Source organism: Vigna angularis, chromosome 11 (assembly GCF_016808095.1).
Source record: "Vigna angularis cultivar LongXiaoDou No.4 chromosome 11, ASM1680809v1, whole genome shotgun sequence".
Classification (NCBI taxonomy): domain Eukaryota; kingdom Viridiplantae; phylum Streptophyta; class Magnoliopsida; order Fabales; family Fabaceae; genus Vigna; species Vigna angularis.
Genome location: NC_068980.1, coordinates 22,267,503 through 22,411,681, shown reverse-complemented (window position 1 = coordinate 22,411,681; position 144,179 = coordinate 22,267,503). Strand labels below are relative to the sequence as shown.

At 32.9% G+C, this 144,179-nt stretch overlaps 5 protein-coding genes, 1 long non-coding RNA gene and 2 other non-coding genes across 11 annotated transcripts; 3 read left to right on the top strand and 5 right to left on the bottom strand.

Moving 5' to 3' along the window:
- Positions 1 to 1,539: 1,539 nt before the first annotated feature.
- Positions 1,540 to 4,948, bottom strand: LOC108334272 (uncharacterized). The gene is made up of 7 exons (XM_017570026.2): positions 4,401 to 4,948; positions 3,939 to 4,025; positions 3,548 to 3,802; positions 2,963 to 3,127; positions 2,768 to 2,821; positions 2,525 to 2,671; positions 1,540 to 2,257 (listed from the first exon to the last, which is right to left on the bottom strand). Exons 1-7 carry the CDS (start codon positions 4,560 to 4,562, stop codon positions 1,880 to 1,882), a joined length of 1,248 nt encoding a protein of 415 aa, XP_017425515.1. The 5' UTR covers positions 4,563 to 4,948; the 3' UTR covers positions 1,540 to 1,879.
- A 1,962-nt stretch (positions 4,949 to 6,910) lies between these two features.
- Positions 6,911 to 9,963, bottom strand: LOC128194667 (uncharacterized). The gene is made up of 4 exons (XM_052870228.1): positions 8,215 to 9,963; positions 7,908 to 8,131; positions 7,555 to 7,812; positions 6,911 to 7,367 (listed from the first exon to the last, which is right to left on the bottom strand). The coding sequence occupies exons 1-4, from the start codon at positions 9,961 to 9,963 to the stop codon at positions 6,911 to 6,913; spliced, it is 2,688 nt and encodes an 895-aa protein (XP_052726188.1).
- A 42,696-nt stretch (positions 9,964 to 52,659) lies between these two features.
- On the bottom strand, positions 52,660 to 54,041 carry LOC108334022 (uncharacterized). Its single transcript, XR_001832643.2, has 2 exons — positions 53,733 to 54,041; positions 52,660 to 53,507 (listed from the first exon to the last, which is right to left on the bottom strand). It is a non-coding gene; the product is annotated as an uncharacterized LOC108334022 (long non-coding RNA).
- LOC108334020 (myosin-12) lies at positions 53,144 to 65,839 on the top strand. 2 transcript variants are annotated; one of them, XM_017569602.2, is made up of 40 exons: positions 53,144 to 53,284; positions 53,399 to 53,527; positions 54,968 to 55,111; positions 55,225 to 55,370; positions 55,453 to 55,609; positions 55,685 to 55,743; positions 55,835 to 55,994; positions 56,079 to 56,228; positions 56,320 to 56,456; positions 56,537 to 56,683; positions 56,913 to 57,014; positions 57,095 to 57,152; positions 57,234 to 57,335; positions 57,417 to 57,454; positions 57,646 to 57,772; positions 57,857 to 58,027; positions 58,119 to 58,250; positions 58,347 to 58,453; positions 58,786 to 58,846; positions 58,961 to 59,138; positions 59,258 to 59,463; positions 59,599 to 59,718; positions 59,840 to 59,938; positions 60,172 to 60,387; positions 61,062 to 61,201; positions 61,279 to 61,380; positions 62,243 to 62,483; positions 62,552 to 62,599; positions 62,691 to 62,750; positions 62,842 to 63,012; positions 63,142 to 63,294; positions 63,376 to 63,582; positions 63,663 to 63,812; positions 63,904 to 63,974; positions 64,079 to 64,178; positions 64,268 to 64,324; positions 64,422 to 64,478; positions 64,693 to 64,773; positions 65,208 to 65,290; positions 65,426 to 65,839. In XM_017569602.2, exons 1-40 carry the CDS (start codon positions 53,282 to 53,284, stop codon positions 65,565 to 65,567), a joined length of 4,812 nt encoding a protein of 1,603 aa, XP_017425091.1. In that variant the 5' UTR covers positions 53,144 to 53,281; the 3' UTR covers positions 65,568 to 65,839. The 2 variants fall into 2 exon arrangements, with proteins under 2 accessions (XP_017425091.1, XP_017425092.1); XM_017569603.2 differs by lacking the exon at positions 62,552 to 62,599.
- A 979-nt stretch (positions 65,840 to 66,818) lies between these two features.
- Positions 66,819 to 66,921, bottom strand: LOC128194854 (U6 spliceosomal RNA). The gene has a single exon (XR_008246303.1). It is a non-coding gene; the product is annotated as a U6 spliceosomal RNA (small nuclear RNA).
- Positions 66,922 to 68,443: 1,522 nt separating this feature from the next.
- On the bottom strand, positions 68,444 to 68,546 carry LOC128194853 (U6 spliceosomal RNA). Its single transcript, XR_008246302.1, has one exon. It is a non-coding gene; the product is annotated as a U6 spliceosomal RNA (small nuclear RNA).
- A 991-nt stretch (positions 68,547 to 69,537) lies between these two features.
- On the top strand, positions 69,538 to 86,165 carry LOC108332498 (uncharacterized). Its single transcript, XM_017567789.2, has 8 exons — positions 69,538 to 69,927; positions 70,129 to 70,181; positions 71,212 to 71,271; positions 71,371 to 71,448; positions 83,936 to 84,065; positions 84,292 to 84,344; positions 85,320 to 85,505; positions 85,855 to 86,165. Exons 1-8 carry the CDS (start codon positions 69,615 to 69,617, stop codon positions 85,990 to 85,992), a joined length of 1,011 nt encoding a protein of 336 aa, XP_017423278.1. The 5' UTR covers positions 69,538 to 69,614; the 3' UTR covers positions 85,993 to 86,165.
- Positions 86,166 to 101,928: 15,763 nt separating this feature from the next.
- Positions 101,929 to 105,173, top strand: LOC108333682 (NAC domain-containing protein 76). Of its 3 annotated transcripts, none has more exons than XM_017569161.2 (4): positions 101,929 to 102,111; positions 103,447 to 103,648; positions 103,930 to 104,201; positions 104,499 to 105,173. In XM_017569161.2, exons 2-4 carry the CDS (start codon positions 103,480 to 103,482, stop codon positions 105,030 to 105,032), a joined length of 975 nt encoding a protein of 324 aa, XP_017424650.1. In that variant the 5' UTR covers positions 101,929 to 102,111; positions 103,447 to 103,479; the 3' UTR covers positions 105,033 to 105,173. The 3 variants fall into 3 exon arrangements, with proteins under 3 accessions (XP_017424650.1, XP_052726254.1, XP_052726255.1); XM_052870294.1 differs by having other exon boundaries at positions 101,963 to 102,111; positions 104,496 to 105,173; XM_052870295.1 differs by lacking the exon at positions 101,929 to 102,111 and adding an exon at positions 102,233 to 102,353 and having other exon boundaries at positions 104,496 to 105,173.
- Positions 105,174 to 144,179: the final 39,006 nt, after the last annotated feature.

The window sequence follows — 144,179 nt, the reverse complement described above, 5'->3', positions numbered from 1 at the left end:
AATAAAAGAAAACACTAATGACGTATTTCAATTCAAGTTATTATATTTTAAATTGTGTCATTTTACCCTTATCTTAACCAAACGTATGCGGTGGAGAGTTAATTTTTAAATCATACGACAAAAAAGACATAATAATTGAACTTAAAAGCCATGCTTTTCAAAATTGGGGTGGACTTAACATTGAGTACACTTCATGAGCATTATACAAATTCATATAAAAATTACCATATGATTAATGATGGGGTATTCGTTTTAATTAGTTCACAATATGTTTTTTGTTCTTGATTGATTACAAAATTTGCATTGGAACTCCAAAGACGTCTATTTTTGTAATGGAAGTTTATATATTTTATTCCATTAAGAAAAAAGAAAATAAACAAAATAAACAATGAATTAACTCTTCAAATGAAAACCCTTATTCTAATTTTCTAAAACAATTGATATGAAAAGCATGGACATAAACCAACAACAATGAAATCATCTTAAATTGAAGCTGAATGCATGAATAAAATAATAGTCAAATGTAATTCAACTATAAAAAGAATTTGATAAAACGGATATGTATAATTGTTTTGACAAAGTTAATTGAATTGTAATATATTGTAAGTAAACTTAATCAAAGTTTAGTCAAAATAGTTATATTTATAAGCAATTTATTTTTAAGAACTAAATTAAAAAATAATAATTTTTCAAATAACTGAAATTTTCTAATTCAATTCAGTTCGATATAAACACGATTTATTACAATTTCTGAACAGCCCTTTAAATAAATATGTTTGAACACAATTTTTCAATAAGAGAAAACACTTGATTTATTATATAAGACTTAATTGAGCTATAATGAGAGTGTAAAATACTTTTTTTATCCAATCATTCATTAACAATAAACTAAAAAAGAGTATTAATTTTTATAATTGATTGACAATATAAAAAACTTCACTCTGATAGTATTACTCTATAGAACAATCTCTTTGTATATACTTAGTAGATAAATCATAAAGCTTTTCCCCTAGTTGTATACATGTATATATAATGCTACTTTCTTAAAGGGTCAAATAAATATAAATATATGAATAAATTAAGGGTAAGTGATAAAGAGGTGGGTGCATAACCAACCACAAGGGTGGCTTTTATGAAAGAAAATGCTAGCTTGCCACACTAACATACAATCCAATCTCATATATGGGTCCATCTATATCAGCATCACAATAAGGAGATAACGCGTTTCTTCACATCTTTTTTCTCTTTTTCTAAGCTCTTCTATAGTCTAGGATAATTGATGTGAAGTATATTCCAATTATAAAAACATAAACTTTAATGCCATAAATTGTCCACAAAGATGTGAAGTGACTAAATTAGACTACTCTTGAACTGCATAATCACATGTGTGCATGTATCTCTCATTTTTTTTTTCTTTCTTTCCACCATTACTTTCTTCAATTAAAAAGCCACCCACTTAGGTTAGGTCACAAGCAAGAGCATAAACATAAACAAATGTCCTTATTGAGACAGCTTTTCACTGACGAAACATGGCAGTAATTAAAATAAAAAAATACAGTCTCCATGTACCATAACAGAATATTCTGTTCACATTCACAACTCAGCCTTCACAGCTCCAGAGAGAGGAGCAAACAAAAACAACAAATATATATATATATATAAACAGGAAAACCAATGAAGAAACTTGTTTCTTGTAAATCTAAGAAACTCACTGCCTTTTTCTCCAACAATTTTTTGGAGACTTTGAAGGATCAAGAGCTTCATTATACACCACAACTCTAAGTTGTACCACAAGTTACTAAAACAGCTAAACTAGACAAAAAGAACACCTACTCATCCTTTTTTTTTCTTTTCAGTTTTCTTTGCTTGACATGAATGATCAAGGGCAATTGGGGTTTCTACCAGGACCACCATAATAGAAGTAGTTACCCCAATCTCCGGCACTGCCAGTTTGAACATTGTAGCAGCTATCTTGCTCAGTGTAAGTGCCAAGATCCTTTGGAGCTCTAAGCTTGTTGTTACCATCAACAACCTGAATGTTCTTGAAGTAACTAGCCTTGCCAAAACCTTCCTCAGGGAAATGGCCACTTCCCATTTGAGTTGAGGTGTGTTGGCCATCAGATTCAGAGTTCACAACCTCTCCCCCCCACTCAATCATTGAGGCACTGTCAGAAAGGTACGAGAATAGAGGAGCTGGCCAGTATCCCATAACATGATCACTTCCAAACTGCATCCACCAGTTACCCTCTTTGGGGTCCTACATACACATTGGTTTTCCATAATAGACAACATCAGATGACTTTCTTCCATGTTATTAAATTCATGGACCCCTAAAACAATGTAGCATTCAGATATAATGAAGTGTGTGTCAGAGATTCTCTCAATTTATAATTGACTAGTGTGGTCTGCAAAAACCAACGGTAGCAATATACTAATGGTAGTGTTTGTTGAGTGCTGGGCATATTTTCATGCCAGAATGTCCAATATCAAGAGATAATATATAAAAAAGGATATAAAAATGTACCTTCCAGACCAGGATGCTGATATCATATTGGGAAGAGCTATACTTGGAAAGAGGGGAGATGCTTGCTCCTAGAGCTATATCACTGTTAATTTGAATAAAGCCAGAGCAAAGGAGATTATAACAACCAGTAGCTTGATATGCATCACTCTGTCATGGTGGTGGAACAATTGAATCAAGTGAATAAGAAACACAAAAGTAATTAGAGGAAAGGACAAAATTTGAGTGCTTGAATTGATAACTTACTGTCCAATAAGTGAAGAGTCTAGTGTTGTTGTCTCCATACAAATCAGGGCTGACCTGATGACCAGAACAGAAAAAGAAAGAAAAAACACAAATTGGAAATTAGAAGGAAGGTGATAAATCTAATCTTTATGAGGATGCTGAATTTGAAAACATTTGCAGACAGAAGATGACAATGGAGAAAAAATTTAATAATACCTGCCAACCTGCTTCAATGCTGTTGAGATCTTGACCAAAAGAGCCACCCAGAATCCACATTTGAGACAGGCTAAATTCATTGGGTTGTTGAATTTTTGGGTCCCAAACGTTTATGGTTGCCTTGGCTCCATAATACTTATCCCCCTCCACATAAGCTATGGCATGCTAAATGCTCCAAAAAGATCAAAGGAATAAAGAAAAATACACAAAATCAGGAGAAATCAATAAATAAGTAACCAGCTTTTATCTTTTGCTCCCATACTATCTTGTTTTTCCTTTTGCATAAAAAGAAGACCTAATATGGTACGTAGTTTACAACTTTTTCTATCTTCTTTTGCATAGAAAAGAGGGCCAATATAGTAAACAGTTTTTCTTTTTTAATTTTCCTTTTATTGGTCATAGAAATGAAATACATGAGAAATGAGGGTAGTTTTGCTCAGTAATTAGCAGTAGATTAAACTAGCTTCTTCTTTTGTATGTATATTCACAGGTTCCCTCCTTTGAAGGTTTGTACACACTCTCAACCTCCCAATTAAACTGGCTGTTACTGCATTACAAGTATCATGCATGGTAGAGCAGCAGTACCTGGTGGCCACTCTGACTGATGAGGTCTGGTAGAGGTTTTGCTGGCTTTGGCTGAGGGAAGCTCCTTACCTTCTTCTTTCCAAATTGTTGAATAGAGCTTGCCCTTAATATTTCATTCTTTGAGGTCCTTCTGACAGGAATTGTTCCTTGAGGGCACCTTCCATTTTGGTGCCACAGCTGAGTAATAGGCTTCGAATTTGAAGAGACTTTGCTCTCCCCAAAAGGGTGCCCTTCAGGATGGAAATTTGGTTTCATCTGCATCAACAACCCGTGATTGTTTGAAATTCAAGTTTGAACCAAAGGAAAGAGAAAGAAAAATGGAGCTAACCAGGGAAAGAATTTTGAATTATAGAATGAAAAGGCACTAGATAAGAAAAGTAAAATTCTTCACCTGAATCTTGTGATTTTTGAGGTGAGGGTGATCCAAAGCTGGCTGGTGTGAGACATGGACACAGTCAATAATATCTCCATCAGGACTCTGCTTTCACAACAACAGAAATGCAAATTATAAAGAATTATGCTCATGGATGTGCACAGAAAGCAAATGAACGAAACCAAATTACACTACAATTCCTAGGAAAACCAAGGGAAAAAAAGTGCCACTAAAAAGCAAACATAGATTCTGCTCAAAATTCAAGAACAAGTGAAAGAGACTAAAAGAAGTCCCCCAGGTGAGACAACAGGAGCATCCAGAATTAAAGTTCCTTTCACCCAAAAAGGTCCATTGTTGTGGAAACACCAATTAGAAAAACAGTTAAGCAATCAGTGAAAAGTGGAAGAGGCAAAAGAGAAAAAAAGTCATAGCAGAATTAAGAAAGAAAAGAAAACAAGCTCTGTCTTTCTCTCTCTATACCTTGATGGACCTTACGGGAGGCCTATTCAAGTTCTTCAATTGCTTCTGAACCTCAAGCTTCTGACTTGAATCAGCAAAAGCCAAAGGCACCACCACCACCAACATGTAAAGAAACAACAACACAACCTTCCCCATTGCAGCAACCTTCCTAACCAAAAGCATTCAACTCAACGAGAAATCTCAAAGTGGGTTTCTAAGACTCCCTATAGAACCCAAAGGGTAATCAAAAACCATAAAAGATTTATAGCGCACACACAAGACCAAGAGGAACCAATTAAATGGCCTTAAAACTATGATGGGTTGTTTTCTTGTTAATAAAAAGGCCAATCTTTTTTCTCTTCCCTTTTTATATATATTTTTTTAAAAAAATTGGAGTCTTTGATTCTCTCTCCCTACCCTTCACCCAACTTTGCTGCTTATCCTGCGCACCCCACCACCAACCGCAACAAGCAGCACCACCCTTTGCTGCACACAAAATACAAACAAAAAAATGTGCTTGACACCTTTGACAGGGTTGAGTAAGAGAGGGGCCCTTAAAATTCCCCTCCTTGGGGGTTCCTTATTTGTAGCTTTGTTCCTCACAAGCCTACAAAATACACTGCCGACGCTTTCAAGGGAAAAGAGAAGGGCATTATGGGAACTCATGACCAAAGCAAAAAGTCTTTTATGGAAATGCATGGTCGTGTTCTATCAGAAAATAGAGGTTCCACTACTCACAGTGCTAAGAGAGAGAAAAGAGTGTTAGTTCCCGCTACAATGGACCAACTATCTTCACTTCTGGAATTACCATTTTGCCCCTTAGGGTCACGGGATTGAAAATTGAATTCCAATTTTCCTTTCTCGCTGTTTTTGTTGTTTTGCTTTGCCTCTGCTCCAACCTGTAGCTGTGGAAGAAGATAAAGGGTGGAAGTGGGAATAATCGAATTCTTTTTTGTTTCCATTGTAATAACAAGATTACTTCAAATATTCATATGTTTTGTTTTCTTCATATGATTATCCAAACAAATGACTATAGTAGGGCGAAGTTAAATTTTATACGTTTAATTTAATTCGAAGTTTTACATAGTATTTTAACTCTTCTAATTTTAGTTCGTCTTTTAAATTTAAAATCAATATCAATATGGTAATGACTATGCATATTTCCTTTGTCCGAAAAATTTGTTGGTAAATAAAATATAGGTTTAAACCCTCCCTTTGTCCTCAAGTTTGTATGGAAATCTCATTTGGATCCTCAAGTTTTCATCTGTCTCAATTGGATCATATTTTTTGTAAAAGTGAGCACATTGTACCATAACCGTTAAGTGGTGTGAGACGGCGTTAAATTGATGTGAGCTGGATTTTTTCATTTACCGACGTGGCATTGTGCACTAAAATTGACTGTTTGTTGTGTTTTATCCATGTAGGCTACGAAGCCCTAACATTTAAGGGCATCCCCTCTCATCCAAAGTATATTTTCGTGTTAGGGAAGGAGAGGAGGAACGTCTTTCGTGTTTCGTCTTGGTGAAGCAGAGCTGCTGTCTTACGTCTTGGGCAAGCACTGTTGAGGTGGTGGTAAGGATGTCTCGTTCATCTTCCTCTTGCAAATGTTTGGGTTCGCATGCAACGCAGTAGTGGCAGTGTTAGGAGCTTCGATGGAAACCCAAGATGCCTCTGTGGTCACAGTGCAGTGTTTCGTATTGCGAGAACCCCTAAAAACAAGGGGAAAAAATTCTGGGGTTGCCCTAACTTCAAGGTCAGTTTGATATAACCATAAATCTATGTCTATTTATTTGGGTTTTGACGAAGGAGTGCGTGTTGTTGTTGAACAGGGTGGGAGTGGAGAATTGGTTGGTTGCAACTTCTTCAAGTGGTGCATTGACGAAGGAAATGAAGGAAAATGGCTGAATGTAGAAGAAAGGACTGATAGTGAAAGAAATGAAGAAGTGGGTGTGATGAGCATGGAAGACAGTGTGTTGCAAATGGAAGGAAAATATTGTCAAAAGATCAGACTGGGTTTTATAGAGAAAAGTTTAGTTAAGTTGGATAAGTGGTTTAAATTGTTAGTGGGGATGATCTTTGTCATATTTGTTTTGAATGTAATTGTATTAGCAATGTTGGTGAAAGTTGGTTGATGCTGTGTCATCTGTGATCAGACTTGAAACTTGGCTTATATGTAATGTGTGTTTTATTAATGTTGGTGAGTTATTACAGTGATAATGTGTGTCATTTAATTTCATTTAATTGTATTGTTACTTTAAGTGGAATAATGATAAAGCAAAATCATGACTAAGTGGAATAATGAGAAACATGATAAAGTAATGACCAATAAAGTTGATGAGTGCAAAATTGGGCAGTAATCACTTTCTGATAACCACAAACATTGTCTTAGATGATAACAGAAGCTGTTCAAAATGATAACAACATTGTCTTACATATCCAAAATACATCATAACAATACATTTGCACAGACTGTGTTCAAAATGATAGAGCAAACATTTGCTACAAAATATAAATAAGTTCAGTACATTAGATCATTCATCAGATAAAGGCATAGTTGTTTGGTGACTAATAGGAACATGTGTTGCTGGAGGTTGGGTGACTTGTACAGATTGGGCTGTAGGAACCTCTACTGTTAGAGGTCTTTGTGGACAGCCTTTTCTGTTGTGTCCAAGTTCTTTGCAGATGGCACATGTTTTCCTCTGCCCACCCTTTCTTAATTCACTGTTATTCTTCTTCAACTCCCAATCCTCTAGTCTTCGTTTCTTCTTGGGCCTTCCTGGCATTGTCCTCTTCTTTGGTGGTAATATATCTGCATAGGGTGTAACATCCCAGACATGTTGTCCATTGATAGGGTTAATTATTGTGTTGTAAGTCTCTTCATAAGTAGACTTCCTAAACCAGTGGCCAATGTATTCTTCTGCATTTATATTCAAAAATTTCATTGCAGTGATGGCATGAGTACACGGAATGCCAGTAATTGCCCATTTTCTACATGTGCAGTCCATGGTGTCAACATTCACAACAAATTACTGACCAAATTCTGAAAGATGTTTCACTTCAAATAATTTTTCTCTTGACCACCTATATGTAATACACAATTCAAAACACAATTAGATGGATCACTATAAATGGAAAGAAAGTTAACATGAATGGAAACACACATCATAAAAGTTACCTTGGTAACCAATATCTAGTTAACCAGGACTCCTTCTGAAATCTGTTAAAAACCTTGGGGCAGATTGAACCTTGATATGATGTGATCTTTGTCCTGTTGGCAGCCCATCTCTTCATTATGTAAACCCTTATGTCTTCTAACATGCTAATAATAGGCTTAGACCTACTATCAACTAGCACACTATTAAAGCTCTCACACATGTTGTTCACAAGAGTGTCACATTGTGATCTAGATGTGAATCTAGATCTTGACCAAAACCTGGGATAAGTGAATATAACTAGTCAAGTATGTGTCATGGCAAGCAAATATTGAAATATTTATAAGAGTTAATAATTAGAAGACTTAATGCATACCTAGGTGGGATGGCAAGCAGATATTTAAATGCGTCTAAATTTATGTCTCTAATATTCCTCATTTCAGTCTCCCATTGTTGTGGGTGTGTTGCTGTTGCTGCCCGCCACATGAGACGTTTAAGGTTTTTTCCAGGAAATTTTTTTCTGAAGTTTGAATATAAATGCCTAACACAAAATCTTTGTTCTACACCAGGTAGAAGATCTTGGATTGCTGGCAAAAGACCCTGACATATTCAACATATTGTAATTAACATTTGTTTAATGAAGATATTCAGTTATATGTACAACATATTGAACATTCACTGACCTTTTGTTGGTCTGAAATAAATGTGCATCCTGCACATACAGCTGCCCCACCAAGGTCCTCAATAAGGTGCTCCAAGAACCAAGTCCAGGAGTCTTTGTTTTCTACCTCAACAATAGCATATGCTATGGGCATCATTTGATCGTTTCCATCTCTTCCCACTGCTGTTAGTAACTCCCCTCCATACTTGCTTTTCAGAAAGCATCCATCCAAGCCAATAATAGGTCTACAACAAATGAAGCTATCCTTGCATGCCTTCAAGCATGCATAAAATCTTTGGAATATGACCTCACCATTACTGTTATCAACTTTAATTTGTACTGTTGTTCCTGGATTTGTTTTCAGCAACTCATGACCATAATCGTGAAGTCTTCTATATTGATCCTTGAATGATCCTTCAACCTTATCTCTTGCCATTGCTCTTGCCCTAAACACCATATTTCTTGAAATTCCTACATTCCATTTCCTAGTAACTTTGTCCCTAATGTCCATGACCTTCATTGTAGGATTTTCTCTCACAGTTTTCTCCATCCTTTCACTCAACCACTTTGAAGTCATCAACTTTACATTGAAATCTCTACTACAGTTGTGAACATCAAACACTTTTCTCAGTTGCCATGCACTGACATCAGTCCTAAAGGAACAATACGCATACCATTTACAATTTCCTCTTCCACCCAAGCACTTGACAGAAATCCTTTTCTTGTCATTCTTAATAAATTTTAAACTTCTCCCATTACTTAGTGCATAAGTCCTTATGGCATCTGTGAATTCATTTTTCTCAGTAAAATAGGTTCCTACTTCCCATTTATAACCCACCAAAGTTTTAGGCATACTAAAAGTGGGAAACCTTATCTTAGTCCTCACATGATTGTCCTCACTATCTGATCCACTAAACAACTCCTCTGATAACCACTCATTGTCAGACAACCCACACATATCATCAATAAATTCATTATATGTTGACCGTTCAGACTCAAGTAAGGCACTGGAAGCTTGTTCTCCCACATTTCCTTTAGAAGTCCCAATGTCACAATGCACGCTAACATCAATTAGACTTCCTTCACTGCTATCTACATCTTCATCCTCAGTCTCTGCCTGATGTGCATCACCCTCACTGTCTTCTACATCATCATCCTCTCCATAATCCTCTAGCTCAAAATCATCTACATCATGTACCTCAGCTTCCTCTACATGATGGATCTCAACATCCTCATGGACATCACTATGATCCTGACCATCACCCTCACCCTCACCCTCAACCATTTTTGTACCACCATCACTATGATCCTCACCATTACCCTCACCCTCACCCTCAACCCTTTTTGTACCAACATCACTATGATCCTCACCATCACCCTCATACCCATCACCTTCACCCTCATGAGCATCATCCTCACCCTCAACCATTTTTCTTCCTACTGCAGTATGATCCAGACCATCACCATCCTGGGCATCCCCCTCACCCTCCACCATTTCTGTTCCAAGCTGACCATCACGAATAACCTCAACCTCAACCTCCTCCACTTGTCTTGCAACATCACCTTCATCATCAACTTGACCACCAACCCAATCAATCATTTCTATTATTTCTGGTTCCATCATATTATGAACCACATACAGATGAACTTCATCATTTAACCTAGCAATGTTCAACATGTGCATGGCACCCCTATCATCAGTTAATAATTCTAACCTATCTGGGTGCACAGACTGACCTCTTAAACCGTACCATAATTCTTTGATGTTCATATGACCTAATTCTTTGACTGACGCTACTATGCCAAAATAGCTCAACAAGTCTGGATCACAAGACCATTCTGCTCTCTCCTTCAAATTTTAACTTCCCATTATCATCACTCACAAAATTTCCAGAATGGTGGACCACCACCTTAATACGTTCCTCATCCATATCAACAACTTGCTTTTATAACCTGTACATTATGGGGGTTAACAACTGTTTCGAATATTACAGTGCTACCACTACGGAAACACTCACTCACTAACTAAACACTCACACCGACAAAGACAGGGGGACAGGGAACAAAGTAACATCCCCACTAACGAAACACTCATAGACAAGGGACCACTACAACTGATAAACAATTCAACAAACAAAATTCGGGACCACAATGTGTAAACTACAATGTAACAATTGAACATGCAAAATGGGGACCACAAATCATTATAAAAATTCATACAGACCAAGACAAAAACCCAATTGTCGAAGACTCACATGTTCGTTAAACCAAAATCACACTTATGCGCTCAAACAGAAAACCAAAGACGAAACAAAATATCTTACCTTAGTCGCGTCAACTATTAGCTGGATTCTCTTCGTCTTGTTCAAGATTGGAGTTCTTGTTCGTCCTCCGCTTCGTCTCGCAACAACGAAATTAAATCCCCAATTCCAATTTCAAATCCCTAATTCTGATATACCTAATATGAATAAAGGGTACTTATGCCACATCAACACTATTTTTTTAAACAAAACAGTCCACGTAAGTCATCAACACACATCACCACATTCTCTGTGCACCACGTTCACATTAATTTAACGCCGTCTCACACCACTTAACGGTTATGGTACAATGTGCTCACTTTTACAAAAAATATGATCCAATTGAGACAGATGAAAACTTGAGGACCCAAATGAGATTTCCATACAAACTTGAGGACCAAGGGAGGGTTTAAACCTAAAATATATATTATCAACATAAAATCCGTTGATAAAATACGCAAAAAAATTTCTATTCATTTTTTCTCTTTATTTGCAAAACGGGTTATTTATTTTCTCTAGCACTTCTTCTTCATTTGCACAAGGGAGACCTTTCTTTTCTAACAAATCAACAACTTCATTCCAAGAACAAAGGTCTTTATGTTGTTGAGACGTTGTCGCGGGGACACCCACGACCACGAAGAGGTGTCGTGCCTGAGCCGTCGAACCTAGACCCTCCTCCTTGCGAACCACCCAAAACCAAGAGAGACAGAAAGAAGGAGTTATGTCTCTCCTCCTTGCATCGAGAGTCAGAAAAGAGAAGAGAAATGAAGAAGAGGAGGGTTCTTATTGAATCAAACCCTCAATCGAGAAAAGGAAGGGGGAAGAATACCCCTTGCGCGAACTGGACCCTAAGGGTCTGGACCTTGGTTTAAGGTCTTATGGTAAAAGCTCCTGCCATGGGATTTAGAATCAGAATAAAAATTTAGGGTTTTTGATGTATTATTTTGTCTGGATGGATAAAAATAAAAGAAAGAAAAAGAAGTAAAACAGATCACGGATTTACGAACATATTTTTTCGTCGAGAATTATAGATGAAATTTTTCGTCGACAATTACCAATGAATTCTTACCAACAGATATTTCTGTCAGTAATTATAATTTATCAATTGATTTTATCGTTAATAATTACCAAAGAATTAAAAAATTGTCAACAAAATTTACCAATAATGCTTTTACTGACGAATTTTTGACCATCGATAAATCATCGATAATTTCAACTTATTAATAGATTTTATACATTTCTTGACAAATTTTGATAATTAGTAATATTGATTTTTCTTATAGTAATGACATTGAATACTTTAATAATTTAAATGAAGACTAGAATAGATACTAAAGAGACTACTAATGAAATTTTTTCATCAAAAAGATAAGTTTAGACAATAGAAAAACAAATTCATTTGTCATTCCCAAATAAATTATTAATAACTTATACTTATTTAAACAAAATTTTAACCACATTCGAATAATTAGAGTGCAAAAGTATAGACATAAATTCACTCGTATTGTAAGTGTATAATTTTGCTCCTTGTAAAGTTTTAAATACCTACAGCTTGTCAAGAGTAAACAATACAGGTCCATTGCTAATGCATCATGTAATTTAAAAACAAAAATAACTAAATTTTAGCATATATTATCATAATTGTTTTAATATATTAATGCTAGACTAAAATTAATTACATTTTAAAGTATAGTTAACTAAATATGTTACTAAAATTTTATAAGGACCTATATATAGAGGTTATTATTGGAGAGCGATAGACTTAAATAAAAATAATTAAATTAAAATGATATTTAAGCATCGTATCACAAAATTATAAGATTTTTTTTAAAGAGGTTGTTTTCCAGACAGTAGCATGACTGGGTAAATCAGTGAAGTCACTCATTGAACTATATGAAATTGTCTGTATTAAAAAAATACAAAATAATATTATGTAAGTTTATGCTTTAAAAAATTGTAACAAAATGTATATTTTTCTTAATGACAGCAATTCAGAACATGCTAATTCATTTTTTGGTGTCATTTGGTCTTGTCCTTTTAGATTGGTTAGATTAGCATATTAATGCATATATGGGTAAAGGACGAGAAAAAGAGAAACAATTTATGAGAATTAATTAAACATAAATAAGGGGTTGAACAATATTTTTTTATATTTAAATATGTTTTTTTTATTTTACTTTCGTTGTGATACTAAACTCATAAAGTCCATGTTATAGGTTTTCATTTTAATTATATATATATATATATATCTATATATATATATATATATATCTATATATATATATATATATATATCTATATATATATATATATATATATATATATATATATATATATATATCTATATATATGAGATGTACTAACGTGTGTACGCTTGTTTTTCAGTTGGTACATTTTAGTAATGTGTACTGGATTTTAGTAAACAAAAATACTCTTATATATCATGATTCTAAGTTTTAAGGTTAAGAGTATTTTAATAATTTTCATTCTTAAAACTAAGAAAAAAAAAAGAAACCCCTCACCTCCCCCATTCCTCTTAACTCTTTCTCTTTCATCTCTCTCACTCCAACATACATTTTCTCTGCCATCCTATGGTAGTCCCAACTGACAAAAAATCAGAAACACTACTTGTTAAACAATCTTACAAAATATGATTTTATAATGAGTTTTCATTTTATAATTTTTGTCTTATCTAATTTTATCTAATTTTCACAAGCATAAAGGAATTGGTAATTGACCGGAAAAAAAAATCAGAAATACTCGCTGTTAAACAATTTCTTACAAAAAATGATTTTATAATGAATTTTCATTTTATAATTTGTCTTATCTAATTTTATCTAATTTTCACAAGCATAATGACATCAAAGGAATTGGTAATTGACCTAGAAAAAATCAGAAACACTTGTTAAACAATTTCTTACAAAAAAATGATTTTATAATGAGTTATCATTTTATAATTTTTGTGATATATAATTTTATCTAATTTTCACAAGCATAATGATATCCTAAGGAATTGGTAATTGGCCTAGAGGGTTTTTTTTAGAGATGATGATTCAACATATGCAAATGATGAAATTAGAGAGGTTAGTGAAGATGGTGAAATTGAAGAGATCTTGAGTGAACCTTTGTCTAAAGGTGAATATGTCAATGACTCAATTCTTAAAGGCAAATTGTTTAATGTTTTTGATTTTTTTTAATTGGAGCTACACTAAAAAGGTTGGAGTGAGAGAGATGAAAGAGAAAGGGTTGAAAGGAATGAGAGAGGTCACTAAGGGTTTGGAGGTTTCTTTTGTTTTAGTTTTGAGAATGAAAATTATTAAAATATCCTTAACCTTAAAACATAGAATTCATAATATATAAAAGTATTTTTGTCTATTAAAATTCGGTACACATGGCTAAAATGTACCAACTGAAAAACAAGCGTACACTACAAAAAATATTAATATTACCGACGGATTTTTACTGACGGATAAATATTCATCGATATATTTTAATTTCCGACGGAATTACCGACGATTTTTTATCTTTTTTACCGACGGTCAAAAGCTTTCGGTAAGGCCGTCGGTAAGTGACATGAACATTACCGACGAATTTATCGAAGGCTTTTGGTCGTCGATAAGTAACATGTACATTACCGACGTATTGACTGAAGGATTTTGGTCGTTGGTAAAAAGAGCGGAAATTTTTCCGCCCATTATTTCGCTTAACGACATTACCGACAGATTTACCGAAGGCTTCTGATCGTCGGTAAAAAAATGGAAATTTTCCGGCCCCAGTTTCACATCCAGTGCCAATATATGTGGCAAACACTCATTTCTCCTTCTCATTTCTCTCCATCTCAATGTAATACTTCTTCCTATTGCTGCTCTCCACCGCCGCTGCTCTCCACCACCGGTGCTCTCCACCACCGCTGCTCTCCACCATCGCTACTCTCCACCACCGTTGCTCTCCATCCACCACCGCTGCTCTCCACCATCGTTGCTCTCCACCATCGCTGCTCTCCACCACCGCTGCTCTGTTGCAATCCACCATTGTCCACTTTTCAGCCTTTCCGACAAGCTCAACTTTTCCGGCGAGCTCAATTTTTCCAGCGATCCATTGCAAAGTTGATTTTTGCGATTAGGAACATTTTTCTTACAAATCTGAGAATTGCAGAGAAACTCTCCATGATTCCCTATGATTTTAACTATTGAAAATAAATTGGTTGTTTGATTCTTTGGAAATTAGTTTGTTACTGGCGTGATGCTTTTTTGGTGGCGGAATTCATGAAAACGAAAAAAACAATGACACAGAGGGAGGAAGAAAGAAGAAGAAGAAGATGAACCAGATCGTGGTAATTACCGACGAATTTACCGAAGGCCAGAAGCCTTCGATAATTACCGATGGCTTTATCGAAGGTCAAAAGCCTTAGATAATTACCGACGGCTGAAATATCCGTCGATAAAGGTTACCGACAACGTTTTTATCGACGGTATTTTCACCGTCGGTAAATGACAATTATAAAGTCCATAAAAAACTAATAATATATATATATATATATATATATATATAATATGATTGCAAAATGACAAAGAACTTTTCAGAAGTAGAATGGTGTGCAAGACACTTTTGATGGTGAAGTCAAAATATTATTTTTATAAAATAGTATTTTTAATAAAATATTAAAATAAATAAATAAATAAAAAGCCAAAACTACTTTCAGAAGTGGAGTTAAGGGGGGAACAACTTTCTGTAATGGGATTTAAATATTATTTATAATAAAATATTATTAAAAAAAAAACTAAATAGTGCCAAATCTTAGCCTATAAATAGCAAGCATGAGGAAGGCTGAAACTTGCACCAAAAATTGAGAGAAATTTTGAGAGAAGAGAGTTGGAGGAAATTCTAGTTGCAAAGGAGAAATTCTGAAAGTTTTCGGAGAACGGTTTCTAAGGAGAAGATTAAGTCTGGAATAGAGGTAAAGGGAGTTACTCTTAAGTTTTTGTTTTGTATTATCCTGAGTCTCTAATATGTAATATTTTGCTTTTGTTTGATCTTAAATCTTGAATATGAAGCATTTTGTTTTTGTATGATCTGAATTTTGAATAAGAACATGCTTCTGTGAGAAGATCCAAGTTTGATAGTTGTAAAATGCGATATTGATTATGTTATTCTATTTGTATGTTATTAGTTGCTTCTTTTGTATTGTTGGAAGGATGAGAAGTTGTCTAACCGGCTTTGCCAGATTCAACTTCTTGTTTTCCCAAAAAAAATTTTACGGCTTTCCTTATTTATTTATATTGTATTTTTGGAAGGATGAGAAGTTGTCTAACCAGCTCTGCCAGATTCAACTTCTTGTTTCCCCAGACTTTTATTGTTTTCCTTATTTATTTATATTGTATTTTTGGAAGGATGAGAAGTTGTCTAACCGGCTCTGCCAGGTTCAACTTCTTGTTTCCCCAAACTTTTTATTGCTTTCCTTATTTATTTATATTGTATTTTTGGAAGGATGAGAAGTTGTCTAACCGGCTCTGTCAGATTCAACTTCTTGTTTCCCTAGACTTTTATTGTTTTCCTTATTTATTTATATTGTATTTTTGGAAGGATGGAAAGTTGTCTAACCGGCTCTGCCAGATTCAACTTCTTGTTTCCCCAGACTTTTATTGTTTTCCTTATTTATTTATATTGTATTTTTGGAAGGATGGGAAGTTGTCTAACCGGCTCTGCCAGATTCAACTTCTTGTTTCCCCAAGAATTTTTATATTAAGATTATTTTTTTTTATGATTGTCAAATACGTGATTCTTCTCTGACCAATTATAGTAATATTTTATGATTGTTAATTTGTTTATAATTATCTTGTATGAATTCTATTATCAATGTATTTTATGATGTTTGATATTAAATTATGCATTTGAAATATAGTATGAGTCTCAGGGAGAGACTCTATAATGGTATGGTATTAGTGTATATGTTGATGTTGAGGGTCCTGTTGTTGGTGGTTATCCTAAAACTCTAAAAGTTGTCCAATCTCAATTAGAGAAGGATGTGTTATGTGGTGAGAGTAGTAGGAGGTCCTAGTCTATGTTCATATACGTTAATGGACTAACCTTGTGGGTGATGTGATATATTATATTTGGCCATAACTGTATTGTAGATGTCACCACAAGTGCATGACCACCCGAGACTTCCATCAACATTATATCCGGATAATAGAGTCTAGTATGATAATTGCATCTTACAAGAATTTATGGTGAATGTATTACGTATAATAATAGTGTAATGCTTTTCTTTGAATTTTGCATGGTAGCTCACCCTTACTTGTTTGTTTGTGCCAGAAAATCTTATTTTTGCGAGGATCGTATAACGTTTATGTTATACGGGAGCAGATGACGGAACGACGTCCGAACTAATACAAGTGAAGGAGGAAGCAGCAGAAAAAGGAAGAGTAGTTTAAAAATAAAAATAAAAATAATGTATTTCCAGTGTGAACTATGTTACTCCTAAATGGATGATTGTAATACTGTACGATGTTTTTATTATTAATGAAATAATTTGTGTGTGAGATGTTTAATTTTTTTTTTGGGTGTTACATTTAGTGGTATTAGAGCGGTTCGTCCTTAAGACGACCTAAGAGTTGTGGATTTATCCTACAAACTCATATTATAAATCATAATAACAATAATTCTCTGTGTGAACAGAGAGAAATGGCACGTAGACAACCCAACCGTGAAACCCCTGAGATGCCCAGCCTTGCAAGGGCTTTAGAATCTAGTATTATTGTTATAAATCATATTAACAATAATTCTCTCCTTAAGAGTTTATTCAATTTGTATTTGTAATCAAACACCAAGTGTGTTTGTGTTAAAACACTGATATTATCTGTCTACTAGTTCGGTTAGACTAGGGAACCACGAGTTATTAAACATACTTGGGTACTAGGAATGGTCATAATACTCAAAAACTTGGACTAGTCAGGATTGACTAGGAGAACCAAGAGTGGTCTATAATATTCAGACCAGTCATGATTGACTAGGGGAACCAAGAGTGATTTATAATACTCGAACTAGTCATGTTGACTAAGGGAACCACAAGTGATTTATAATACTTGGACTAGTCAGGATTGACTAAGGGACCAAGAGTGGTAATAATACTTGTAATCATGAGTGAGTTAAACTTATGTAATCTTTAATAAAACTAGTGGAACTCCTTAAGAGTTCTTAAGAGAGAACTAAACATATCTCAAGCAGATGACCAGTCAGGATTGACTAGGGGAACCAGGAGTGATTTATAATACTCGAAGTAGTCGTGTTGACTAAGGAAACTAAGAGTGATTTATAATACTTGGACTAGTTAGGATTGACTAGGACTAGGAACTAGGAGTGATAACAATACTTGTAACCAGGAGTGAGTTAAGCTTATGTAATCTTTATAAAATTAGTGGAACCCCTTAAGAGTTCTTAAGAGAGAACTAAACATAGCCCGAACATAGTGAACCAGTATAAAAGTTGTGTTTTGTTGTTTTCCTTCCTTAAAAGCTTTTATTAAGTTTACTATGTCATTGTCTGAAGAATATCCTTACTTGATAATCCTTTGAAAACTCATCAAACAACATTTGCGAAAAGTTTTAAAGAAACATTGTTCACCACACTCTAGTGTTTTCCTATGTATTTCAGGATTGACCCATCTCGACCTTTAGTCTAGGCCAACTGGTATCAACCTTCGGCCGGGTCGGCTTGTCTAGAACGACACATCACAACCTTCAAATCGGGCCAGCCCGGGCCAATAAGTCTCAACCTTCGACCAAGACCAACATGTCTCAACCTTTGGCCTAATCGACCCTTCACGACCTTTAACGTTATTCAACACGTCTCAACTTTCGGTTTGATTGATCCTTGTCGACTTTCGGTCCAAACTGATCCTTCTCGACTTTCAGCCTAGTTCGATATGTCTCAATTGTCAACTCTTCTCAACCTTTGGTCTTAACCGATAAGTTATCTCCATGAAGATCCGTTTCAAATTTCTATCCAAAATTGTCCATCTTAATCTTTGGCTTGGTTTACCTATCTTAGCTTACAACTTGAGATCCTAACCTAATTAAGAGGAGACTTTGAGGATTAGTGCTCTTTTTTTGAACCCTTCATTTGGGTCCCGATAAAAAGAGTGTAAATTTAAATGTGGGCTAAAATTAACCCATGAAACATTAACCAAATTAACACTTCTAATAAAAATACGTAATGATATTTAACATGAGTTTTACAATAAATATATATATATATATATATATATATATATATATATATATATATATATATATATATATATATATATATATATATATATATATATATATATATATATATATATATATATAAATAAATAACAAAAATCAAATTTTCAATAGAAATGTGTTTAACACTATGATTCCTACTTTGATCAAACAAGATAATAAGCCATTAAGAAAGAAATCAACAAAAGTAATACATCATCAAATCAACAAATCATACTTTGACAATAACTTCATCTTGCAATTGTGCTTCAACATAACAAGTTATATTTTTCTTATGAAAATTGCAATGCTCGTTAAAGTAAACTTAAATCTCCTTCTAATTCTCATAAATGTGTGGCGTATAAAGTTGGAATTACATGTATAAGGTTGGAATTACATATAAATATCAAAGATAACAAAAAGAAAAATATATTTTAATAAGTTCTTCAATTATAGAAAATTATTAAACTCATCATTTACTACTTGTTTCTATTGCATAAAAAGAGACATATACATGAGTAAATTTGATATTCCTAATAGGAAATACACTTGGACTCCCAAACGAAACTTCAAAACTACTAATCCAATGTGAGATAATTTAATTTGTTCGGAGTTTATATTATTATGATATTAAATAATATATCTCCGATATCTAGAAGATCGGTAATTTCACCTCCTAGCACTTAAATATTAGCATATCTCGTTATGAATTTTCTCATTGTATTACATATAGAGAGAGGAAAATCTCACGAAATCACCCTATACCCATAATGCATGACTGTGAATTTGTGTTTATTTTGATCAAATTTTGAGTGTGAATTTTTTATAAATTGACTCATAATGTAAATGGGTTTTACCTGAATATTCTGTGGGCTATGTCACCAAATTTAATTTAATCCAAAATTTAATATCTCTTATTCTTTCAGTTTATTTTTTCATGAGATTGGATAAATTACTATTATCTAAATAAAAATAAAAATATCTATGTATGTTTACATTTATGAACCAGTTCGTATGGCCTGTGAATTTTGCAAGAAGAAGTTATTTATAAAAGTTAAGACCTATTTTATACGTAGGCTACACGGATGAATTTTAATAAAGCCAATTTATACATATACAAATCTAAAGTGTGTGTCCAAGCTCTGTATATGCGACTATCTTCACCTTTCAGATACTGAAATTCTACAAACTAAAATTGTTCAACTCTACCTTAAAACGACTCAAGTTTGTTTGCTATACGTAAAGTCTTCGATAGTGTTACGTACTTTTATGAACTTTTTCTATTTTTAGATTACATGCACGGTCTTAGCTTTTTAAGAAATTAATAGGCACTATCTAAAACTTACTTTACATTAATAGTATAATGACTCCGTTTAAAGTGTTTTTTCTCATATATTAAAACAATTACCTTATGATTTTATGGGTTTTTTTACCACCAATACAGAATTGATTGAATATAGAGAACATTTGGGATGTTCCAACTACTTTACAAATAAAATAAAATATGAAATTATATATACAGAGATCATTAACATATTTCAAAACATAAAATAGAAAGCATAAAGCATATATTTGTCACTCTAGTCCAACTCACGTTCTCTATTACCATAAAATTGATGAAATGCTTGCGGATATGATTTTGAAGAAACTTGAAAATGGAAAAATAATGAAAAGCGATAAAAAAAAAAAGGCCAGAGAATAATAGTAAATAAATTGAAAAAATATGTTATAGTTGTGGTGATAAATATCGTTGGTCTCGTAGTTATTATCAGATCCAAGTTTAATACATTTATGTTTGATTTTTACTATATGCTTAAACAATGATAGTATAAACTATAATTTAATATATATTATATCATCTCAAACACAAAGAACTTGATCTAGCTCATCATATGCTAGTTATATAGCTAGGACAAATCATGATTTAAAGATGTCGGCACATGCTTCGTTTAGTAAGTTTCTACTTGTTCAGAAGTAGACATGAATATTTAATCCACAATGCTCATTTCTTATAACTAAAATCCATATATAAAATAATCATAAAAATCGTTATATGTGAATAAATTTATAATTAATTATATACAGATTTATTAGTAGGTAATTGCTTAATTTTCTTTTATGTAATTATATATAGATAAATTAATATATAACATAATTGACAATTTGTAAAAATAAGTTGTATTACATATACATATACACACAAACACATGCAATAACAAACAATGTTGTACCAAATACTCATCATGCAAACATTATAAATTTAAACCAATATTCATATAACAATATACAATCTTCATACATAAAATCTCTAAAACTAAACATTTAAACATTATATGTTACAAATGTCTAATAGTCATAAATAAAGTGTATAGTAGATAACAACTTAAACATGTTTAAAACTCCTAATACTAACAATCACGAAAAGGATTTTTTTGGATCTTGGAGTTCATCTTGTGGCTGCACTTGATCTTTGTCTTACGATTGATTTTGTTGATCAATATTTGACGTTGAAAATATATTTTGTGCAACTCTTGTTGTCGAAGGCAAAAAGATATTGGATGATCGCTCTAATAAATTTTTGTAAAGTGTCAAATTTGGGAAGTGATTTGTTGCATTTGTTCTTCACTATTTGCTCCATTCCACCACATGATGTTCTGTAATAATAAATAAAAATTAGGTAAATAATGATGTATTATCATAATGTAATAAAGTGTAAATTGAGAAGTATAAATAGAAGAGAAAGGGAACGGGAGATACTCTTCCACATAACACCATATTCATTTATTTTCATTTCTCTCAAATTTTCTATAAGTTAAAGTACTTATGTTACGCCAATTAGAAATCCAGGTGAGGGATGCTAGTTTAATTTTAACAATCGACTTGTTTTGAAATTAATAACTTGATTTTGATGGTATGATTATTGGAGTGATATGTTGAGTTGATTTATGATTAATATGCTCTTAAAATTTAGGGTTTGGTGTGATAATGATAGTTGTCCGGAAAATTTGAAATAATGTTTTATGCATGTTTATGTTTATTTGGTATGATTTGTTGTGTTTTAGATTTTTAAGGTTTTATGCTTTCATATATCCTTTTTCTCTTATGCAGTGTGGACTGCCATCATATAAATTTGGTCTCCTTATGTGATTTGATTGCATATAATTACATTAATATTGTCTTATTTTCATGTTCATGCTTTCTCTTGTTTTATTCTTTTGAGTTATTTCGGTTAAATCTCAATTCTCACTTTGTCAATCCTTAGATTAAGCTAAAATTTTGATATATAGTTTCTAAAACATATATTTTTATTCTGACCATTGGCATTATTGGTTTGTTATTTGTATTTAGAAGATGTAGTTTTTCATATTTGAGAGAGCTAAACACTATCATATTTTTGTTTGAGTTATATGCATAAAACCTCAATTTTAAATTGGTTAACCGTTAGATCATTTTGAAATTTTTATATGTAATTCCTAATGCATATATCTTCATTCTAACAGTTGGGATTATTGGTTTGATATTTTTATTTAGAGTAATTAGTTTCGTATATTTGAAAGAGTTGAGGGCTACACTATTTTTATTTCTAAATTATCTGCGTAAAACCTCAATTCTAAATATGTTAACCGTTTGATCAGACTAAAATTTTGATATGTAATTCCTAAAACATAGTTAATTACTTTGATTGCTACGATTGTCAAATAAATGTTTGATGTATGAGGAATCAATTTCAAAGTTTCAAGAGAGATTTGAGTGCCACCTTGTTTCAATTCTTTTTGTGTTGTCTCGGTAAAACCATGAAACCTACTTTGTTAATCTTTGGATTGATCTAAAATTTTAATTTATAGATCATAAAATATGTTTCTTCAATTTGACTGTTGTGATTATCAAACAGAGGTCTATGGTTAGAAAAATACATTTCGTCATCTTGAGTAATAATAGCAAAATAATTTTCTTATGCATGATTAATGTGAAAAAGGAAAATTTTAGAAGTTGGAAATATCATGATTGAATGACCGTGAGTTGTGAAGTATGTTGATTTTAATAATAGATTGCATGCATATGATGTTGTTCAGTATAAATTGTCATTGAATAATAGTTACTATGATGTATGAAAATGGGGTTTGTAAATGAGAAGAAAATATGAGTTAGGTATTTGATAACTTGAGTTAAGACTAGTTAAAATGTGGAAATGGAAATTTAGAGATAAAAGTTTAGTATTTAAATTGAAATAAACAATATAGTTTATGGTATATGATAAGTTAGCTTAAGGAAAGATAATTATGCATGTGAAGGTGTGATAATCATATGAATATGTGATATGTGAATTTATGTTGTGAATGTAATAACTTCTACAAAAGGATCGCAAATATGTTAATTGGAGTTAAGTGGTGTATTCATAGGGATTTTGAAGAAACTATCCTAACTCTGCAAGTATTGGACTCACATAGAGGACGAGATCTAGTTGTGAGAATCATAGGGGGTTTTCTCTCATTTGGAGGTTTGATATGAAATAAGATTGGATTTAGTGTTTTGGAAAACTAATATCATACTCTAGAGGGATTGTAGTTCATATATAAAGTGTATAATTATAGCTCTCGAGCAACATAAAGGGATTATGATCTTATGTAATATATTAATATTGAGTGTGTTATTTGAGTTTTAACTTACTAAAATTTTATTAAACTACTCTTACATTTTGTGATTGTGGTTTCTACGTACCATTATCATATATGTACTATACGTGAACAAAGGACAAGGTAGATAATCCTACTTGAGGTTATGTAGGTAATGAGGATGAGAAGATTGAGACATTTTTAAAATAAATAATGCGTTGTTTATATCTATCTATACTAATATGTGTAGGTCTTTCCCAACAATTTCTATCTTCTATTTAATAAATGATATATTATTATGAAAGCCCATAAATAAATTGAATATGTATGTATGTATAGACTAATATGGGTTTTTACAATTATCATTCTCATATTCCATTAACTTTCTATTTTCCATGTTTAAAACTAGGCTTAAATGCTTACTTCGTCCCCATGTTAAGAGGTGAACTTTTGTTTAGTACCCGGTTTTAAAAATGCATCTATTGAGTCCCAAAGTTGTAAAAATTGTATAAATGAAGTCCCCTCCGTTAAATTGGCTTAAATGGAGTTAAAATCTGACTTTTTTTCTTCTCTCTCATATGTTCTTTTTGCAACGTTTCAGCCTTTTCTCTCTCTTCTATTTTTAATCATTCATCTCAATGGCTCTCTTCTGTAACTCCTTCTTCTCTCCCTCTCTTCTGCATCGTCCCTCACATTTTAACTCTACACGAGGAAGATGTGAGGGACGATGCAGAAGAGAGGGAGAGAAGAAGGAGTTGCAGAAGAGAGCCATCGAGATGAATGATTGAAAATAGAAGAGAGAGAAAAAGTTGAAACGTTGCAGAAAGAACACATAAGAGAGAAGAAAAAAAGTCAGATTTTAACTCTGTTTAAGCCAATTTAAGGGAGGGGACTTCATTTATCTAATTTTTACAAGTTTGGGATTCAATAGATGCATTTTTAAAACCGGGTACTAAACAAAAATTCACATCTTAACATGAGGACGAAGTAAGCATTTAAGCCTTAAAACTACTAAATAAATGATAACTTTGAGTTGCTTAGAACGCTTGAGTTATACAATGTAAGTTACAAGAAATTGTTTTTAATATATTTTATCTTATTCTCTTGTCTATTTTATACTCTAAGCTTATATTTTACAAAATGTATATTTTGAGAACAGGAAATAATAATAAATTCATAATGTATGTATAAGCTATTTTATAAAAGTTATTTTGTGTCTTTCTCTAAATTTTAAACTTTATAATTAACTTGTGTATAAATTATAGTTTTAACCAGTGAAGAAACGCATTTAATTCTTTTTTTCTTTTAGAAGTTTTTACGAGAAACTACTGCAAACAATTAAAATATTTTAGTAAAAACCAATTTATTAAAACAAAATCTTTTCTTAATAAATGTATTGTTTGTTTTATCTATGATAAATAAAAAGCAATTGACATGATTTATATGGGTGAATTATGATTAAAAAAATTAACATTCATTAATTAAAAATTGATAAATCAATCAATTTATTAATTTTGAAAATATAATTACAATATCGTTTAGAAAATTTGTATGTTCGAAGCCAAAGTTTGAATCTTAAGAAGGATCAATTGAATTTCGTTAATGATAGATATTTTTTTGTGATGAACAAGCAAGTTGAGTGAATCATGGTGATGGATGGATAATTTTATACAATGATGATAAAGTACTAAAGTTTTGATGAATTGTTTTTTAACCCGTGAAAAATTACACATGATCATATCCAAAAAGAGCCAAATCCAGTCACATCTCAGCAATTGTAACTATCATTCACATGCAAGATTCCTATTTCTTTTTTGTTGCTTACATGCATACAATAAGATTCCAACCGTCAACAATTGTGTTATTATATGTTAACCCTATTTAAACACCCTTTCATCATTACCCAACATCTTTATCGTCATCTATTACGTATATTTAATATTATTATGTAATCATCATTGTAACATAAATAAAAATAATAATTCGTATAATAGAGAGAATATTTTCTCTTAATAAAAGTTATTAATTCAGGAATGGTTCGACATACACATAAATGTTCATACTAATAAAATATTGTCCACTTTTGGATAAATTTTCACATATTTGTTTGTGATATCATTTCAAAAGATATCTTACCAATAAAGGTATGTTATGTGTATATAAACTCAAGTTCATCTCTTATTTTATTCGATGTGGGACTTTGTTTGTACCCAACAAATTAAAGTGATGACATGATTAAGAGTTAATTAACAGAGAAGATTTAAAAAGCGATAGATAAATATTCAAATGTTTAATATATATATATATATATATATATATATATATATATTATAAAATGAGTAATTTCACATAAATTATTATTATTGTAACAACTCAAGCAAGAGATAATTTTAACCCAAAAGACAAACTTTATGTGAGTAACAATTACCATATGTACAAAAGTTTCATATACCACCAACTTTTATGCATATTATTAAAGTTCCTAATATATACCAACTATTACCTATAACTAATCTGTATGAAAGGATACTAGTTCATTATATACAAAAGTTTCATAAGTTACAATACTATAATTTTATTAATAAAACAATTCTCTAATATAATATAAGTCGCCAAACAATTACTCATTCATGTCTCTCTCCCAACAATTCATTCATAATTCATAAATGATGTAATATATATTTATATAGAGAGGAACGGATCTTAAAAAAAATCTATAAGGGCTTTAACACTCCAATTTTTTATATATTTAAATTAATATATAAATATTATTTTTGAAAACAATTTAGTATATTTTATATATTTGGTACTACCAAAATTTGTATACATTTATCTTAACATCTTCAAAATATTTTCTAAAGATTCATTCACTGTATATATATAGATAATAGATATATAGAGAAAGTGAAAATAGAGGAGTGCCATGAAAAAAGGAATCCACATGTATTTCATATGACTCTATCCAGATTTCTCGCAGTGACACCTAAGAATCCAACCCTCTTTCAACAATTCACCTTATTCTTACTCCCCTCTCCCACCACTAGGTTTTAGTATAATTTATAATTTAATGGATTTTTATTTTATAGGAAGTTAGTTTTGGATTTTGATTCTTGTAAATTTGTTTTCGCTTTTATTCCTATAGAATTAAAATTATTGTCTTTTATTCTTAAAAAATATGTGAACTTTGATTTTTTTTTTATTTTCTATAAATATTTTCCTCTGATTTTGATTCTGTAAAATTTTGAACCACTTTTTTTCAGTTCATAACATTATTTTTTTAATAGTAATTTTAATTTTTAGAAGGAACCCAAAAAAGAAAAGGAATTATTTAACAGAAACTAACATACAAAAATCATTCAACTTATAAGGACAACAGAAATAGTATTTAAGCCATAATTTATTATAAGACTTTTTTTTTTTCTTACAATTTTCATTTTATAGTGTACAATATTTTTTTAACTAAATAAAAGTACTGAAAGTTCCAAAAAAATAATAATTTTAGCATGTTCAAAATTAGAAACGTACAAATGAGAAAATTTAAAAAACTTATAATATCTTCTAACATTATATAATTTAATTATTATGAGTGAATAATATCCAGCCTCATATTTGGATATTAAGGGCCAGTAGCCTATATAACTGTAATATTCTGTTTATATAAATATACATAACCGACACAGACATTTAGTGTACTTTGTCATGAAGCTAATACATCCAGACAAAGAATATTTTCTATTTTTTTGTGTGTGATTCTTCTATTTATCTCACTGACTCATTGCACACTCCATAGATCATCATAAATTGTACAATTGGTGCATTGGTTGATAGTAACAGCATAGCATGGATGCATATATAGTGACACTATTTAGCTCCTGATAGTTCAGAATATATGAACAGCTTCATGTTCAAAATTCAGATCTAGTTTATGTTCATCCAACGATGTGTTTATGTTTTATTTGGAGTCATAAACTTTCGTTTTAATCATTTAAGTGGTGTCCATATTTTTTTAAACAGTAATCCTTTTATTTTATTTTATTTTTCTTAATTGAATTCTTAATTTGAATATAATCCGACCTTTTTATTAATACTGAACTAACATGGTTAGAGACAATATCACAATTGCATATAGAGAGTGGTTACAGAGAACTCAAATCACCAAAAATCACTCGCCGCGAAACCCTCGTCGCAAAACCCTTGCCGCCAAACGTAGAAGTCCTCGTCACACCACCGCCGCACCATCATCGCGCCCTTGTCGCTCCATTGTCGCGCTTTTGCTACGCTAAGGACGATCCCTTACAAAGGCGAGATCCACCGCCAGCCGCCGCCAACGAAGGCGAGATCGTGCCTGAGTTGCACCTCCTGCATTGTCGCCAAGCCCCAAATTGAAACCCTAAATCGCGAGACGCCACGGAGATGAAGTCGCGCCGGCCGCCCCTACCTACGCGAAACGCGTCTGAACCCAAAAAGAAAGAAGGGAAGAAGAGAACCCAAAGACGAAACCGCGTCTCATGGCCCATGCCCACCGCGAACCACCACGAACGTTGTCTGGTCGCGCCATCTCCACACCGTTATCTCCTCCTCCCCGAGTCTACTGTCCTTGCACGAGCCATAAATAATGAAGAAGAAGAACCAATAATGGCGGGGTTATCCGCGAGAAGAAGAAGAAGAACCAATGATGAAGGCCAAGGGTTTTAAAATGAAATCTGATTACCCCTTTCGGACATAGACTAACATATTGGAAAATTACATAACTTTTCTACCTCGGTTGGTCAGAGAACCGAGGCAATAGAGCAATTTCTAAACGTTGTCAGTTGAATAGCCAGTTTTAGGTGCGAAGTGGCAAAACATTATGCCTCGGTTTCGCTTTTAACCAAGGTAATTTTGCTTTTATGCTTCGGTTCCCCTGTAACTGAGGCGTATAAGTTCGTTAAAATTGCAAAAATGTCATCGCCTTTACATATGCTTCGGTTTTTTGAAAACTGAGACGTATGACCCGCGTTCTTAACCTCATTTTGCACTAGTGTTATCATATAAAATAATTTAGTAAAAAAATTAAAAATATATAGGAATCAAACAAACCATACCTAGAAACTTACAAAACAAACTTCCTTATTACAAAATATTAAAGTAAAAAAAGGAGTAACTTACAAAACAAACTTCCTTATTACAAAATATTAAAGTAAAAAAAGAAGTTAATATTGTTTCAGTATACCCAATAATATTACATTGCTTTAAGGCCAAATATAATAAGTAAAAAAAGGAGTAACTTACAAAACAAACTTCCTTATTACAAAATATTAAAGTAAAAAAAGAAGTTAATATTGTTTCAGTATACCCAATAATATTACATTGCTTTAAGGCCAAATATAATTTAAATATATTTTTTCCTTCAACTCTTTGAGGTATCTTTTAAGAATAAAACTATTATAGGAATTTCAAGCTCCAAAGCAAATAATATCTTTGATAACATGATTGGCCTAACAATGTTTTTTCAATGAATTTGAGGTTTGAACATTAGTGTCATATATATTAGAACAAAACTTTTAGCCTTTGACTGAGGGTTTGTTTTGATATTCAAATGAGTAGATATCAAAAATAATTTAAATACATTTTTTACTTTAATTATCTTATACACTCAACACAAAAAGATGTTAGAAGAAATTCCTAATCTAATAATACTTCGAATATAATAATTGATCATAAAGCTCCCAAAAATATGGTATTTTATCTATTCTAATATTTACAAATTTATCTACACAATTATCTTCTTCACAAAAAATGTTTTTTATGATTTCTATTTGTGTGTATTTTGTAGTATAATCAGTATTTTATTTGAATGAACTTGACTTTAGAAAAAAGAAGGGGAATGTATATGATGAATAGTGAGAATAAAACAAGAACATGGATTATAATTGAAAAGATTCCCCTGGAAATAATTGGTAGTTGTCTAATAATTGACTCAAAGACATTGAAAGCAAGCAAAAATAATTTTGTGGAACATGCAAATGGGTGTTTTAAAATTTGATCGAAAGTGGGATAAGATGGGATGAGCATGAAACTACCAAATGATCAATTTCACATGTTTACTGTGATTGGAGGTTGGTATAATAGTGAACATCTGTGATCTTAGGTTCGTACATCGTCGGTGAAGAACGAAAGAAACCAATTTCTATAATTTAAATGTATGTTTTAGTTTAATTTAATTTAAATAAATGGTTTATTTTGTAGTTTTCAAAACGTGTCTTTAAAATGTTTAATTTGGCTTGAACAAATGGAGTGCTTTTAGACAAAATTCTCCTTAAATATTTATAAAAGAGAAAGATAATAAAAATAACAAGTGAAATGAGTTTTACTATAAATTAAAATTAGTTTATTGATTGAGATCATATTTAGATTTCAAACTGTTTATTTAATGGATTAAAACTGTATTTTAATATTTTAATTTCATTTAATTAACTCATCCTTGTAACATATTAAAATAGAAGACTTCAAAGTCTTTATAATGCTTAAGAGAATTTAATCTATTAAAAATGTGTTTTAACTATAAGCTCAAAATTGTTTATAGTTCTAAGTGATTCTAATTGATTTGAAAAGATTATTCACTCCATCAAAATATTTACTACAATTATTTCAAACACAAATAAAAACATGTTAAGAGATTAAAAATATCTTGTAATCAATTAAAACACTTCATAACACCAAGCTAAGCTGAACTTTAATTCATTTTGAAAAGTTTTTTAACTTTAAGATCAAATTAGGAAAGAGAATATAACATATCCTAATCAACACAACACACCCTAAAAACACATTTAAACTTTCATGGACATCTCCAATCTTCAATAAAGACATTAGATTCATCAAATACACTGCAACTTCAACCACAAGCATCCAAAAAGTTTACCCAAGCCCCTTTAAATTATATTAAAATAAAGGTTTGGCCCTAATTAACAATTATCCAATACAACTCAAAATCAAAATTGTTGCTATTCAAATTTTGTAGCCTAACTTTAAGATTAAATTTCTCTTGATTCTATCATTAAAATATATCATTTAGCATATAAATTAAAGCCCTATCTTAGCTTTCCAATGCCACTAGAATTACTAAAATTTGTCATACAACTCCAAATACCAACAAACAAGATACGTAAGTCAATAGGCTTAAAATTCAAAATTAAACAACAATTACAATTAAGTTCAAAATATTTTCAATTAAGTGAATTCCAATTACAAAAATGAATTTAACCACAAATACAAATTTAGAAATTTAAGATTAAAGGTGTTCAATGGAAGTATGTTCATAGAAAATTTATATGGTGAAGCTTCTACAACTAATTAGCTTATATGTAAATTAGTTTTAAATTATGCATACATTAATTTTGTTTTCTTTCTTTCTCTCTTAAAAGTGCATATAAAGAAGGTTGTTAAAAATAGATTTATAATATAATTAAACCAATTTTTAATTAAAGTTTTACTTATTTCTTATGTTAAAAATTTGAATACTTTTCTTAATAACTATTTGCTTGAGAATCTTTGATAAAAGTAGTAAATTATGTAAGTAATAAAGTAATCAGTAAGGACATACCCACCAAAACTTGTGTGATAACTAGGTAAACCAAGATCTATATTAGGAAATTTGGAGAATGAAAATAATAAAGTTGGGTAAAAGATTTATTGGACAAATTAATAAGCTATGATTATGATAATTAACAATAACATATTTAATGCCTAAATAATCAATATAAAGAATTGTGTTAGAGTAAAATCATAACACCGTGGATGTTATGATATGGTGTTTAAACACAACAAGTTTAGGGCTTGAAAAACATGATATAGTTGCGATTAAAAGACACTGATAAGATCCTACGTGTATTTTATTTGACAAATGATAAAATGTCATATCAAATTCTACTCTATTTGATATATACAAACAAAGAGTTCAAGTTGACACATATGAAGCATATTCTAAAGCTTAAGTTTGAATATGATTACTTGTTGTCAAAAGATTTATTTTCAAGTTCAAAATACTATTCAAATATCTTTGAAGATTTTAGACATCTTTATGTCAACTCTGGTCATGTTATCCGCTCAGTATGATGCATGTTTTTATCACTCAAAGAAGTAAAAAACTATGAAACCTAGAGAAATAATTACTACCAACTATCATAAAAAAATTACGTAAAGAAGAAGATAATTTAGTGCAGCATGGAACACCTTCAACATATCTCCATGTCAAAGCTCGACAAACAATAGCAACAAGAAACATTCAAGTGAGTTGAAATCTACTTAATGAATAGAAAATGATTTACAACAATTACCTATTATCAAGATTATATAAAGACTTTATTAAAAGAAGAGTACAATAACCAAAGCGATCATTTTCCATGACAAAAAGAGTACAAGTTCCCTAAAGCTTTGTAAGAGCACTGTTTGTGTTCATACTAACAAATTAGTTAAGAGAACATAATCATTCTATACATCAAAAGATATTACCTTTTCTATTGAACTAAAATCGTGATTTGTTTATCATTCAAACTTTATATTTATATACGTAGGAGTGACTTGTCAAATGAAAACTTGAGTTAATACTCACATGTCAATCACAGAATATTGTTTCTTTATTATATTTATTTAATATCTTGGAAACCAAGAAACAAGACACAACATCTTAATTATTCTTTATTATTGGATAATAAATTCTACCTTAATTATGAATTGCAATAATTTCCTTAATCAATAATCTTATTAACAGACATGTACCAATTTTTTTTTCAAAAAGAAATATCAAATATAATGTTGATATAAAATATTGGATTTAACTAATTCTCTCATAATGGTAACAAGTAAAAATATTTTAACAAATTTGACACAAATTTGCAAATATACACCTATTTGATTCTAGAATGAATATTCAACAAACTATACCAAGAAATTATATGCGGATAACTTATTACCTCATTCTTTATACTTATAACTTACTATCACATTCTTTATTTATATATATACTTAATTATTTTTAAGTTTTTCATAAATTTGAATAATGTCTATTAAGTTCCTATTAAATTTGTTTGTTTTATTGAAATTTTAAAAGTTATATATTTTTTAAATGAGTTTCTATTATTTAATTGTTTCATTAATTTGGTGGCATTATTGTTATCTTATCTTGTCATCTTGTTTACCTATCTTCTTGTGTTAAGAAATATGAAGATTTATAATTAATATAAAATTATATTATTTTTATTGTTTTCATTGAAAGAGTTAGGGATAATGAAATCATCATGGTCCACTATGACTTGTAAGTTATCACCTCTAACAATTAAGAGATTATATTGTTGTCACAACATGTTAGTTCCTTCTTATCTAACATTTTTTTAATGAAAACAAAAATTATTTCGGTAGGATTTTATGGACCAAGAGACGAATCTTTGTTTATGTGTTTTTCTCGTCTTCGAACGCTTGGATTGTCTGAGCTGCTCGCTTTTTTTTTCAGTCTGGACCGTTCGGTCGCGTCGTTCTTCGCCGATTGGTTGCCTCCATGCTCCAGGAGGGGGGATGTACATGCAAAAGATACTCTGACACTCAAGTTAGGCGTGTGATTTGAAGAGCCTTGGCTCTTGGTTGAATATTTAGTGAATGGTTATCACTATTGAGTATTTAGAAGTGTGAGTCGAATCGTAAGTGGAACGTACCTAGCTTTCGGCCCTGGCTTTGTATTTATAATTTACCTTATGGATCCTGAGCTGATACAAGCCCAATAAAATATAAACAGAATAAGATATAAACAGATTACCTGAAAATCCGGTTGGTTGTTTATAACCTGCTTTATCAATATCTTTAATTAGATATTCTTTGATTATTTTATCATCTGCTGAACTGTTGGCCCAACAATAGCTTAAGCGCTGGCACAATTGCGGCCCAATCTTTGACCTGAGTAGATGGACCGAACGTTGTTGATTGTTAACCGTTCGGCCTCCACTAGGTACGATACATTATGCCTCCCAAGTCCGAGTTAAGCGTTCAGCTTTAGTCGTGGTTAACTATAGGACTTATGAGTTTGACGGAGGCTGTTTTTCCTGTAGTGATGAGTTTGCTTTCCATGTAAACATGAACCGAGAAGGATTTACCTCTCGTCCTTCAACATGAACCGAGAGGGATTTACCTCTCAGCCTTCAACATAAACCGAGAGGGATTTACCTCTCGGCCTTCAACATGAATCGAGAGGGATTTACCTCTCGGCCTTCAACATGAACCGAGAGGGATTTACTTCTCGGCCGATAGGGATTTACCTCTCGACCGAGAGGGATTTACCTCTCAGTCTTTGACTTTGACCTAGGAGTTCCTCCTAGGGAGCGAGCTTTACCGTTTGATTTATAGTACACGGGGGACTGTCTTCACCGTTCGGTTTATAACTTCAGTTTGTTGGCGAGAGGGTTTTACCTCTCGGCCGAGAGGGATTTACCTCTCGTTCTTTATCTTCAACATCATCGAGAGGACTTTACCTCTCTGCCGAGAGGGTTTTACCGCTCGACCTTCAACATCATCGAGAGGGATTTACGCCTTGGCCGAGAGGGATTTATCGCTCGATCTTTAAGCTAGGAGTTCTTCCTAGTGAGCGGGCTTTACCGTTCGGCTTTGAGAGGGCTTTACCTCCATGCTTTGTCTTTAATGAGAGGGATTTACCTCTCGGTCTTTGACTTTGACCTTGGAGCTCTTCCTAGGGAACAAGCTTTACCGTTCGGCTTTGCACTAGGAGTTCGTGGAGAACTTCCTAATGGGAGGACTTTACCTCTCTGCCGAGAGGGATTTACCGCTCGGTCTTTTAGCTAGGAGTGCTTCCTAGTGAACGGGCTTTACCGTTCGACTTTGAGAGGGATTTACCTCTCTCCCGAGAGGGATTTACCGATCAGTCTTTGTCTTCAACGAGAGAGATTTACCTCTCAGCCGAGAGGGATTTACCTCTCGGTCTTTGTCTTCAACGAGAAGGATTTACCTCTCGGCCGAGAGGGATTGGTCTTTATCTTCAACGAGAGGGATTTACCTCTCGGTCTTTGACTTTGACCTAGAAATTCTTCCTAGGGATTGGGCTTTACCATTCGGCTTTTTAGCGTAGGAGTTCGTTTTGGAACTTCCTAGAGGACGAGAGTGTTAGTCCTTGGGGACGTGCAACACCGCTCGATTTTTCAGCGTAGGAGTTCGTTTTGGAACCTCCTAGAGGACGAGAGTGTCGGTCCTTGGGCACGTGCAACACCGCTCGGTTTTTCAGCGTAGGAGTTCGTTTTGGAACTTCCTAGAGGACGAGAATGTTAGTCCTTGGGGACGTGCAACACTGCTCGGTTTTTAAGCGTAGGAGTTCGTTTTGGAACTTCCTAGAGGACGAGAGTGGCAGTCCTTGAGGACGTGCAACACCGCTCGGTTTAGGACCAGGGGCTTTTAGAGGGCGTTCCCTAGGTTTTGTTGACGTCAGTGATGGCTTACTTCTCGGTTTTCGACCTAGGAATCGCTGGAGAATTTCCTAATGGACGAGAGGGATTTACCTCTCGGTTCTTGCTCTCCTCTTGGACGAGTGGTTTTTATGGTTTTGACACCTGCACTGTGAAGTTGAACAACTGAATACCAGTGAGGTCGAATGGGCGAGCTGTTGCACGGTTGAACACTTGATGCCAAATTTGGCTAGGTGGTAAGTGCGTCATTAAATCTTTGAATAATATTATAATATTGAATTAAGATATTTAAATTAAATCATATAATAAAATGAATTTATATTGAAATAATTATCTGTAAAGCCGTAGAAGCTTGTTGACGTTGATGTTGAGGCTGCGTCCTTGTATGGTTCCTTGCGGTTTCAGTAGGATGCCCCCCGGCCCCACGGTGGGCGCCAAAATGTTTCGGTAGGATTTTACGGGATCGAGAAACGAACCTTTGCTGACGTGTCTTTTGCGCCTCCGAACGCTTGGATTGCTTGAGTCGCTCGCTTTTCTTCGGTCTGAATCGTTCGGTCGTGTCGATCTTGACCGATCGGTTGCCTCCGTGCTCCAGGAGGGGGGAGGTACCTGCAAAAGATACTCCGACGCTCAAGTTAGGCGTGTGATTTGAAGAGTCTCGGCTCTTGGTTGAATATTTAGTGAATGATTATCACTATTGAGTATTTAGAAGTGTGAGTTGAATCGTAAGTGGAACGTACCTGGCTTTCGACCCTGGCTTTGTATTTATAATTTACCTCATGGATCCTGAGCTGATACAAGCCCAATAAAATATAAACAGAATAAGATATAAACAAATTACCTGAAAATCCGGTTGGTTGTTTATAACATGCTTTATCAATATCTTTAATTAGATATTCTTTGATTATTTTATCATCTGCTGGACTGTTGGTCCAATAATAGCTTAAGCGCTAATCCAATTACGGCCCCATCTTTGACCTGAGTAGATGGACCGAACGCTGTTGATTGTTAACCGTCGGCCTCCACTGGTACGATACAAAAACAATAACTTACTATTTTACATTAAGCATAATATTATTTTATAATATTTATTAAACTTCTTCATTCTTAACATGTATTAAAAAGTAAATAAAATTTAATAACCTTAGTATAAAAACTCAATTATAAATACTGAAATTTACAGAATAACTTTTAATGAAACCTATTTATAAGGTGCCAACATTTTCCTTTTTAGATTGTGAAAGAAACAAATGCCAATTCATTTGATATTGAAAGGTGCCTAAATTTGGTAGCCAAATTTCACCTTCCAAAAACGTAGATGTTGGTGATGGCCAGCTGAGCCAAAGCACTTTTTTGGTCAAATAATGGACATCAGTAACGGCGCTGCCTTCTTTCGTTTACCTATTTAAGCAAATTTCCAGCTTGTAGCACACCATCACTATTAATTATCTCACTACGTTTTCAATTAATTTTCCAACCTTGGTTTTTCATGCAATAATGTGAAAAGGCTGAAAACTCTCTTATGCTCGTCTATTATTCTTATAAACAAGTCTGACTTTTCATGGCATATGCATGTGAATTCATTTTTCTTTTCCAATCTTCACACTCATATGAAAGTATTTTAGTTTCATATGAAGTCACTTCGGGGAAGGAATTCTTACACTAAACTTTATATATATGGTACTACATTCCATGAAAGGATCAAAGAAGTCAAACATGCTATTTTTTTAGAAAAAAAAAATTGATTTAGGTTACATAAAGTAAAGTTGGTCAACTCATTAAATAAAATCGATCAAAGATATTTTTGAAGAAGCTCCATGAGAATATAGAAATGAAAAAAAAGAGAGGCAATTATCAAGGTATTTGGATAAAATTAAATAAATTAAGAGAGATATTACAAAGTACAAAAAATAGTGGTATGCAGTTATCAAAAAGAGTAAAATTGTCTTCAAAAACATAAATTCATTATATATATATATATATATATATATATATATATATATATATGCATGTATATATATATTATAAATAATTCACATAGAATAAGAAAGTAAGACGTGTTACCACATTAATTTTGGAATAGATATCACAGGTCTATAAATAAAGTGTTTTGGATACTATTTTTAGTGTAATATATATATATATATATATATATATATATATATATATATATATATATATATATATATATATATATATTTTGGTTAATGAAAGTACAATTGCTACTATGTAATCTCGTCTTTCCGATTTTATATTTTTACTGTTTTTCAATTTTCTTTTTCGCAAACATTTACTTTCATATTAATTTGAAATGTTCTTAATTAACTATTTTTCTTTATGGTATTTTTAGGAATATATAACTAAAATTTACGAAAATAATAGTTTCGCATTTTCATTATTCAAGGATACATGTTATAGTAGTTGTAAATGTAACATCCCAAATTCTCACATTAATGTAACATCCCAACTTTTCACATTAATGTAACATCCCAAATTTTCACACTTGATAATTAACATTACATTTACGGTAACATTCCGTAATCTCACCCTTTAAAATTTCCTAGTTAATATAAGTCTATACATGTAAAAAGATTCTAATTATAGTTCTTCTACTCCTCCCTTTCCTTGGTACTATGTGAGGCGACATTCCTTCATCTGCTCCCGTATAACGAATTATACGATCATCGCACATACCCAAACACAAAACACAAACAAGTAGGGTGAGCTAACATGCAACAAATCATTTATAAGACATGCATAATTACTTCGATACAAACATCATATAATAATTATGTCAAACACCCTCATACCATCGTACCACAATTCCTATTAGACACTCGTCCCACAATACCCAATAAATACCATAATACTCAATAGACATTCATTCCATAATACCCAATAAACACTCATCCCACAATACCCAATAAACACTCATTCCACAATACCCAATAAACACTCATCCCACAATACTTAACACTCATTCCACAATACCCAATAGGCACTTATCCCCACGTATTCAATAGGCACTTATCCCAACGATATTCAATAGGTACTTATCCCAACGATATGTTGATGAGCGATACAACGGAAGGTTTTTCACTTGTGATGTCATTCTTAGTCCCCTCACTATGTCCAAAACCGGCACATAGACCAGGACATTCTGCCCTCCATACCATTCATAAGGTTAGTCCCCTCACTATGTCCTAAACCGGCACATAGACCAGGACATTCTGCCCTCCATACCATTCACAAGGTTAGTCCCCTCACTATGTCCTAAACCGGCACATAGACCAGGACCTCCTGCCCCTCTCACCACATAATTCATCATTCTCTACTTGAGACTGAATGATTATTAGAGTATCAGGATAACCTCCAACTTCATGACCCTCAACATCAACATATACGCACATACCATGTCATTACAGAATCTCTCCACGAAACTCATACAATGCTCACATTCCTTAACTCATATTATACCATTACGAAATCTACCCATAATCCTCATACACATACCATGACATTACAGAATCTCTCCGCGAGACTCATACCATACTCACATTCCTCGACTCATATTATACCCTTACGACATTTCCCCATAATACTCATACATGTTCAGATGCATAAATTCAAATCAAATAAACTTCAATCATTTCAGAAATCATACAAACTGAATATATTCCAACAAGATATATTACATGATAATTTAACAGTACATAATCTGTACACAAGATTTAAGTTAAAAACTTGTCGAGGAGACTTCCAGGAAAGAGAGGTGCGTCACAATGGACAACTTAAGTACCAAGTCTTTCCTTAGCCAAAGTGTTCCTCAACTAGTTTTTAACAAATTTCTTATTAACAGATTCAAAACAACAGCATATAATATTTACACCGAATATCAATATAGATAAACATACAGTAAGCATTAACAATATTCATACATAATTTCAAGACATGAATAGTAATAAAACAGTACTAAATCATAATATAAAAGCTTAGAAAGATTAGCTCCCCTACCTCTATTCCAGATTCCTCTTGATCTGAATTTATTTCCCCGAAACCCTTCAGAACCTCTACTCTTCTTGCAACTAAAAATTTCTCCCTAGCTCTTTCTTCTCTATTTCTCAAGCTCTCACTTGATTTCTCTTTTCTTGGTGCAAAATACCCTTCCCTCCCATGGCTATTTATAGTTAAAAAAATTTACTATTCATTAATATTTTAATATTATTTATTATTTTAATATTATTTAAAAATAATATTTCAATCATTTTCTCACCAAATCTGATCCTAATTTCTACCTACTACTTTCTTCCATGCTAAGGAATCTTAATGCTGAAAATTTATTTTTACTATTTACTTTTTACTATTTACTATTCACTTTTTACTATTTACTATTCACTTTTTACTATTCACTATTCATTTTTTACTATTCGATTTTCTTAAAAAAAAAACAAAATACTAAATAAGTTATCAAAAATTTTAACCTCTCCTTCTAAAATTACTATAATTTTATATTCAAAATATATATTTTTCTATCCATTAAAATTATTATTACTAATAAAATACTAAAATTTATTATAAATATTTTTCATGGTCTTACAGTAAAAGTCAAATCTAATCCTTTCATTAATAAATTACTTACTGAAATAAACTATTTTCTCATTCCCATTGAAATGCCTCTATTATGGTTTGTTTTTTTGGACTTTGACTTCGAATTCTAATGGAAGACAGTCACGTATACTTTTAATTAATAATAATTATATAAGTTGTATGAAAGTTTATGTAACCAATAGCACATGTTTAACTCTTTTGCACGAAAAACTCATCTAGTTAAAAACAATTAGAATACAACAAGCAAGTATGTAATATATAGTACAAGAGAAAATATCTTTGTTTTAAGTTCCTTTTTGTTAATAATTATTTAAAAGTGAATTTATTATTAACTCAATCTTATAAAATCTTATTTCTCTTTTGCTTTGAAAATTAGTCTTATCGAATATGAAAATATATATTTTACAAATAGTTTAATAAAAAAAATATAACTAATCTTATTAGGATAAATTTTAAATTATCCTAAATAATTCTAACATTATTTGAGAAAGAGATTTTGAGCTAAATATGTAATCTTCTAACATAAAATATTCTTACTAAAATAAAATATGTATTTATTTATATATATTATAGTATGTTTTTATCTAAAAGTTGATAAAAATAAGATTTTAAATTTGTTCACAACAATCTATTATTGGAAAATGAAATAATTCTACATGTTGAATGTATATTTTGATATTTTGACATATTGGATCTATTGGTTGTTAATTATCTTAATTATTGAATAGCTTTGACGTTAGATTTTCCTATTTTAGAAACTCAAATCTTGATGTGTTAATAGACAAAGAACACTTTGCTTACATACATAAAAATGAAAGATAAAGAAAACAACCCTCTCAAAACGACAAAAACCTAAATCAACATTTTAGTAACAAATTATGAATACAGCACATGTCGTTGAATTCTATTTATTTTGTACAGTTTTTGTTGACCACACTTACCAACACCATCTAAAGGATCATTACTAATTAATGAAAAATTGATGTTGCAGGAATTTATATAAGTGGTTGAGTAAGTCTTTTAAAAATAAGTTGTAGTCTTTTATTTTAATTTCATTTCAAAATTTTGAAATTAGTAACTTGTTCACTTTTTAAATTTATTTAACTATCGCACTTTTAGAATTAACATATTAGCAAACACATTTCATGCATGCAAATTAGTGAACACAACTTTCAATAGACGGAAACATAAAAAAATAACCATTTTGAAGTTCAATTTCTATTCGTAATCATGTTAATTTAAAATATATAAATAAATGTAAATCTTATTTATAAGTTTATTTTTAAATTAATTTTATAATATTGAATTAAATTTAAAATTTATTTAATTTTATAAAATTGAATTAAATTTAAAATTTATTTCTTAAATATTGTGAAAAACAAAATCAATGATGGAGAACTATACTAATATGTAAAATTTTAACAAATGAAATATCTAGGATTAGTAGATGTTCATAATACAACACAACAATTAAACCAAATGATTTCAATCCAATCCTCATTTCTTTTCTTTCAAGCGATAACCTAATTTGAAATATATATCATTCCAGATTTTTTTTCCTTACATTTATAGTTTATATTTTTATTTTGTTTTAGGAGTAATTTAATACTTTGTTGCCTGGTTAGGGCATATTAATGTAATTTCAAATATATATCTTGACACACTATGTACATAGTATCCAAGTATTCTTAATATATATATATATATATATATATATATATATATATATATATATATATATATATATATATATATATATATATATATAATTTTTAGTTGTTTATTAAAAAATTTGTTATCGATTTTGCATCAATTAAAATTTTGGTGAAAGTATAAAATATATAAATCTCACATTTTCAAAGTGAATTTTATAAAATTAAATTAAATTGAAAACATAATTTATATTATAATAATAGAGTTTATTATAATTAATTATAATAAAATTGGTTGGATCCATTCTTAAATTTTTTTGTTCTCATATCTAATATCTTTTATATGAAAATATATTAGAAATTCTGTACTGATGAAAAAGAAAGTAGGATGGAAGAGGGTAATTAAAGAAAGGGGAAAATATAATGTGGGTTTTTGCCAAACATTATTTATTGACAAGGATGCTTAGATTATTAGGTGCCTTTGATGTTATGTAGTTGAAAACAAAATAGGATTTGGTGAGTTGCAACATGCCAACTCAGACACCACTTTTCTTTGACTAATGTTACCTCTATAGACTATATATATATATATATATATATATATATATATATATATATATATATATATATATATATATATATATATATATATATATATATATATATATATATATATATATATATATATTCAACCTTAACCCTAGATCTTGCTTCATACCTACTACCATTTCTTTACATATAATTAACCATAAATTGAAACCACTTCTAATTCTTTCTAAAAAATTAATTTATAGATTTTGTCATTTGATTATTTTCTTATCTTTTTTACTTAATATATGATTTAGATGCACTTAAATTCATAAACCTGCTTTTGCTGTTGGTACTATTTTTTTTTTATGTTAGATTTGTTTTCAAAATAGTAAAGCATTGAAACTCAACTCAACTCTTCTAAATTTTTATTTTAATAAGAAAGAAAAAAGATGTCTAATTGAATAAATTGTAAAATGCCTTGAATATTGCTGCTGAATCACTCACAAATGTGTTACACGAGCCTAATGTAGAACTAAGCATGAATAAAAGGAGGGATTTATACACTGAAACAGGCAGAGAAAACACTTTATGTTATTGCATTGAAACTTTAAACTATTTACAAAGCATAATATGTTGATTTGATGGTAATTTTGATGATGTCTGTATTATCTTAATTTAATAGAAAAATATAAGGCCTGAATCAATTTCTATGATAGTATTAAACAAATTTACATTGAAAAACTAATTTTATACTTTTTTTAACATAATAATTGATTATGTTGGGAAATAATCAATTATATTAAAAAATAATCGATTATAGGCCAAAATCTAATTTTTATATATGTAAGAAATAATGAATTATTTTATACATAATTTAAGTTTTTCTAAACAACCACACATTCACTAGTAATTAATTATGCTTAATAATAAATTATGTTGATTCGTAATAGTTACAAAATATAATAATCAATTATTTTTAAACATAATCTATTATATCATTGTTACTTATATCATAGTTTCATTCAGAAGTACAATTTCATATTTTTCAAATTTAGAGAGGACACTTATAATTTTAGAAATCTTTCTAAAAAATACTTTTATATATTTTATTTGTTTCAAAAGAAAGATTAGTCAAGGTTCAAAAAATGTTTATCTCGTGCTATAGGATAATTTTCATTATAAATCAATCACAATACAAGTGATATATTTATTATTATTATTACTATTATTTGTATTTTGAATTTTTCTACACGTGTATATTGTGTGTCAGTGTAGGTAATTGAATTGAGTGTTTTTCATTATCTTTGTAAATTTTTGGAAAAATGTTTCAAGTGGTTTGTATATCTTATTCTAATTATATGTGTATGTATATTGAAAAGTTCATATTTCATAATTATGCTCAAGGTACTTGACCTTAAGGGTATATGCCCTTCAAAATCCAAATGGGCTTTCGGGCCCTTTTAGCTAATAATTTATGGCTCATTCTTCCTAAATTTTCATATTTAATGAGATTGGAGATCATACAATCTCGAAGTCAAATATATCATTTTAATCTACAATTCATAATTATAATGTATTGAGAATATGTAGTTTCATTACTACAGAATGGATCGAAATCCTCTCTAGGTCTTTGTTCAATAGATTCTGCTTGGGTCTTTATTACTTTCATTATTGTTGCAGTTTTCAGTTAATCGGAACTCTATAAATAGAGTTCTGTTTTGTATTTTACAGACAAGAGAGATATAACAATTACAACAGTAGAAATAAATCTGATGATGAAAAGCTTTCATTTTACTTACTTGTTTCTTTGATCTCTTCACTTTTCTCTTCTACGCCACCACCATTTGAAGCTCCCAAGGTCGCCGGATCATCGCGTCACCACTGATCTCCTTCGCCCTCTGGAAGAAGCCTCTGGAATGCTCCGTTCTCTCTCTTCATTTGCATAGAAAGTGTTTTGACACGTCTGTAGAGATGTCTCAACCTCACGGTCTTAATTGTGTTGTGGGCCGCCTAACATTGGGCTTCTTCTCTCTGCACACCATTTGGGCTTCGGCTTAATATGGTATTAGAGCAGGTCTAGTGCCTGCTCTGCTTCCGCTCTGCCTGCTGACTTTCTTGATTAATTCTTGGACTGGTTTGCACAGCTTTAGGCATCATGGAACAGGCTGAGTTCAACAACCCATCCAGCCCTTACTATCTACACCCAGGAGAGAATCCTGGACTTACTCTCATCACACAAACTCTAAGCGAAAACAACTACTCATCTTGGAGTAGAAGCATGAGAAGAGCTTTGCTCTCCAAGAACAAAGTGAAATTTATTGATGGGACCATAAAGAAACCCCAGAAAAATGACATTCTGTATGATGCATGGGAAAGGTGCAACATGATCATATTGTCTTGGATAACCAAGACCCTTTCTCCACAAATTGCCGAGAGTGTCATATACGTGGAAGAAGCAAAAGAATTATGGGATGAAATGAAAGAAAGATTTTCTAAAGGTGATCATTTCAAGATTTCGGACCTCCTCCAAGATATATACTCCATTAGACAAGGGGAGAGGGGAGTCAACCAATTCTTTACAGATTTGAAGATTCTGTGGGAAGAATTAGAGTCCTTGAGACCCATACCCACCTGCACATGCAAGATACCATGCAGTTGTGCTCTTTCAAAGGTTTTCTTGAAGTATAGAGAAATGGAGCATGTAATATGTTTTCTAAGGGGATTGAATGACTCTTACAACACTGTTAGAATACAAATCCTCCTAATGGATCCCCTTCCAAACATCAATCGGGTCTTCTCACTTATCATGCAACAGGAAAGACAAGAAAAGCATGGGTCAACTGATGCAAAAGTCATGGTTAATACTGCTGACAGAAACAGCCAGTGGAAAGGCCAAGGACGGGGACCTGGATTGCGTGGTCAAGGAAGAGGAAGAGGCAGAAATCCTAACCATGGCAAGCAATGCTCTTATTGCAACAAGATGAACCACACGGTTGATGAGTGTTACTCTAAACATGGATACCCACCTTGGTACAAGAAAGCAGAGGGCAGTCAAGACAGAAAGAATGAGTGGAGTTCAGCCAATGCTTGCCAGAACACCACTGAACCAGATGGAAATCAGAAAGCACAGTCCAATAATAACAACAATATTTTCAACTCTCTCACTGCAGAACAGATGCAGAAGCTGCTCAGATTGATAGACAGAGATGATGAATCAACCCACAAGATTAATCAAATTCAGAGGGCTGACAGTGCAGATAAACAAGGTAATTCCTCCTGGATTATTGATACTGGTGCCACTGACCATGTGACACATGATAAAATGAATTTTATCACATTCTACCAAATAAAACCTATATCTGTTAGATTACCTAATGATACTGTCTTAACTGCTAAACATGCTGGCACTGTACAATTATCTAAGGATCTTGTCATTTTCAATGTTCTATATATTCCTGAATTTCATTTCAATTTGATCTCAGTTCAAAGTCTTATCAAAGACTTGAATTGTAATCTAACTTTCTCATCCAAGACTTGCCAGATAAAGGAGAACCATACATTGAAGATGATTGGATATGCTAGTTGTTGGGGAGGGCTCTATTATCTACAAGACCTTTCTAAACCCGACCATAGATGCACTGCCAAGACTGCTTTTTTGTTTAAAAGTGCTAATGTAAATTTGTGGCACTATAGATTGGGCCACCCAGGGGACAAAGTTATAAAACAAATATGTGATGATTTTCCTTATGTCAAACTAGGTGCTAATATTGTTTGTGACACTTGCCATTATGCAAAACAGCGAAAGTTGCCTTTTCTACAAAGTACTACTACTACTGCGAACTGTTTTGATATTGTTCACTGTGATATATGGGGCCCCTTTGGTACTGCTTCTATTCACGGTCATAGGTACTTTCTCACCATAGTTGATGACTATAGTAGGCACACATGGATTTTTTTAATGAATAATAAAGGCCAGACTAGGGGTCTGCTACAGGATTTTGTAACCAAAATTAAAAATCAGTTCAACAAGGGAATTAAAACCATTAGGTCAGATAACAGCCCAGAATTTAACTGTGTAGATTTCTATGAGTTGCATGGCATTAATCATCAAAGGAGTTGTGTTGAAACCCCTGAACAAAACTCTGTTGTTGAGAGGAAACACCAGCACATTTTGAATGTTACTCGTGGCCTTCTTTTTCAATCTAATGTGCCTAATTCTTACTGGTCATATGCTGTTAGTCATGCGGTCTACCTTATAAATAGGTTACCCACTCCTATTCTGAATAACAAAACTCCCTATGAACTGCTTTATAACTTGCCCCCTTCCTATTTAAATCTCAAAATTTTTGGATGCTTGTGCTTTGTCTCTACTCTTGAACATAACAAAAACAAACTTGACCCAAGAGCTAGAAAGACTGTTTTTCTAGGCTATAGACCTGGTGTCAAGGGATACCTTGTACTTGACATAAATTCCAAAGAGCTTTTTATAAGCAGAAACGTGGTTTTCCATGAGAACATTTTTCCTTATATGAATCTGCAAGACAACAATACTAATTCACCTACTGGAAAGGATACAACCAACTCTCTTAGCGATCTCCTAAGAGATCACTATCACAAGGACACTGACATACATGACGAGCCTGATGGTTCTGGGCAGGAAAATGCACAACAGCTTACTGTTAGTGAGGACAACAGTGACAGTGTGGGAGATAATCAAGATGTCCAATTGCAAAGAAGGTCAAATAGACCCAGAAAAGCTCCTGACTATCTTAAAGATTATGTCCATCAGGTCAATCAATCCCTATCTCTGAAAAATAATCTTAAAACACCTTACCCGATATCCAACCTATTATGCTGTGATAATCTTTCAGGGAGACACCTAAAATATACCATGGCTGTCACTGGTAGCAAGGAGCCTAAATCCTACAGTGAGGCAAAAGGCATGAATGAATGGGTAGAGGCAATGCAGAGAGAAATTAAAGCCCTGCAAGATAATGACACATGGGCCCTGGCCCAGCTGCCTCCAGGGAAGGCTGCCATAGGATGTAAGTGGGTGTATAAGACAAAGTACAAAGCTGATGGAAGCATTGAAAGATTCAAGGCTCGGCTAGTAGCAAAAGGCTACACACAACAAGAGGGAATAGATTATCTTGACACTTTTTCTCCTGTTGCCAAACTAACCACTGTCAGATTGCTCGTTGCCCTAGCGGCTTCAAACAATTGGTTTTTACACCAACTAGATGTTGACAACGCTTTCCTACATGGAGACCTCAATGAAGAGGTATACATGGAGCCACCCCCAGGTTTGATGGTTCACAGTAAAGGACAAGTTTGCAGACTGAGAAAATCTTTATATGGCTTAAAGCAGGCCAGTAGACAGTGGTTTGAGAAACTATCATCTTTCTTAATAGCTGTTAATTATGTTCAATCTAAGTCTGACCACTCTCTGTTCATTAGAACAACACCTACCAGTTTCACTGCCCTTCTTGTGTATGTAGATGACATTATTTTGACAGGGAACTCTATGACAGAAATCAATTGCATGAAGGAACTCTTACACAAAGAGTTTCGAATAAAGAACCTTGGTGAGCTCAAGTATTTTCTAGGTTTGGAAGTTGCCAGGTCAAAGAAAGGCATTCATTTATGCCAAAGGAAATATGCTTTGGACATACTGGAGGAGACAGGGATGTTAGGATGCAAGCCTTCCTCTACTCCTTTCCTCAGTGATACAGTTTCATTATACAGGGAGGACAGCTATCTGGAAGATCCAGGACCATATAGAAGGCTAATAGGAAAGTTACTCTACCTTACAAACACTAGGCCTGATTTATGTTTCTCAGTTAACTTACTTAGCCAGTTCATGCAATCACCCACTGATCACCACTACTGTGCCATTCAACACATACTCAGGTATATTAAAGCCAAGCCCTCTGAAGGGCTATTTTTCTCTGGTGACTCTCCTATGCAGCTAAAGGCATTTAGTGACTCTGACTGGGCTACTTGCCCCAATACTAGGAGATCCACAACGGGATTCTGTATCTTCCTAGGATCATCTCTCATTTCGTGGAAGTCTAAAAAGCAGAAGACCGTTTCTCGATCATCCACAGAAGCTGAGTACAGGGCACTAGCAGCCACTGTATGTGAAATACAGTGGCTCTGCTATCTGCTACGTGATTTTCAAATCAAGGAGACAGGGACCCCTGCTTTATATTGTGACAATAAATCTGCGAGGCACATAGCTCACAATCAAAGCTTTCACGAACGCACCAAGCACATTGAGCTTGACTGCCATGTTGTTCGTGAAAAGCTTCAGGAAGGTCTCCTCATTCTCCTTCCCGTACGATCCGACGAGCAGCTTGCTGACATCTTCACAAAGTTTCCTCGTCGCGTCAAATACAAATCTATTGTTCCCAAACTTGGATTGGTAACCATACACCATCCAGTTTGAGGGGAGGCTATTGAGAATATGTAGTTTCATTACTACAGAATGGATCGAAATCCTCTCTAGGTCTTTGTTCAATGGATTCTGTTTGGGTCTTTATTACTTTCATTATTGTTGCAGTTTTCAGTTAATCGGAACTCTATAAATAGAGTTCTGTTTTGTATTTTACAGACAAGAGAGATATAACAATTACAACAGTAGAAATAAATCTGATGATGAAAAGCTTTCATTTTACTTACTTGTTTCTTTGATCTCTTCACTTTTCTCTTCTACGCCACCACCATTTGAAGCTCCCAAGGTCGCCGGATCATCGCGTCACCACTGATCTCCTTCGCCCTCTGGAAGAAGCCTCTGGAATGCTCTGTTCTCTCTCTTCATTTGCATAGAAAGTGTTTTGACACGTCTGTAGAGATGTCTCAACCTCACGGTCTTAATTGTGTTGTGGGCCGCCTAACATTGGGCTTCTTCTCTCTGCACACCATTTGGGCTTCGGCTTAATATAATGAATTCACTTTCAAATTGCATAATTTAAAAAAAATACTTCACTAAAAAAAATCATAAATTATGTAATACGAGCAATATATATAGCATCGCTTTTTTTCTGCCCAAAAACGTCAAAATGATGAAATAAAATCTATTAAAGAACAAATTCCGTACCGTTTCCGAAAGTTCATTTCTTAATTATAAATATCATTGGAAAGTGTTCTATAACTACACAGTGTTGAATTCTTCGTAAAATGATTTTCCAGATAATATGTTAATTTTGTTCTAAAGTAATATTTTCAAAAGGGATAAAAGAAAATTGGTTATTTCATACTTTTAGGGGGTGCATGTTGAAATTCCTATTATGTTTGAAGAAAAAGCATAAATGAAAATATATGAGACTGTGTCATTGTTTTCGAAAAGAAAAATAAATGTCAGTACAAAATTTTGGAGACAAATTGAGAAAGGGGAGTGTAAATAGCATTAGCGTTAGATGAGTGCATGTTCAAACAGAAATAAAATATCCTGCTATTTATACTCCACCTTTTCTTCTATACCCAGTCGTTTTACTTTATTGGACTATTTACTTTGCTTTGTTGTTTTGATGGTTGTCAGAAATCTGTTTGGATTTGTAAAGGATCTGTTTTTGTAAATGGAAATATGATTATCTACCTTCTTTTTCATTTTTTGTATAAGAATTGGGAAAACCTATTCCTCTTTCAATTCATATTTGTTATTTTTGACCAAAAAAAAATCATTCAAATAATAAAATACAAAAAAATTAAATTATTCAATTTTTTTTTGTCTCAATTATAAAAAGGGTCAATAAGACAATCCATTCTACTTCTGGTTATTGATTGAGTTGGTATATAAATATAAGTTAATAAACTGAAAAAGTCAATTCGTACCATTAATGACGTGCTGACTACCTCTCTCATTTTATTAACGTTATGATTAATAGAAATTGAAGATAGAGGTGTTAAAGAAATATTAAATTAAACAATCTTATTTAACTCCAATGTATAAAAAATTGAATAGAACTTCTATTGTAGTTTTTTTTAATTGATTCTTTTCTAAATAAAATTATATAAATTAAATTAAACTATAACCTATGAGATTAGAAAAATATATTTTAAGATTAGAGACCATTAATAATTCAAATGATTTTCAATTCACTCTAGTTGTAATGTAATTCAATTTTAATGTGAATAATTATACAATTAAATTCTATGATAATTTAATTTAGTTTGTTATTTTAATCATTGTTATTGAAAATGTGGTGATTCCAGTGATATAATAATGAATTAAAAAAGTTTAAACTAGTCGAGTCAAGGTTTTATGCATCAAGTGTCAAATTGAACCTAAGAATAATGATATAATTATGGAATATTGATTGTGAATCACACTAAAACAATAAACATAATTTACAAAGTGTTGATACTTTATTATTTTAGCAACAAGCATGAACATTCCTTATATATAAGACTACATAGCGTTACAAGTTACTTATAAGTACTTGATTAATTAACTTAACCAAACAAAATGCACATGATCAGTACCAAATAATCTAAATTTATGTCTTTAAATGCTCTAAGCCAATAAGCACTCCTATTATCACCTTAATAATGCCTATCCATACTAAAGTGCAACAAGATGCTGTGTCTTCTCCAAAAAGGTTTTGTTCATCCTCTCAATATCTCATTTTATTGTGAAGTATGACAAACAATCAAATGTCTAACAATACTTTTACCTCTATAGAAGTTATTAAACTCCTTAAAGCTAATATTCAAGTCATTTTAAGAGACTCCATTATCTTTTTGGTTTGGTTAAACACTAGGAACATCCAATACTTGAAACTCTTGAAGGTTTATAACTTTTACTTCATCTTGAATATCTATGTGAATATTGATTAATCATTGATTACTAAGAAAATTTAATTCACATCTCTCAATGAAGGAACTTCCTCATACCCCTCCAATAATGTCCAAGGACATAGTCTAATGTGGTCTTCATCTCATGTAACATGCAGGAAAGTTTTGTCTATATTATTTCTCAAACACATAATATTCACAAAACATTAAATCTCCACCTTTTGGTCTTCAAGCAACTACTCTTTAATATCTAATTCTTTGGAAAATATGTTTCTTATATGCCCATGCCAAACTACATTACCAAATGAAGCATCAAGCGACATTAAGAAGAATGCAACCTAAAACACAAACATAGATTATCCCTTAAAGGAAATTCATATTTCCTTCTTTAGATATTTGAATCCCTGAATCTTTAAACCACCAAAACAACACTCATTTTCCTTATATGCCTAACAGACACAAATCTCGCTAAAATAGGCTCTAACACGACTCTGTTGCCATGTTAAGAAATAGACTTTAAATCTAACTTAATCCCACAAAATCAATTTGTAAAATATGGTTCACATTCACTTATATATTCTAAATTAGTCTTATCTCTAATCAATATGAAACTTCCAACCATAATAAATTTGTCTTTAATGAATAATACCCACCTTTGATTTACTAATTTTATAACCTCCTTATAAACCTTTACCCTAGTAAGTTTGAAATAAGTACCTTTGTCACATTATATTAGTGCTCTAATTGTGATTTCAATAATATCGTGCTAAGATATTAGTATCTATTAAGTCGAGATCATTTGACCAACATAATTAATCATATATATATATATATATATATATATATATAAATAGATCAATTAACTTTCTGTTCTAAGAGTCTCCATCCATTTTATAACATGTAATAAATGCTCAAAAAAAGAATTCCTTTTAGGGGTGTTTGAGGGAAAGGAGGCCTTTTTAACCATAGGCTTGAATGGGTTATGATGGAAATAGTTTTTCATGTCCATGAGGAAACTTCTAGGACATGTGTGGTAGCCTTGACATAATTGGGCTTATTAAAACACCATCACACACATTTGCAACACTTCTCATTTTCAAATTCTCTACACCCTTTCCCTTTCCCCTTGTTCAACTAAAAGAGGATTTTATTCCACATTGAGAAAAATTGGGTCAAAAGCACTTCCAAAAGTTGCGTTTCAACAAAACTGCTTTGGACCAATGACCGACAAGAGAAGCATCTCCCTACACACAACACTATTTGGTACAGCAAGATCTAAATTTCCATGAGGGCCATATAGGCCACCCCATCATATGAACATTTGACAAAAATATCCAACTTATAACCCTTAATAAGAGAGGGTAATGATGATTAATGATGCCCACATCAGCAAAATTTCTTTAAACAAATAGCAAAAGAAAAAGAATGATGAACAAAGCTTGGTTGGAAAGCCACGCCTGTGTAAGGCTTTTCCCTATGCTCCATGGTCCCACCATCACACCACATGACATGACCTTTTTCTCATGTGAATCACCATAGGCAAAAAAATGTGGCACCTCCCTCAGCCGTCCCACAAGGGAAAAAAAAGGAAAAAAAAAAAAACTAACTGCCCTTCAATTTCATGATTCTAGATACACAGAATCATAGATGGTAGTATTTTTGTTAGTAGTTACACTTCAAAGGCTGAAAGCAGAAGGGGTGACAAAAAAGTTATTTTTGGATGGTTGAGACATACATAAAGTTGGAAAACTTGTGTCCCCATCATTGGCATTTACTATGCCAAGTGGAACCCTTTGTGTGGATCAACTTTCACAATCTTCTTTTCCTTTCTTTTGGGCATCTTTAATATGAGAGCCTTCCTTCAACTGAATTGACATTTGACTTTGGACATAGTGGAATAAGGTATGCTTCAAATAGAATTTGATGTACACATCTTCTCCTTTTCCCCAAGCAATATACCAACACTCCATTGTTCCAACTAGTCATCTCTGCCCCTAAAATGTAACTCTAGCTTGTTAAATTTGAAATCTTCACCCAACCTTCTTTTCTTTCTGACTTATTCAACTACATTTTTATGCATTATTATGAGTGTAAGAAGGTTTACATTACCTACTAATTCAAAATCATAGTTAGGGTAACTTTCAAATAGTATAGTATCTTCCCTAGCATTCAAAGAACTGCTAGACACTAAATGTAGGAGTCCCTCTCCCATATGGTTAGTTACTGCTATACAATGAGTAAAAGGTGACTAGAGGATGGTAATTACTATAACAATGAAATATGACAAGTAACACCAGCTGTGTATGCTACCAGTACTAGTACTGCTCACCATAATACCAAATAATACACACTTGACCAATCCATAACAAAACTATTTAAAACCAAAATTATGATGAAGCAACAAAAAACAAATTATTCAAAATTATCAGCTGGAGGACGGTGGCTCATTCTACGTATGGCTTAAGCAACATGGCCCCATCTGTGTGATCATGTTGCAGGCAGCAGACACATGAATTGAATATTTGAATAATTATTTTTTGTGACACATTTTTTTCTGGGGCTTCTGTTGGTGCCAAGTCAGCATCTGTCGTGGAAGGAGAAAAAAAAAGTACATGGGACTGAGAGGGAAGAAAAGGTGGTAAGGTGAGGTGAGGGGGTGCTTACTTCTTCCCCTTTAGCTTTAAAGAGTTGTTAACCACCCTGGCATTTCCTATGCCTTTGTTTTTCTTTTGGACATTCCTTTCTGCTTTCTGAAAACTCTGCAACACACAGCAGCATTCTTTCATATACAACTCCACCACCCTTTTGCATCCACCAACTCTTTCACAAGCATTCATTCATTCATATTGGTCTTGTTCCACAAGCCACCATTCTGATTTTCATGATCAGAAGAGTTTAGCACATCATGGTGAGAATCTGAACAAGAAAATTTGTTCTCTTTGTGTTGCTGATCACCTCTCAACTTTTCTGGTGTCAGATCATGTCTGTTAACACTTTTCATGCCTTGTTATGATTGGTTCAGGGAACGCCTGTGAACATCATCGTTGGATCACAGGTTTGGGTTGAGGATCCTGAGGATGCATGGATTGATGGTGAGGTCACAGAAATCAATGGCAAAAATGTTAGCATCACTGCCACAAATGGGAAAACTGTAAGCCTTTTACTTGATCATAGAACTGGAATATTCTAAGTATTGTCATTGATTGGTGAAACACTTTGAAACTTGATTAGAATGCTCCATATCATAGATGTATATATAGCAGGCGTTTCAGAGATAGGTAGAGACACGGTTATCAAACTCGCGAGTTCGTCGAGAATTTTTTTTAAAGTAAAACGAAGTTGGTTTTAGGGCTTACCAGATTAGGGTTTTTTAATTTAGCTCACTCACGAAGCTCATCTTCTTTCTTCGCCTACTGCGATTCCAAGAACTCGCACTCAGTTCTCAATTTGGCGTCGTCGCTCGCGATCACCGTTAGCCACCGTCACAGTCGTGTTAGCCGTCGCCCAAGATCGTCGTCGCTCGCCGTGGGTCGTCGTTGCTAGCAGTGGGTCGCGTCTGCGCTGATTTGCAGCCCCTCGCCCCTCACTCTGTTCTGTTATTTTTTATAAGTCCTTTTTTCCCTCTACATTTAGATTATTTTTTATAGTGAAATTCTTTTATACCTCTGCACTTGGATTATTTTTTATTGTGAAAAGAATTTATATGCTCTTTGTCGTTATGCATTTAGATTATCTTTTATCAGCATATAGAAATTTTTATTACTTTTGGTCCTTCTGCAGTTAGATTATTTTTTATTTTGGAATTTTTTAGTGAACAAAAATTAAAACAAAAAGTCGGGAATGGTTCAAATTCAACTGAGCAACCCAAGAGCATCTTCTTTTATTAAAACTAGAAGTAAAAAATGCTCTAGTCAGATATTAGATGAAACATGAGATAAATATTAATTGATAATGGTAAAAAATTAACTTATTTATTTAAAGTACTTTTAAGTTAATGGAAAGCGGAATAACTTGTTTAAAGAATAATATAAGATGATCCATCAACCCTAAATTTTATTCTTTTTGTTCTGTAAGTGGATTTTTCTTACTATAGTATTGTGTGCAGTGAAAACTATAATATTATGTTATGTGATAATAAAGCTGAAACTTGATCAGTTTTTGTTCTTAGCCTGGTAGAAGACAAAAGATAGGTAGAAAAAATAATAATACAAAACCAAGGTGAAATTTCAGTACAAAAACCTGCAGCCGCAATTTTCAGCCTCATCACATCACCAATTTTAGAATGCACAGGAACTGAAGTCACAACACATTCTTGTTCAGAATAAAAAAATTATTCTTTTCCTATCACATATTTCAAATAAGATTTCCAAATTAAGTATAATAAAGAATTAACTAATTGCTCAAATGAGAAAATTATAGTTTATTTTAGTTCTTTCAACAAGCTCAGGTACCATAATTTGATTGTATTCTGACTCACTCAGCCTTGTCCACTCAGAAGGATGGCCCAGAATATATCACCATTCTCACAATTTTTATACTTGAACATAAAGGATCATACAAAACTAAACATTAGCATTTACCTCAATTTCAGATGGTGGCAGATATTTCAAGCATATACCCCAAAGATACAGAAGCACCACCTGCAGGAGTTGATGACATGACCAAGCTAGCTTACCTTCATGAGCCAGGAGTCCTGCATAACCTTGCAACTCGTTTTTCTCTCAATGAGATATATGTGAGTCACAACCAGTTAATCTACTTGTCCATTGTCATTCTTAATATATTTCATAGAAAAGTTATATAAAGGAAAAGAGAGTAAAATCTGACGAAAATAAATGAAATAAACAGACATATACAGGGAATATCTTAATTGCAGTGAATCCTTTTAGAAGATTGCCACATTTGTATGACATCCATATGATGGGGCAGTACAAAGGTGCAGCATTTGGAGAGCTTAGTCCTCACCTTTTTGCTGTAGCTGACACATGTTACAGGTATGTTTTCATCGATGTAGAAATCTATTTTGCACAGGTAAACTCAAATCAATCATAGAGTTGACTCAGTCAAATGTATCAGGGCAATGATAAATGAAAATGGAAGCCAATCCATTTTGGTAAGTGGAGAGAGTGGAGCTGGTAAAACTGAGACAACAAAAATGCTCATGAGGTATCTAGCATTCATGGGGGGTAGATCTGCTACTGAAGGAAGAACTGTAGAACAACAGGTTTTGGAGGTGAGTTTGAACTACTTACAAATAATTTCTTAGAACCCAAATAAGGTACGTGTAGTGACATTATCAGTTCTGCAGTCCAATCCAGTGTTGGAAGCATTTGGAAATGCCAAAACTGTCAAAAACAACAATTCAAGGTACATTGTATAGATATATTTTCTCAGGTCTCATTTTCTACAACAATTCCCATTTTAATTTATCTTACAAAATTATTTGAGTTTGTGCCAGTCGATTTGGTAAATTTGTTGAAATTCAATTTGACAAGAATGGGAAGATTTCCGGAGCTGCAATCCGAACATATCTACTTGAAAGGTCACGAGTTTGCCAGGTCTCTGACCCAGAGAGAAACTACCATTGTTTTTACATGCTTTGTGCAGCACCACCAGAGGTGACTTCTTAATAGTTATCCTGAAAATAATTCAGTAACATACCATTTCCTCACTAAATCTAACAGTTAAAAGTTTCTAAATAGGATGCCAAAAAGTACAAGTTAGGGGATCCAAGGCAATTCCACTATCTTAATCAATCAAACTGTTATGAAGTGTCAAATGTAGATGACGCAAAAGAATACTTGGAGACCAAAAATGCAATGGATATTGTGGGCATTAACCAAGAAGAGCAGGTATTGATCAGTTCACAAGTGCACCACATTTTAATGAAACAGTGATTTGATTATATCCAAACAATTGGTTAAATAAAATTTCCCTTCACAGGATGCTATCTTCCGTGTGGTAGCTGCAATCCTCCATCTTGGAAACATTGACTTTGTCAAAGGGAAAGATGTGGATTCTTCCAAATTGAAAGATGATAAATCACTCTTCCACCTACAAACAGCTGCGGAGTTATTCATGTACGAGCTTTGATCTACCCATCAGAACTGTATAATTCATATGCTTCAACTTTGGTGTCTCTTAACATGTTTATGTTCAGGTGTGATGCAAAAGCACTGGAAGATTCACTTTGCAAGCGTGTCATTGTAACTCCTGATGGTAACATCACCAAACCTCTGGACCCTGATGCAGCTGCTTTGAGTCGAGATGCCTTGTCAAAGACTGTGTACTCCAAATTGTTTGATTGGTAAAAACAACTAACTAACTACACCAACATGTAACTAACCTTGTGCAGTACAGAACATTGAAAATCCAAAAGCTATTATGTAAAGGAAACGTGTTGTAAATACCATATAATACATAACTAAACCTTCTGTAAATAGAAGTGCTTTGCTTGTATGGCTTATTCTATGAGCATATTTTCAGTTTTGAGACAAGGAATGAAAAATTCTAAATGCATTCTTAAAATCTGGCAGGATTGTGGACAAAATTAACAGTTCAATTGGTCAAGATTCCAATGCAGTAAGCATAATAGGAGTCCTTGACATTTACGGATTTGAAAGCTTCAAAATCAACAGGTAAATAGCATAATTTTACAAGCAGAAGAACTAGAGTTTCTACATCTCTATCTTGTAATCTCATTGTTCTCCATTTACAGTTTTGAGCAACTATGTATCAACCTAACGAATGAGAAGTTGCAACAACATTTTAATCAGGTATGGTAATAACTTCTAAATACAACTTGAGCAGCATTATCTGCTGCAATACATAATGTAAAAACGCATCTGTTTCAACAGCATGTATTCAAGATGGAGCAAGAAGAGTACACAAAGGAGGAAATCAATTGGAGCTATGTAGAGTTTGTGGATAATCAGGATGTTCTTGATCTTATCGAGAAGGTATTCTTCATCATCATTGCTTCTGAAAATATTTTTTCTATTAGATCAACTTATGAAACTATTTGTATGTCTATCATGCAGAAACCAGGGGGAATAATCGCTCTTCTAGATGAAGCCTGGTATGTCCTTTTACTCAAAAAAATGTGAAAAACAATAGATGAGCATATTTGCTTATTCTATGCCTGCGAAGTAATTCCTCACTATGATAGGGTGGAACAACTTACTCCGATGGATTTTATTTCCTTTCTAAATAAAAAGCGAAAACTATAAAAACAGGAGAAATTTTAATGTTCTTCTTCTTCTTCTGCAGCATGTTCCCAAAATCAACTCATGAGACTTTTGCACAAAAGATGTACCAGACATATAAATCCCACAAGCGTTTCAGCAAGCCAAAACTTGCTCGAACAGATTTCACAATTAACCATTATGCTGGAGATGTAAGTGAGAAAGTTCTAAATTTTTTCCTTGGCCATTGACCAATAATTAGAAATTAATCGTCACAGAACCCTTTTGATGCACAGGTCACGTATCAAGCAGATTATTTTCTTGATAAAAACAAAGATTATGTTGTAGCAGAGCATCAAGCTCTATTATGTGCTTCCAAGTGCCCATTTGTTGCTAATCTTTTCCCTCCTTTACCAGAGGAAACTTCAAAGCAATCCAAATTCTCTTCCATTGGTTTACAGTTTAAGGTAACAATTCAATTTCAACATTTACTACTTCTGCCTATTTATAGAAACGATCAATCCATGAATTGCTTCTGGACCAAATCTTAATATGTAGCAACAACTGCAATCTCTCATGGAGACACTGAATACAACAGAACCACATTACATACGATGTGTGAAACCAAATACAGTTTTGCAACCTGGGATCTTTGAGAACTTCAACGTCTTGAACCAATTAAGATGTGGGGTAAGTTTAATTTTCCAAATTGTCTCTGAAATACGTGACTATTCAGTGATCTTGAGAAAGTTTCCCAGCATAACATTCGTACCACAAATCTTTCAGGGAGTACTTGAGGCAATAAGGATTAGTTGTGCGGGATATCCAACAAAAAGAACTTTTGAAGAGTTTCTTGATCGTTTTGGAATGCTTGCCCCCGATGTCCTTGATGGGTATAAATTATTCATGTCTACAAGAAAATAAAAATGATTTTTAGACTTTGATTGTCACTAATATGGCATTCACACCTTAAAGAAAATAGAAAATAGTGTTAAGAATTATGAATCAAAGATGAAATGCAACCATGTTCAGTTAAACTACTTAAAGCATAACTTAAATACAATAGATAAGAATAATCTACTTTGCGCTTGCATCTTGCATCATAGAAAATCAATTCAGGATCACTTGAAAATAAATATCACAAGTCTCTCTCATTTTCATGTCTGATAAAATATATGATAAGCTTCATACACCCATATGATAAATAATGCTTTCTTCTGTGCAGTTCTGATGAGAAAAAGGCCGCTATGGCCATCTGTGATAAGATGGGCTTAAAAGGCTATCAAGTAAGTATGAAAAATATGTTACATAGACGATAAAGAAGGCATTATTGTCCATAAACTTGTAGGAATTCATATGTTATAATCTGTAATGCCTTTCCCCCTTAATGTTCCAATCAGATGGGAAAAACAAAGGTATTTCTCAGAGCAGGTCAGATGGCTGAAATGGATGCACGAAGAGCCGAAGTCTTAGCTAAAGCAGCTAAACTCATACAGAGACAAATCCGAACACATTTAACCAGAAAGGAGTTCATCACCCTAAGAAAGGCCACAATATATATCCAGAAGATGTGGAGAGGTGATCTTTCTTCACAATATTACAATTTTAGACATGTCCCCCTTTTCCTTAACTCCATGATTTTTGGTACTGTCCTGGAAATAACAGGAGTTATTCTTTTGATGCCTTTCATTTTTCAGCTAAACTTGCCCGTGAACTCTATGAACATATGAGGAGGGAAGCAGCTTCTATCCGGATACAGAAACATGTGCGTGCACACAGAGCAAGAATGTACTATACATCATTACAAGTATCAGCTATAGTTCTTCAATCAGGCTTGAGAGCATTTGCAGCACGAAATGAATATAGGTACAGAAGAAGAACAAAGGCTTCAACGAAAATTCAGGTAATTACGTCATTAAAAGAAATATATAACACCAACATAGATAAAAACTAGAAGATGCTTCATATTTAAATATGCATAATATGAATGAAATTACGTTGCTTCTCTTTATAATTGTAATTGTCCATTTTCTCACAGACCCAATGGAGAAAAGTTCAAGCTCTTTCTGATTACAAACAGCAGAAGAAAGCAACTGTTTCACTACAATGTCTTTGGAGAGCTAAAATTGCAAGGAAAGAGCTCCGAAAGCTTCGGATGGTGAGTTCTACTTTTATGTATCATTTTCTAAAATTTCATGCGAATTATTTTAACATATCTACATGAAAAAAAATGTTTCTAAAGTATAGCCATGGTAACAACTTTAAGTCTCTGTGTGCAGGCTGCAAGAGAAACTGGGGCACTTAAGGAGGCAAAGGACAAGCTGGAGAAGCGTGTTGAGGAGCTTACATGGAGAATAGATATTGAAAAGCACATGAGGGTATAGATTCTCGACTAATTCTCCTTGATAAAGCCCAAAATGATTTCAGTGAAATGGTTAATCCCTGTAAAATTTAACAGTGTAATTATCCTTCAAAATAATTTTTTTTGTAACAGATTTTAATCACAAATTAATACAGTGCACACTATTTAAGTTAGTATTGAGAAGAAAAACTTGTTTTCATTCATAAAGCATTTTATCCACCCCATCTAATCTGGAGAAAATAATTGTAGATGGATCTTGAAGAAGCTAAAGGGCAAGAGATTGCAAAATTGCAAAATGCATTACAAGAAATGCAAGCTCAGCTAGATGAAGCCCAGGCAGCAATTATACATGAGAGAGAAGCAGCAAAAATAGCAATTGAACAAGCACCACCTGTAATTAAAGAGGTACCTGTTGTGGACGATACAAAGCTAGAGTTACTGACAAATAAAAATGAGGAGCTGGAGGTAAATCTAAAGCTTTTTCTTCTTATATATTTGGAAAGTTTACTTCCAGCATTAAAATGGTGGAACAATCAAATTACATTAACAGTTCCAGTTTGTTATTCAAGTTACAATAAAAGTAGAATGTTCATTTAGCAGTATCTGAAAATGGTCTTATAATAAACAAATTTTATGTACATGAAGAAACATTGAAAGTTTCATTCATAAAAGTATGAGATACTTCAAAATAAAACATACAAAGGTTAAGGGAGGCATTTATAATTTTTTTCCCCATAATATTACATCTTTTACCACCAACAAATTAAAAGAAATATAGTAACAAATTTTTCATAGGAAATATAGGAAAAATGAAAAAACAAATAGTGGTTAACATACAATGTATATATTTCAGAACCATTTCCAAATGAAAAAATGGAGAAGGTAACTTATATAAGAAAACATATATTTGGACTCATTTTCGGCAAGGTAGTAAACACTACAAATGCAGCTATGTGGGGGGCATATGAAGCGTACTTAAATAATGTTGTAAAGAGCGGGAGAAAGTGATAGCAAGAAAAATGCAGATATATATATTATGACAGTCACAGTAGCATCCGAACAACTCAGCACATATAAAAATTCTGCAGTTGACACTTAGAAAGATGACTATACTTAACAATGAAGTTCTGAAAATACAGACTGAAGTGGAAGAGCTTAACAAGAAGATTAAAGAGTTTGAAGAGAAATTCTCAGAAATTGAAAACGAGAATCAATCAAGGGTGAAAGAGGCGGAAGAAGCACACGTTAAAGCAACACAACTTCAGGAGACCATTGAAAGGTTGACAAGTGATATTAGCCACTCAATATCTTTTCCACCATAAACTGGCACTGACTATCTATTCTTTATCACTTCAGATTGGAATTGAGTTTGTCAAACCTGGAGTCTGAGAACCAGGTTCTATGCCAGCAGGCTTTGGAAGAATCAAAAAATGAAGAACTCTTTGAAGAGATCAAAATGTAAGTTCTAACATATTATTGCCACCATTTTTATCATTTCTATATCTTACTTATATTTAGCAGCCAGAGCAAGGCTGCAGTTGAATGTAGCCAATAAAAAAAGTTTATGTGCATACATGAGGTCTCTTCTTTTAGGGTTAATTACTCTGATGGACACAACTCCCTTAGCCAAAGGGGGCACACAAATGATACACCAAAAATGAGCCTGGTGTAGGTCCAGCAATTGTTCATGAAATAGATTTGAAAAATTCATATGATAACATATTATGGTAAACTGATCCTTCCTTTCATTTTAGAAGTTTTTAATTAACTACATTTCTATGGTTACTTTGCATTTATCACCTTCTGTTTAATTTTTTTCAAGTTTCTACAAATAAACTCAACTCCACAACACAGGCCATAATAAATTTAGGAAGTAATAAAATTGTGCATGGATCATGTCCAAAGAGTGGCCTTTTAGTTTGAGTGACCTATTTGTTCAAAAGTATCTAGGCACTTCAGATTCATGGACCTCTTGCTTGTATACTTATTACCCTGTTCTGATTTACCAAAGTGGTCTTTATTGTGAGAATTTCTCTCTTTGGTGATTTATTCCTTCTGCTTATGTCTATAAATAATACATACCCATTGGAAGTAATTAAGACGCAATAACACTATTTTCTAATTTATTTAGAAAAAATCAGAAGAGCTAATACTCCACAATGAAGAAGAAAATATTTGTTCCTGATATAAACATCGTATATCATGAAACAAAATAATAACAGAATCCCTTATTGACGTTGTTTTCCAAATGGAAGAAATATAAAACTAAAATTAATATATATATTCTATTAAAATACTAAAATTTACATGTTGTCTCTAGCCTCAAGGGTCAGATAGCAAATCTAGAATCAGAGAATGAATCCCTACGGAGCCAGGCAGAAGCAGCTGCTGCTTTAGAGCAGAAAGTCCATCCAGAGAAAATAGAAACAGACCATTCAGCAGCTGCTTTAGAGCAGAAAGTTCATCCAGAAAAAAATGAACCAGACCCTGAAGTTGCTGTTGTAGAGAAGATCAAAGTGCAACCAAGAGTTATTGCAGATAATGTGACTGCCCAAATCAAGGTAAACTACCTTAGGTTTTGCTTTAGAAATATTTCACTGTTTAAAATTTATCTTTTATGATGTGGCAGAATTTCGATAATGGAATTCAGACAGAGGAAGAATTGCATTCAAGAAAAGTATTTTAAAATTTACCTCACTTCTTTAAGAATTACTGGCTGTGTAATAAATAACAGTATGTTCATTTCAAATAATAAATTATGTTTACAGGAATCAAAAGCACCGCTCTTCTTGCTTACTAAACAAAGATCACTCACAGACAGACAGCAGGTATGTTTCAAACGCAAGACAAAGTCAGGGAAAGTTATGCAGTTTCACACTAAAATAAATGATTCTCACAGTTTCGATCTCTTATAAACAGGAAAGTCATGATGCACTGCTCAAGTGTCTCGCTGAAGATAAGCGATTTGAGAAAAACAGACCAGCAGCTGCTTGTATTGTATATAAAGCACTTCTTCATTGGAGATCCCTTGAAGCAGAAAAAACACATATTTTTGATAAAATTACACACACTATCCGATCATCTATAGAGGTAATATTCTCCAAGAACTTTAGTACATTAACAAAGTTTAAGGAATTCTTAATAAAAATCCTCATTTCAGCCTAAATTTAATCACTCATATTGTTGTGAGAAAGTAAGTGGCATTTTATGTTCTGGCAGAGTCAAGAAGGAATCCATGATCTAGCCTACTGGCTTTCAACTATTTCAACACTTCTGTTTTATCTACAATGCACAATGAAGGCCAGCAATACAACTAAGGCAGTGTCACGTAATCGAAACTCCCCTGCCACTTTGTTTGGAAAAATGGCACAAGTAAGCTTTTCAAAAGAATTAGTTTTTGCATTGTATTAAATCAATGTTTAAAATATAATGGTGCTTGATATACAAATTCAGGGTTTGCGTTCATCTTCAATGGGCTTGGGGATTTCAAGTGGCTACAGTGGAATGGTGGAGAAGCCAAATGATCAGTCTAAAGTAGAAGCCAAATATCCAGCTATTCTGTTTAAGCAGCATTTAACTGCATATGTGGAGAAGATATATGGAATGATCCGTGACAGTCTAAAGAAAGAGATTAGCCCATTCTTAAATTTGTGTATACAGGTAAGCATCATAAGATCAAATCCAAAGTACAACGGAAAATTAGGTATTGCCTAAGTTAAATCTTTCATCATCGCTGGCAGGCACCAAGATCCATAAGAACTAGATCAATAAGAGGATCATCCAGAAACATCCATTCAAATATTGTTGCAAAACAGCAAGCATTACATATGTACTGGAAGGGAATCGTGGACAAGTTAGATCATGCCTTGCGTATATTGTCCGATAACTATGTAAGCATGAATTACTCACTTAATATTGCTTTTGCTAGTTTGTACTTTTCAGAGAAGAGACTTTCCAATATTCTTCATCCTGTGACTTCAGGTCCCTCCCATCATTACAAGAAAGATATTTAGTCAGGTTTTCTCATTCATGAATATCCAGCTATTTAATAGGTGAGAAGACTTTCCAACAATTGCACAAAACATCTTGGAGTAGTGAATCTTTACAGAATATAATATAAATTCTCATGAAGTTTTTGAAAACTTTTGTCTGGCAGTTTGTTGCTTCGTCGTGAGTGCTGTTCCTTTAGCAATGGAGAATATTTGAAGGCAGGATTGCATGAGTTGGAACTATGGTGTCTTAAAGCAACAGACCAGGTAACTAAATATTTGGAACAACCTAAGGAAAAAGTGCAAGAGACGCCTTTTCTACGTTTTTTATCTTTTGTATTTGGTTTATTTTGCAGTTTGCTGGTTCATCTTGGGATGAACTCAAACATATACGCCAAGCTGTGGGATTTCTGGTATACCTTTTTGGATCAAGATTAAAGAGATTGCATTCTTAACTCTTTCATTACCCTTTCCTCAATATTCAGTTTTTGAAATGCTTTATTTACACAGGTTTTGCATCAAAAGACTCAAAAATCTTTAGAGGAAATCACAAATGAACTCTGCCCGGTAACTTAACTAACTTACAAAGAAATCTCAATGCTCAATGAGTATCTTACATAGTTTCTACCTTGAACCTCTCTGGATTGAACTAGCTTTTGTCTAACATGTAGATATCTCTATTAAGAAAGAGCTTTTACTTTAAATTTTATCCAAATAACATATATAAAGTACTGGAAAAAGAGCCTAAGTCTTGTTTTCTTGTTCATTTTTCTTACATCAGGGGTTAAGTATTCCACAAATATATCGTATTGGAACTATGTTCTGGGATGACAAGTATGGAGCACAGGGATTATCTGCAGAAGTAAGTCCTGGTCTCCAAAACCATTTTTGTTTCTCTTGCTCTTTTTTGTGGACAGTTTGTCCAACCTTACAAATTCATTTGAAATATGATGAAAATTTGCAAACATTCAATTTTCTTAAAAATGCATTTATATCTTTAGAAGAAACAAAGATACTTCTGAAAGAAAGAAACTCTGAAATTAGAAGTCAAACTACCACTTTAAAATATTACACTCAAGATTTGCATCATAACTGATTGTTTCATTGATGTAGAAAAAAACAATACTTTAAAACATATTCACAATCAACTTCCATTATTAAGTTTCATAACCGTAGAAAACAAACAGGCATTATTAAATTAATCAGTATCACAACTTTATCGTGCATCAGATGACCTTACCACACACGATAACTAATGATGTTTCAATTCTTTTTTTCCCCTTCTGACTTTTACAGGTCATTAGCAGAATGAGAGTGATTATGACAGAAGACTCAATAAGCATACATAATAGCTCATTCCTTCTAGAGGTGGATTCCAGGTAAGTAACTATTAACATGCTTCTAAACCAATTTTGATTTCCCCCCTTTTAAAATTCAAATCCAAAAGTCACTCCCTGGCCAATAGAAACAATTTTCTGACAAGCTAATGCACTGATTCTTTTTACAAAACTCAGCATACCATTCTTGATGGAGGAGATGTTTCGCTCCATGAGTGACATCCGCCTATCAGACATGGATGTGGATCCACCGCCAATACTCAGGCAAAGGTCTGACTTCCATTTCTTGTTGCAACAAATGGACAGTGACTCTCAGTGAGCTGGTGAAAGTTTGCTGCTGATATTAGTTATAGTTTCTGATTTGTATTGATTTAATTTGGGTTTGTGTGGAGAGAGTAATTGAGTGGTGAGGTGAAGAATTGTAATTAGCTTATTTCTTTATTCTAATTTTTTTCCATTTGTTTTCGGGAAGATCCAAATTTTGTTTATTATTCTTGTAAGGCTTCATGTCAAGGAAGGCCACAGTTAATTTTGTCATTGTTGTATAATGTTACTTCAAAAAGTAATGAAATGAAAGGAAGTTTGGCTTTAGTTCAATTTAGCAAACTAAACAAAGATATGTATTAACAATTGACTCAGAGGATCTTTTTGTAGGTCTGAAGTTGTTAAACAGAAGAAAAAAATTGAGAAACCTACTGGAAGGGAGAAGTTCTTGAATGCTCTTATTTCAGGGTTCCCAATGAAAATGATTCAGAAAGTATGCAGTAAAACAAGAATATTTTACAATACTACATTTAAAAGGAAGGTTAATTATATTTTCCAACACTAAGTGCCCAAATGGGAATATCTCTTTTATTATTTTCAGAAGCTCTCTTAGAAAAGTGCCAAAAATGGACATTTATTTCTCCAGGGGATTTGAAACACCAACAGAAACACCCCTTTTAGATGATATGATACCGATCTCCCCTGGATGGTGTTATTTAACTTATGCAGCAATTTGTATGGAGGATTTGTCAGGAATATTAAAAAAAATTATGTAGAGAATGTATGTATATGTACAACGAGATTCAAACTAAGGGAAGCCAATATGATATCCTTAACTAAAGGCAGCTTTTATGCATGTTTTGATTGGAGGTCCTTTTACAACATCTCATTGTTCATTTGTGAAGAAAAGACACTTTATTTGTGGCCACTCCTGGCCTGCCTTAGTTTCAATCACCATGAGGAGTGCCATAATTACAATTTTAAGGATGATGGTTTAGCCTTGCATCAATAGATATTGACTTAAATAGAGCTTATAATGTTTTGACAGTTTTTATTAATAATCTGATTTTTTGGAATTGAGTCAAACCCTAAACCCGAATCTATGAGTTTGCTCTGTATCTCAGAAAGAATGAACTTCAGATTTCACTTTCCATTCCTTCTCATCTGTCCACCTTGTTGAAGTTATTTCCATCACACCAACAAATTCTAGCATCATCTGACAGTCTATAGTATTAACAAACTATAAAGCAGAAAGTAATTTATGTATGTATTCCTTTGTTTCCTTATCATTGGTGCAATTCTTTCAAAAAATTTGGACCATTTCTCGATTTGTGCGTGTCATCCTTGCGCAGGGGCCATGCTAATCTTCTCTGTATCGTTCCAATTTTATCGGATGTCCCCGAAGGGACAATGTTACAACGAGGCTATGGAATTATAAACAATTGATTAGTACGGTATTCAAGCGAGGTGGGACATCTACCCGTTTATTCCAAATTTACAGCCCTGGTCTGGTGAGTGAATAGTGAATTTTTCACTAAAGAAGATGCAATTGAAAGGTAATAAAAACTGGTTAAAGTAAAAATAACTTTTCCAATTTATAATAAAATTTATCATTACGATAACAATTTAAAACTTACTGTGAAATCTTCCGAAAGTGTAAAAGTTCAAACTTCACGAAAAAGTTTAATGTTAATTTTTCAGAATGAGTTCATTAAATTTAGTTCTCCCTCAAGATCTTCTTCCTCCCATCTTGACCCCCATATATTTTAAATTTTAATTGCCATTTTTTTTTATTTATTTGATTTCTTTTGTCTAGAATTAAAGGCTGAAAGCTTTTGTTTATGTCTACTCCGATGCGTCTAATGTCCCATATTTTTTATAAGACGACATGAAAAATAGTTTAGATATATCTTTTTTTATTTTAACATTAGTGACAAAATTCAAATTTGGTGGCTAAACCCATTGGATTATAGATACTGTGAATTGTGCGAAGCTGGAAAACGAGTATTCTGGAAAGTTCATTCAAAAAGTTTTTAATTTTAATATTTAAAAATATTTGAAAAAGAATATTTCACAACAAATAAGAAAATACATTTGATGAATTATATTATTTTAAATAAAAATATTAATTTAGGATGGTTCACAATATCGTATAAAAGAACGAAAAAATAAAAGTAATCATTTGTAATATTATGTATTTATACAGCGTTAGATTATTGTTTAATAATGAAAGTAATCATTCGTAATTCTGTTTTTCTGTCTTTTCTGATTTACACAGCTCTGTTAACCTGTGTTCTTGTTGCTCTGTGTATAAATAAGCTTTCATCCAAAGCTTGTGTATCATATTCTTTCAGATAATAAAAATTCTTTTCAAGTTTCTATTATCTCTTATTTCTTGTTTACCTTCCTTATGTTTTCAAGATGAACTCGTAACAACAAAAATGGTAACAGTAATCACCATACACTGGAAACCATATAAATAAACAAAGATTCAAGTTTTACTTTCAATATTGAAGATAAAAATCTAAGAAAAGAAGTTAAAATTCTTCTTCATCAATGAATTCCAGAAGAAGTTTAACCTTTATCATTTCGCACTATGCAAATGTGGAAACAGAAGCATTTTGGGCAGCAAACAAGTTCCATGCATCTCAAAAAGCTTGTGTTCAATCGTGACATTGCAGCACATGATCATGAACACAGTAGCCACTAATATGATGAACACTTAAGTTACAACATTTATGGTTTGGAACCAAAATTCAGCAAACTAAAATGTAGTTTAACTCTAATATCGTAAACTAATAATATATCTTGTCACATCCGTCATAGTACTACTTCTAGAGAGCAATTTAGGTTATCTCTTGTGCAATCATCAGAAGAGTGAACAATCAATTAAAAAAGGTGGTAGAACGGGTTGAAAATTTAAAATAAAAAAAAAATTTGGACCATTTCTCGATTTGTGCGTGTCATCCTTGCGCAGGGGCCATGCTAATCTTCTCTGTATCGTTCCAATTTTATCGGATGTCCCCGAAGGGACAAGCCATGGTTGGAGCTCTGTAAATATAAACTACTTGAAAACTTTGTACCCTACCGATGTGGGATTCGCACCGATGCATTACTTGCTGCTCCCAGGGACTGAAGTAAGAGGAGAAAAGAACTTTCACCTAGTGGGAAAGACACTCTTCGAAGTAAGAGGAAGTACTAAGATTGTGTAATGTAAAAAGGTGAAAAATTAATAGTTAATAATAATAATATAATTGATATTACTTCTTATTGTAAAAATATGATTTTAAGATGGTTTATTACTATGGTTTTAATCTACCTATAATAATAAATTAGACAGTAATATAATCGTAAATAATATGTTACTTAAAATTAAAACCGACATAAAAGCTGAAGGTTTATTTACTGCGAAGAGTGAAAATTAATTTAACGTAAAATACCAAGTCCATTCATTTTAAGTAAAATTAAAACTAAATTAACTTTTTTTTAAATATTGAAATTATATTGAAAAAATGTCCAAGAAAAAAAAAACTATTTAACCTCATTCTTATTATTATTATTATTTCAAAAATTAAAATTAATTTTTAATATTTATATATTTTCTTGAATTTTATATGCACTGAGAAATAAAAAAATTAAAGAGAAAATGTAAAATTAGGGAAATTAAAATCACTTATAGAATAAAACTAAAAGTACAAATAAATTAATAACAACTTAAGTTTAGATTCCATCGCATATATCATTTAAGTGAACATTTTTGGAAACAATAACTACTCAAAAAGCTTTTAAAAATTTTAAAATGGTATTTTCAAAAGAAAAATAATTGAAACGCACTAAATCTCAGTATTTTGTTCAACTTAATCATACACGATGAAGTTAAGCTAAACAATATATTTCTATTTTATTAATTATATAATAATTACGGTGATTAAATTTTGAATAATTAAAAATAATATAATTGTAGAGACCTTCAAATAAGATAACAATGAGTGAAATCAAACAATAAAGGTGAAAAATGCAAAGAAGAATTTGGAATTTGGATAAGGTGGTGGAGTTTTGAGTTCATTTATCCCTTTGTTTGGGACTGAACCAAGAGAATACAATGAGAGGGTATGCATTGTCCTTGACCAATTTGCTGCCTCCTTCCCATTTGAGCATAGACATCAAGTTCAAGTCTTTTGCTTTCTCCATTGCTGCAACTCACTCTCTCATCCCAACACCAAAACCCTCTCTTCTCCTCTCAACCCATCATTCAAAATCCAATTCACACTTCTCATTTTCTGTTGCTGCTCAACAACAAGTACAACCCGGTGAAGAAGAGAACATTCAACTAGTCTCCTCTATCAAAACTGATTACAATGACATACTCATAGTGGACACCCCAAAGGCTAGAATGTTACTCCTTGATTCATCTTGTACTCCTCTCACCTTCTCTCCGTCTGAATTCCTTTTAAAAGTTCAAACTTTACTTCATGGATCATCTGGGTCTGAAAAGTATTCAAATTCCGTTTTGCATTTCCTTATAAATGTTTTTATTATTTCTTGTTTTTTATCAGTCTCCTTCAGCAGTGTGCCAAGGGTAATTGACGTGTCAGAATTTGTTTCTTTTGTTGCAGACAGTGTTCACAGTGTTCTTTACCATGGGTCAAAATGGACATGTTCTTATTGGGTATGTATGCTACCTTGACATTGCTTGTTTTGTTGTATGCGTGTGTGTTTGAGACATACGTCCAAACGGTAATGGGTGGTGTATGTTCTGTTAAAGTAAAACTTCTTTTTTACAAAGTAATGATGTTTGGGTTGCTTAGTGTCAAAGTTTGAAATGATGTTAAAAACACTCCTCCCCCTTATTGTGTGATTCATACATCAAATTCACGCTCATATTGATTGTAGAATGTTGTGTAGTTGTGTTCATATTTTGCTTGCAGTTTATAGACATATTCACGAGGTTGAAAACTAATACTGGTTTTTATATAATTTTCCTTTGTTCAGCTCATCGTATTGATTTGGATTTGATATATTTTAAATAAAAACTACTAACTTTACTCCCTAGGAGTTTTGAATTTGAGAAAACTTGTTGACATTGCTGTATAAGCTTCTGATAATAGAAGAGTAGGGTTCAAGAAGGTGTTAAACTAGTCTCTGGATCAAGCCTGTCATATTTAATAGCAAAAGTTTGTCTAATTTGTTATTTGATGCAAGAAACTGGTGAAGCATTTTTAATGCTATGTCAAGATCAATCATGGCCTCTGATCTTGCATTTGTTGTCGAGTGAAACCTATCAAAAATGAAATTCAATCATTTCTCATGCTGAGCAACTGGTGCCATCATATGATCATTGAGTTCTGTAGTGTTATATACAATTTTATTTATTCCTTGCTTGTGAATAATGCTACGCAATGTGACTGAATATTTAGTCAAACTATTAAACTATAGATCTAGTAACATTACTTTAGGGTCAATATGAATGTTCTATGTGGGGTGCCACCGCGCTTGAAAGTAACTGTGTAATCATTTTCAGATTTATCTTCGGTTGTCATATTCTTTGAGTGTTAAGGTGAATCCAGGTGCATAAGTTATAACATTGCTGACTTTGTTACTTGTATGCTATGTATCTGCATTGTACTTTTTGCATTTATGTGCACATTGTTTGATCAATTGTTCATGCCAGGGGTTACTGAATTTGTTGTATTAAACAGGATGAATTCGCGAGCTTGCCAGCTATTGTTCCGAAAGGTCCCATTGCTATCTTAGGTTTGGTAATTCATTTAATTTTAAGAAGGCACATATTATACTCTGGGAATTTCTAAATATCAGTGAACTTGTAAGTAATCTCATACTGCTTTTATATCCTGCAGGGTGGTGGAACTGCAGCTCATCTGATGCTTGACTTATGGCCTTCACTGCAACTTGATGGCTGGGAGATTGATCAAATTGTAATATATTACCCCTTTGGTTATTTATTTCTGTATTAAATTTATATCTATACTTCAGTGATCCAGAGCTATTGACATTGTAGAATTCTATGAAACTACAATTTCTACTGAAACTTGATTATCAAAATTGAAACATCGTAGTCAGTGATAACTTAAACGAAATAACCAACATCCCATTTCTACTTGTATATTGCAGAAACAATAATCATAATTCAATGAATAGGCCTCTGATTCTGTCTTGAAAAAAGTGCTAAGAAAAAAATAGCCAGAGTTTGAGTGAAATGCTTATGTATTTGCACTCAGCTATCAGATTACTGATATTTGTAGGCATGAAAAAAATAAGCATTGCTTATATTTATAAGAACAATAAATAAGAATTGAACTACTGTCTAGGATCTTATGGTATATTTTTGAGGATACCAAAAATCTATGATATTGTCCTCTCCTTGTCTGTTAATTCTCAAATTTAGGATAGAATTCTTTCTTATTATTTCTTATGAGGTTGTTAACCTCTATTTGTATACATAAGTCAGCAGCATATTTTAGGAAATATGGGCTGCTAATTCTACTGGACAAATCCCTAACATTACGGGATCAATCAAACATAAATAGCCTATTAACGGCAGCACCCATCAGTTACAAAATTACAGCACATTTAAATAAAAGACTTCCTAAAATACACTATGCCAATTAATACCACTCTAATCACGGTTTTGACACTCCCCCTCAAGCTGGTGAATAGGTATTTTCCATTCCCAGCTTGGAGACAATTCCTTCAAAGTTAATGCAATTCAGTCCCTTGGTGAGTATGTCTGCAAGTTGGTTCTGAGTAGATACATATGGTGTGCAAATCATGCCACTGTCTAGCTTTTCCTTTATAAAGTGTCTATCAACTTCAATATGTTTGGTTCTATCATGCTACACCGGGTTATGGGCTATGCTAATTGCAGATTTATTGTCACAATATAGCCTCATAGGTTCATCCCACTTTATCTTCAAGTCTTCCAATATAATCTTCAGCCATAAAAGTTCACATATTCCGTGGGCCATTGCTCGAAATTCGGCTTCAGCACTTGATCTAGCCACTACACTCTGTTTTTTACTCTTCCAAGTCACCAAGTTTCCACCAAGGAAGGTGCAGTATCCTGTGGTTGATCTCTGATGAGGCCCAATTTAACTTTGATAGCCGTTGCTGGGACTCGGGTTCAGCCCCCAAATCCCTGGCAACGGCGCTAAAAACTTGTTAGCTCAAAAAATACGTGTTGGGCTCGATTTCGGCAAGTGCACCGAATCGTTCAAGTAATAAACCGGTAAGACCGGGTATCGTTTTCCCAAGAGACTAGTAATACTAGAGAATTGTGCGATCAATAACTCACATAGACTCAATATCATAACATCAATATACAGAACAAGTGCAGGAATGTAAATTCATACATAATTACAAGGTTGGACTTTGGTATTGAAGACACTTGGAAATGGAAAAGACTAGAAATGGAATGAAGTGACATTGCTAAGGTTAGTTTTCACCAATGCACTCTTGTGTATAACCAATTTTATCTCCTCTCTATCAATTTACTAAAGTCAATCCACTAAAACACTCTAGCCCTAATTCCTTAGGTGAAAGAGCCTAGGTTTTCCTAATCAAATCCCAATTCCTTGGCAATCTAACAAGCAAAACCCGCATTAAAGAGCTGGGATCTAAGACAACATGTGAATCATCTTCCATTCCTAGAATCAATGACCCACAAGGACTCCTATTTCAGTTCCGGGTTTCATCTTACGTTCCCATAATCCATAAAACCCCAAAATCAAGTCATGAACGTTCCCATTACATGCAAGCTTTAAGATTGGAAACAAGAATACTAGCAATTGATAGAAAAGGCATATATATAATCAAATCATTCAACAATTACACAAGAATTCAAAGGCTACAACTAATCCCAACAAGATGGGTTTGGTTCTCCATTTCCATGGAGAACCCTAAAGCTTACAAGATGACCATGGAAGAAGATGAAGAACCCAAGAGGAAGAAGGGAGTGTTCCCACGAACCCTAGCAGCCCTCCAAGCTCTCCTCTCAATGAAATCGCGCCTCCAAATGACCAAAGACGTCAAACCCTTCGCGTTTCTGGGTTAAATAAGCTGTCTGCCACATCAGTAAAAGTCGCGCCCGGGCGCCCCATTTTCTCACGCCCGGGCGCGAGACTCACTGGAAATATTCAAGTCTGGCGAAAAGTCGCGCCCGGGCGCCCCATTTCTCACGCCCGGGCGTGAAACTCTCTGGACGCTGAAAGTGGACGAACGTCCACTTCTGCTGGACGAACGTCCTCCTGCATGGACGAGCGTCCTCTCGTTTCTTCTGCATGGACGAGCGTCCCTCGTGTCTGGCTGGACGAGCGTCCTATCCTCTGGACGAGCGTTCTGGACGAACGTCCTCTGCCTGGCTGGACGAGCGTCCACTTCTGCCTGGCTGGACGAGCGTCTGCTTCTTGGACGAGCGCCTGCTGCCTCTGGACGAGCGTCCCCCTCTCTTGGACCAGCGCCCGCTTCTGGGACGAGCGTCCTCCTGGACGAACGTCCGCTCTCTTGGACGAGCGCCCTCTGCCTGGGACGAGCGTCCTCTCCCTCTCGCATTTGGACGAGCGTTCGCTCTGCATGGAGGACGAGCGTCCGCTTGTTTCTGGACGAACGTCCACTTCTCTAGCGAGCGTTCTCTCTTCTCTTTTGGACGAACGTTCTGAATCTTGGACGAACGTCCTGATTGTGCGAGTGTCCTGCATGTGTGGCGAGCGTTTCTCCGTGCTAACTTCTTGGTCCAGTTCTATAATTTGTTGGAGATTCTTCCAAGCTCATTTTTAGCTACAAAATAAGGGATTATTGATGAAAGTACATCAAAGTAGCCAAAAACACAAATATATAGAAAACAAGACAAAACAAGAGGATTAAGCAAGTTATAAGTTAGAAAGGAGTTGATTTTGCCACTAAAATGATGCTTAAAATATGGTATAATTTAGCATTATCAAAATACCCCCAAACTTACAACTTTGCTTGTCCTCAAGCAAAAGTACTTCTCCTAGCAAACAATTCAATCACAATGGTCTAGCAACTCAAGCATAGTTTCAATCAAATAAACAAAATCAATCATGCTTGCTCAACTTATAAAACACATTCAAGAGACAATATAGTCTTAGCAAGCTAAACTTCAATCATGGTGCTAACAGTTCAAAATCACAAGATAGATGCAAATGATAGATCAACAAACATGGCAAGTTGCTTTCAATGAGTGCATGGAACCAATCCTCACCAAGGAAAGTGTTTCACTCAAGCACAATGGTGTATAAGGATGTGTGTCTAACTCTCAAATATCACAATGTTACACAAATCAACTTTGCCTTTCGTTTCAACAATTTCAAACACATTTACAAGCAAGTTACATCACAAGGACTTTGATTGGCTTGTATTGTGGCTGGGCTAAGAAGAAAAATTGGTTTTTCTGGACAACAAAGCACCTTGAGATAAGAGAACAAACAATTTGATTCATGATATAGCTTAGTATCTCTTTTTCTCCAAAATTGAATAACCCACTTCTCAACCTATTTCCCAACTCTTTTTCATTGAATTCATGTTTTTGTCTTTCTTCTTCTTTCTTCTTTTTCTTTCTTTTTAGCTCAAGTTATTGTTTTTCTCAATGCTCCCCTTTTGATAAGAACTCCCCCAAACTTAAACCATTCTCCTCATCCTAACATATATGTTCATCTCAACTCAAGGTAAGGAGGTTAAAGATTTTTCAATAGGCTTAAGGTTTCGGGAATGAGAAAGTTTTCTTTAAGGTTCAAAGGTTATACATTGGCTTTTAGGCTCAAAATGTAGAAGAGGTGGAAGAACAAGATGGCCTTGATCATTTGTAACATGCAAGTAACTAGTTCAAATAGAGAAACTCAGGCAAAATCAACTGTGATTCCAAAGTAATAACATTCATCAATAAACTCTGAGGCACAACATCTCACAGGTTTACACAGGGTTCCAAAATTTGATAAACATCATGCCAAGAATATTGATCACAATTAAAACCAAGCATCTATCTAAACATATACAAGCAACCACAATCTCTGCTCAACAAGATCAACCACATAATCTCAATCAGATTTTCGAAACAATTCTCATGGATAAAGAGCAAGCACAACAGATTTGTATTCAATTCAAGCATAGAAAATGATTCACTCAAATCACCAGACCAATTGCACAAGAACTATCCACAAGGCAAGTCAAAAAGAAATCCAAATCACAAATACTGAAAGCAGATAAAACAAAAAATTAAAACTGAAAAACCGAATTAGATGGACTCTTTGCAACTCCAGCAGTGTAGGACACTAGCTTCACTTTCATCTGCAACATCTTCCTCCTTCAGTAGCTTATACTCCGCAACTGCTCCACCTCCCCCATCAGTAGGGGCCTGGCCCCCAGGCCATGCTACACGAGCAGCAAAAGCTTCATTTCATATGGTGCTCAACTCACGCATGCCTCAAAGGTTGGCCACTGGTGGTCTTAAACTCTTTAATTCCTAAGGAAGATCTTATCCTGTAACAAGAAAGCTCAAAGCAAAATTAGTATTCCATAGTCAACAACTGGAGAGAAGAATCCATAAAACATACTAAAAGAAAAATGCAAAAGAAAGCAAAGAAACAAGACAAAGAAATCCAAAACAAACAAAGACAAAAGTACAAGAACAAATAGGGAAGTCTTAGAATTAAGCTTCCCAAAGGTACAACAACACAAAAAGGTAAAAAAAAACACATCAAAGGGAGTGTGTGAATGAGTGCAAAAGAATGGGAAACTCATCATAAATCAAGAAAAAACGAAAAGTGCAGAACCAGAATTTTTGGTGCTGGGCGGCCCTGGTGCAGCTCGCGCTCGGGCGCCCCTCAGCAGGGGGCGCTTGGGCGCCACTGGTGCATCGCGCGCTCGGGCGCCCCTAAGCAGGGGGCGCTTGGGCGCCACTCGGTCAAGTTGGTGCAGGATGGCCCTCGTGCAGCTCGCGCTCGGGCGCCCCTCAGCAGGGGGCGCTTGGGCGCCATATCAGTTTTCTGCATAATGCAGATTTCTGCGATATTGGCCACTCACCATGTGATTTTTGGTTCTAGACCTTCATTCAAAGCACTCACACACCAAACAAGCTAAAACTAATCTAATACACTTATACAAACCACAAAAACAACATTACAACTCAAAAATCACAACAATTCAAAAGAACACAAACATGCAAAACATAAGCCAAAAATGCAAATAACACAAAAATCACACAAACACAAGTAAAAAAGGGTAAGAAAATTGGGTTGCCTCCCAAAAGCGCTTGTTTAACGTCATTAGCTTGACGGATTACTCAATGAAGTGCAGATTTTGATGTTGGTGTGCTCCTTCCACCAACTCTTCTTGACAACTTTCTAGCCACCAAATCAACTCTCAAAGCTTGATTTCTTCTTTTTAGCCCTTCCACTACCTTGACATCTTCAAATACTCAATCCTCTTGATCAACTTTGGCTTGCTAGGCTTGAGTTCCTTGTCTCTCATCAAAGGGTGGTGATGACTAGTCTTTCTCTTTTCTTTCTCCCTTTCTTCATCTTTCACTTAGCACTTGGAGCATCTTCAATGAAGGGAGAATTTTGGGCAGCTTGTAGTGCTCAACATAGGTGTCTCCTTGTGTCCTATAATTCCTTCAATCTCAGGGTCTTCATGATGCTTTTGAGGCTGCAGTCCTCCTTGTATGAACATCTCCCTGCATACACTTAGACACAACTAGGCTAAAGCCACAAATTAGCCCAAACAAAACAGAAAATATATTTACAACAAAAGAGTTAGTTCTATATACAAAATCAAGTCTACATAAGTTAGAAACCTTACAAAAGTCTAGTATTGACACGAGTCCCCGGCAACGGCGCCAAAAACTTGATGAGCGCTGTCGGGACTCGTGTTCGAATCCCCGGCAGCGGCGCCAAAAACTTGATGAGGCCCAATTTAACTTTGATAGCCGTTGCTGGGACTCGGGTTCAGCCCCCAAATCCCTGGCAACGGCGCTAAAAACTTGTTAGCTCAAAAAATACGTGTTGGGCTCGATTTCGGCAAGTGCACCGAATCGTTCAAGTAATAAACCGGTAAGACCGGGTATCGTTTTCCCAAGAGACTCGTAATACTAGAGAATTGTGCGATCAATAACTCACATAGACTCAATATCATAACATCAATATACAGAACAAGTGCAGGAATGTAAATTCATACATAATTACAAGGTTGGACTTTGGTATTGAAGACACTTGGAAATGGAAAAGACTAGAAATGGAATGAAGTGACATTGCTAAGGTTAGTTTTCACCAATGCACTCTTGTGTATAACCAATTTTATCTCCTCTCTATCAATTTACTAAAGTCAATCCACTAAAACACTCTAGCCCTAATTCCTTAGGTGAAAGAGCCTAGGTTTTCCTAATCAAATCCCAATTCTTTGGCAATCTAACAAGCAAAACCCGCATTAAAGAGCTGGGATCTAAGACAACATGTGAATCATCTTCCATTCCTAGAATCAATGACCCACAAGGACTCCTATTTCAGTTCCGGGTTTCATCTTACGTTCCCATAATCCATAAAACCCCAAAATCAAGTCATGAACGTTCCCATTACATGCAAGCTTTAAGATTGGAAACAAGAATACTAGCAATTGATAGAAAAGGCATATATATAATCAAATCATTCAACAATTACACAAGAATTCAAAGGCTACAACTAATCCCAACAAGATGGGTTTGGTTCTCCATTTCCATGGAGAACCCTAAAGCTTACAAGATGACCATGGAAGAAGATGAAGAACCCAAGAGGAAGAAGGGAGTGTTCCCACGAACCCTAGCAGCCCTCCAAGCTCTCCTCTCAATGAAATCGCGCCTCCAAATGACCAAAGACGTCAAACCCTTCGCGTTTCTGGGTTAAATAAGCTGTCTGCCACATCAGTAAAAGTCGCGCCCGGGCGCCCCATTTTCTCACGCCCGGGCGCGAGACTCACTGGAAATATTCAAGTCTGGCGAAAAGTCGCGCCCGGGCGCCCCATTTCTCACGCCCGGGCGTGAAACTCTCTGGACGCTGAAAGTGGACGAACGTCCACTTCTGCTGGACGAACGTCCTCCTGCATGGACGAGCGTCCTCTTGCATGGACGAGCGTCCTCTCGTTTCTTCTGCATGGACGAGCGTCCCTCGTGTCTGGCTGGACGAGCGTCCTATCCTCTGGACGAGCGTTCTGGACGAACGTCCTCTGCCTGGCTGGACGAGCGTCTGCTTCTTGGACGAGCGCCTGTTGCCTCTGGACGAGCGTCCCCCTCTCTTGGACGAGCGCCCGCTTCTGGGACGAGCGTCCTCGGACGAGCGTCCTCCTGGACGAACGTCCGCTCTCTTGGACGAGCGCCCTCTGCCTGGGACGAGCGCCCTCTCCCTCTCGCATTTGGACGAGCGTCCGCTCTGCATGGAGGACGAGCGTCCGCTTGTTTCTGGACGAACGTCCACTTCTCTAGCGAGCGTTCTCTCTTCTCTTTTGGACGAACGTTCTGAATCTTGGACGAACGTCCTGATTGTGCGAGTGTCCTGCATGTGTGGCGAGCGTTTCTCCGTGCTAACTTCTTGGTCCAGTTCTATAATTTGTTGGAGATTCTTCCAAGCTCATTTTTAGCTACAAAATAAGGGATTATTGATGAAAGTACATCAAAGTAGCCAAAAACACAAATATATAGAAAACAAGACAAAACAAGAGGATTAAGCAAGTTATAAGTTAGAAAGGAGTTGATTTTGCCACTAAAATGATGCTTAAAATATGGTATAATTTAGCATTATCAATCTCCTATCTACCACTGACCCAGCATAGTCTGCATCCGTATATGCTTCAAGGCTTACACTCTTGTTCTGTTTGAACAAAATCCCTCTTCCAGCGGTTCCTTTCAAGTACTGGACAATTCTAAGAGCAGCTTGTAGATGTGCTTCCTTTGGTTGGTGCATAAACTGGCTGACTAGACTTACAGCAAACGCAATGTCTGGTCTAGTGTGCGATAAGTAAATAAGTCTGCCCACAAGTCTTTGATACATTTCCTTGTCCACAGCAATATCATCCTCCATACTTCCCAATTTTATATTTGGATCAACTGGAGTACTCGCTGGTCTACAGCCTGTCTTCCCTGTTTCTCTAAGCAAGTCTGTAATATATTTTTGTTGAGATATGAAGATTCCTTTCTTAGAATGAGCCACTTCAATTCCCAAAAAATATTTAAGCCTTCCTAGTGTCTTGATTTCAAATTCCTTGGCAAGACATTCGGTTAACACTTGTTGTTCCCTTTTGTCGTTCCCACTCACTATAATATCATCTACATACACTAATAGAATTGTTACTCCCCCTGAAGCTGAATGTTTGATAAATAATGTGTGATCCCCTTGGCTCTGTTTGTAGCCTAGACCTGTCATTACTTTGGTAAATCTTCCAAACCATGCTCTTGGAGATTGTTTCAGCCCATATAGAGCCTTTCTTAATTTGCAAACAGTTCCAGCAGCAACCTGTTCCTTGTAACCAGGGGGCAACTCCATGTATATTTCTTCTTCAAGGTCTCCATGTAAAAATGCATTCTTCACATCAAACTGTTGCAGATCCCAATCATTATTTGCTGCTAGTGATAATAATACTCTGACCGTGTTCATCTTAGCAACCGGGGCAAATGTCTCCAAGTAATCAACTCCATAGGTTTGAGTGAAGCCTTTGGCCACCAACCTTGCCTTGTACCGTTCAATTGTCCCATCAGCCCTATACTTTATTGCATATACCCACTTACATCCCACTGGTTTTTTTCCAGGAGGTAGGGTGACAAGTTCCCAGGTCCTATTCTTGTTTAACGCCTCCATTTCCACATCCATGGCATTTTTCCATTTCCTGTCAGACAATGCTTCAGATACAGAGGAAGGTGTGTGTGTGGAGTTGAGGTTAGTGAGAAAGGTTTTATGGGTAGGTGAGAATTTTTCAAAGGATACGAAATTTGATAGTGGGTAAAGTGGCTGTTGGGTGCAAGTTCTAGTTCCCTTTCTAAGGGCAATGGGTAGATCAAGGGTTTGGTCCACCTGTGCTTCTAGATTTTCAGAAACAAACTCATTAGAATTATCAAAATTTATAGGATTTGAAGGTGTTACCTCATGTAGTGATGGTGGGTTGGATTCTTGGACATTGCTAGATTCCAGAATGGCCTTTTCTCTCCTTGAGTATACCTTTCCAAATTTGCCACCACCATCAGGTGCAGATCTCACGGGTTCAACAACAATGCTGCCATTTGTCCCAGTTTCAGTTTCAGGCCCAAACGTCATGTTTGGGAACATGAGAGTCTCATCTTCCTCTCTAACATTCTCCCCCTGAAGATGAGGCTGTTTGAAATAGCTCTCTTGTTCATTGAAGGTGACATCTCTGGACACATAGAATCGTTTTGAACCGGGTTGAAAACATCTGTACCCTTTTTGAGTGGTAGAGTATCCTAAGAAAACACATTTGACAGCTCTAGGATCCAATTTTCCCCTTTCATTACTATGACCATGTACAAAGGATACACACCCAAATATTCTAGGTTGGAGTTTATTTGTAGGGTCAAGGTGTGGGTAGAATGAGGATAGAACTTCCATGGGACTTTTTGAGTTTAAAACCCTAGTAGGTAGTCTATTGATTAGATAAGTGGCGGTAAGAAGGGCTTCCCCCCAAAATCTTTTAGGAACATGATTTTGAAAAAGTAAAGCTCTAGTTTGATCTAAAAGGTGACCATTTTTCCTTTCTGCAATCCCATTCTGTTGAGGTGTGTTCACACATGAGGACTCATGGATTATCCCTTCCTTTTGGCAAAAAGAGTTTAGTACAAGATTAAAGTAGTCCTTGGCATTATCAGACCTCATTCTTTTGATACTGACCCCAAATTGATTTTTAATCATAGAGACAAACTGGACAAACACAGAGCTAACTTCAGATTTTTGTTTCAATAAAAAAACCCTAGTCACCCGGGTACAATCATCAATGAATGTTAAAAACCATTTAGCACCGGAAATATTAGGAACATAAGCAGGACCCCATACATCAGTATGAACAAGAGAAAATGGGAAAGGACTCATCTTATTGCTCATGGGAAACGGTACACGTTTATGTTTTGCTAACTCACACACCTCACAATGAAGACTCTCCACACTTAAATTTTTAAACAAGGAAGGAAAGAGTACTTTCACAACTCGAAATGACGGATGTCCTAAACAGCAATGATAAAGTTGAACCTTCTCTTTATTGGTCATGGTGGATTTAGAAATAAGACTCTTGGTAGGCAGATTAGGATCCTCCATGTAGTATAGGCCATTCCATTCTCTAGCATGTCCAATCGTCCTCCCCGAGTTCTTGTCCTGCAATATACAAGTGTTGCTATAAAAAACAACATTACATGCAAGATCCTTAGTGAGTTTTTGTATAGAAATTAGGTTGGTGGATAATTTAGGGACATGAAGGACATTTTTTAAGGTTATGGATGGGCTTATTTGGACTTCTCCTTGTCCGGCTGCAGTTATGAGGGTTCCATCTGCTGTGGAAATTTTCTTGTTACTGGGACATGGGGAATATGTGGAGAAGTATTTAGGTAGTGGGGTCATATGGTCAGTGGCTCCAGAGTCTAATATCCAGTAATGTGTAAATGGTGTATCTGAAACATTAAGTCCAAACTGTAATGGAACCTTACCAGAATATGTCAAGGAGCACGTACCTGTAGGCTTCTCCAATTTACTGAGGATGGATCTTACCTGTTCTATCTCTTCATGATTCAACTGGACAGATTCTGCACCTTGTCCATTAGCAATATATGTTTGCCCTCCTCCTTTTTTCTGTGGGCCTCCCTTCCATCCCCATTCTCTGCCTGAGGTTTTCCCATCTTCTCCTTTCGGCCCCATTCTTTGCTTGAGGTCCTCCCATCTTTCAGCCCCCATTCTCGGCTTGGGGGCTTTCCATGTAATTTCCAGCACTTTTCCTTTGTGTGGCGTGGCTTGTTACAATGGGTACACCAAATCTCCTCATGTCTCTTCTCCATACTCAGACCCCAGTTTTTCTTCTGGTTGGCAACCATACTTGTTCCTCCTTCAGCTATCATTGCAGAGCTTTCGGTGGTTGAGGTTTCAAGCATCAGCCCTCTTCTGCTTTCTTCACTCCGAATAATGGCTACCACTTCATTTAGCCCTGGGACTTTCTCCTTTCCCAAGATTTGAATTCGGACCTGCTCATATTCAGGATTTAAACCCACCAAAAAATCATAGACCCTATCTTGTTCAATAAACTCTTTTAGAATTGCTGAGTCTTCTAAACACTTTGCTTTTATAACCCGATAGTGATCCAATTCCATCCATAGGGACTTAAGTTGATTGGCATATTCCGTTACAGATTTACCTCCCTGTTTGGCAGCCACGGTTTTCACCTTTACATCATAAATTTGAGCAGCATCCTTGGCCTTAGAGTAAGTTTGTTCTACTGCCTCCCAGATTTCCCTTGCTGATTTTAGGAACATGCAGGTATCACTGATTTCTGGAAACATTGAATTCCACAGCCACGCCATGATCATGGAGTCTTCTTCATCCCATGACTTGAATTTGGGATCCATCTCATCCGGTGCATTACCAGTCAGGTGACTGATCTTCCCTTTCCCTTTCAGTATGGTCCTAATAATTTGAGACCATTTGAGGTAGTTTTTTCCATCTAACCTATAAGCGGAATGGATATTTTGCAGTTCTCCAGCCGTCTGGATTCTGTCCCCAGTTTCCAGGTTCACCACTTCAGCCATGACTAGGTGCACTCATGATAAGCAATGAAGGCTTGACGGTGGCACAGCAATAAAGGCTGGTGCAGTTTAGGTTAAAGGTCAAGCAGCAATAAAGGCTGCGATTTAGAATAAATAACACGGTCAGAGACTCCCAAGAATCGGGAGCTCTGATACCATCTCAAATTTAGGATAGAATTCTTTCTTATTATTTCTTATGAGGTTGTTAACCTCTATTTGTATACATAAGTCAGCAGCATATTTTAGGAAATATGGGCTGCTAATTCTACTGGACAAATCCCTAACATTACGGGATCAATCAAACATAAATAGCCTATTAACGGCAGCACCCAGTTACAAAAATACAGCACATTTAAATAAAAGACTTCCTAAAATACACTATGCCAATTAATACCACTCTAATCACGGTTTTGACATTAATGTTTATTATTTCTTTTATATTTATGTTAAAAGGAAGTCTTACTAGATCTCAGTACACTCTAGGTGAAAAATGTCTTTTCTATTTAAACCTTTTATGATCAACGTTTTTTATTAAATTTCGTTCCTTATTATCCTACAATCATATTCACTAATTGATTTTGATCCCTGATGCATGCATTCTAACCCCCTTTTTTTTCTTCAAAACCCAAATATTATAGTTGATTGATAAAGTGAGAGATTATTTTGGCTTATCTGATTTGGAGAAGACAACAGAAGATGGTGGAGTTTTAAATATTCATGTTGGTGATGTCTTCGTTCCCTCAAAGGATTTTCACGAAAGATATGCTGGTGAGTCATTCACATTGCATATTGCCTAGTTTATCTAGCTTCTCATACTACTTTTATTTTCTACCTATACTTCTTAGTAAAGAAACTCTGCACCTTGTTTGTGTTCTCATCCACTTGCAATATTTCAACAATTCAGCTCAATTTATGATATCTCTTGTTTCCTCATTTTTTTGAAGGGGATACTATTTTATAATTATTGGCTAACTTATATTTGTTCAATTATCAGGCATTGTAGTTGACTTGTTCGCAGATGGAAAAGTTTTGCCTCAGCTACAAGAGGTATGCAGTTTTCCTCCACATAGATATGCATGTTCTAGGTGATTCTGAAGCTCTTCTTTGTCAAATAACAGCTCGTGTACCTTGCTCTTTCTGCAATAGTAGTGTCAAATTTAAGCTTCCGAAAATGAAAAGTATAAAACTGAATTGGTATCCTTTTGAATATTTTTACTTAGTCCTGCCATTATCTCATTTATTGCCCAAATTTACAGTATGTTTTGGATTTTGCATTTCTATGACACAAGAAGAGGAGAGTTAATGGAATTTGGATAATTTTTGAAGTTTTCACACAACCACGCAAAACGTTCTCATGAAGTTTTTAAAGTGCATGATCATGTGAAGAACTTGCCAAAAAATCGAAATCCAAAGTTAAGGTGAAAGTCTAAGCCATGTTAGGCTCATAAAATCTCTGTACAATATGTAGAAATAGTGTATGGAGGCTAGATACTCTCTCAGGCCTACAATGACTGCACTTTAAGGTTATTTCATACATATGAAGAACAACAAGTATATCTCTTAGTGAAACAATTTTTTCTAAAATGGCCTCATTTTTTCAATAAATCATTAATTTGACTGAGATAAAATAATTAATTTGAGGAAAAAGCATTAATGTTTCATGGGAAAATAGTTTGGAAACTTTTAGAAGGCTAAAACTGTGATCATTGTGGGATGGTTAGTAGTTATCAAAGAATATAATGGAGTATTATGGAAACGTACAATCTGTAAACTTAAAACGAAATTCCTGTTAAACTGATGATATGGAATTAGAAAGCAGAAATGAATCATTAAACCATTGTAAAACAAGTGATTAAGATTGAAATTTTCTTAATTATATATTAGTAAATTCATACATTGATCTGCTTAATCTGTTAACTTGTTCTTTTTCATGATAAAGAAGGACAGAATGATAAAAATTGAAATTTTACTGTCTCAAGTAATTTTAGCATTATGTTTCAGAGATTTTAATGCATTCATCAGGTTAATACATGGTTGCAATTGGAAGAGAGATTGATGGCCAATGGTCGCTTCATGGTAAATTGTGGTGGTGTTGGTGGTGGGCCAAGTGCCAGAGATGAAAGTACTCATCCTGAAACTTTGTGGAGTGGTAAATCATGGTTATCAAATCCAGCTATGAAAGCACTATCCAAAGCATTTCCGGGACAAGTAATTCTTCTGTTTCTGATCTCATTGTTTTGTTGTTGTTTCTTCATTATTTCATGCATTACACAACACCAGTGCTTTCTGTGCTGTGAAGCTAAAAGATATCTTTATAGTGACTCCTGAAGTTTTGTGTAGTTAGAATTCTAAATATGAGTCTAAGTCCCACATTGGATAAAAATGAGAAAGTAGTAAAGATCCATTAATTGTTTTAAAGTTCTGAGTAGAGAGTGATGTTAATTCTTTATGTGGTTGTCTCTATCAATTTTGTGGAGTGTCAAAATTGATATTTTGGAATTCAAATATTTAAGATAATCTTTTAAGATGTTTATAGTTTGTGTTTTGAATTTATCAGGTAAGTTGGAAGAGAATGCCAAAGGAAAATGGTGCAAATTTTATGGCACTAACAGGACCTTTGCCTGATTTGAACTCTTGGTCGGCTAGTGTCCCTTCTCCTCTGAGCCAAAGTGTGAAGAATTGGAGACCTTTGTGAGCTGGCTTCTTCCATTTTATCTTACCTCTCCATAGCTAATGACAAAATATTTTGGTAATCAAACCTTTTTCAAACTAATTCAAAGTTTATCAGTAGTAATCATACGCATGATTTCTGAGATATTATTAAAAAGAAAATAATGCTACACGGGGACTAAATGTTTTAAAGAATTCATGGCATTCCATAATATTTGGGCTAACTGAGAATTTTAAGAGAATAAAGACAATATGAAAAAGATGTTAAGGAAAGGAATAGTTTTCGAATTACATAATAAAAGTTATTTTTAATTTTTGAATTACACAATTAAAAAGTTATTTCACATTGTCAATCCGAAAATGGCAAAAATATTATATATATATATATATATATACATATATATATATATATATACATATATATATATATATATACATATATATATATATATACATATATATATATATATATAGAGAGAGAGAGAGAGAGAGAGAGAGAGGTGCAGGGGGGATTTATGGAAGTGGAGGAAAACACTATCCAAAAAGACTTCTTTTTCCTGGAACCCCATAATTTATTCCAACACTTATATGAAGTATGGAATAGTCCAAATTATCCTTGTAATTCATTTTATGATTATAATATGAAATATATTTCTTGGATTTTGAAATGTATTATGAATTATATAATCTTGAAATATATTTTAAATTATATAATTAGAAAGTCATAATTATATTTTTATATGGTATAACTTTAAAATGTATTTTTTGATTTAAAAGTATATTTTGAATTCTACAGTCTAAAAATATATTTTGAATTGTGCTATTTGAAAATATAATTACATTTTACATATTGGTGTTTTGGAAACAACTTGTAAATGTTACATTTCGGAACTTAAAATTAGAATTTTTGGTTGTATAATTCAGAATTATTGTGGAATGATGTTTTCATGAAGGGGAGCAATTGCTTCGTGCACCCCATCAATTGCACCTCTTCTCACCAACTAGGTACAGTGTCCGTTTCAGCCTTTCGCATATTGCGCCAACCATTCTCTCTTGATCCAACAATAGAAGAAGAGGATTAGGTTTATATTAAAAAATTCATAAGGTCACTTTTGACATTCCACATATTTGATTGAGTGCAGAAAGCAATTGGTTCCAACAATCAAAGATGGACTATACATCACTTATTGGACAAAATAATAAGGATTTTCTTCCTGTACTTCATAGTTACTAATTGCACCAAATATGAACAGAAAAAAAAAATTAAAATACCCTTTCTCACTGCATCTGCACCATTGCTATTACAGAGGAAGAAGAAGAGAGATAATGCATTGTGGAAAAAAAGTTCATTCTAGAATGCATTTTTGGTATTCTGAAAAACTTATTTTCAAAAGCTATTTCTAATAAACTTGTTTCGGAAAGTGTTTCATAAATGTTGTTTTGGAAAGTTCTTTTCAAATGTTGTTTTGAAAAGCTTATTCCAGAATGTTCTAAAATTTCTGTTTTGAGAATTATATTATGAAAATTCCAGAAAAATTATTCCAAATAATCCAAAAATCAGCTTACTCGAGCAACGTGAAAGTGAAAAATGTTATTTTCAAATTGAACAATTTTTTAAGAAGAATAATTCTTGATTTTTCGCAATGCAGAATGCATTTTACTTCCAAATTACTTAATTAAGAGTCTTTCGAAACAAATGATATCGTGGTAAACATATGCAAATGATATCCTTCCTTAGATGTACTTTGAAAAAGAAATAAAGTAATTCAGTACTACAATTGATATATAGGAAAGACAAATGAATTCGCGTTTGTGATATTTATCTCACGAATTTTTTTCGTATTAATTGAATATTGATATAGGTAATATTTATGGGGACAGGATGAATATCTTTATTCTCATTCTCCTACATGTTCTTGTTTTAAAACACATTAATCAGGTAATCCAAAAAACTTATATTAAATTTTCTTTAATTTTTAGTTCAGTAATTTATTTCTAAGATGCCTTTAATAATTTTTAACTTTTTTATAATTATTTAATCTTTATTTAATTTTTATTTTATATTTATATAATTATATTTTTTTTATATCTGACATGGAAAGAAATAAAATATATATTTTTTAAACATTAAATATTTGATAAAATGTCTTTTGTTGTAATTTTTATTTTTATAAAAAGATTATGTACTTAATATTTCAGTAAAGAGATAATCAAAACAATGTACGAATTATTAATGCAAAATATACTTTTTTACAACAATGTATTATACTAGTTCTAATCCACTAGGTATACAACATCAGGCGGTAACAATTTTTAAATAATGTAGAATCTTCTATATCAGTTGGACCAAGAACTGATATAAAAAATGATACGGTGACAAAGTTGTAATAAATTACAAGTTGTTTTATATCAGTTAAACCTATAATTGGTGTAGAAAGTGAAGTTCAATAAGGGACTCTTAAGAAGCAAATTTCTCACACACAAAGCCCATCATATTTCATTTTAGCACCTAAATCTGGAAAACTCTTTCATGCAGCGACAACGATGTGAGTTTTCACGAGTCAAGCAACCTACACTGAGCTCAACAAGGGGTTGGGTAAGGCAGAGGAGGCACGAGCGATGGAAGTGTGAGCTGTGGAACTGTGAGTGGTTGAGGTGTTGGCTAGGATTTTGACCTTGTTTGGAGCTCGGCAAGGGTTTTGAACATCGAATCGGCAATGATTTCTTTTCTACGAAGAAACAAGAATTAAGAGTGTGACTAAGTGATTTTCGAGTGAGAGAGAGATTTTCAAGTGAGTGATGGAGATGTAAGGGTTTGAGGGAGCATGGCAATGAAAATTTCAAGTCAGGTAGCGTGTAAATAACCCTTTGTTTTTATTTTAAATAATTAATTATATTTAAATCTGTATGTAAAATCAGTAGGTAAATTTTTTTTACTTACATACAAATATGATACCATTACCTACAAATCTCGTTCTTTCCAAATGTTCCCGCCCTAAGGCACCAAATATTCATACAGAAAATCAATAAAAAATATTTTTCTCGTTACTTACAAAAAAATTCATATGTAACTCAATTTTAAATATTCATAGGTAAAATTTGTATGCAATACCTACATTACCTATGGATTCAAATATGTATCTAAATATCGGTAGATAAGTCACACTTTTCTTGTAGTGTCATATGAGTAAATCTTTGTCTCCATATTCAAGTTCGAACAAGTTCCTAAAGGAATCCATGTCATTTTTGGTTAATTTTATGGATTGCTAGTTCCAAAAGGAGACTGATTTTATTGTGAACCTTTGTGTGTTGTTGTAGAAGTGTCGAATGTCGGTGATGACAACAGATACATTTGAATGTTCGTTCATAGGTGAAGAGAAGAAAGAAAACAAAAAAAGATTTTTATGTTATACCAATTATGACCTTAACTGGTATAGAGAAAAAAACTTTTTATATCAGTTGTTGAATCCTTATAGAAAAATGAAAACTTTCTATATTATTTGTTTTATATCTATTCTAAAATCAATATAGAAAAGTTTTTTTAACCAGTATTAAAAAACCGTTTTACATCAGTGAATATATCATTCGTTGATATAAATAAGGATAAGAGAAAAAAATTTCTATTACATATAAAAGTATGAATAAAAGTAAACTTTTGTTTTGAAAATGAGAATAATAATGAAACCGTAGTTATCTCAATGTGATCCTAATGTAAACAAATTTACACACCTATTTAAATCTCATCGTCCTAAGAAGATGGCTACAATTTAACAACCTAAGTAGTAGTCTTGAAGGAATAGTATCCGACGACGTAAATACTTGAATGATACTTGAGCTACACACTCAATCAACATAGTAAACTATCTCTTTTGATCAGCAAAATCAATATATAGCATCTATATAATGACAAAAATTCTTCCAAAGCTATGATAGAAAGTCCAACCTAGTTGCCTTCTTGGGATGGTAAGTAAGATAAAAATTATTATCCAAAACACGAGATAAATTAAATTAAAGAATACTGCAAAAATAAATGATACAATGTTTTAGCATATACACTAATGGCAATGATCGCATATCAAAATAATATTAATTCCTAATTCTATTGTAGTGGTCATAAGTCATAATTTATAAGACTGTTTTTATTGAAGTATGTTAGTACATAAAGTTTAAGATGCTAGAATCTTAAATAAAAGTTTTAAATCATAGAAATAAAATAACAAATATATTTTTTTATCTAAAAAGTAAATCTTTTAAACTCAAAAACATTACTCAAATGGAGAGTTTTATAATAATTTGTCATAAATAGAAAAGTAAAACGGTAAAATGAATTGAATTTTTTATAAACTAAAATTAACTTATATCTTTTAATTTTGAAAAGGTTAAAAAAAATACATGGGAGAAGTTATGTTCCTTATTTTCTCTTAAAAGTGATTATAGAAATGTTAATTGAACTTAAATTCCTTCATTGTTTTTTTTTTCCAAAATTTTCCATTTAGAAGGAATAGCTACTCTGAACCCAAATATAAAAGAAGAAAAAAAAATTATTTGGTGGACAGAAATCTTAGTAATTATGGATAGTCCCTACAAAATTTGGTCCCTATTTCAATTAATTTTATGTCCTCGGTTCTCTCTTATTTAATTATATGACCTCTCACTTCTTTCTTATCGATTTCCTTTTGTAATATCTATCCGATTGATATGAAAATTTTTAATATTAGCATTATTCACTTGATTTTTGTTAATTTAAATATCTGGCATTGAATAATAGTTAAAGATGAATAATTCAAATTCATTGAGTTTTGAGGATTTTATAATATTTAATAAACAGATGCGTTAGTAACTTTCATAAATTATTGTTTTTAAATAATTTTCATATTGTATTTTAACTATTTTTATGTTATTTTAAATATAGTAGGTCTATTTAAAATGTTTATCTTTACTTTATTTTAAATTAAAATAAAATTGTGGTAAGATTTAAAAGAAATTTGAAAATAAATATAAATAAAATAATTTATCTATAAATAACATATTATAAGAATGTAAAGTGATTAAAATTAAAAATAGAAATACACGAAAAATATATTGAGACGATAAAAGTCAAATTTTATACAAAGATATTTTATCAACATGTCTACTTTTATTTACATTTATCTTCTAAAATGATAGTTCTATCAAACACTTGTAATTTAATACGTTTTATCTATTTACAAAGTCTTCGAGTTAAGGGCCCACTTTCTTTCTTGTTTTTATTTTCCTTTTCTTTCTTATTTTCGTTTCCTTTTTTTTGGCCCTCATGCACCTCTTCACTCTAGCTCGTCTCCTCCATTTTTTAAGTGTTTATAATTTTTCCATGAACATATCTACTAGCTACAAGGTAAAGAAATTTAAAATACTTCTATTTGATAAAAGAACAATTCAGAATAAGTTTATTTTTTCTAAATATTTGTATTCTAACTTTTACTTTTATTCTATCTATGGATAGTAGTTGAAGTTTTATCAATCATTTATGTAAGTTTTACTCTTTTCATGATAATTATTATATATAAAATATATTTTAATTCCATTAATCATTAATCGAGTTTAATTAAATTAATGGAGTTAATTTTTTTAATAACAAAACTGTAAGTTTCCTTTTTTATCATAATAAAAATAAAACATATCAATATTTATTATTCTAATTATTTATCCTTTTTTTTTCTTCATCGACACATCTCTTAATCCAATTTTTACTCTCGTTCTCGTCAATCATCCGTTTATTCGTATAATTGGCTCGTTCAGACTGATACACCAATGTGACTAATTGATTGAGCTTGTTATTGTTTCCAATAAATAAGAAGATATTTTCAAAAATTAAGTTAAAAGTTGTTATCATGTAATCTTTTTAAGATTAACATTTAAAATATTAAAATACATGCTCGTTATTATTATTATTTTACAAATTTAATTTCTCTAATTTCAACAAAAAATTCATATTTAAATGAAATTTAGATTAAACCATAAATATATTTTTGCATTACTTTACTAAATATTTTCTTTTAAATTAAATCCATAAAAATAATTATTTTCTTTTTGTTTTTCTAGTTTTTGGGTAGGTTAGATTTGGTCTATTTTCATTAGGTGACTACTTACAACAACCCGTTTGTCGTTGATTTTTTACATATAAAATGTGACCTGAACTCATTTTTCCATCCTTACATGTTAGGTATGCATGGCTCGAGAATCATTAGTTTTCCATGAAATCATATCTCCACACATTTTACTTAAAAAAACGTGCAAACCATGAATAAATTAGCTACTACGACATAGTGTGGTGAACACCTCTATTAGGGTTTCTTGATCTTCTTCATGATTGAGAGAAAATACATAGCATGCTTTTGGCCATAAGTACCACACAAGTCAATGGAAAATAGCCCTTGGTGAGGACCTATCTATATATGAATACATCATTGCTGTCTCTGTATTATCATCTAGCTTTCATGCATAATACATTTTGATTAATGACACTTTGGTTTCTATAATTATTTCTACTTATAAGAGATTGAGACGTTCTTGTAAGTTTGAAATAGATTCTACACGTTGCACCTTTCAGTCTTAAATGTCTTCTGTTCATTGATGATGAACTGATTTTGAATGAAGATGTTAATGGTGTATGAAAGAACACTTTCACAATCAAATTAGTAAGAAAGTATTTAAATACAATAATAATTGAATGATTTTTTTTATCTCGTGAATAATATTTATTTATATTATTTTAATAAATTTTTATTTGAGTGAGCTTAAATTAATTAGATTGATTATTTTTAACTGCTTGATTAATCAATCCTACGTGATTAATTAAGGATAATCTTGTCTAAACAATAATCCTAGATGATGTTAACTTGCATGACAGATATTATCTCAGTTCTGTATTATATATTATCTATACCAAACTATCTTAATAAAGACTGGAGTAGTTTTTCAATCTTATGATCGAATCTACAACTTTCTATGCTTCTTTTCTTTAAAATCAGAAACATGAGTCAATGTCCTTATGAATAAAAAAATTACAATTTTTTTTATATTCTTAATTTAAAATATATTATTTGATATTTTAAAATTATTTATGAGTATCCACACACTCTTGATTGAATAAATGCACGGTTTAACTTATAAGATTTATGTAATACAATTTGCATAAATATTTTGTCATTATTATAAAAAAAATCACATTATACGGACCACACCAGCACTAGGTTGGGGAGCATTGCTAGAACTTAGAACCGAGTTATTCCACTACACTCCACCAACTATCATATCATTGTGTTCAAGCAAATCACTTCAACCAATATATCTTATTCCAATTCCCCTCAGATAAAAAAATGACATGTAATTTCATTAAACTTTAAAATATTTATTATATTCGATAAAAAATAAAGTTATAATAAATCTTAAAAGATATAATTTTCTTATTTGATTACCTTTTATAGTTTTGTTTATCATTTAGTTTATGTACCCAAAAAATGCACACGTAGTTAAATATCTAAATAAATATAAAAATACCTATATGAACCATTAACATCCAAAATTGTAACAACTTCTACAAATAGAACGATTGTATATTTAGAGTCCATACATTATTAATATCATGCAAACCTGATTAAACCAGCAAAAGCATACTTAGATATATACAATACTTTGAGTTAAAGTTTTTTAAAAGCAATTAGTCTCCCAAAATATTAATACAAAAAGAGAGAATATTACCACACAACACATATACTATATACATATAGATCTATTACTAAAAGAATTCACTCCAAATAATTGTTCTATTTCGTAATCTCATTGCTAATTAGTTTCATTTACTCATAAATAAATATGAGAAACATAACAACCAACTATAACAAGGTAAGTTAATGATAATTTTGAGCATTTAAAATTCACACTTTAATATATATCACATATAAACACTAAAATAAATTGTATATTCGTATCAACAATCAATACATTGTAAATGACTCATAGACACTTATTCTAGATTCAAATACGATTTATTTATACAAAGTCGAATACTTGTAAAGTCAGATATATGTAGTGCAATCATGAAGTAAAATATCATGACCGACCCAAATCTACTAAGTCTCAATCCCTCATGACAGAGTAAATTCACTTATAGCATCACCAAAAAAGGGGTCTCTTATCCTAGATCTCGATGTAGGAACCTCTCTCAACTCTTACCACCTAAACTCCATCCTCTATACAAGTTTGTGAGCTTAGTAAATTTAGAATAATTTGACATTATGGATCCCTACTCAATGCGCAATGTCCCCCACCTAATATCATACCCCTCCAACCCCCCTCTTATAGGAACGCCTTATTCATACATTATATACAATTTTAATCACCTTTCAACCATACATACCCTTATTTGCTCTCTGATACCCATCCCTAAAGCAAAAAAATTTCATCCTCATATTCCTAAACCGAGTATGACATTTTTGTCTTATCTATATCCCTATCAGGTAACGGGTATACCCCTTACTTATGCCTACTTGCTTTCGTACTGTTTTAATATCAATTAATTAATTTTTATAAAATTATAACAAATTCTTACAAAGGAAATATAATATTATCAAATATTCTATATTGAAAGAATGTATTTTCCTCAAATATTTAGAAAGAAATTATAATTATATACATTTTAAATTGGAGTACCAAATAAAATATCATGAAATTGGAGTACCAAATAAAATATCATGAAAACCAAAACATTTATTAATTTTTCAAACCTTAATGAAGCAAAGTTGATAAAATTTAAAAATATTTTTAAAATATTACAAAAAGAAAATAGATATTCAAATTTCAGAACATTTTAAATGTCTTTTTACTCCCATTCTTTAATTCTAGTGAAATTCTTTTTATAAACTAATAAAATTATAATATAGCACTTGAATGAAATCACAAAAGAACAAAAATTAAACTAATAATAATTGAAAATTTTATAAATATCTTTCATATTTTAAACTTAAATATATGTATGATGAAATTGTCTCTCCATCTTTTAAAATGTTACAACTTTCAAAATGTGGCAATTCACTTGAGTTATTGTTACCTTTGTGGTTACAACTAACTCAAGACAAAAATAAAATTTTAGAAGAAGTAAGGCATCTTAACTCTATTAAAAGGAAAAACTTCAATATTAAGAAGCCTTCTTCTAAACATATTTGTCTTTATATTCTATTGGGTCAAATAAAATTAATTAGAGATATGTTTGATGTTTATTGTAGATTGACATTTGATCTAGGAGGAACTTTTGTGGAACCCAACAAAAATAAAGTCATTTTCAAATGGCTTGCTCCCAAGACTGTTAGGAGCCTCTTTTACAAACAAAATAAAAAAACATCTTCATAATAAAGGTAATCCACTAGATTTGAAGACAAAACCTTCTCAAAGGAGAGGAGATGATAGATGAGATCCAAGTCCAATACTAAATCAAAAACCCATTATCTGCGGAATGATTAAGAAAATTCAACAAGACCTTGAAGATTTATCTCAAGAACGACAAGTCCTTTTTGCACACTTTAAATGGGAGCTAGAAGCCCAGCAAGAAGGTCCAACTAAACCCATGCCACCCATGGAGAAGGATAAAAAACCTTGAGAAAAAGCAATCGGGTGGCGCGAAGCGCTTTCTCTGACCGCTCAGCGCTGGCGTACTCCTTCCAGAAATCACATCACGTGTTCAATGTGTCCAGCACCTGCTTCATGCCTGCATACGTGGCGGCCGATCCTCACTTCAAGGCTGATTATCAACCTCCTTAGATCACAGCTGGGTTGGCCTAAATACATTATAAAAGGCACCCATCAGAATGAAATCACTTTTGGAATATAGAACAATTATATGCTGATGTATTTGATCCAGCTTTTCTCTACATCGATAGTCACTCCTTGTGCTTCCCCTAATACCCTTCTAGCTTCCTGTGGGCCGTCTGAGCTAGAACCATATCACCAAACAACACCTCCTCCACATTAAACATCCATTTAACTTCCATTGAATCCGCTGCCAAACTTGCATATCTCATTAGCTTCCATTCTCACTGATTCACGGCTTAAGCTCCCAAGACCTAATCTATCAAATAGTAACACTTTCAACGTGTGAAGTTGAGTATGTAGCAACACTATGTGTGTGTGTCATGCATTATGATTTAAAAATATGCTAAGCAAGTCAGAGCTGAAACAGAAAGATGAGACTATGATACAATTTGGTAACAAGTGTGTAATTGAGTTGACAAACCCAACCAATCATAAAAAGAGCAAGCATATTGATATTTGTTTTCACTTCATCCAACGGGAAAGAAGGCAATGTGAAGCTAGTGGACGTGGGAAGCTGGGATCAAGTTGCACAAAATTTTACAAAGTCATTCTCATATGTGTTATTCAATGATTATAAAAAATTAATCAAAATAAACGATGAAAAGAAAATTAAATTTACGGAAAGAATTTCATTGAATAAACTTAAATAGGTATTGAAGTATTTTTGTTTTAGAGAGGAAAAGTCAAAGAGTTATCGTGTTCTTGATTTGTAATAATTAGCAAACTTTAAGGTTAGGGATTGGAAAGCGAAATTTCAGTCTATAAATTCACAATTGTATTATTTGATTAGTATGAATAGAAATTGATTCAAAATTATTCAGACAAAAAACTTGTCAACATAGTAAAGGGTTGTGACATTTTTTGTTAGAACATGATGGTAGTATTGTTCTCAAATCCTTCAAATTACAATGTTTAGAAATATAGTATATGATTATATATAATATTATGAGAATGTTACAGATGATTGGTACTACTTAGCTCAATTGAAATTTTGTAAAGTGTTATTTTAGAATTTTTTTTTTTGCTTAAAAAAGTCGAATTAATTAGGTCTAAATTGTATTACACGTTATTAACATATGTATAGCACGGTATTACACAGGGTGGCACCATATGCAAGTAGATGAGTAAGAGTGTAAATCCAAGACTTGATGCACACACAATGTCCTTGGGGAAAATGATTGAGGTTGGGCTTCAAATTTCAAATACGAAGAAGAGATTGCAAGTTCAAAATTAGTAGTTTTTTAGATCAGAATTAGTGACTAATGAAGTAATATTATAGTGGCTTTGATGATCTGAGTCAAACATGTGGTTATTTGTGATATGATGGGTGCGAAAATCCTGGAAGAAACCAAGTGTTCGTGAGATTGAGAATACGGTTTTCAATTCCAATGTCTCCAAAAGCTAAGTCAAGAAGCGGCGGTCTATACCTTTTTATTGGATTTTTGTTTACTATAGATAGCGGCAAAGCAGGGACATATGAGCTACTGTGTAAACCTTCTTCCTACTTATTTTTGGTAGCTGTAGATTCATTATATTATTATTTTTTCTGAATTATGACATTGCTGCATTGCAATCAACAAGTACATAAGTTTCTCTTGTATTGAGGATGTAACCATCAACTTGTGTCCATGTGATTTTCAAGAAAATAAACTTTCTTAGTAATATGGTTTCTATAAGACATTAATTGGGTTGAAAGATAAGACCAATTTAAATATATAAGTTAGTGTAAATCTTATCTTACCAACCAGTTTGATAGGATTAAGTTAGATTTAAAGTTTACTAGTATAAAAACTATAATTTAGAAAAAGTATTGTTTGACACTTCTTTTGAATTTATGTACACTTTAGAATTGGTTTTATATTAAAATATTATATATAATATAATAAAAATCATTATAAACAAAATATTACAATAAAATAATATTATATGAAGTTTAAGAGAAAATTAAATGTGAAAGTAATATCACCTATAATTCGATACTAAAATATTAAGTAGATTATAGTTTTCCTTTTCAGGATTCTCTTTCTGTGCTTATCTATATTGCAGATGGCTTCTACACTCTTTGCACAAAGTTTGACTACCTATTACCAGTCATAATCATCTTTGTTTATAAAAAACATGATTAGTTTTTAAGCACGTATATATATAGTCATTCTACTCATGTACTAAGTATTGTTAATAGTTTTTGTTCGCAATAATGTCATGATGTAATATTAATCATGATGTAGAAGTAAAATTCAACCTCTTTATTATATATTAACCATCTTAATCTATCTAGGCATAATTCAACCAGTCAATTCATCCCAGTTGTGAAAACAAAAATGAATGGATTGGTGTGTTTGAATCATCATTTTTTTTTCTTAATGAATATATATTATTAAAGAATCATCTAATATATTTTAATAATTATGAAGCATCTAAATCCAAATTCTAAACTTCGTAGGCCTAAGCATAGATTTTTAAGCTGCAAGTTCTGAATTTTTTCCGTGTTTGGATGTAAAAATGTGTGTAATTTATATTGAATTTCATTTTATAAGAGATTAAATATGTTTAGTCTTTAAACTTATAAAATTAAAATTTATGTCTTACAAACTTAAAAATTTTTCGAGTTTGTTAAATAACATCTTATAAATGATATTGAAGTAGAGACACGTGAAAGAGTTTAAACAACTTAAATGTATGTCCGAAATACATTCGACACAAAAAAAAAATTAATTTAATTGGATGAAAAATTAAGTTAATTGAAATAAAAAGGTATCAAAGTTTAAAACAAAGAGGAATTGTAATTTTACATTATATTTAATAAATTAAAAACATATTTATCTTTCTTATATAAAAAAATTAGATAGATGAATTAGATATCCACGAAAATAGAAGTACAATTTGTTATATTAATTAGATTTTGTAATAGATGATTGACAAACAACATATTGTGGTTTCTTAACCTATTCATAATTAGGTCAAAATTGATCTAATCCACACCTGCATTCACTAATTCAGCAATAATCATTCAAATTCAAACCAGGTAGCCATTACTGAGTTCACAGCAAAAACTAGTTATGTGATCTTGAACTCCATTATCCAGAGCTACAGCATGACATAGGATTCCCATACCCGTTGATGAAGCCAAAAATATTAATGTTACATGCAGTGTTCGTAAAGGTAACGGCACCAGCACTAGGAAGCAAGATGCATGTGTGTAGATAGTATAATATTTACAATTAAGAAGCAATTAAGAAGGAAAATTGTTATAAATGGTTGAACACAGATCGGAAGCCATAGGAACAGTGAAGGGGTTTAAAGAGGGTAAGTGTTATTTTGATTTGGCTCATTCATTACACTTCGTCTGCGTGGTTGACCAGGTATCTGTGTAGCTGAGAGTGTGACTTTTTTTCATGTGCAATATTGAAGGTTGCGTGGGAATCCCTTTGGTGAATTTTGTGACTGTGAAACAAAGCCTTCCAGATCCCGGTTTTGCACCTATTTTCTTATCACCTTTTATGTCACCGAGACCTAGAATTCTGTATTCTATGTTGGATCAGCACGTGTATAAGCCACGGACTTTCAGGAATTTTGCTTTCTCTTTTATATATGTATATATATATATATATATATATATACACACACACCCTTTTGTTTTTCAAATTCCTTTAATAATTCTTCTCATAAGCTTGTTCAAATAATACAATGATAAACCCTATTCCATGCCTGTGACCCCACACAAGAATTTCAGAAATAAAAAACTTCAGCAATCTCATCTTGTCTCGAAGAGAAATTTCACAGAATAACTTGAACATACTTGCAGTATTCTGATTATGGTTGAACTAAGAGTTTTGGTACACTACAAAGTGATTTTGCATTAATATATGTCAATGAAATTAGAAGAAGTATGAAAATTCCACATGACCCACTTTGAAGATATTGTGAATAAGTGGTTCACAGGACCAAGGATTTGTCTCTATATGTTATAAAAAATGATGACATTTGTTTGTATAGAGAGAATTTTGATGCATTTCACCACATATTTTCTGCTTCATTTCGGATTCATATACATATGCTAAACAAACTGTGTTGTTAATGGTTAACGTGATGTGTGTAATAGTTAGATGCTGTCAGCATGTATGACAAAAGGCAATACACATTGGATCAGAAATTTGAAGACAAAGGTGTGGTCAAGAACATGTTGTCTTGTCCTTGTATTATGTACTAGCAAACAAATGTGGTCTCACGTAACCACCAAAGTTTGCCATCTTTCTCAATGGAACATGATAATTTAAATATATATTGTATGACAGAGCCAGAAAATAAGCAAATGTAGAAGTTAAAATAGCAATAATTAGGACAAAATATTATGGCAAGAAAATCCATGGAAGTTGTAGGGCTTAAATGGTCATTTTCGTTTAGCTTGCTTTAGCTTAATTAACTCTTGTTTTTATTACCACCTAGGATCCAGAATACTGATGCACCATCCATAGGTAGCCATTGCTGCATCCCAATAACCCAAAAGATTTAAATTGCCATTAATTAATTAATCAATCAATTAACTAATATTGCGTATGCTCATAATAACGACTATCTGTACAAATTGCATGACTTAGAACTCCTAAGTTTGATACTTTACACTGAATTTGAGGCAAATTCTTCACTTTTATGGACATGATTCAAGGATAGCCACTGGATCCTCATCCTTTGATTAGTTCACTGCAGCTTTACAAACTAATTACAATCATAATTAAGTAACTTTATTTTTTATATACTATTAAGTATTTCTTAATCATATCCTTAACCGAACGTATATTAGATTACTATGTCAATTTTTATTTAGTCTATCCTTATTTAGTCAGTAAAATATCACACAAAATACTTATTTATAATTGTTTATGATTAATTATAATAATTCAGAAAGTAACTTGTATTTGGATTAATGTTTTGTTCATTAATTACTATTTTTATTGCTTGTTGATGTTATAGATTGACTTGAATGTTTTGAGTGTTTTTTTGAAAAACGGTTACCCACAAAAAGATGAATATTTTGGAGATTGAAGATTGTAGATTTTAAAGGTTTGAAGTGTTCTTAAAATCTTGACAGAATAGATATTTGATATATATATATATATATATATATATATATATATATATATATATATATATATATATATATATATATATATATATATATATATATATATATATATATATATATATATATATATATATATATATATATATATATATATATATATATACACACATGTGTGTGTGTGTGTATAGATAGATAGACATAGATAAACATAAACTGGCTTGGTAACCAGCCGAAAAAGATGCACACGATCATTTTGAATCATGATATTGAAAAATAATAGCATTTCTTTATAACAATAAAATGCCAAACTATAGTCTTGTAAGAATAACTATTATATCATTTAATAACATTAAGGTGCATGTATTAGGAATATTGGAATGAGCAGAAAATGCCCTCTATCTGCATCATTCTTCTTTGACTTTGACTAGTCCGCGTGATTGAATTTGAAGACAAATTCATTTTCATCTTGTAATTAAATGCACCCAAAAGATATATAAAACAAAATACTTGTGTTTTACATTTGCACCATATAATATATATATATATATATATATATATATATACACACACAATAAGAGAGTGAGGAAAAAACCAAAGAAGTTACTGTCATTAGATATAGTAATTGATAGTTAAGAAGATTTTCTTCATTGTAATGAGGCGAAACTTGGGAGAAGGTCTCCCATTCAACGAACATTTACCAAAAGCCTATTTTTGTATATTATTCTTACCCATACAATGCAATGCATATATCTGCATATTGAAAACAAAATAAATTACCCATTTGATAGTTTATAACATAACAAGAGGCTTCAAGAACAAGCTCTATAGCCTTCTAGCATTTTATTTATGTAACTTTCTGATATCATCATATCATCATAACACAGCTAGCTCAATGTATACCACTTAATAATTTAATCTTCATTTTGCTTATGCTAAATATTTATAAATGAATAAAATATATTTTTTATATATTTCTGTGCCCATTCTTGGTTGTCAGGCCTTATTTGTGAAGCTAGCATTTGCATTGATCTTATCATCTTTCTCTCTCTCCCTCTCTCTCTCTCTCTCTCATTCTCTCTTAAAACCCACGTCCGTGCCCTTGAAGCTAAGAAACAGTGCAACCAAAGACTCCTCCAAGCTGTCTGGTTTCCTGAGTAGTTCTTTGTCTGCTTTCCTTTGTCCTTTGAGAGGGTTTCATCTTGCGTACCACAAAAGGTTTGTATGCTTCTTTTCTGTTTCTTTTGGCATCACTATTCCTTGTGTGTCATGAAACCTTTAGCTTTATTAATTAGCTGTTTTTCCTTTTGTTCGTTTTCTCAGGTCATCTTTTGTTTGTGCCTTTGTTGCATAATTTCAGAAACCCTCTTTCGATCTTTTATCAGTGCTTGATTATACCTCTTGACCCTTGCTTAATTCACAAACGTTTCTTTCAGACATCTAGCTCTCGTTTTAGTTAGGTTAGTTTGAAAACATTTTTGCTTGTGTGTTTCAAAATGAAAATTTTCAGAGAGAAGCAACGAGTTGGGTCTTCACTGGTTCCTTTAATGTCATTCCACTTAGTTATCAGTTAAAGGAGTTATGTTAAATTGAGAGTTAATATTGTTTTTGAGATATATAATTGCATACAAAACAATATCCAGAAGGTTTATTCCATTTTCCTTCTTTTTCTCTTTTTCTCTTTTTCTCTTTTTCATTTTCTTCTTGGAAATATGCCTAATCCTTTCCATGCACGTAACCCGATGTCAGTTAATTCTTTTCTGTTAATTTTTCAAACGAATCAATGAATATTAGCATACACGTTCCTATCTTACTGCTGTTTCTAAGGAACTGTGTTCTAGCTAATGTATACACACATGGTGATATGGCTACAGGGAACGAAGCATGGACAGAAAAGAGTTGTTTTTTGTTACTGTTCTCATAATCTCTAAGCAGTTCAACATCATGGAATATGTAAAAGGTCTAGATATTCTAAAATTGAAATTTCTCAATAATCAGAGACATACATGGTCAGAAAAGTTAACTAGCTTTTCTTATAGATTCTTCTTAGGGTTTATACTCAGATTTAAATTCCTCGTGTCAGGAAATGTCTCGTATATGCAATACACCCATTAGTTTCATTCTATATAGAAATTTTTCATCGGTATTATTATTATTCTACTTTGTCTTTGGTTTTGATCTAAAGAACTACCTAGGGTTGTAGCTAAACAGTGATCTTGGACAATATTATATAATTTTTTGAGTTCCTTCCTCTAAATTTTATTTATTTTTTCAATTTATATTCATAAAGTACCTTTTTGACAATGAAGACGAAGAACTTACGTGATCTCGAGATTATCATTCTTTGGCCATCATTTTTAAATTTCTACATCATGGACTACTGGTAGTTCCTACCTTCTTGAGATTTTGTTTTTTTTGTTTTTGAGAATAAACAGTTTCATCTATTCCTTTATCAGCCACGTACCCCTTATTCAACAAATGTGTGTAATTTTATATCATATTTAATTGTTTATCTTCTTAATACAAAGTGTTCTTTCTCTTTTTCTTTTGCAGTTAGCAGAGTCAAAACCCTGCAGACAGTACAAAATGATGCCAAGCAATGGACAGTTAACAGTTCCTCCTGGCTTCAGGTTCCACCCTACCGATGAAGAGCTTCTCTACTATTACCTGAGGAAGAAAGTTTCTTATGAAGCCATTGACCTTGATGTCATAAGAGAAGTGGATCTCAACAAACTTGAGCCTTGGGACCTCAAAGGTACACAGCATATATATATATATACTTCATGACACATCATGTATATGATTGATGCAACCAATTCAAGGGATATATAGCTGATCTATACTTTATAAATAATATTCTTAAATTAGTTCAGATGAAACCATTCATATATCCTTGTCTTTGTACTGTTATTCTATCTAGGGTTTTATTGTATCGTGGCAAGTAGACAAAAGAACTTTTGAACTATGAAATTTATAGTACTTTTTGAGTTTTTGTAACATGAACTAGGTAACATATAGATGTTTCTTTGCATGCAGACAAATGTAGGATTGGGTCAGGGCCTCAGAATGAGTGGTACTTCTTCAGCCACAAGGATAAGAAATACCCAACAGGAACAAGAACAAATCGAGCAACTACAGCAGGTTTTTGGAAAGCAACTGGAAGAGACAAATCCATATACCACACTAATTCCAAGAGGATTGGCATGAGGAAAACCCTAGTTTTCTACACTGGTCGTGCTCCTCACGGCCAGAAGACTGATTGGATCATGCATGAGTATCGCCTTGATGAAGATGATGCGGATGTTCAGGTGAGAAAACTACACATTATGATAAGAAACTGCAATCGGTGTTTTATATATGAAAGATTATTTCATAACCATGATAAATAACAGTTTATAAGAAGGCCGTGAAGAACTTTTACAGACGAGAAGAAGCTTTTCTAAGAACTCTTTCAAACATCCTTAAGTTATTGATTTGAAACAAATTCCAACGAATGAAACTGTCGAAAATATTTGTGAAGGAGAAGACATACTTCAAATAACGAGATCTATGGATCCAACTTACTTTCCAGATATAATGACAAAGTTGTGATGTATTTCTAGCAGGAAGATGGATGGGTGGTATGCAGGGTTTTCAAAAAGAAAAACCAAAATCGAGGTTTCCAGCAAGAAATTGAAGAAGAAGAGAACTTAACCCACATGAGAACAAGTGGTCCTTGTCATGTTCTGGAGCCAAAACATCATATGCAAGGAGGATTATATGACTACAACTTTGATGGCACAATGCAGCTTCCACAGTTGTTCAGTCCAGAATCAGCTGCTGCACCAAGCAGTAGTTGCTTGGGCACATCCATGAATGCCATGGACATCCTTGAGTGCTCTCAAAACTTGTTGAGGCTCACCACTAGTGGCTGTGGACTGAATCTTATGCAACAACAGGGAGAGAGATTCAGTGGTGATTGGTCATTCTTGGACAAGCTACTAGCATCTCACCATGCCATGGATCATCAGCATCATCCACAAAGCAAATGTAACCCTCCCACTCACCAAGCTGCAACTTCTGTTGCCACTTCAGCTCAGAAATTCCCATTCCATTATCTTGGCTGTGACACCCATGATATCATGAAATTTTCCAAGTAGGGTATTTCATTTCATTCATATTGTCATACTTAATGTGATGAGGTAAGAAATATTTGGTTCCTAAGTATGTGTAATATGTATCATCTTGTTAGATACTCATTGAGATTCCACTCATTAATTTAGTTATTTCTTGAGTATAAATTATATATATCTCTATCTATATATGATCTTCTCTACGATAATTAGATTTCAAGGTTTTTTCTGTCAATATAATTTAAATATTTTTAACCAAAAATTAAACTCGACTCTAAGTTTTTTCCTTTTAAATCAGTAATATTTTACCACTTTAAACTTGGATTATGAATTTTTTTTTAGATTTTATAAATTTAGGGGAACGTGGTTTATTTAAGTGTTTAATTATTTGTTATAAGAACAAAAACTAAATACCTTTACAATTATTAAAATTTCATCGTTTTTATTAAAAATATATGACTAAAACTTAACCATTTTTGTTATTTCATAAACAAGTTTCAACATAAAACTAAAGGAACCAAAGGAAATAGTAAATATTGATTAAAATGACTTGATGGAAGGTGTAATGGTGGTAATAATGCATATAAATTCAAGACAATTTAAAAGGAAAATATGAAAGAATTAAAAAAATGTAAATTGCATAATTATGAATGATCAAAATCAATAAAATGATTTGGAAATCAAATTTAAAGAAAAGTAAATCTATTCGCTTTACTCTCTCTCTCTCTCTTCTCTCTATTTCATAAATCTAACATGTATAAAGGGAGATTAGTCATAGTGTTTATAGGATTTAAGACTTTGGGATGCATAATAGGATACACTCTTTAACCATCCATGCAATAACTTGTATTTTGTACATGGGTTATGATTTCTCAAGTGCCCTTTATATTTATATCACTCTTTTTTGTCGATAAAAAAAAAAAACAAATCTGAGAGAGAGAGAAAATTCTTGCTTAGTGAGAGAGAACCTTACATATTGTGTAAAGAACAAAAAAATAAAAGATATTGAATGTGAAGACATTTACATTAGTATTTGTTATATTTAAATTTAATTTTAGATTAAGACTTACCATCCATATTCTAATTTTAGAGACACAAATTGTAAGATTAGTATGGACTATGTTTAGGTAAACTTAAATAAATACTAAAAACATTTTATTATATTTGGTTAGATTAATTTTAATAAAAATAAATACTAAAAATAAATAAAAATAATGTCTATTTAGATAATACTAATTTAAATAAATATAAATATTGAAAATGAATAAAACTATCATTAACTACATCAATTTGAACAAATATTAAAAACAAATTAGACTAACATAAAATAAAGGTAAATATTAAAATTAAATAAAATTAATGTTAATTATAGTGATGTTGTGTTTAATAAATATTAAAAACACATCATTTGAACATTAATAATATCGATGTTAATTGAAATAAATGGTAAAAATAAATTAATCCAATATAAATTAAATGGATACTAACTTATATAAATAAAATTATTATGAGTTAACTCGACACTAACTTTAATATATTCAATTTTATTATTATTTTAATTCTAGTTTTAAGTTAGAGTTGTCTGAACCTAATTTATACTTGCTCCCGTTTTCATGTAAGTGAAAATAATTTGACAAATATTTTAATATTGTCATAGTGATGGAAAATTAATTTATTATATACGTTATAAAATTTTGGCGACGAACTATTAGTGACAAAAACAATTAAAGATATTTCACACAAGTGGAAACAATACCTTTTGTGCATTTGAAAATAGTAATTAAAATGTGGAACTTTAGTTGCCTCACATTAGTAGATTTATTGTTTTACTTAAAATTTTGCAATTGATTTAGTTGAGAAATACACATACATACATATGTTATTATTATCTAGTTGTGAAAAGTTATTACCTATGAGGGAAACAAAAATAGTAAGTCTTTTTTTTAACAGAAAAAAAAATATTATTAGTTGTTTATATATAACCAATGTAGGAAGTTATTATTTTGAATTTTTAAAAAAAGATACATGACATGTGTTTGTGAACTAACCAATATAATATAATATGTCATGTTTCTACATTAGTGATATTTACATCACATCCATAAAAGAAGCATAATATAAAAAATAATCAATTTAAGAATATCTTATTCTACTAGTTTGAGCATAATTAAGGTTTAGGTATCTTTATTATAACAACTAGGTAATTTTGTATTTTGGTTACCACCTCCTTTTCTTTGGATGAAGTGTAATATATAGATGGTGTTAATAAGGAAGCAACTTGTCTTGCTACTTGTATGGGCACCTTTTGTAATAAATTAGCTACTTTTGCAAGTTGTTTTTTTTTTTTTTGTTTTTTGGATGTTCAAACAACTCTTTATGCTCAAAATTAACACAAAAAATAAAAAAGATTTAAAAGAAACTTTAGTATGGTATAATGAAGGGTTAAGGGGATAATGTTATAATACTATGGAACCTGAATTTCTGTTTTAATTTACTGCTAATGCTACTTTGAATATTCACTGTATATAATCATATAAATACAAATTTTTAGTTACTGATAAAAGCTACTTGTAGCTATAAGTTTTTTGTGCTTTAATAAGCAGAATATAGCTTTTCATATCGAAAGTTGACAGAGTGTTGAAAAAAAGACAAAAAAAGAAGAAAAAATAAAAATAAAAATTATGATGCAGAAAATAACATATTGTACTGGATTTTGTGCTTATCTAATTGGAGAAATATGCACAGGTTTTAAGCACGCCATGAAAACACCATATATAATCGTACAATGAAGACGCGACGTTCATCAAATTGGGTGAGTCAGCGAGAACATTTTTCAAAGATATAATAAATTTTAGAGAAAAAAACAAAATTGAAATGATTTGTACCACTCCTTTTCTGAATCCAATCTATTTGGTCCTAGCTAGTAGTGGCTCTTAGAGCTTTTGATTTTCTTCAGAAGAGTTAAGTGCCTTGTAAAGTACATATGGTGGCTTCCTGTTCTACCATACTTACATTTATATCCATTCAAACCTCTCCATCAACATCTTTATAAATAACAAAACGTGTAATACCAGAATATCTCAAGATCATTATCGTCTATTATATATTTCTCATTTCAATATATCACTAATCTTGTAACATTAATTGATATAATTTTGTATAAATATAAAATATAATGTTGTTCCCGTTAGAATGATATCCGCGTAGAGATAAAATCTACGATGGATGATTGGTATCCATGAATATTTACTATTTACGAATTTAAGATAGTAAATATTTTAATATTCACTTATAAACGGGTCGGATGTATGTATTATATTACTTGATTCGTGGATATTGGTTATCTGTAAAAAATAAAAGTAATAATTTATATTTATATTTTATTTAAATAAATTTAATTTAAATTAAAATTAATTTATATTTTTTAGATTAAATTTAATTAAAATTAAATTTTAGTTTATATTTTATTTCATTTATATTAAATTTTATATATCTTTTTGTAATTATATTTTAAAAATATATAAAATATTTTCTTTTTAATATTTGAGTGTATTCACTGTTGTCTGCATATTTTAAAATATTCATAGATTTTTTTGAAATAAATATCCGCGTGGGTAACAAAGGGATTGATGATAGAGTTTTAATTTTCAGGTCGGGTTGTGGGTAGACGTTATCCATACCTGACTCGACATATTGTCATTCCTAGTTACGATTATCACATCTTAAAATTTGAAGACAAATATACTTTAAATTCATATATACTTTAAATTCACTTTTCTTCAATTATTTAAGATGTAAGAACCAAACACTAATAAAAACTCCAATCTTCAAAATTTTGTATATGATTATTTATTTTAACGATCTTATCCTAAAATAATTTAAGTTGAAACAAAAACATTTGTATTAGATGGTTAATTATTATTTGTGATTCTTATAGTTTGTGGTCTAGCTAATTATTGGTATTGATCGTTAGAAACTAAGAAAATATAAGGGCAAAATAATTTTTTTTAAGATAAAATATGCATAACCTTTTCTTTTAAATCAAAAATGTCTACGGCAAAGTTGCTTAGGTCTCACGGAATATGAGGTATTGATTGGAGGGTAGGTTCAGGTTCTTCCACTAATAAAAATTAATAGCTGTATTTGTTGATAAAACAAATAATTCTTTTGATTACCTTTGGTTTTATGACAGTTTTATATTGTAATACAATATAATTAAATTGTCTATTTTTACACTGATTAATAACATTAATTAAGTTTATTTAATCTTTTTAAATTAACAGTACAAAAAAAAAACTTTATCATCATCCTTAATTATATTTACTAAAATTTGTTGAAGATGATACTTGGATTTAACATATACTTTTAAAATGATAATATTAAATATAATTAGAAAATTTCTTATATTAAAATTTCATTAACATTTTACATTTTTTCCCTATATTTTATTTGAAAGCCATATTTAATTAACATAATTAATAACAATTTCTTAGCTGGCATGGGACCATTGCTTACGAAACTTTTAACTGAGATTTTTCTTTTATTTATAAGGAAAAGAATGTGTCAATGAATAAATAACAATTGAAGAAATGTAGAAAAGAAAGCAAATTGACGGGCATAAACTATATTATATGACCATTCATTTTGTAAAAAAAAAAAAAAAACTTTTAATTACGACCACTAATAGTGATAGTGTTCAAATTTGCATCTTCTTTCATGTTCTTTTATAATAGGAAATATTCTCTAATTTCATCGATCATAAATGTCTTAAGATTCATTTTTTTAGTATGATCTTCTTTTACAATCATTTAAAGCTTTGTTAAGAAAACTGAGCACAAATACTAAAACAAGAAATAAGTTGTACATTTATATTCCTTTAATTTCAACAAAATTACATAATAAAACATTAAATCATACAACTTTTACTAGATATTACACTATTAGTAAATTTACATAGAAAATAATTGTATTGATCAACCTTTAAATATTAATTTTCATTGACTATTTTTTATCAAAACTTCATTGAAATTAATCCATAACTAAATTATTTATATTTTAGTATATTTTAAAAATATACTATACATCGATATTTTATATATTATACGATATAAATAATTCATATGAAAATAACTTTTTATATATATTTGTGTACAAAAGATAAATTCTATGGATAAATTATAAGAATCATTATTCAATAAAAGAGAAGTATTGCCGGATGTAATTTAATGAAAAATAATCGGTTTCTTCAATCTATATTTTTATATTTTGACACGTATTAACTTTAACATATATTTGTTGGAACAAGACTGTGTAGAAAGAGTAGATTTAATGATCATAAGAACCTTACTGTTTCACGCAACAATCACTGGGTCTTACCATGCTAATCGATTTTATTAGCCAATTAAGAACAAACATGTTATGCCTCGTTCCCAAAAGGTAAAATTGGATGATTCTTCAAAGGTTACCCAATCGTGTTGTAAATCTAAGAAAGACTTAAATACTATGTTAAGAAGTTGATTTTAAGATTAATTCAACTCATAAAACTAGCTTTTAAGGTGAGATTTATATTCATTTATATATTATAAATTTAGTCGTCTCATTTCTAATTAATGTGGGACTTTCAATACACATTCTTCACGTCGAGGTATATAGATCTCCTACATGAGATTAAACAGTAATAGGTGACCCGATAACAATATGATAGTAGGTAAAATAATATACAAAGTAAACAATAAATATCATCAAGTTAAGCTTTAACTAGACTCTAATATCATAATAAAATGACAATTGAAGAGTTGAAAGAATAGTTATCCATGATAGGAACCCACATAGGATACTATGTACATCAAAAACTAATCCAAGGTAATAAAAATTGATTTAAACAAATTGACAATATCAGGGTTAAAAATAAAGTAATACTACAAGAAAATCTTTGAATGATGACCAATTTTAATGATAAAAAATAATTAATCATTATAATGACTCACTTAGATACCAATTTATAAACTAAAAATTATTGGTAACTAAAATAATTTCAAAAAATTGTAATTGGTTTCTAAATTGGTAAATAAAATAGTTTTTGTACTGATAGGTCCTCCCGGCATAAGACACGCCCGCCCAGTAATCCGGACGTCCGACAAATAGTCTAGGGCCGTCCGTCCTTAGAAACCGGACGACCGTCCAAGGACGTCCGCCCAGGAATCAGGACCGAACGAACGGCCAACCATCTGAGAGGTGGACGTCCGCCCAAGGTTGACATGTCCGCCCAAAGTGGAGCGTCCGCCCAGTGTGGAGCGTCCGCCCAGTGTGGAGCGTCCGCCCAGTGTGGAGCGTCCGCCCAAAGTGGAGTGTCCGCCCAAAGTGGAGCGTCCGCCCAGTGTGGAGCGTCCTCCAGTGTGGAGCGTCCGTCAGTGTGGAGCGTCCGCCCAAGAAGTAGCACGTCCGCCGCCCAAAGAGAGGACATCCGCCCAGAGTAGGACGAACGCCCAGAGGACGAAGTTCGCCCAAGGAATTGACGTCCGCCCAAGAGCTGGACGCCCACCTAGGGTAACATCCCTGACCGACCATCATTCCCAACCTACGCACTTCGCTGATTACACGGTTAATTCTAATGACACATTAAGTCCTTAATAAAGATTAAGGTATTATTGGGCCGTTTGAGGGCCCCCAAAAGGTAAAAGCCCATTACGATCAGTATAAATAAAGGTCTCAGGTATGATTTCTGGACAGATTGCTTAGAACGCAACACATGCATGCATCATTCAACGCCTTGTCATATTACTGACTTGAGCGTCGGAGTGCCTTTAGCAGGTACCCGGCACCTCCCCACTGGGAGGGTGGAGCAGCGCTAAGGAGGGGAAGGACGCCCGCCCAGCTTGGAGCTGACAGCAAAGGATCATCCGCCAGCTGGGAAGGACGCCCGTCCAGCTTGTTGCAGAGAGCGAGCGTCCGGATTGGAGAACGTCCGCCCGGTTTGGAGCATAGAGCGATCGTCCATCTAGGTGCCGCCCGCCAGTAAAGCTTGCTTCGGTTCGTGATCACTCATCCTCCCGGCCCCAGCATTCGCCATCAGTCGCCCGTCTTCTCATCCGCCCGGCAGTGCAGCTTGCGTCGGTTCGTGGGATTCCGCAATGTCCGCCCGGTTCGTGCGTTTTCGTTGTCCGCTTGCCCGTCTTCGAGTGATCGTTCGTCGTCCGCCGTCGGTCGTCCGCCCGTCTCCAGCATTCGTCGTCCGCCCGTCCGCCTTCAACAGCCCGGCTTCAGCATGCGTCGTACGCCCGTCCGCCTTCAACAGTAAGCTCGTGTGTTTTTGCAGGGTCCGCCCGGACACCGCCGAAACATTTGGCGCCCACCGTGGGGCCGTGTGACTTTGGTTACCCAAAGATGACCGCGAGAAATGAGCACGGACAAACCCCTCACCAGTACCTCATAGCCGCACGACATATGTCCCCGGCCATTCGGCCTCGCCATATTTAAGAACGTTCGGCCTCAGCATGTCCTCGGCCGTTCGACCTCCTCAAATTTAAGGACGCTCGGTCTAAGAATTGTTTCGGCCGTTCGGCCTCGTCATATTTCGGCCTCAGCCTATTTCGACATTCGGCCTCCACCTGATTAAGGGCGTTCGACCTCAGCACAGTCTCGGCCATTCGGCCTCAACATCCTCCCGGCCATATGGCCATAGCATATTTTCGGCCTTACAAGGTACGGACACATCTTTCGTTAAACTTGAAATTCGCTGCGTTCCCTTCATGGTGCAGATAACCGGCAACGATTGCGCCAAAGCGAAAGACCGTCCGCCCTACCAAACTCCAAGCTGGTGAAAAAGAGTGTTCCAACGAGAACAACTCTCAGCTTGGTTGGACGACGGAGCGAAAGACCGTCCGCCCTACCAAACTCCAAGCTGGTGAAAAAGAGTGTTCCAACAACAACAGCTCTCATCTTGGTTGGACGACGGAGCGAAAGACCGTCCGCCCTACCAAACTCCAAGCTGGTGAAAAAGAGTGTTCCAACGAGAAAAACTCTCAGCTTGGTTGGACGACGGAGCGAAAGACCGTCCGCCCCATTAAGACCAAGCTGGTGAAAAAGAGCGTTCCAAAGAGAACGACTCTCAGCTAGGTTGGGCAAAAGGACCGTCCACCCCAGTAAGACCAAGCTGGTGAAAAAGAGTGTTCCAACGAGAACAACTCTCAGCTTGGCCGGGCAAGAAAGCAAAGAGCCGGTCATCCGTAACTTAGCCAAATCTGGCATTCAACGATAAGCCGACCATCCGTAACTTAGCCAAATCTGGCATTCAACGATAAGCCGGCCATCCGTAACTTAGCCAAATCTGGCATTCAACGATAAGCCGGTCATCCGTAACTTAGCCAAATCTGGCATTCAGCAAAGAGCCGGCCATCCGTAACTTAGCCAAATCTGGCATTCAGCAAAGAGCCGGCCATCCGTAACTTAGCCAAATCTGGCATTCAGCAAAGAGCCGGCCATCCGTAACTTAGCCAAATCTAGCATTCAGCAAAGAGCCGGCCATCCGTAACTTAGCCAAATCTGGCATTCAGCAAAGAGCCGGCCATCCGTAACTTAGCCAAATCTGGCATTCAGCAAAGAGCCGGCCATCCGTAACTTAGCCAAATCTGGCATTCAACGATAAGCCGGCCATCCGTAACTTAGCCAAATCTGGCATTCAGCAAAGAGCCGGCCATCCGTAACTTAGCCAAATCTGGCATTCAACGATAAGCCGGCCATCCGTAACTTAGCCAAATCTGGCATTCAGCAAAGAGCCGGCCATCCGTAACTTAGCCAAATCTGGCATTCAACGATAAGCCGGCCATCCGTAACTTAGCCAAATCTGGCATTCAGCAAAGAGCCGGCCATCCGTAACTTAGCCAAATCTGGCATTCAGCAAAGAGCCGGTCATCCGTAACTTAGCCAAATCTGGCATTCAGCAATCAGCCGGCCGTCCGTAACTTAGCCGAATCTGGCATTTAACACTAATCTGAAGTAGGAGGACGTCAATCAGTCATCCGGCCATTTGTCCTCCAAGGTACGCAAAGACGACCACCACATGGACCCAACAATTCGGGGACCATCTAAAAAATCCCTTCGCACAATCAAATTATGCTTGGGCTTGGGGGGCTTATGTACCGATAAGTCCTCCCAGCACAGACCGAGCGAACGATTAACAAGGCCGCCCCCCAAAATGGCAATCAGGACCAAGGCCGAGCGCCCACCCTGGACGACTCGCATAACACAAGAACCGGACGTCTATCTAAAGTAGCACGTCCGCCCAAAGATCGAACGAGCGTCCAATCACTCAAAGGGACGTCCAAGACGGAACGCCCGTCCAGAGTGAGATGACCGCACCAAATAAACATTAGTCCGAGTTTGCATGGATCCAGCGGTTTTCCAAAAGTGACGCCCATCCGGGCACGGACAACCCCTTCGCACAATAAAATTATGCTCGGGCTTCGGGGGCTTATGTACTGATAGGTCCTCCCGGCATAAGACACGCCCGCCCAGTAATCCGGACGTCCGACAAATAGTCTAGGGCCGTCCGTCCTTAGAAACCGGACGACCGTCCAAGGACGTCCGCCCAGGAATCAGGACCGAACGAACGGCCAACCATCTGAGAGGTGGACGTCCGCCCAAGGTTGGCATGTCCGCCCAAAGTGGAGCGTCCGCCCAGTGTGGAGCGTCCGCCCAGTGTGGAGCGTCCGCCCAGTGTGGAGCGTCCGCCCAAAGTGGAGTGTCCGCCCAAAGTGGAGCGTCCGCCCAGTGTGGAGCGTCCTCCAGTGTGGAGCGTCCGCCAGTGTGGAGCGTCCGCCAAATGTGGAGCGTCCTCCAGTGTGGAGCGTCCGCTAGTGTGGAGCGTCCGCCAAATGTGGAGCGTCCGCCAGTGGAACATCCGCCCAATACGGAACGTCCGCCCGAGGAGTGGACGTCCGCCCAGTGTGGAGCGTCCGCCCAAGGAGTGGACGTTCGCCCAAGAGCTGGACGTCCGCCCAAGAAGTAGCACGTCCGCCGCCCAAAGAGAGGACATCCGCCCAGAGTAGGACGTCCGCCCAGAGGAGGACGTTCGCCCAAGGATGGGACGTCCGCCCAAGGAATTGACGTCCGCCCAAGAGCTGGACGCCCACCTAGGGTAACATCCCTGACCGACCATCATTCCCAACCTACGCACTTCGCTGATTACACGGTTAAATGCTAATGACACATTAAGTCCTTAATAAAGATTAAGGTATTATTGGGCCGTTTGAGGGCCCCCAAAAGGTAAAAGCCCATTACGATCAGTATAAATAAAGGTCTCAGGTATGATTTCTGGACAGATTGCTTAGAACGCAACACATGCATGCATCATTCAACGCCTTGTCATATTACTGACTTGAGCGTCGGAGTGCCTTTAGCAGGTACCCGGCACCTCCCCACTGGGAGGGTGGAGCAGCGCTAAGGAGGGGAAGGACGCCCGCCCAGCTTGGAGCTGACAGCAAAGGATCATCCGCCAGCTGGGAAGGACGCCCGTCCAGCTTGTTGCAGAGAGCGAGCGTCCGGATTGGAGAACGTCCGCCCGGTTTGGAGCATAGAGCGATCGTCCATCTAGGTGCCGCCCGCCAGTAAAGCTTGCTTCGGTTCGTGATCACTCATCCTCCCGGCCCCAGCATTCGCCATCAGTCGCCCGTCTTCTCATCCGCCCGGCAGTGCAGCTTGCGTCGGTTCGTGGGATTCCGCAATGTCCGCCCGGTTCGTGCGTTTTCGTTGTCCGCTTGCCCGTCTTCGAGTGATCGTTCGTCGTCCGCCGTCGGTCGTCCGCCCGTCTCCAGCATTCGTCGTCCGCCCGTCCGCCTTCAACAGCCCGGCTTCAGCATGCGTCGTACGCCCGTCCGCCTTCAACAGTAAGCTCGTGTGTTTTTGCAGGGTCCGCCCGGACACCGCCGAAACAGTTTTCATTATGAATTAATAAATTTGTCTCTAACATTAACTACTAAAGTTTCGACTATCAAAGGAATTAGCCTCTGATTAGGAAATCAACCTCCAAATAAAGTTTGGTCATTATTTAAGAGATTTTTTTGTAATGTAATGATATTGTACAAATGTCAAAATAACTATAAATTAATTTAGATCAATTTTCCTATTTGCATTACAAAGTCTCTTGCTTTGATAACAACTACTAGTATTTTGTTTATTGAATTATTATTTGCATAATTAGATAAAATATCAAAATAATATATTGTTTAAAATAATGAACTCACAGGAATGATTATTAAACATATATAAAATTAGTAAAAGTGTTAAAGATGTTTAACATTGTTATTTTATATTATTATTGAAAGTTTCACATCGACTAAAGATAATGATAATTCTTAATTTATGAGTGCAAACTTCACGTTACAAACCAGTTTTGTGTGATTGTGTTAGGCTTAAACCCACTTTCTAATATACTAAATATTACAATATATATATATATATATGGAAATGCAAGTTTTATTCATGAACTACTAATATCCATCATTATAAGTAAAATTTCAGGTGTATAATAAGTTTTACTTTAATATGATAAACGAATGAAAGTAGCTACAGAGAAGGGTTGCTGAAGGAGCTGTGAGCAACGTCCGAACAAACACAGCCACAAATTACAATTGCATATTATAAAAGATATTTTGACACTTAGTTGGAATAGTGTATATACTTTATTAAACACAAGAGATAAGAAAAGAAAACAAAAGTGTGGAATAAAACTGTGATGGCTATAACAATGTTAAAGGTGGAAGTGAGAAAGGGATACAGTACTGGTTAAATAAAGTGATTTGAAAGGATAAATTATTCGTCTTGTTTTGTGATAGGTTGGTGGGTCTATCACTTTAAATTAGGCTTAAAATAAGTTTTTTTTTTCTTTCAGTCAATGTATAATTTTTTATTTATGGAAAACTTTAAATTCATATTTCACTTTTAAAAATTAAATAATGTTGATTCATGTTAATGTTTCATCCAATCATTAAACAACACATGTCTTAGAATATATAGATTTTAAAATTGATAAACTTTATGAGTATCTTATGAATATTTTGAGTTAAATATGTTTTAATTTTTGAATTTTAATTTAAAATTGATTTTTTTTAATTTTAATATATTCTAATTTTTAAACTTTAAAAATAAATAGATATAATTTTTTAATTCAATTATGTTAATTTGTATTTGAAAAACGTGTTTCAAACTTACGTTTGAATTTTTTTATATTATTTGATATTTTCATTTTAATATCAATTAAAAAATACATTTGACTAGTAAAGAAATTTAAAATAATTAAATAAAAAGAATTATATTAATTTATTTTTAATGTTTAGAAACAAAAACGTATTACAATTTTAAAAAAATAAATTATTTTATGTTAAAATTTAAATATTAAAAACATATTTAATCTTAATATGAAACAGGGATGTGGTGTTGAAATTGAATTTCTCAGGTGATTTTTTTATATTATATATTTAAATTACATTAATTATAAATTTAAAAAACATTGATAACGTTTTTAATATATTAAAACCAGTATAATATGGAATAATAGAAGGTTAGAATGTCCATTTATTGTATTATATACTGACAAACATGTAATATTTTTGTTTTAATTAAGTAGCCAAAAAGTTTCTATACACCAAATCTAAAAGCATTTAATTTAGTCATATTTAATTTATGATTTTTAAGTCTATTTATGTAAGATCATGAAAAATATTTACCTTAATAATAACAATTTTATTACTAGTAGTAATAAATTTATTTGTGAATGGAAAATATGATAAGTTTATGTAAAAATAAAATGTAGAAAGCTAAATAAGAACTTTTGGTAACTTAATTGGTAGAAAATTGTGGTGATTTCAAGAACATGAGTTCAAACTCTTTTCTACCTTTTTGTTAAAAAAAAAATTAAAATATTGATAGTGGATAAAACACTCCATGTTTTAAGGTATTATTAAGGAATCTATTATGTAAGTGGTAATTAAGATATTAATATAATAAAATAATATTAAAATAATAAATAATATTAAAAAAAAATTTTGGACTATAAATAGCCATGAGAGGGGAGGCTATTTTGCACAAAGAGAGGAAGAATCAAGTAAGAAACCTTGAGAAATAGAGAAGAAAGAGTTAGGAAGAAATTTTTAGTTGAACGAAGAGTAGATGCTCTGGAGGGTATTCGGGGAAACAAATTTGGAGCAAGAGAAGTCTGGAATAGAGGTAGGGGAGCTAACCTTTCTAAGCTTTTATATTATGATTTAGTGTTGTTTTATTATTATTCATGTCTTGAAATTCTATGTGAATACTGTTAATGAAAAACATAGGTGCTTACGGTATATCTATCTATAGTGAATTTCTGTGCTAATATTATATGCTGTTGTTTTGAATCTGTAAATAAGAAATTTGTTAAAAACTAGTTGAGGAACACTTTGGCTAAGGAAAGACTTGGTACTTAAGTTGTCCATTGTGACGCACCTCTCTTTCCTGGAAGTCTACTCGACAAGATTTTAACTTAAATCCTATTGAACATATTATGTACTGTTAAATTATTGTGCAATATATCTTGTTGGAATGAAAATTTCTGATGAATTCATGTTATTGTGGTAGATATGGAATTATGAATTATAATTGTGATGGTAGGATAGAGGAATCTTAAAAACCGGAGTTGGTACATCCCTTATCATAGAGCAGCCCTGGTCAAATCCAGTAAGTTGTGACTAGTCATATGTACTGGCGTTTATGGTGAGTTTGATTCGTCAAACATTTGATTCTTCTCCGGTGACCATTTATGGTGATATTTTAGTATTGTTAATTTATTTTGTGATATATTCATTTTGTATGATTTTTGTGATGATTGTAATTTATTATTGGATTTGAATTTATGCATCTGAACATGATATGAGTATTATGGGGAGATTTCGTAATGGTATAATATGAGTTGAGGAATGTGAGCATGGTATGAGTCTCGTGGAGAGATTCTGTAATGATATGGTATTTGTGTATATGTTGATGTTGAGGGTCTTGATGTTGGAGGTTATCCTGATACTCTAATAATCATCTAGTCTCAAGTAGAGAATGATGAATTATGTGGTGAGAGGGGCAGGAGGTCCTGGTCTATGTGCCGGTTTTGGACATAGTGTTGAGGACTAACCTTGTGGATGGTATGGAGGGCATGAGGTCCTGGTCTATGTGCTGGTTTTGGACATAGTGTTGAGGACTAACCTTGTGGATGATATGGAGTATTTTGGAAGTGTATTTGTAAGAAGAAGTAGAAGTCATCACAAGTGCATAACCTCCCGTGACCGCTCATCAACATATCATTGGAATAAGTGTCTATTGGGTATTGTGGAAATGAGTGTCTATTGGGTATTGTTGGATGAGTGTCTATTAGTAATTGTGGTATTGTGGTATGAGTATCTATGATGCGATTGTTGTATGATGGTATGAGTATCTATGATGCGATTGTTGTATGATGGTATGAGTATCTATGATGCGATTGTTGTATGATGGTATGAGTATCTATGATGCGATTGTTGTATGATAGTATGAGGGTGTCTGACATAATTATTATATGAGGTTTGTTGAGTGTATCAAAGTAATGGATGAATATCTATGATGTGATTGTTGTATGATGGTATGAGGGTGTCTGACATAATTATTATATGAGGTTTGTTGAGTGTATCAAAGTAATTATGCATGTTTTATAAATGATTGGTTGCATGTCAGCTCACCCTACTTGTTTGTGTTTGTGTTTTTGTATGTGCGATGATCGTATAATTCGTTATACGAGAACAGATGGAGGAATTTCGTCTGATTCGGTACCAATGAAGAAAGAGATAGAAGAATAAATTAGAAGAATTCGAGTTATAACACACACACACACACACACACACACACACACACACACACACACATATATATATATATATATATATATATATATATATATATATGTCACCAATAAGGAGTATTGGTAAATCTTGAAGAAATTTGTTTTGATGATGCTACAAGAAGTTTTAGTTGAAGAAGATATTAGAATTAGTTAAAAGCAATTTGTAGAAATTAAATGTAGTAGGAAATTCTTGTAAACCTTGTAAACTTGCATTTTTAACTACAATAATTGATTATGATTAAGCAATAATCGATTATCACAAGTCATACTTGAATAATCGATTATCACTTCATATAATCGATTATCACATTTTTGAAAACCTATAACGGACTTGAATAATCGATTATCACTTACAATAATCGATTATTCATGGCAGTTGGGAGCTGACCTTTGGCACTCAGTGTACTTGGCTATATATTTTGTTTTGGAGAAATTAGAAAGGAATGTTGTTGAACAGAAGCTCTAGCAGAATACTGTTTGTTAGAGGAAGTTCTCAGAAGCTATAGTTCAAGTTCCCTTGCTTGGTCTCGTGAACAGGAGAGGCTCGCGTTTCGTGTGTCGATTGTCGGAGCAAGCTCTCTTCGAGTTAGCAAGGTGCTCTGCGTGGTCTCGTGAATAGGAGAAGCTCGCGTTTCGTTTGTCGATAGTCGGAGCGGTTCTCTTCGAGTTGGCAGAGTGTTCTTCTTCCGGTTCGTTCGTCGAAGGAAGATTTATTTATCTGCTTTATTAACTATTTGTTGTAATCTGTGAAACATCTTTTTAGTGGAATTGTTAATCACTTTTTATAGTGATTAACGACTGGACGTAGATTCTGTTGAATCGAACCAGTATAAAAATTACTCGTGTGATTTTCTATTCCCTACACTCTTTATTTTTTACGCATATCAACTGTTCGATAAATTTTCTGAAAGAAAATTATTTTTACAAATTTATCTTAAAAAGGTGACCGAACACGCTTTCCATTCTCTTTCAAGTTTTTAATTCCGCTGCGCGACTCTATAACGGTACCGATTGTTCCAACAATTGGTATCAGAGCTTGCTTTGATAGTTTTTCAAAATTTGCGAAAATGGCCGGTCACAATCAAAACCATGTATATGCTGAGGGTGCTTCCATTAACAGACCTCCATTGTTTACTGGTGATAACTATGCTTTTTGGAAAGTGAGAATGGAGATTTTTATGGGGTCTGTTGATAGAGGTATCTGGGAAGCCGTACAAAATGATCCTTACATTCCTAAAAGTACAGTTGATGGTGTAGAAATAGAAAAATCATATTTTGACTGGACTGTTGAGGAAAATAGAAGAGCCCAATTTGATATTAAGGCTCGAAATATAATTTTATCTGCACTAACCATTGATGATTTTTTCAAAGTATCTGTTTATAGAAGTGCTCAGGAAATGTGGAAATTTTTAAGAGTCACTCGTGATGAAGTATCGAATGTGGCTAAGTTGACTTGTTCGAATTCATGCTCTACATCAAACTCCTCAAGCTCAAGCGATTCTAGTAAGCAAGAAAATTTATGCTTGATGGCCAACGTTAAATCATCTGACAGCCAAATCTTGAAGGAAAAGAAGGACTATCAAGGTTCCTCTTCAAGTTTCAAATGTTATGGATGTGGTGAAAGAGGCCATCTGAAAGCTTATTGTTCAAGCAACAAAAGAAGTAAAGAAAGAAAAGAAAAGAAAATTCACAAGAAGAAGAAGGTTCGCATTGCTTGGGAGGATAATGCATCAACCACCTCTAGTTCAAGTGATTCTATTGAAGAAGTAAACTTGTGTTTGACAGCTAATTTTGATGATGCTGGAAGCCAAGTAAGTAATTCTAGCTATGAATCTAGTGAATTTGATGTACAAAAGGCTTTTCTTGAATTGCTTGATGAATCTGAGAAATTGAATGCTGCTCATAAAATTTTGAAAAAAGAATTTAAACAATTGCAAATTAAATATGAGAAAGCATTAGATGAGGAAGTAAGTTTGAGAAATAAAATTTGCAAGTTGGAAATGAAAGAGTCTTCAAATGTTGAACATCCTGTTGAATGTCTTTCATGTAAGAGTCATATGCTTAATATTGATATTCTTGAAAATCTTCTTGAAGTTGCAACTGAAAACAATAATGTTGAAATGCCTATAACTGTTAGAAAGGTTTATAAAAACAAAAGTGTTTTTAAAAGTAAGAACAAAATTTAAAGAACCCGTAGGGTATGGGTTGAAAAAGGAACTGTGTCTTATAGAAACCCAAATGTTGTCACATGCTTTTATTGTATGAAAAAGGGGCACACTTCTAACAAATGTAGAATTAAACATTTTGATGTTCCAAATGGAAAATATGCTTGGATTCCTGTTATAAAGTAAATTGTCTCTAATCTCAAAGGACCCAAATGAGATTATGGGGACCAAAACTCTATTGTTTTGTTTTGCAGGTTAAGTTCTCAAAAGGAGAGGAGAGATCCATGGTATTATGCTTTCGGAAATAATGATCTAAGAGCAGGAAGTGAATCCATCAAATGGCATTCAAAGCCTTGTTTCGAACTCCATGTGATTGAGCTAAGTGTTGTTTGAACTGTGTTATTGCACTTTGTTCTGGTTATCTTTCTAATTTTCCATTATTTGATTACTGTTATATTCATTTAAATGAGTTGGTTGATAGATTTTCATTGGCATTTTTAGATAATTAAGTTATTTGATTATTGAATTGGCATTTACGTTTCAAAGATGTTTTCTGTGGAGATCTATTTATATGCATGACATATGAGCTATGATTTGCTCCGCATAAAGCTTGATTACAAATTGTGAAAATCACTGTAGAATAGTCTTTAAAAGTCAGAACTGCATTTCCTTGTTTGAGTCAATTTTCTAGTTTTAAATTCTGGTTTGCCAATATTTCATGGATAAAATTCATTGAACCAAGATAAACAATGTTATTGAATTAAATTTGATTACTGCATATTGTTGTTTTAATTTTTATATATGTTGTTTTATATGCAGAGTTGAATTCATTGGGTTGAACAGATTGGGATATGAGAGTGCATGAATCATAGTTGTTGTTTTGAAAGTTGTAAATTGTGTTGTCAAAGTTAGTTTTTTGAACTGATTGTGCTAGTTGAAATGCTTTCATGTCAAACCTGTAGCAACTGTGATCATTTCCATTTAAGCTACTGTTGCATTCATTTTAGTTTATAAATTGGTTGCTTAATCATTGATATCTTAATTGTTTGAAAAGTGGTTGTTGATTTCGTGGGTTAATTGAGTATGCTAAAAACTAAATTTGAATTGCATATTTAAGGAGGTATCTTTACTTTATGAACTTAGAAGAGAGTTAGGAGTGTTAGACATATCTTAGAATCAAAATCTATGCAAATTTTTGCATTTTTCGTAAACTTAACGCTTCATAATCGATTATCACCAAGTCATAATCGATTATTTATGCATCAAATTCAATTCTGGAAAATCTTGAGCAGATAATCGATTATCATTATGCATAATCGATTATCATGCAATTCTGGGCAGTAATTATTGAACTGATAATCGATTATCACGAGCCATAATCGATTATCGCGCTGACAGTTTCAAAAAGAGAGTCGTTGGAGCATCCCATAACGGCTATAAACGACCATAAACGGTTAGTTTTTCCATTTTTCTTATAAATAGCCCCCATAATCGATTATTAGACACTCCTTTGCACCTAAATACTGCTGAAATCAAATCTAGAGCTCAAATCTTCTTCATTTCTCCTTACCTTCTCAAAATCTCATTTTCCCATTCTTCCTCCATGGCTGACTCAAGAAGGCACCGTCGCAGAACAGTTGGAGCCTCCTCTTCTTCTCAACCACGTCTTGCAAACATAGATGGATGAATTTCAGATCAAGGGAAACACGCAGACTTTGTTAATTCTTGGCAAGAAAGGAAGATCATGGCGGTAAAGTTTATTCGTCTTGACTTTTTCCGCTTCTATGACTTTCAATTTCCAAACACTTTTGCTGAGCAGGGGTTAACGCATCTGTTAGAACAAAAAGGCTGCATTTATCCTGATCTTATAAGAGTCTTCTACTTCAACTTACGCTATCGAGATGGGATAATATCTACTAAGGTCAAGGGAGTACGCATCATTTTAGATGATGACGTTTGGACAAATGGTGCTCAACTTCCCATCTGGGATGATGCTGTCAAAGTCCATTTAGGACTTGAAGATTTCAACAGGATGATGACTTTTCAATCCTTCCTGCGTCATCCTGAACGGCAAACAAATAGAAGGCAATTACTGGTTGGAGGTTTTAAAGTTGAAGAAAGGATGATCCACTACTTGATTGTCTGGATTTTATGTCCTAGAGCAACAAACCATGCTCAATGCTCTGAGCAGGATTTACTTCTGTTGTATGGGATTCTAAATCACATACACATCGACTGGCCTGCTCTCATTGCTGACACAATGGTAAAAGCCAAGAAATCCCATTCATATCAATTTCCCTATGCTCTTCTTATGTCTAGGATTTTAGAATTCAAAGGTGTACCTGTTGAAGGAGAACTCGTTCAAACTATTGAAGCTGTGGGATCAGAAATTGGAGATACTACCTTTCGTCAAATGGGATTCATTACTAGAGGCAGAGTCCTTATTCACAAAGATGATGACCATCCTGATGTAGATGAAGATGATGACATGGACATTCATATGGCTGACCCAGTAAGTGCTGCTGCTCCGTCTGATGCTGGACCATCCAACATACCCTCCTCTTCCTCAACTTCTATGGAAGAACATTTTGCAAGGTTATCTAAACAATTGGAGGATATGAGTCTTGCACAAAAGACTCACTTTGAGGAGATTTATGAGTGGCAACGATCTGTTGATGAGTACATGGTTGATCAATTTCTTGATCTTGATGTTCGCCTATCTAACATCGAGAATCATCTCAACATTCAACCTCCCGAGAGATCTCCTAGTCCTGAGTTTTAGATATAGGTTCTATTTTAGACTGTTTTGTTGTTTACTTGCCATTTCATCTATAATGTAATATTTATTTTCATAAATAAAATGATCTCTTGATTATATGCATCCTTTGATTAATTGAGGGGGAGATCATTTTTAGGGGGAGCCTTTCACATCCGATCTTTTTGCTTCTGATCAAAAAGGGGGAGAAGAATAATACAAGGGGAGAAGTATAAATTATTACAGGTATTGCTAACCTTGTTGTTTTTTGTTAAGCTTGTATGTTTTGCAGGTAAGCCAAACTTGCTTTTAAAATTGAATTTTTGATCATCATCAAAAAGGGGGAGATTGTTACCAATAAGGAGTATTGGTAAATCTTGAAGAAATTTGTTTTGATGATGCTACAAGAAGTTTTAGTTGAAGAAGATATTAGAATTAAAAGAAATTTGTAGAAATTAAATGTAGTAGGAAATTCTTGTAAACCTTGTAAACTTGCATTTTTAACTACAATAATCGATTATGATTAAGCAATAATCGATTATCACAAGTCATACTTGAATAATCGATTATCACTTCATATAATCGATTATCACATTTTTGAAAACCTATAACGGACTTGAATAATCGATTATCACTTACAATAATCGATTATTCATGGTAGTTGGGAGCTGACCTTTGGCACTCAGTGTACTTGGCTATATATTTTGTTTTGGAGAAATTAGAAAGGAATGTTGTTGAACAGAAGCTCTAGCAGAATACTGTTTGTCAGAGGAAGTTCTCAGAAGCTATAGTTCAAGTTCCCTTGCTTGGTCTCGTGAACAGGAGAGGCTCGCGTTTCGTGTGTCGATTGTCGGAGCAAGCTCTCTTCGAGTTAGCAAGGTGCTCTACCTGGTCTCGTGAATAGGAGAAGCTCGCGTTTCGTTTGTCGATAGTCGGAGCGGTTCTCTTCGAGTTGGCAGGGTGTTCTTCTTCCGGTTCGTTCGTCGAAGGAAGGTTTATTTATTTGCTTTATTAACTATTTGTTGTAATCTGTGAAACATCTTTTTAGTGGAATTGTTAATCACTTTTTATAGTGATTAACGACTGGACGTAGATTCTGTTGAATCGAACCAGTATAAAAATTACTCGTGTGATTTTCTATTCCCTACACTCTTTATTTTTTACGCATATCAACTGTTCGATAAATTTTCTGAAAGAAAATTATTTTTACAAATTTATCTTAAAAAGGTGACCGAACACGCTTTCCACTCTCTTTCAAGTTTTTAATTCCGCTGCGCGACTCTATAACGGTACCGATTGTTCCAACAATATATATATATATATATATATATATATATATATATATATATATATATATATATATATATATATATATATATATATATATATCAACTATGAATTATCAAGCGTAAGATTAAGGGATGTTACCTTAAATGTAATGCTACAATATATCAATTATGAATCATCAAGTGTGAGATTTTGGGATGTTACAATTTATAGTATATGCGTAATTGATTTTTCTTTTTCTTTTCTTTTTTCTAGATAATAGGTACTTCTAATTAGTTTCCAAATTTAAATAGTGAGAGATCCTTAATAATATTTTTGGAAGTATTAAAATTTTATTTATTATTGTATATAAGTATAGTATGGACCAAATGATTATATCAGTTAAAACAATTGTTAGGATTATTCAAGAACTATAAGTAAGGGAATGAATCTCGAGCACACCAATAGGATCATATCACTTCCAATTTATCAAAAATGTTCTTTAAATAGTATATGCTAACTAGCAAAACAATCGAATAGCAAGACAATCGAATTCATGCTAACAGTTGCTGCGGTACTTCAATCAAGCAACAGTCCTAAATTTAAGATATTCAAAATTGTAAAATGTGACCTCTAATTTATCTCAATGAAATTATAATACCAATAATTTACATGTGTTTTAATGGCCTATACGGAGAGTAATGAACTTGATGGTACACAATAACAAACTAGAATTTATTTTAGTTATAAACACTGGTAGATAAAATATGCAATTAAAAGTTTATAGAGAAAAGCAAATAAAAGTAATTATAGAAAAAGTATGATGTCTTTAAAACGCTAATTAAAGTAGAAATGATAGTGTGAAAGTGAGAGATTTTCGGAAAGAAAAAGAAATCTATGATAAAAGAGTAGTGTGGTACTGACACCCGTAAACATAAGACAGTGATATATATATATATATATATATATATATATATATATATATATATATATATATATTTGCAGTTGAAACAATTAACGGATTTTGGTGATGTAGAAAATGCGAAACTCGTTTGCATAAATGTTTAACATATTTATTAACGTGGTTAAGGATATAACGGGTGAAGTGGAGATATGTTTCACTACCTCCTACTACCATCCTAAATATATATATATATATATATATATATATATATATATATATATATATATATATATATATATATATATATATTATATTTTAAATTTAACGAGGATAAGTTTTTTGTTTCGTTCCTATTTTTACTATAATAAAAAATATACTAGAGTTGTCAAAACGGTAATCCGACTAAACCCAACCTGGCTCACCACGGGTCTACGGGTTGGCCACTTAGTAAGCCAACCCAACCCGACTCACTTATTAGTGAACTGAAAAAATTCGAACCCGACTCGACCCACCGTTGATGAATTAAACGAGTTGACTCACTGACTCATTTAATTATAAGTTTTTCTTAAAATAAAAAAATTACAACTTTTTCAATTCAAATCTAAATAAGCGTCACACTAAAATGATGTTAAACTTCAAAGACAATTCAAAAAAATAAATAAAAGTATCATATCATCCGAGCGTAATCCAAAAACATGTACAAAAGACGAAAAGTTTTTAATATTGATAATTTTTGTATCACTTATCCATTTATAATATTAGAGTCTTGAATAGATAAATCTATAATATTTTTCTCTCTTCTTCTTTATCACCATCTACAATATAATAAAAAAATACTAATTAATAATATTTAAACAAAAAATAATAAATAATTAAATTAAATTAGATGGGTTGGTGAGCCAATCCGGCTCACTATGGGTTCAACTGGTGAGACGGGTTGAAAACTAACCCGCATAAAAAAATTACATTTTTTTCAAATCCAACCCACCTCAAACCCTTATAAGTCGGGTTGGCTCACGGGTTACAACCCATTTTGACAGCACTATAATATACACATATCTCTTCTCATATATGTTTCTTTATTGTTTCAATGTAAATTCATTAATTTTTATATGATAATACAAATTTTATAAAGAAAATATAATATTATCAAATATTTAATATACTAGGATGTATTCTCAATTCTTTAACATCACGTATTTAGAAATTATAATGGTATTAAATTTTTGCGAAAACATTTAATAAAATTTAAAAATATTTTTAAAAAGTTACAAAAGAAAATTAAATATTCAAATTTTAAAATATTTTAAATTTATTTTTATTCTGATTCTTTAAAATCTAATGAAATATATTATTTTATTTACTAATAAAACTTATAATTCATCACTTAAATAAAACTTATAATACACCACTTAAATAAAATCATAAACGAATATTACTCTAATAATAATTTAAATTTAGCATACATATTTTATCATTTGAACTTTAATATATGATCAACGATTATAAATAAGATTCATGATAAAGCCGTTAAATAATTATGTTATAGTAAATGAATTTTTTTTATATTAGATAATAAACAATAAAAAATATCAAAATAGTATTCTACAGATAACAATAAACAATAAATAAGCATATTAAAAAGAAATAAAATTAATTAAATGTGTGTTTTAAAAAAAATTGATACACCCAAATCGCACTAAAAAATTATGTATAGTTAAAAATATGATAAAATGAAAAATATCTTAAAAATCTAAGAAAATTTTTTAAATATTAAACTATTCAAATTTGAAAATTGTTTTAATAAAATAAAAGGAATTCTTGAATGGAAAAGAAAAATTAAGAATAAGAGCAAAAAAAGTAATTATTTTTTATATTATCTAATAATATCCTCATGTTAAAAATTATAAAAATATTAAAAAATAGTAAAAATATTCAAATACGAAATTTGAAAAATATTTACTAAAAATAATATATATATATATATATATATATATATATATATTAAATTATCTAATAAACGGAGTATTTTAGTAATTTAAACAGAAAGAGATGAGAGTCGATATGGTTAGAGCGGGGTATAGGAACAAAAATAATGTAGATAGATATGTAGATACTTATGTGCATCTCATTATTCTCATTGAAAAAATAAGTATTACCTATATTCATACTAATTAATGGATTGATTCTATGTCAAAATAAAAACAAGTTTAAATAATACTAATGGAAAACAAGTTTATTTGTCACTAGACGTGGTTCTCAATAAAAAGTAATATTATGTGTTGTTTGTAATTTTTATAATTATAAAAATACAAAGTTTGAATAAAAAATAATCCAATAAAACAAATTAAATTCTAATTCTTCATAATTAATTACTATCAGTTAATAAAATAATAAATAGTGAATCTTTTCAAAAATTCTTAATGTTTTACTTTTATAATTAAGTAAACTTTAAATTTAATTCCGAATTAAAAAATCTAATTATGATTCTTTTGTTATGAATAAAATATGATTTGAATTAAGTAAACAATTCTTTTTCAAATCAAAACCTAGATTTCAAGATATTCGAAATAATAGTGCATGTGAATACTTCATGTACTGAAAATTAACCTTTAACCTTCAATCTTCTACGGAGAACGAAGAGTGAAAGTTATAAGAAACAAGAAAATAGAAGGAGAAAACAAATCCATAAAATTTATGAAAAAGAGAAATTGGTCCCATAGAGAAGTACAATAAAGTCACAACCTAACCTAAACATAATTAATCATATTAAAATTATGGTTGAGTTCTGATTAACAAGTATTAAGTCCAAAATATTAATATAAGTTTAAAAAATAAATTTGTTTGGGGTCAGTTGTCGTAGCCTACCCTCCAATTTCATACCATATCAAATTAAAGCCTCAAATCTTGGCTTTCCAATGTCACTACAACAAAATCATCAAACTACAGTGCTCGATACCAACAAAACAAGAGAGATAGTTAAAAGGTTTCAAATCCAAAACAACAATAACAGTTAAACTGCAAAATAAGCTTAATTAACTGAATTTCAATTAAAACAGTAAATTTAATCACAAATATAGTCCAACAAACCTAAACCTAAAGGTGTCATAGTGTGAATAAAAATATACTAATCAAATTCACTCAACCTTACACTTTTACACTTTGTGCAAAATACCTCATGAATTCAAAAAGCAACAATGAAACATAGTGAAAATACAATTGACATAATTATCAAGAGGTTTAATGAATGCTAAAGATCAATCTATTTTATTCAATTATTATTTTTATTTAAATTTCTTTACGTTTAATTATGAAAATCACATATTACAAATTCAACCTTTATTCCATTTTAAATTATATTATTTAATTGAATTCATCCTTATCCTTTTCTCAACCTATTCTAATTTTGTCGGCAAATAGTACTACACATAAATTAAATTGTTTTACATGGTAAGTTTGGTCTTTTCTTAATCTAAAATCCTTAGAATTGTTTTTCTTAAGTTTCTTAGAATCTTATATTAGAGAGAAATAGACAAAATAATACAACTGAAAAACTTATTATCTTAGAGTTTTATATTATAATAAAATTAGTAATTTACGTTATTCCGTTATTGTTTCTATTAATATTTGAAATGTTTGAGTGGGGGAGGAAATTAATAACAAGAATATAAAGGGAGCTTGTATGGATAGGGTTATAAAGGACGAATGATAGTATGACATGTATAACTAAGGAAAGAGTTATACATATTTTTACGGAAAGATTTTGTAAATTGTATTTCAATTTAACTTTAAAGGAGGCCACTTTCTGAGAGGATAGTTTTGGAATGAAGGATAGTGAAAATGCAACCTAACATGCAAAAGAAAGTGATTTGAGTGAAAAAGAAGTTTCACCGTGAGACGTAGGTAGAAGATACGACATTAGTCTTGAATGGAATGGATGATTTGGCTTTGAATTGAAGAGGAATCACAAGTTTACAAAGTCAAATAAACATATAGGTTGTTTCAAAACAAAATCGAGGGAGAGGAAAGCCTTAGGATAATTTACAAAAGAGAGGCAATGAGATCGGATGCGGAACTTGTGTAATGTTTGAAGAAGTTGAATCTTAATTTCATTAAATATTTAGAAATATTCATTTCATTCAACAACAATACATTTAACTTTGGCTACATTACACCCACGACACATAATGGGTTTTCCATTAACATTACGACTACAATAATATTCATCACACATACAACACAAATAACCTTTCAAGATTTTTGTCCATGTTTAAAATCCTAACACAACTTTTTTTAAATGAAGTATGATCTTCTTATCACCTTCATTTTCTTTAGTCTTCACCAACCTATCATCCTTTCCTTCGCACTCGTAGTTGCATCCAACATTTTCACTTGCATTTTATTTAAAAAAAAACATAAAAAACAACCACTCAGTACTCCATTTTTCAACAACAATAGAATCAATACCATAAGTTCCATCAAATTTACCTTGTACTTAGGGCAATTCCAGGATTGTTTGTCTCGATTCTTATTTGTTTTCACAGTTCTCAACACAGACTTCTCTCTACAATGACAAATCGGTGATACATTAAAACTCCTTCATTCTCCATCACCCGATAACCGAGACTAAGATTTTGCCTTCGACACTCATTACATGTGGAAGACGAACAAGAACGACCCATGGACATACTTCAACAACTCACACCAAAACCTTAAAAAACAAAATAAGCACCAACACTAACGAAGTCTATCATAAACCCTAATTTCACAAAAACATCATTGAAGAACGATACGAAGAACTTGCTCAAACCCTCTCCAATTTTTGTGAATCCTAAATTCATTGCGTCTCCAATCTTGAACCCTCTCAAATCTCGTTTCCAATTTGGTTTTGAAGAACCCTAATTTCATGATTCCTAAATTCAATTTTCAGAAACATATTTCTTGAATTTTTTAATCTGACATATTCCATATACACTGCACTGCATGTGCCATGTCAATTAATGAATCCATGTCACAGCTGCAACTCAGCTTAATTTTAACCTCATTAACCTAATTTATCGACAGGAACCCAATTACACTGATTTTTCACATTTAAAACCCAATTAACAAAAAAAAATAAAAAAAGACCTATTTAAAAGAAATCCAACATAGAAACTATTAGAATTATTAAACCTAATTTGTATATGTAGTTATGTATAGAATTTGTTTATATTCGATCATTAAGAGAAAAAGAAGCATTTTACATTAACGAACGAGATTCACATGCGTTATAATATCACTTTCCATAAGAAAACCAAGTTGTAAGTTCTATCTTTTCTTCCACAATAATTTCTTTGTCATTTCCCCCACTAGCAAGTCCTCACACACACACACACAGTCAACTTACACAAGCCTAACATGTGCCAATCTATACCTCAAAGATGATGGGATTGAACTGCCACCAAAGAATGTCCAAGTAAAAACAAATGAACATTTAATTTGTACAGTGTACATATTAGAGCCGAAGAAGTCTAGGTTACATATACCAAAACCATCTAGGAACTTCCTTAAGTAGACTCACCCTTTATCAATCAACATAAACCATTAAACAAGTAATTCAGAATAATGGACATAGTTAATATAAACCCATACACGTAAATGATCTTTATAATAGTATAAATAGTTGTTTACTAGGTAAAGGTTTTTCATTCATTATTGTATTTATATCTAGTCTAATAATTATTGATTTGAATATTGTAGTGTCTTCTTATTATTTCCATCCGATATCATTCAAACTCGAAATATATCAATATCAAATTTTAGAAAGCCATATGGAATACAAGAAGCAACGTGTATAACTTATTTTAAACTTGTAAGAAAATCTCCATTCTTGTAAGTATGTATAGAATAATAAAAAAAAATCACCACATCAAATATAATTTTACATTTTTACATAAATACCCAGAAAGCATGTATCTGTTTTGTTAATTATTAAAAATTTATAAAAGAAAGTTTTGTATAAATACGATTTTAATTAAAAAAAAAGTATGATTTGTCTACTTATGTACATCGATCTCACACACACACACACACACACATATATATATATATATATATATATATATATATATATATATATATATATATATATATTTCAATAAAATTGGGATGAAATCTACTATTTCTATTCTTGATGATTATGGAAGTTGGTTGCTTTTATTACATAAAAAAGAGTTAGGTATCTATCTGACATAAAGATTTGTATACACCATAAAGCAATGTCTTTTGCCATATTGGTCTATTCCCTTAGACATTAACGTATATGATAAAGATTTATGAACAAGAGAGCATCATAAAACAATGTCCTTTGAATCTAACTGTATTTTTGTTGTCATAGAACACGAGAGAATGGAAAATTTGGCTTTAGCTTTATTTTCCTTAAGTTCAGAAAAAAATAAAAATAAAACATCTACTACGAAATCCACATAAATAATAATAATATTAATAATAATACTACTATTATTACTACTATTATAAAATTAAACATAAATAATTTTTATATTTTTTATTATTTATTTTATAGGTAATTTTTTAATTGAAAAATAGTCAAGTTAAAAAAACGTTCAAATAAAATGCAATTAAATTTAAAACAAGCAATTAGTTAAAAGATAAAATTAGAAAATAAATGTGGATAACAAAAAAGGTAAATTCCATTTATATATTATTATTATATTACTAGTGAAAACACATAATATATTACGTGTATGTGTGTTATTTTTTTATGATAATAAGAATAAAAAAAATTATTATTATTATTATTGTTATTAGTATAATTATGAAATTAAATAAAAATAATTTTTATTTACTTTAAGTATTTTTATAATTCAAAAATAGTCAAATGAAATTTAAATAAATAATAAAATTGATAAAATAATTATTTTAATTTTAAAAAATATTTAATGTAAAATTGAATATTAACGAAAAAAAGGAAATATATTTTTATATAAAGATATAGATGACGATAAATAAATAAAAAATGGTTAAATATGTTTTTAGTTCTTCAAGTATCAAGCGTTTTTGAATTTGGTCCATTTTCAAACTTTGCTTTACTTTGATCATTTTTCTTAGAAAACTGTAATTTTTAGTCTTCAAAAGCAACGACGTTAAATTTTATCTAAGGTGGCTAACGGTGTGCCACATTACTTTTCTTTTTTTCTGACACGTGTCAATCCTTCCTTCCTGCATCTTCAGGTCCTGAGACTTCTCTCATTCTCTTATTCATCTCCATCATCCTCTTCAATGCCATCAACAAAGAGGCACAAATTAGGGTTTCTCTACGACGGCGGTTTGGGTTTGCTATGCAGGTGCAAATGGGAATTTGAAGATTGAAGCTTGCGCGAGAGGGTTCTGAAGCGCGATTTAGGGTTGCTATATTGGGTTCTGTCACAGTTGGCGATGATTTGCGTGAGAGGGTGCGAAAACAAAAGGCGACAATTATAAGAATTTTGCATGAGGTGAGGGTGCGAACCAGATGCCTCAAGCATCTTACTTTTCTATCCTGCACATGAACTTACGGTCCGTATGAAATTAATGAGAAGATTGGAGAAGTGGCTTATAGATTGAAATTTCCTGGCTTACAGAAAAATATCACAGAAGCAGATCCAAAACCAATGTTTATAAAATTTAGCAACCTAGAAATGATTTATTCTTACTGTTGAATATAGTGAAAATTATATATGAGATTAATCTCCCTTTGTGTTGAATATACATATAGATATGGTCCTCTATTTATAATAGAAGAAATATGAGCTAAGCCCAAAATACAAATAAGAAATAAAAACAAGCTAACTGAAGGTAAAAGATAAATATAAAATAAAAATAATATATCTAACACCGCCCCTAAAGCTAGTGCATACATATGTACCAAGCTTGTTACCAATATAATTCATCAAGTCTTAGTGAAAATATTTGCTTCTGCACTAGAGTGAAACCAAATTGCTAATGATTTGCAAGATGACATAGAAGACGAAATACCAACCCAAAAGACTTCCCCTGAGTAACAAATTTGGGAGGTTGCTCCATGTAAATCTCTTCTTGCAAATTGCTGTTGAGGAATGTCATCAGTGGATAAAGAGATAATTGTTGGAGAGGCACAACGACTATAAATAAACTAACAAAAATCATCTTTTTCATGGAAAAAAAAGCATATATGGACGAGTCAAACGCAATGGTGACAAAAGAGAGGTCATAAGAGACAGCAGCGAAATAAGCCATGGATGAACAAGAGAGAGAAACTAAAAAAATCAAAGATTCTCCAATCAAGGCATTAAAAAAGGAAAAAGAGCAACCTTTATGCTCTGAATAACTCCTTGAGAGGAGACGAAACGTGCAACAACACACGATGAACGCGACCTCGACATTATGAAATACTAGTAGACATGCCACCATGCACGACGAAAAAAAGAACAAATCTATAACTTCAAAATGCGTTGAGAGCGCGTAAGAGCTCTTATGAGGCGTCATTAATGACATGGTGGTTGCTTGACCAAGACGATCAAAACCATGTGATCATCAATCGAAACTTGAACTCCAATAGTGGTAGCGGTAGACAATAGTGGAAGATGACGGTGCTGCCGGCGGTAGTAGATGCATCATCGCCGGTAGTGGTGGATGTAGTAACAGAGGCACCAAAAACTTTTTCCTCAAAAGAACCCGACTTTAGATACCATGTTGAATATAATGCAAATTATGTATGAGATTAATCTCCCTTTGTGTTGAATATACACATAAGGTCTTGTATTTATAATAGAATAAATATGGACTAAGCCCAAAATACAAATAAGAAATAATAACAAGCTAACTAAAGATAAAAAATAAATATAAAATAAAAATAATATATCTAACACTAACGAACAGAGAAAAAAAAGTGACGCATTCCTAAAAGGCTTCCTCACACGCTGAAATACAACAATTTACAAAATGCATATTATGATGTTAACAAATATGAAGTAATCAAGATTTTTATTAGGAACGAATTCATAAATAAGCATCCTTTCTCTTCCTTCCAAACAGAAACCAATCAGCCTGACTAAATTTCAGTGTTGAACTTTGGCCAATAAAAGCACTTTATTCTTGAACTCTGTATCTCCTTGCCTAGAATTACTTGACAACCTTTTCACAACAATCCCTTGTGGAAAGCTGACCTTGAAAATATATCAGTGAAGGATACTAAATATCTGTGGGAGAAAATTCATGATGTGTTATATTTTGATGAAGGTTTTAACCGAATCAAATTATGAACTTACTTTGTATACAGCTCCAAACCCGCCCTGTCCAAGCTTATTAGAATCAGCAAATTCATTTGTGGCAATTTGGATGGTTTCAAAATTGAATTGCAATGACTCAGTAAATGTAACTTCATCTTCATCGTCATTATCCTCTTCTTTTCCAACTTCAGATGCATGAGGACAGGGTAATATTAGTGAGATTTGAATATGATAGGTGAATGCTGGAAAAGGAAAAATAATAGATATAATTTCTCAATAAAAAAAATTTCATCCACTGGATTGATCAACATGAAAGTTGGAATGTTAGGATTGAAAGATGAAAAGCTCCTCGCAAGACGAAGCTATGGGGAAGGGTCATTGAACATAGTCCTAAAATAGGACTTAATGAAGTAAACATCTTAACAAGGAACTACTAATTTCTACATGAAATCATTTTAACACACCTATCACTAGTTTTAAAAATAAGTGAGCAGACCAAAAATTTGTGCAAATGGAAAACCAAAAAAACTGTAAAACTGCTACACAGACAATAGTGAATTTTTTATTCTATAGAAGCACATTAATACATCCTTGGCATGAAAGTGTTGTACTCATCTGTTTAAAAGGTTAATTATTTAGTTTGATACGAATTAATGTCGCCAAATTTGTCCCAATATCAAACCCAGACACAACTTTGGAACTACAATAAATGGTATTGTATGTCCCCACTATTTCATTCTTCTTTTCCAAATTCCAGTTTGGCTTTTCAAACTTCGCAAATTCAAGAACGGCTTTAGGAAGGGTATGATCGGTTAATTATTTGAGTGTTTAAATTTGGGCATTGGCTTAGGGTTTTGACTAACGTGGTGATTTTGAATCAAGTATGGAGGCTGCACTCAGGAAGAAAGGAATGGATACCATTGCCTAAGAAACGTGGGAGAAGAGGAGTACGAGAATGGGTGGGGGAGGAAGGTGATCGTGGTGTTGGTGGTGGCGTCGTTGACGACATTGTTGACCGCATTGAAAAGGATGATGGAGATGAATAAGAGATGAGAGAAGTCTCACGGCCGGAAGATGCAGGAAAGATTGACACGTTTTAGAAAAAAAGAAAATTGATGTGACATACCGTTAGTCACCTCAAATAAAATTTAACGTGTTTGCTTTTGAAGGACTAAAAATTACAATTTCCTAAGAAAAATGATCAAAGTGAAGCAAAGTTTGAAAATGGACGAAATCCAAAAACGCTTGATACTTGAAGGACTAAAAACATATTTAACCCTAAAAAAATAAAGTATGTCCTTGGGTGTTAACATTAATTATGATCGTGCCAACATTAATAATTTTTTAAAAAAATGTTTGCATTATAAAAGAATTTACAATTGAAAATGATCATGATTTGCCATTAAAAGTTTTTCATATTTTTTTAAGGCAATAATTGTGTTAATAAATTAACTAATTTATGTAATGAAAATAAGAAGGGTTTTAAATCATATTTTGTCATTTATTATTAGTTTAAGTTTTTTTTCATAATAGAACTTTTTATGTTTAAAGTTGCTTAACATTCTGGTTGGAAGTTTGATTTGTATTTTTTAACATTGTGCATTTAATTCAATTTAATGCGCGTTTAGGACAACTATAAACTTTTCAAATTTTTTGCTACTCTAACATGATTTGATTATTTAAGCATTCTAGAAGAGGTACCAAGGAGTTCATGAGAGTTTCATCATTTGATGAAAACTTTGTTTAGCATAGGGTATCGTTTAGCCTATGTAGGTATTTTCCTAACATCGCCTTGTCTAGTAAAAACTTGTTTGGTTCAAGAGGGTGTTTAGTGAGATATCTTTCAACATATGTTTATGGAACAATGTTTGTATCTTTTAGCACATTTACCAAAAACATCATTTTATATATCATGGTGAGAACTTGCCTAACTTTCACTAGTGCAGTCAAGGGAAATGATAGCGGTTATTTTCGCTTATAGGCACCGGTTCTGAACCGAGTCAAATAGGTTCGAATTCTGCCTTGGTTCACAGACAACCGAGGCAGTAGAGTGTTTTTCTATGTTCTTTTACTTTCTCTTTTCCTTATCTTTATGCCTTAAACTTCTCTCTCTATTTTTTAATCTCAAGCTTATCCTGCAATTTTATTTCATCCATGTTTATACACAAGTGGGGGCAAAAATACTTGATCCTTTGAGGAAGAAAATTAATTTTGACAAACTCAAAGGACAATGTCCTATTGAATATTTAACTCCATTGCATCCATTGCAATCATACATTTATGCATCATTGCATCCATAAACATTCTGCACAAATTGTGGTTTACATCAATTATTTAACTCTCAAACAAGTTACAAAGAGAGCAATTGCAAACTGAACTTAGTTTACACTTGGAGCCCAACTCTCCATGACAGACCATGTATCACCATCTACAGGCATTGGTGGCAAAGAATCTTTTAACCCATACATTCTCCAAAAGCAAACCTTTGCTCAAACACAAGAAGCTCCAGAACCCGTGATCAGAAACCTTCGCTCAAACCATAATTTCTTTCTAGGCAAACTCCAACCTGCACTAACAACCCATATTTTCAACCCCAATCATCATCATCCACCCCAAGACCTTTCCCAGCGAGTAATCAGAAGCCGCAGAGAAAACTAAGAAGCATAACCCCAATTCAAGAGGCGAATCGAAACCGCAAACACTATCCATTTCGCCATCCACCTGTAGAGAAATAGAACCAAAAACCCAAGGAAGAGAAATGCAAATCACCGGCTACGTCCTCACCGCAATGTCGCTGTGCTATCACCGCCATCGCACCATTGTCACTGTTGCCGCACCGTCGCTGCACTCTCACCGCCATCGAAGCCGCCATCACAGCACCGTCGCTGCTCTCTCGCTGCACCGTTGTGCGCTCTTACTGCCATCGCAGCATTGCCAAGAAAAAGGAGAAGAGGAGATGATGACCCCCTGGTCATGGTAGATCGGATAAGAATCCGAGAATTGGAGTTGAACGCGTGGTTGGAGAATATGAGGCAGCGGAAGAAGCACACAAATCTATAAACTCTAGGTTTCGATGTTGAAGAGGAAAAGGAATGAGCAAACCCTAGATCCGAAGGATTGTTTGGTGAAGGTTAGAGATCGGGGTTGTATGGTGGTTTAATCGGTCAAATGGCCCGATTAAACGGTGGAAAAGGCTGGAAACGAAGATTTAACTCGTGTAAATGGCTGGAACCCGATTTCAATCGGTGAGAATGAAGGAAAGGTAAAATGGTGGATCTTACTTACGGTGAAGGTTCTGTGATTGTGGATCTTTGAAGCTGAGGACAACGAAGTTATGGCTGGTGCGGGTGAAGCGCGAGAGAACGAGAAAGACTCGCTTGCAGAGGAAAGGAGAAGAGGCATTTAGGGAAAAGTTTCCTCTTTTGCTACCTAGAGGCTAGGTTTTCCTGAATTGAAGGTCCCACGGTCCAAGTCCAAGGCTTATTAGAAAGGCTTATATGCCTCGGTCCATCCTGCCAACCGAGGCAGTATCTCTGCCCTGTGAGGTTTATGCCTCAGTTCACCCTGCCAACCGAGCCAGTATTCTCTTTAGACATCGGTTGCTTAACAACCAAGGCATATAGTGTTTTAAAAATTACGAGACTGCCACCGCGTTTTGATACGCTTCGGTTCTAGAAAAACCAAAGCGCAATGTGTGAGTTAAAAAATACGAAATTTTACTAGTGTTTGTTCAGCAACCGAGCCAGTATTCTCTTTAGACATCGGTTGCTTAACAACCGAGGCATATAGTGTTTTAAAAATTACGAGACTGCCACCGCGTTTTGATACGCTTCGATTCTAGAAAAACCAAAGCGTAATGTGTGAGTTAAAAATACGATTTTTTACTAGTGTTTGTTCATCAAAGTATAACACGAGTGTATTTAGCAAGACCCTCATAAAGCTCATTGACGTATTTAATAGTGAAATCAATTAGTAATGTGTCTACGTATGTATAGCGCGTTTACTAAAGCTCTTCTCAAAGTATTTAGATTTTACAAAACTTTTTCATAAACCGCTTATCTTTTAAGTATATTATTTTTCCAAAGATAACACTCTGTCATATGCTCATGTCGTTTATTGTTGTTTGTTAAACTTCAAAACATATGAAGACGTTTAGACAGTTCAATCTCATAGATGATAATGTTTTAACAATCACAACTATTAAAATTGCTCTAATCTATATTTGATCTTGTTAACTGTTCTAAGAAATATCACTCAAACTACTGTTGTGATATATATCATGCTTAATCTTCTTAAACACTCTAACATATGTCATTAGACTGTGAAATGATTAAACGCCCTGAACTATATAGTTGAACATCTATCTAAAGAATATAGTTTAAATATTTCAATATCCTCAAACGTATATTTCGTTTAACATGTATATTTGTTAAACATAAAAAAAGGGAAATTGTTAAGACAACATTGTTCAGAAAGATCAGACTGTCTAGCAACTTGTGTTTTGATGTTTAACATAGAACAATTAAATAAAATATCATTGAGTAAGTGAAGCGTCTAAAAGAGGTGTTTACTAAAAACCGTTGATAAACACAAGCAAATTAAAAATGATGTGTCAGAACTTATAAAAGATAAAATATATGTTTGATAAAAGTGCATTCAAGATAAGTAGTGTTAGATGTTGAATTTATTATACTTAAAAGCACATACTTATGTTTGATAAAACGCATAGTCCTACTTTTCTTTTTCTCTCTTTATTTGTGTAGATAATGACAATATCAAGCTTTATTCAAAAGTTATGCACAAGAATCAGAATTAGAAGTTAACATATAGGAAGACATTCTGGGAATGTTTCCTTAAAGCTTTATGCTCTGTCCAAAGACTATGCATTATCACTGCTAAAGCAAATATGTTATTCCCAAGACACATAACATCTTCGTACCAAAGGACATATACTCTCAAGGAGGTTAACTCTCTAAGTAACATGTCTTTCTCGAAGATGACTACATAAAGAAGACCTGTTGAAGAGAATAACAACAAAAATTCTTCACATTGTTACTCTTCTTCTAAGCACACATTATCTAAGTCTTTCCTTGAAAGAGAAAAAGTCTTTTCAAGTTTTCAGATCTCATTGTATTGAGATCTCATTGTATTGAATATATCATCCCTTTGAGAGTTATTTGAATTTGTACTTGTATCCAAAATCACTTTATTTGTGTTTGTAAATTCAGAAGTGAATTAAAATACTTGTTTGTTTAGTTTAGATGAGCCAAACAGTCTAGACAAGTAGACTAATTTGAAACCTAGAGTAATTGATAATACTTTGTAAACTAGGAATGATTGATAATATTTGTAAACTATGAGTGGTTAATACTCATTGTAATATTTGTTAAAGAATAGTGAAAGCCCTTAAAAGGTCGTAAGGGAGAACTAGACGTAACTCAGGTTGGAGCAAACTAATATAAAAATATTTGCCTTATTGTTTTGTTATTTTTAAACATTTTCACACTAGCATCTAACAACTTTTATAGATTGTCTAACTTCTGTAATAATCATTAACAGAAAAGATTTTTAAAACTTTATTCATCATTCCCTTCTAGAGTTATTTTCTATATTTCAAAAATTAGATTCGACAAATATGTTTAATTATGATAACAACTCCCAACTCATATTTGAGATAATGTTAAGAATACAAATGACTTAAAAGTCTTCTATGAATTAAAAATGAGAAATAAATGATATATTAAAAAAAAACACAAACAATAACGTTAATAATAATAATAAATCCCATTGAGTAATTTACTTAAATTTTATAATTACGAGTTAAAATCATAATAAATATTGAAAAATGAATTTCACTATCAACCCCTTTTAACAATGAAATACATAATAAAAATATAGGAAAAGTACTTTCATTTTTGTAATTGCACAATATTTCATAAGCATAAGCTAAGCATTATACATGAATCGAAGTTTAACAAAGAACTAACTACAGAAAGTAAATAAAATTAAGGTTTAATCATTTCAAACATCCCTATTTTTGTAGCATCGTCTCAAGTAGGTCATCGTATTGTAAATGTTCTCGATTAGGTCCCTTATTGTGAAAAATTGAATCAATTAAGGCCTCGCCGTTAGTTTCATACTAACACCGTTAAAGGGGGTGACACGTGTCAGTTCATGATTTTTTTGAATTTTTTAATTATATTTTTATTATTTTTATTTTTATTTTTTATTTTTTTAAAAGTAAAATTTAAAAATGCCACGTGTCAAATGGATAGTGTGCCACGTGGCAATGGCAGTGTGACATGGCATTGATAGTGCCACGTGTCATTGTGAGGCCACAATGTCATTGCATTAGTCTCAATTTGGTCCCTGTATTTTTATTATGTCGCAATTTGATCCCTATATTTTTATTTTGTCTCAATTTAGTCTTAATTTTAAAAATTAAACAATTTTTCCCTCCTCAAATTCAAACAAAGTTTAAATTGTATATAAATCTTAACAAATATTTTTATGAAAATTGATATTTTTAATAAATATTTTTAACAAGATTAAGATTAAGTTTAATTATATTTATATTTACTTAATCATATAAATGTTAATTATGTTATTTAAATATATCTATAAGGGTTTAAAAAAAATTGACATAACATGCTGGTGTGAATTTTTGTAGTGAAAGTTTCCATGGAAAATCATGAAAGAAGAAACTACCTTTAACTACCGTTGTCACAAAACTTTCTCCAATTTTTTATTGAAAAAAAAGTAAAATTTCACATTAATAATTTGTTCAATGAGCTAACTCGTTTGAAAAATTCACACCAACATGTTATGTCACTGTTTTATTAAACCCTTATAGGTATATTTAAATAACATAATTAACATTTATATGATTAAGTAAATATAAATATAATTAAACTTAATATTGTTAAAAATATTTATTAAAAATATCAATTTTCATAAAAATATTTGTTAAGATTTATATACAATTTAAACTTTGTTTGAATTTGAGGAGGGAAAAATTGTTTAATTTTTAAAATTAAGACTAAATTGAGACAAAATAAAAATATAGGGATCAAATTGCGACATAATAAAAATACAGGGACCAAATTGAGACTAATGCAATGACATTGTGGCCTCACAATGACACGTGGCACTGTCAGTGCCATGTCACACTACCATTGCCACGTGGCACACTACCGTTTGACACGTGGCATTTTTAAATTTTACTTTTAAAAAAAAATAAATAAAAAAATAATAATAAAAATATAATTAAAAAATTCAAAAAAATCACGAACTAACACGTGTCACCCCCTTTAACGGTGTTAGTATGAAACTAACGGCGAGGCCTTAATTGATTCAATTTTTCACAATAAGGGACCTAATCGAGAACATTTACAATACGAGAACCTACTTGAGACGATGCTACAAAAATAGGGATGTTTGAAAGGATTAAACCTAAAATTAACAAAAGAACTACACAACAAAATTAAATAGAGAACACACATAAAAGTCAAAAAAGTAAAATTGCTGAGCTAAAATCGGAAGGATAAGAATACCCAAAGATCTTAATCACCTCATGGGAATGAATTGTTTTTCTTTTTCAGCAAAACAAAGGGTTGATGCAAAAGAAACAAAATCAAACAAGTGTGGGTATTTTCGTAAAGTACTTTATAATTTTATTTTAGTGGCCGAAAGAAAAAAAGATCATGAAAAATTGACATTGCTTAATATCCGGAATGTTCGGTACATTCGAACTGAATTCCCACCAAATACAACGTTGCATACACATTATGTTTTAACCATAAACTGTTCTGAAAGAATTATAGAGTGAAAAGACTAAAAGAGAAAAATATCTTGCAACATAAATAATATAATACAACATAAATAATATAATACAAAGTTATTATATGAATAACATTATTGAATTTTGGTGCGCCTGATCCGTTGGA

Excerpts from the sequence above, each read along its gene's own strand:
- LOC108334272 (XM_017570026.2), bottom strand. The coding sequence starts at position 4,562 with ATGCTTTTGGTTAGGAAGGTTGCTGCAATGGGGAAGGTTGTGTTGTTG. Across the intron at positions 3,803-3,938 it reads TCAAAAATCACAAGATTCAG|ATGAAACCAAATTTCCATCC; the intron begins GTGAAGAATTTT and ends TTGTTGATGCAG. Across the intron at positions 2,672-2,767 it reads GACTCTTCACTTATTGGACA|AGTGATGCATATCAAGCTAC; the intron begins GTAAGTTATCAA and ends CCACCATGACAG.
- LOC128194667 (XM_052870228.1), bottom strand. The coding sequence starts at position 9,963 with ATGAACATCAAAGAATTATGGTACGGTTTAAGAGGTCAGTCTGTGCAC. Across the intron at positions 7,813-7,907 it reads CTGCTTGCCATCCCACCTAG|GTTTTGGTCAAGATCTAGAT; the intron begins GTATGCATTAAG and ends CACTTATCCCAG. Across the intron at positions 7,368-7,554 it reads ACTAGATATTGGTTACCAAG|AAAATGGGCAATTACTGGCA; the intron begins GTAACTTTTATG and ends CTGCACATGTAG.
- LOC108334020 (XM_017569602.2), top strand. Across the intron at positions 62,751-62,841 it reads CACTCACAGACAGACAGCAG|GAAAGTCATGATGCACTGCT; the intron begins GTATGTTTCAAA and ends TCTTATAAACAG. Across the intron at positions 64,325-64,421 it reads GCCAAGCTGTGGGATTTCTG|GTTTTGCATCAAAAGACTCA; the intron begins GTATACCTTTTT and ends TTATTTACACAG.
- LOC108332498 (XM_017567789.2), top strand. The coding sequence starts at position 69,615 with ATGAGAGGGTATGCATTGTCCTTGACCAATTTGCTGCCTCCTTCCCAT. Across the intron at positions 71,272-71,370 it reads CCATTGCTATCTTAGGTTTG|GGTGGTGGAACTGCAGCTCA; the intron begins GTAATTCATTTA and ends TATATCCTGCAG. Across the intron at positions 71,449-83,935 it reads GCTGGGAGATTGATCAAATT|TTGATTGATAAAGTGAGAGA; the intron begins GTAATATATTAC and ends CAAATATTATAG.
- LOC108333682 (XM_052870294.1), top strand. The coding sequence starts at position 103,480 with ATGATGCCAAGCAATGGACAGTTAACAGTTCCTCCTGGCTTCAGGTTC. Across the intron at positions 103,649-103,929 it reads TGAGCCTTGGGACCTCAAAG|ACAAATGTAGGATTGGGTCA; the intron begins GTACACAGCATA and ends CTTTGCATGCAG. Across the intron at positions 104,202-104,495 it reads AAGATGATGCGGATGTTCAG|CAGGAAGATGGATGGGTGGT; the intron begins GTGAGAAAACTA and ends ATGTATTTCTAG.